At 40.5% G+C, this 144,179-nt stretch overlaps 1 protein-coding gene across 1 annotated transcript; it reads right to left on the bottom strand.

Annotated features, from left to right (window-relative positions):
• Nucleotides 1-6,238: 6,238 nt before the first annotated feature.
• LOC124798391 lies at nt 6,239-83,512 on the bottom strand. The gene is made up of 9 exons (XM_047261766.1): nt 83,226-83,512; nt 79,451-79,567; nt 73,682-73,893; nt 69,205-69,453; nt 52,402-52,510; nt 43,522-43,778; nt 30,127-30,711; nt 21,349-21,493; nt 6,239-11,660 (listed from the first exon to the last, which is right to left on the bottom strand). The coding sequence occupies exons 2-9, from the start codon at nt 79,506-79,508 to the stop codon at nt 6,790-6,792; spliced, it is 6,486 nt and encodes a 2,161-aa protein (XP_047117722.1). The 5' UTR covers nt 79,509-79,567; nt 83,226-83,512; the 3' UTR covers nt 6,239-6,789.
• Nucleotides 83,513-144,179: the final 60,667 nt, after the last annotated feature.

The following is a 144,179-nucleotide window of genomic DNA, read 5'->3' on the forward strand; positions in this document are numbered from 1 at the left end:
ACAGTCTTTGTTCACAATTGTGAACCGTGGACAAGATACATATGATTCTCTCAGCTATCTATTTCAATGCTGTTATAAATGTTTTCAGTTCATTACATCTTGCAGCGCTCAAATATCGAAGAAAAGTCATTGTCTGATTGGTGGCACCAAAGCTGCTATAAATTTATTAGCTGACTAAATTTCACACTTTGCACATTTTAACAAATCACCCGATACACAGAATAAAATTTTATGAATACATGCATTAAATGTGGATATGTAGTTATCAGTAATAATGTAGTTTGTCAGTGTATGTCCATAAGATAGATTTGTCTAAACAGTAGTACCTTCATTATCCAGCACGATCCAGTTCTCATGACAACATTACCTAATAAATAACGGAGAATTTGTTCTTGGTGCAGTTCCATTTTGTGCCATGATGACTTTTTTACTCTGTGGTTATATTAATGTAACATACTTTGTTCAGGGATTGTTCAGGGGTGCTTAATAAATGTCATTACAATCTCAGTTAACTAAGGATGTCCCTATACATTTTGTTAGTCTTGGTCCCTTCTCGTTTGTATATGGAGACCACACATACCTTCTCTGAGGCCCATAAAGCATGAATGTCTTGATTCTCAGACTTACTCTTTCTAATGGTGGACATTACATCCATCCAAATCTACCTCTGTACAATGTTGAATCTCTGTTGATTGCTTCATATTAGTCTGGAGTGCACAAATTCCTGAATTTTTTATTGAAATTTTCCGGTACACACAAACTTTTGTTGAGCTCTGGTTGTCAATAACCTACAGGATCATAAGTGGGACTCTCATAAAAGTGAAAGCACTCTTTTAGTATAAACAAACATGAAAAATTTAGAATCTATCAAAGTATCGATGTAGCCATTATCGGGTGTTTTTCCCAAAACATTTGGCAGTTTAGCTTCCTTACAATGCTTTGAAGTAATGTAGGAGCAATAAATACTCAAATTTTATCACTGGTAGTGTCTTTTCAATTAGAAATTTGATTATCTTTAGGGTAACTGTTCATCTCTGTAACTGTGATGGACACTAAATCATCATCAGTGAAGTAATGAAAATAGCCTTAAGGCATGCTATCACTAACACAATTGTGTTTCAGGTTTTCCTGTGAATGTGAATCATGGAAGAGCAGGTGGTGGCATACCAGACATACTAAACTGATGTGATCCCTCGAGTATTCTCACCATGATTAATTAATGGTGTGATCAGTATCTGGGCATTGAGAACACATAACAGCAAAACTCGTAGCACCTGAATATGATAACTGTATCAGTCATCAAAATATTGTGCATAAAATGAAAACAACAGCTCAGCAGAACACCCAGATGCACACCATTAATATACCTATTTCATGGTTGTGGTTATGTCGAACAACCAGCTGGCAAATTGTTAAGGTTTTCACTGTCCGACATAATATCACAGCCTTTGTCAGTTTCTAAGTTGTTAAATTTAATAACATATGCTCCATCACTATCCATTTTCAAATGCACTACATAAACATGAATACAAGACTAAAAGTTGCCTCTTACTGTCAAGTATAATAAACATGCAAATTCTCAGGCTAATGTCTAGTGGCAACCACCGTACCAACACTCACTACTAAGCAAGAAGCATTAAATTGAATGCTCTCTCTACAACTATATTTTGCAAGCTACCTTAAGGTGTGTGGTAGAGGGTACTTCTGGTAGCACCATGTTTTTCCCCCTTCACACACAAATGACACATGGAAGAATGCTTGTTGGTAATCTCCATATTAGCTTTAATTTCTCTGATTCAGTATGATCTTTCTGCAAGACATATTTGGGAAGAACTAATATATTGCCTGAGTCTTGCCCAGAACATCCTCTCTTGGAATTTCAGTGGTAAACCTCTCCGTGATGCACAGGGCCTCTCTTTCTGCTAGTGGAGTTTCTTGAGCATCTCCATAAAGCTGTAGTGGCAACTACACACCCAGTGACAAAATGAACCACTATTTGTTGGATCTTCTGTGCCTCTTCTATTAATCAATCCTGGTAAGTGCTTCAGACTGATGAGTAATATGCAAGAATCAGTTAAGCAGGAGAGTTGCAAGCCACTTTTTTGTGGATGAATACATTGCCTCAAGAATCTCCCAACAAATCTCAGCCTTACATATGTTTTTCCTAGAATTTGTTTTGTGTTTTCATTCCAGATAATTACTCCTAAGTCTTTCACAATAGTTACTGTTTCCAGTGATTTGCCACCAGAAGAGTAATTTAACAATAGTGGGAATTAGAATGTTAGTGCGCTCCAAACATAATGATAATCCTCTTGTTACACAATATTATCCTGGACTAAAATTCAGTAATCAGGGTTTACTACAGATTTATGACCTTTTTAATGTTCTGCCTTGATTTTAAACTGTCACCACTCAGAGGAGAGAGTGCCTCATCAAAGACACCTGGGAGGGGTATGTGGGTCGTGCAGCATGTTAGCCAGCTGTTGCCGCTACATCTGCTGGTTGCCGCTTCGCGTAGTTCTCAGACACTAAAACTTTGCACATCCCCTACACTGTGCAACTGAGCATATGGGTGTTTTCTTTTTAGTTTTTCGTCACATTTAATTTTTCAAATATTGTTGCTAGACATTCTTATTGCAACAGAAACACCATGCCTGAGTCTTCTGCACTGCACAACTGAGTGTTCGGGCATTTTGTTTTGAGTTTCCTGTCAAGTTTCCATTTGGTATGGTATACACCAAGGATCAACAAGCATTTCTTGCACTGAACTGTGTAAAAACAGAATCATATGTGGAATGTTGGCTTGAATTCATACACAAATTTCCCATAGTGCATGTTCCCAATGATTCAACAATACTCAGATTAGTGCAGAAATTTCAAGAGACTAGCTTTGTGTTACACAAACGAAGGCCTATGGAACCTACTGTTTTAACCAGAAATAATTAGGTGAGATAGGGGAGGCCTTGGAAAGAAGTCCAAGAAAATCTGTGTGGTATTTGACACTTCAGACTGGTGTGTCAAGAGCATCTGCTCACAGAGCTGTGCACAAACTGAAATTGAAACCATACAAAATAACTGTAGTGCTTCAACTAAGGAATTCAGATACTGTTGCTCAATGTCATTATTGCAGCTTGCTGTTACAGTCTGTGCTTGATGGGGAAGTTGATCCTGATTTGCTTGTTTTTTTTTTTTTTTTTCCTTTCTTTTTTTTTTCTAATGTAGAATAGTGCATTTGTCAGGGTACGTAAATCCTTAGAACAATTGATGTTGGAGCTCTGAAAATTCTATGAATTACATAAACATCCACTGCATGATGTGAAAATAGGAGTGTGGTGTGCAATTAGTGTAAGATGAATTATGCAACCATCATTTTCCATGAAACAGGATGTTCTGACAGGTATGTGAACAATATACTGCAACCTCCCCCCCCCCCTCCTCCCCACCACCTCTCTCTCATGAACTAACTTCAAACGAAAATATGTGTGGTTATTTCATGCAGGACAATGCAAGACCACACATCGCCAGTGCTTCTATGACAGCAATACGAAGTTTTTGATGATAGGATAGCTGACTGGCCCCCTTGTTCTCCAGATAGAAATCTGTGTGATTTTTAACTTTGTGGGATGTTAAGAGACAAGATGTATGCAACCAATCTCCACATGCTTGAAAAATTGGAGAATAGGGTTCGGCTAGTCATTTCCCAGCTTTCAGCAGCCAAATTTGCCTACTGTTTGCTAATGTGTTCAGGAGATGTCATGTTGCTCTTAGCACAGTGGGACATCATTTTGAGCACTCACTGTTAATAAAGGCAAGCTTTAGTTAGTCAGATGGCAATGTTGTTTATGCTTAACAGAGGGGAAGCATGCACAAAGCTGACCACCGGCAGATAAGTGTGTGCAAGCTGGGTATGGGGCGGCAGCAGATGTGGTGTCGACAGCCAGTGGCCATGCCATGTAACCCGCAGACCCCCCGTGTTTCTTTCGTGAGACACCCTGTACTTCACACAGCTCCAAAAGCAATAAGGGCTTTACTTCCCCATTCAAACTCATTCTTCATGACTGCTATCTCTCTTGCTTTAGGAGAGATGAATTCTTTTCTCGTACATGAGAAGATGCACAATACTATTGTTTGCAGATGTTTCCTGTTGAGTTAAAAATTGCATATGACAAAAAAAGTTTTCTTAGTTTTAATACTTTGTTATAGACCACTGTTAGGATATTAGTATAACTAAATACTAAACTAGTGACAACTTGAGTCACTCAACGAAGGCAAGTGTTCTGGTCCAGACTGAGTACAATTACACTCCTTTCAGAGTATGCTAATGAAATAGCTGCATTTTTAGCAGTCATATACAACCATTCACTTAAAAAAAATACCTCTGTACCTGAAGACTGGAAAATTGCACAATTACACCAATGCAATAAAGGAAGTAGAATATGCTAAAATTATAGACGCATACCACTGACATTGATTTCCTGTAGTTTTTGGAACATACACTGTGTTTGAACACTATGAAGTACCTCAAAGAAAATGATCTGTTAACACATTACCAACATGAGCTCGTAAAATATTGTTCCTCTGAAACATAACTGGGTCTTTATTCACATGATATAATGAGTGCTATAATATGTTCCACCAACTAACCAGCATGCAAGCTGATATAAATGTTTATAGGTGGTGGCAGGTTGTCAATCAACAACAGTAGATGACACTAGCTGTATTGAAGTCCAGTCAATGCTCAATGTAATATAAAATCCTATTGTACACCTATGAACGTCCAGCGGTTGATAGAATCCTGTATTTCACTAAGTCTCATCAGACAGCAGAGCAGCATTTACTTCAGAAATAACAACAAAGTTCCACAAAGGTTAGACTCTGCCTGAGTTCCACAAAGTATCTCACAAATAACACAATTCCAACAGCAACCATTCACGTTGTAATTTTAAGGTCCTGACTATAGCAAAAAAAGTTGCTATACCATAAAACATTAAAAGTCAACAACCCGTGAATGCAAAATTGTTTTAATTGTGATTTCATCTCATAATTCTTATTCCAAGTGACTTCACTCATGGAAAATGAGCTCAACTTGACGAAAATCTACATTGACATGACACACTCTCATGAGATTCTCTAAGTACGGAATTCTACGTCCTGGTGTGGCCTTTTTGTCAGAGTGTCAACTTCTGCATCCTATGACAGAAAAAATTTGAAGATGGCCATGCTTCCATGGTCTGGAAGTATATATTCTCGTTCGCACTACTTGTTAGCAAACTGACAATATCTGCTAGGTAACTACTTTTTTATAGTGATTATTACACCTTAGGTCCTATATAAAAACTCAAGCTACCAAACTATTGGCACTGATATCATATACTTAATATCTAAAGTAGTTATTCATTTATTGCATAATTGGTTGTTTTCATGTTCTTGCTACCCCCAAATAGTTTTGCAAAAGAAATTTCTAGTTAGTAATAGTACATAAACATATAAGGCATCTACCCCATTTGATTCTTTTCCTTCTCTTTTGGTGGATGCCCATAGATGCATGGTATCTAGCATCACCTATTAGTTAATTACGCTGACAATGATTTCCAGTTTCTGGCATTTTATATAACATGTTTAATCAACTTTAATCAGCCATAACTTATAAATAGGATAGACTGGGCATATATATCATTAAACCAGGGTCTAAATTTCCTTTCTTTAGTCAGCCTTCCATTTTGAATACTTCAGCTAGTTCAGTCTCCATATTTTCCCTCTTCTACTAGAAAATATCGAAACTTGCCATTTCTCGGTGTCTAGCTCGAGTGACCATAACTTCCCTCGCCACCAGAAAACCCTGAGTCCTTGCCCCTCTGGCTTACCTCCTCATGGTGGTTGCAGCATCTCAGATCACACCTTCTGATAGCTGTTATTCACCATATGACCTAGCTGCAACCAGCCTGTGTCTACATTCTGGGTAATGCAAAAAGGTCACTCTTAGACACACACAGAATACTCACATTTCACCACCAAGCCTGAAAGCTTGTCACATCACAATTTTCCAAATTAACATCTGATTAGTCCAATTTCCTACATATCTTTCCTCTGATTTTGGTTCTAATATCAAACAATTTCATGGCTGTTGGTATGTTATATATCTCTGCTCCTGCTTGATCTATATTTAAATGAATATTTCATTCAACACTGTGTATGTTATATAAACAAATTTTCATTGTATTTTATTCACAAACACAGCATACACACAACAATATAAATTAACAAACATTTGGGACAAGCAGTGATTCATGTAGGAAAAGCATGCATTAACAGTTAAGAGAAATAACAGAAATTTGATTTCCAAAATTACAAAGATAAAAGAATATGTTTTCTTCTAGATATTTCTGCTTACACTTCCATGAGCATTCCTTACATTTAACAGCAATAGTAAAATGTCAAGTTCCACGATTCAGAATCACATTTTACACAATAGTGGAGTGCAGCCAATCTTAGAACATTCAACTAAAATGAGCAGCCCCAACAAGTTGCATAGTATAGTATGAATGCTCTGAGTCACTACTTATATGCCACATAGAACTGTGGACTATAAAATGGAGGATACATGATACCAAATTCACTCCGAACTTACAGTAAGTCCTTATTACTAAAAAACAAACATATTTAAAACAGGTATCAAATGATATCACAGACTGACAAGAACGTGTAAGCTCAGGTTTTGTTGTTTTCCGAGAATCGATTACTTTTTGTTTCCTTTTAGGAAACTAATCATTTCTTGTGCTGCTATATGTGTTAAGAATTATTTCTCAAACCTGTGCGCCTCAAGAATGACTTTGCCCATGAAACATTCAATTTTATGTTCCCACCATTTTCTTCCAGAAGACTGGGGTCATACTGCATTAACACTTGCCTTGCTGTCTCAATGACAAGGTAAGATGACACAGGTTCACCTGCTTTTACTATTTCTTGTATACACCGACGAACTTCCTCATCATATTTCCCCAACCTCATTGGCCTTCCACGTTGTCCATATCCCAGTGATGTTACCTCCTTATTCAAAACCTTCTGATCAACTGTACAATGTTCACGTTTCAATAAATATTTGTCTCTAAGTGTTCTCATTGTACTTGATGGAATCTCAACTCCAAGAACATATTTGAAATACAAACATGCCTGCTGACTTCCATGTTCTGCAGCGTATCTACCCATTTCAGCACGTAGTTCAGGGCTATATACACAGTAATTTCCTCGTTTACAGCCTTTAAAACTTCTTGACAACACTTTTTTTTGAGATTTTTTAGTAGCAACAGGGTTAGGTTTACCATCTCCTTTGGTAATGTCAGGAGCCTCTAAACCAGTCGACAATTCTTTACTAGATGAAACTCTGACTGTACTTTTCACTGAGTTATTAGCAGAGAGTGGTGTAGCCTTGGTACTAGACAAATTTTTTCTTGAATATGTTGCATCTGTATAACTTGCTGCAGTACAGCTTAGGGATCCTTTACTTTTATACGAAAATGTTGTGTCTGTAAAGGTTGATGAATTTTTACTGTTTGATATTGGATTGGAATGTTTCACAATAGTTCTACTAGAGCTTATTTCAGGCATGTTGTCCAAGAAAATGTGAAGTGCAGCAGATGTAGCTGTTGTACTTGCTGAAGTATTAGTTAAGGAAACTTCAGTCAAGTTGTCTAATGAAGTACTCTTTGATGCTAAACAGTTTTTATTCAAAAGCGAGGGGCTTACAGCTGTGGCAGTTGCTGAGGCATTACTAGAAGATATAATGGCATTATCTGATAAATTATTAGTAGAAGGTATTCTGGTAACACCATTCCATGAAGTATTACTACTACCTATGGAGCCTGTATAGCATGGGGACGAATTCCCTGGTTTTGGTGTTGTCAAAGAATTTGAAGTGATACAAGAATCTCGTGTAGATGTACAATTTGATCCAGTGCTATTGCAAGGGCCTGTAAGCTTATGACTCATTACTGGTGTGTTCGATGATGCCACAGTAATATAATTTAAATTATGTATTGTTGGAAGTGTCACAACTGGATTGTGAACCTCACCTTTACTTCTGCATGTAGTTAGATGTTTCGAATCTGTTGGAACCTCAGATCTACTTTCCATACCCTGCTTTTGTTTGTTGTGGTATTCAACGATGATGGGGATTTCCTCAGTACTTGATTGGACATTAATAGAGGTTAAATCTGGTAAAGAATTTACTGGTATTGCAGTGTCCACAGATGTTGAGCTTAATACTGTTGACACTTTAGGCCTGCATACAGCTGCAGCCTGTGAGGACATAGCAATTACATGTGAATTTGTCGAAGCAGTTGTCACAGTGTGTTTAAAGTCTGATACAGCTGTCAAGGCCTGCACTGAAATTGTTGCAGCTGATGGTCTTGTGTCTGTGACAGGTGAGTTTGCTAACTCAGGTATCTTTGATGATGAGCCAGTTTTTGGATGACCAATATGAGCAACAGAACATGCTGGTCCCAAGAGATTCATTTTTGCAGCTAACATGTTGGTATTTTGGACTGAAGAAGATACAGAGGTACTGTGATGAATGTTTTCTTCAAAATTTGGTTTTGTTTGTGCAGTAACTGCATGCATAATGGCACCATCAGGAATGAGAGTAATTTGATGTGATGCCACCAAAGATGATCGTGATTGTGAAACTGTGCCATGATTTTGCATTATTACTAAATTGTTCACAGAATGCAATGAAGATGAAGACCCTGCTGCAGGTGAAATTTTCTTCTGCATAGAGTTGAATTTGTTTTTAGCATGATCTGTATTTGAACCCGATGACACAGATGACATGACTGCTTTGTCTATTGGATATACTGAAGAATCCCTGTCTGACAATTTTGACTGATTATCAGTGCTCTGATCTAGTGTTTCCTCTGAACTAACTAATGCCTTTAACATTTTCACTTTTTCATGCTGGGAAACTGTATGTGCTGAATCAAGTTGATACACAGGAGACTGTTTTTCAGATGAGTGTGAATGACCAGTGATGACTGAGTTCTGTAATGGGGTTGATTCACTTAATTGACTGGGAGTAGGGTGGGACAGCACTGCAAGTGGGGGAATTTTCAGTCTTGAGTCCATTGTACACAGTGTTTCTGTTACAGATGTTACTGGAAACACAGTCACATGTGAAGGAGACTGTCCAAGAGATATTTTCGACTGGGTAATAGCAACAAGAGGCGGTGGTTCTGTGAGCTGTGATTGAGAAAAGTACCTGAGAGGCACCTTTATTTTCTTTTTATCTTCTTGAGCAAGAGTTATTGCATAAGCACATGCTACACTTTTTGTTGTTGTCCTTGAAGATGTGGTAGCTACAGTATACAATGGTGCTGCCCGGTTGACTGGTGATTGTACTAAAAAAGGGTGACTGGTGCTAGAAGACATGGTTTCCTTTAGCACTGATACAGAGCAGGAAGGATACATAGTAGCTGATGTATCCATTTGTTTCTCTTTGAACAAAGATGAAGATAAAGGTGTTGCGGGCTTCTGAGGAACATCAGCTGGCAATACAGATGGGTCTGATGCAACTGGTTTTATATTTTTTATTACCTCACATATCACTGATGATGCAGGTGTGGTAGATGTTTTTATTGTTTTTTGAGTGACTGGTGCATTAGTGCTGCTTATTACAAAAGATAATGGTGACTGCTGCTCAGAGTTTTGAGAGCTCAGAGTACTTAGCAGTGGTGATGAGTTTAATGTGGCAGTTGCCTCATGTATTTGCAAGACATTTGTTACCTCTGGCTCTAGTGGCTGAAGTGTATCTGGTGTACACTGGACTGAATATAAATGACTGTTAGTAACATCAGAAGCTGGTACTGGAGATCTGGCACCTTTATTCAACAAAAACGTTGATGAATTGGTGGAATTAGCTTCATGAGCTGTCGCCGGTCCAGATGGATAGGGTACGTTGAGTGCTTTAACCTCATTACATTTGTTATATGTTGAAATATTACAGTCTCCCCTAGGTGGCAGCAAAAAAGTGTTATTCTGGTCATCGAACAAGGTGTTCACACTATATTCAGTTGACGCTTTAGTACAAACATGACTGACAGAGAAACACGATGGACTGGTGTGCAAGCGACAACTGTCACCTGAATATTTAGTAGCTGGTATTGTGTCATTTGTATTTTCCCCTCCAGCTTGATCTGAATTTAACTGAATGGTAGCATTAGTCTCAGTCAGTTGTGGAATACCCTCTTGTTGGAAAAGGACGTCTCCAGTTTGCGACAACACAGAATGAATTTGTGATACAAGTCTATCAGTGCCATGACTGCTGCTGTTTGATAGATGAAAATTCTGTTGTTTTCTCGGATGTGCTGGCATTCCATCGAGAGCAGATATTGTCTTATTAGCAAGCTCAGCATCAGAAAAATGTGACAATGGTGGTAGCTGCAATGAAGAAATGTAGTTGTTTCCTGAGATTGAGTTTATGTCTTCTCGCTGACTGTGTTCATTATAATATGAGTATAGCTCATTATGCTGATACTCTTGGACAGAAATATTAGGATCATTTGAAACTGGGGTAGTATCCACAATATGATTAAACTGGCTCGGGAATACTAATGATGATGAAACAACTGAGCCACTGCACTGGGTGTAAGGCTGTATATCAAGAACAGAACTAGTGTGTTGATTGAAGGAGGCACAGTTGGATGACGCAGCAGCTGATGATGGAAATATAGCATTAGGAGAGTCACTGAACTGAGGGTCATTTAGAACACTCATAGAACTTTGCAAAATATTTATAGTCTGCATTGCACTGACTGTGTCTGCACTTTGTACACAACTCTCATGAATGTGGTTTTGTGGAAAAGCCTGTTCCATCTGAGGTTTAAAAGTATTTTCTTGGATGTTCAAATGTATTTGTTGTTGTGCTCTTTCATGCTGCAGTTGTTTTCCTTTCTGTTGAACTGCCAACTGCTCCTGTTTCTGCTTCCATTGAGACTGTTTTTCAAAAGTCTTCTGCAAATACATTTTTCGGAATCTACGAACTACAGTTTCTGTTATGGGATGACCAAATTTTCTTGAATAATGCTGTATAGCAGCACCAACAGTATATTTAAAAGCATAATTTCCTATCTCTTCTTTAAGTTCGTCACTGTAATGTCTTTTACGACTTACATTAGACCTTTTCTTGTTGATTTTCTTTTTTAGTTGGGTTGGAATTTGACTAAGATATAATCTTTTAAATTTGTGTACTATACCCAATCTTGTGGCACGTCCCAATTTCTGAGTGAAATGATCTGATGCAGCCCGAACACCATATATCACGGCATATTTTCCAATTTCCTGTTTCAGCTCTGGTGTGTAACTATTATGAATTTTAAAAATATTACGTATAGTACTTTCACTTACAACTCTGCCAAGTTTCTTTGAGAAATAGCGAGCAGCTTCACTAGCACCTTTTTCAGTAACATACTGGGCAATTTGTTCACGTATTTCTGGTGAATACTTATGGTATTTACCCCGTTTTCTTTGTTTCTCTCTGGCACATTCAAGCAACTTCTTAACACAAGCAATTGTACTTGCACGTATTTCAGATGGCTGGCTGAATTTCACTACTTTTTGCAGCTGGTTTCTGTTTACAAGATGGGCTCTCCTTTCTGTGCCGGGAGCAGAACCTAAAGCAAAACAAAACAAAATATTGATCACATTCAAGGATTCTTACATTAAATGTATTGCAGGAACTTCCAACTGTACAGAAGAGAATTTAGCAATACAAATGTAAAACTAACGTTCACTGAAAACTTTGGAAACATGTGTGAGTACTTTGAAAAAGCAGATCAGGTGTTGATAGTTGGGACAGCTGGAAATATCCTGACTAAAAACGAAAAATACAATATTAGTGGTGCCAAACACAAAATAGGAGCAGCTAATGAGCACACAAATGCGAGTTTTATGGAAGTTATGTGGCACCATGATGAGTCCTGGCTTAACCCTGTTGTTAAACAAGTAAACAAGGAACTGAGGCTCCTTCAGACAAATGCAATATCTTATATGGTTGCTGTTCTGGTAGTTGGTATAGTATAGGAAGATTGGGGTTGTACTTCTCATGGGCTATAACTGAATAGGAGAGGTAAGAACAAATTAGCAGATCTATTAGAAGACAAAAGGGTGTCCAACAGTACACAATGGCATATCCTTGTGGTTTTGGAATCAGGTGAGACACCCACTTTTGATCAAAATTCAGAATTCACCGAGACAGTATAAAGGGAACAAACTGACAAAGAGTCCCATTTAGTCTTATAATAATAGAATGAAAAGAGAAAGCAGATTGCTTCATCAGAATATTATGTGGTAAAAAAACAAGGTAAATAAGTTGCTAATTTGCTTGCAAGCCCTTAGCAGCTGAAAAAATTGGTGTCAATTGTCTGTCTGAGCAACAACAACAGGCACAGAAAACCTTCTCATAAGTGGTTATAAATTAGATGCATATTCATGTAGAGACAATGTGGATAATGGAGTTATCATCACATTAATAAAAAAATCAATGTAATACAAAAATGTAGAAATAAATAATTGTGTACAGATTAGGATATAGAAGCATGTGCTTGTGGGTGAATATTGGGAAATGTAATTGTTACAATGTTATAAGAGGGAAAGTTGATACTCACCATATAGCAGAGATGCTGAGTTGCAGACAGGCACAACAAAAAGACTTTCACGCTTAAAGCTTTTGGCCAATGGCCTTTGTCAACACACACACACACACTCAAGCAAATGCAACTCACACACATGGCTGCAGTCTCAGGCAACTGAAACCACACTGCGAGCAGCAGCACCACTGCATGATGTGAGTGGTGACTGGGTGGGTGAAAGGAGGAGGCTGGGGTGGGAAGGGGGAGGGATAGTATGGTGGGGATAGTGGACAATGAAGTGCTGCAGGATAGGCGGAGGACAGGGCAGGGGAAAGGGGGGGAGAAAAGTAGTGGAAAAGGGGGGGGAGAGGGAGAGGGAGAGAGGAGAGAGAGAGAGAGAGAGAGAGAGAGAGAGAGAGAGAGAGAGAGAGAGAGAGAGAGAGAGAGAAATAAATTTTTAAAAAAATAAAAAAGACTGGGTGTAGTGGTGGAATGATGGCTGTGTAGTGCTGGAATGGGAGGAGGGAATGGGCTGGATGGGTGAGAACAGCGACTAACGAAGATTGAGGCCGGGAGGGTTACGTGAACGTAGGATGTACTGCAAAGAAAGTTCCTACCTGTGCATTTCAGAAAAGGCTGGTGTTGGTGGAAAGGATCCACATGGCACTGGCTGTGAAGCAGTCATTGAAATGAAGAATATCATGTTTGGCAGTGTGTTCAGCAACAGAGTGGTCCCCTTGTTTCTTGGCCACAGCTTGTCGGTGGCCATTCATGCGGACAGATAGCTTTTTGATTGCATTGCCTTCATAGAATTCAGCATAATGGTTGCAGCTTAGCTTGTAGACCAAATGACTGGTTTCACAGGTTGCCCCTGCCTTTGATGTATGGGTGGTGTTAGTGACCGGACTGGAGTACGTGGTGGTGGGAGGATATATGGGAAAGGTCTTGCATCTAGATTACAGGGGTATGAGCCATGAGGTAAGGGATTAGGAGCAGAGGTTGTGTAAGAATGGATGAATATATTGTGTAGGTTCAGTGAACAGTGGAGTACCACACTGTGGGAGGGGTGGGAAGGGTAGTGGGCAGGACATTTCTCATTTCAGGGTACGATGAGAGGTAATCGAAACCCTGGCAAAGTATGTAATTCAGTTGCTCCAGTCCTGGGTGATACTGAGATATGAGGGAAATGCTCCTCTGTGGCCGGATGGTGGAACTTTGGGAGGTGGGAGACTGGAAAGAAACGGCATGGGAGATTTGTTTTTGTACGAGGTTGGGAGGATAATTATAGTTAGTGAAAGCTTCAGTGAGAACCTTGGTATATTTTGAGAGGGACTGCTCATCACTGCAGATGCGATTACCGCTCATCACTGCATATGTGATTACCATGGGTGGCTAGGCTGTACGGAAGGAACTTCTTGGTATGGTATGGGTGGCAGCTGTTGAAGTGGAGGTATTGCTGGTAGTTAGTAGGTTTGATGTGGATGGAGGTACTGATGTAGCCATCTTGGAGGTGGAGGTCAACATCTAGGAAGGTGGCTTGTTGAGTTGAGTAGGCCAAGGTGAAGCAAATGTGGGAGAAGTTGTTGGGGTTCTGGAGAAATGTGGATAGGGTATCCTCACCTTCGATCCAGATAGCAGAGATGTCATTAATGAATCTGAACCAGGTGAGGGATTTAGGATTCTGGGTTTTTAGGAAGGATTCCTCTAGATGGCTCATGAATTGATTGGCATAGGATGGTTCCATGCGGGTGCCCATAGCCGTATCCTGGATTTGTTTGTAGGTAATGCCTTCAAAGGAGAAGTAATTGTGGGTGAGGATATAGTTGGTCTCCGCTGAGAGAATCTCTGCTCTCTGCCTCCACTGAGAGAATATCTGCTCCTGTAGACTAACACCTTCAAACCTATTACCCGGAACCTACCCTCCTATATAAAAGATACCAACTATTTCCTCCACTGACTCTCCACAGTTCCTGTCCCTTTACCACATGGTGCCCTGCTCATCACTATTGATGCCAACTCCCTGTACACTAACATTCCTAATGCCCATGGCCTTACCGCTATTGAACACTACCTTTCCCAATGCCCGACGCATTCCAAACCAACAACCTCCTTCCTAAAAACACAGAATCCTAAACCCTTCACCTGGTTCAGATTCATTGATGAAATCTTTGCTATCTGGATTGAAAGTGAGGATACCCTATCCACATTCCTCCAGAACCTCAACAACTTCTCCCCCATTTGCTTCACCAGGTCCTATTCAACCCAACAAGCCACCTTCCTCGACGTTGACCTCCACCTCCAAGATGGCTACATCGGTACTTCCACCTATATCACAAACCTACTAACCAACAGCAATACCTCCACTTTGACAGCTGCCACTCATTCCATACCAAGAAGTCCCTTCCATACATACATATGCTTGAGTGTGTGTGTGTGTGTGTGTGTGTGTGTGTGTGTGTTGTTGTTGTTGTTGTTGTTGACAAAGGCCACTGGCCAAAAGCTTTAAGTGTGGAAGTCTTTTTGTTATGCCTATCTGCAACTCAGCATCTCTGCTATATGGTGAGAAGTAACTTTCCTTCTCGTAATATTTTTACATTCCATCCTGGATTTTCTATTGTTTGATAATGTGATTGTCGTAATACACACATCTCCACTGGGTAACTAAGAAATATTCATGAAAACTTTTGATACATTATCATGCTCTCTGTCATAGAAAAATAAGGCACTATTAATTTCCGGTGATTTTAATGTAAATTTTGTAACCAATCTTATAAGGCTCCCTAATTCAATTAGTAAAATTACATATGACAAAAAAATTTTTTTATATCAAACAATGGAAAATCAAGGCTGGAATAATGATAATATTATGAAAAGGATAGATTGCTGTTCACCATAGAGCAGAGTTGTTGAGCTGTAGATAGTCACAACAAAAAGACCGTCAAACAAGTAAGCTTTCGGCCAAAAAGGCCTTCATTGGAATCAAACACACACACACACACACACACACACACACACACACACACACACACACCTCCCTTTACACTAACATTCCTAATGCCCATGGTCTTATTGCTATTTAACACTATTTTCTCAACATTTGACAGATTCGAAACAAACAACCTCCTTCCTGAACGATATTTTCACTTTGCAGCGGAGTGTGTGCTGATATGAAACTTCCTGGCAGATTAAAACTGTGTGCCGGACCAAGACTCGAACTCGGGACCTTCGCCTTTCGCGGGCAAGTGCTCTACCATCTGAGCTACCCAAGCACGATGGCTCAGATGGTAGAGCACTTGCCTGCAACAGGTAGGGGTCCCGAGTTCGAATCTCGGTCCGACACACAGTTTTAATCTGCCAGGAAGTTTCATATCAGCGCACACTCTGCTGCAGAGTGAAAATCTCATTCTGGAAACATCCCCGAGGCTGTGGCTAAGCCATGTTTCCGCAATATCCTTTCTTTCAGGAGTGCTAGTTCTGCAAAGTTCACAGGAGAGCTTCTGTAAAGTTTGGAAGGTAGGAGACGAGGTACTGGCAGAAGTGAAGCTGTGAAGACAGGGCATGAGTCGTGCTTGGGTAGTTCAGATGGTAGAGCACTTGCCCATGAAAGGCAAAGGTCCCGAGTTCGAGTCTCGGTCCAGCACACAGTTTTAATCTGACAGGAAGTTTCAACCTCCTTCCTAGTTGCCATGACAAACTGTATTCTCACCCTCAGTTATTTCTCCTTCGAAGGCAATACCTACAAACAAATTCAGGATATAGCTATGGACACCTGCGTAGTACCTTCCTATGCCAACTTATTCGTGGCCCATCTAGGGGAGTGTTCCTCTTGTGACTCAGTACCATCCAGGATTGGAGCAACTGAATTACATTCTCTGCCAGGATTTTGACTAGAATGGTATAACAGCAACTGATGCAAGAAACCCTAGAAATGGGTACAAATATGTGGGAAATAATATTTTCATTGTTGCAGGTGCATCATGTAAGGGCTATTCAAAATAACATTATTCATTTAGTTTCATAAATGTTACGTTCAAGAAAGAAACAAACAATTTAAGGTGGGATCACATTGACCCCAGTGGTACTCAGTGGAAAAACCATGAATAAATTTTAATGTGCTGAAAATATGAGAATGAATGAAACATCACTGGATACAACTGACTTGGAGGGAGAATGATATATATTTTGAAAATAATATCTCTGAACAGAATTGAATAGACTTGCTGGCTTCTTTTGCCATATGAATAATTGCCTAGTTTGTGGATACAGAAGTCAGTAAGTTTGCGTGTTTTCATTTACTCACGTCTTATGGGATGCCACGCTATTCTGGGGTAGCTCCCCACATAGGCAAAAGGTATTCACTGCACAAAGGAAAGTAATCATGTTTAGGGTTCTCACATGTACATCTTGCATGCATCTCTAAGTGACTGGACCTATTAACCACAGCATCACAGAGCATTTATTCATGTGTGAAATTTGTTATCAACAGTCCCTTTAAGTTTGAGATTGACAGACGTATTGACAAGTACAGCACCAGTGGGAAAAATGAGTTGCATTTCCCTATAATGAATCTCATTTTGGCACAGAATAGGATGAAATATGCAGCTGTAAAACTGTTTGATAATCTATCCATGGAAACGAAAACATCTGACAGACTAGTCATAAATATTTTTTTCATTTTTAGATATGTGATGCGTTTTATGTTTGTTTTATTGGCCTGTTCCACACCCTAACAGTTATCATGAATATGATATATGGAATTAGTAACTAACTAACTACTAACTGGGTGTGGGAGTTAATATTTTTGGTCAATTGTGTCGAATAACAAATCTCACAACATTACAATGGCCAAAGACAACAAACTAAGAAGTCTCCTGACTTGCAATTGCAAGGGCATCTGCAATCAGCACTCAATCAGTTGCATGTGAAACTGATGTTTCACCGAGTACTGAGTGGCAAATATTACCGAAAATGAAGGTACACCCCTACCACCCACAGAAAGTGCTTGCTTCGATACCTGTTGACCTCAGATGTCATGTCATCTTCCATCAATAGTTCTTGCAGCACCCTACAGTCGATCCTCACATTCCTGCATATGTTGAAGCTTTTCATGGATGAAATCTGTTTCACCAGAGACAGACTGCTAAATACATATAGTAGTCATGTTTGGGCCAATTAGAGTCCCTGTACTACACTTCTGAAAAACTGTCAACACTCATTATCAATTAACATGAGGGCAGCATAGTAAGTGGTTATATACTAGACCTGTTTCTCCTTTCTCTCAACTTAAATGCACCAGTGTACACAGTATGTCTCAGATAGAGACATACTACCCAGCTTCCTGGACCATATCACACTCGTTATTTGACAATATTATGAATGGGATAAATCGCTACTCACTGTAACGATGGCACACTGAGTTGCTGACAGCCACAATGAAATGACTGCTACATACTGAGCTTTCAGTCAAAGCCTTCTGAAGAAAGGGAAATATACACACAATCACACAAGAAGGCACACCTCACGCACACATGACCACCAACTCCAGCTCCTCCAGCCAGAATGCAAGTGCATTGTGTAGAATACAGAATAGGGCAGGAAAAAAGATGTGACTGCAGGGTGCTGGTGGTGACAGAGAAGTCAGCACAGCCTGGTGGACATACAGGGACTAGATGATACAGGACAAGGCTGCCATGCACAGCATTGGGAGGTTGTGGGGGAAGGGGGCGGATGGGGAGCAGAAAAGAAGAGGGGCACAGAAGTGGAAAAGGTGGGGCAGGAGGGGAGGGCGTTGGCCGAGAACGATGCACAATGAAGGTGAGGAGACATGAACTGGGAAGAGGCAACAGTACAGAGGGGGTGGGGACAGTAGTTTACCGCAGGTTGATGCTGGGATGATTTTGGGAGCAGAGAAAGAATTGTAAGGATAACTTCCGTCAGCGCAGTTCCAGAAAGCTGGTGGTGGAGTGGAGGATCCAAATGGACCGGGTTGTGAAGCACACATCAAAATCAAGCATTTTATGTTCAACCTATTTCATGGCCAGCAGGTTCGCCTGATCTCACCCCACTTGATTTCTTCTTGCAGGGCCATGTGAAAAGTCTCATGTACAAGACACTAGTTGAGACCAAAGAAGATCTCTTGACAAGAGTTCTTACTCCCTGTGACACTGTTTGAATGACACCAGAGATACCAGAACAGCTATTACATAACTTTGTGTGATGACACCATGCCTGCGTTGACAATGACATCTCGAACAACTGTTGCAAATGCAACAGCTTGTGAAACCTGTGCAGGTAAATGGAATCCATAATTACTGTACACAGGCTTAGAATTTTCAGTCTCTCTGCAATCAAATTAGATGCACTGTTACCAGTCCAGCAACAGGGGAAATTATCTGAGAGGGTATTCTGTGGAAATTTTGTACATCATGATCAGGATTTGGAAGCTGGGGCCCTTAGTTTGAGCACTGCCCAAGGCTAAGTCAGAACTTGAGTAAATCGATACAGTCCACATTATAACACTTGCATATATGCTCTATGGATCAAGTAACTAAGTGGAAACTGCTGAATAAGAACTACGAAGCATCTCCAATTTCACCAGCATATGTCAGAGCAACTCGGGGCACATATAAACTCCCCAAAATGATTTTCTCCCCTAAAATGAGTCTAAACAACATTCGGAACAATGACAAAGGAGAGATGATAGTGGTACGAAGAATATGAAGTAGGAATGGCTGTTTTTGATTGTTTCTAACAACGCCATGTGAAGGCAAATAATGTTTTAAAATGTGAGAAATGTGTATGCTACAAATAAACCTCTTTTATCCACAAAACATTTCTTTTTCAAATATCAGAACTATTTAAATGTTCATCACCTTCACAGAGCACAACACACAGCATCCATTAACTTCCTCTTTAAACATCCAAAAGAAAATCACATTGCTGTCCTGTGTCTAACATTAGACACAAATGAACAAAATCAGAGGTATCATCAATATGACAACAATGATGTCAGTTAATTAGGTAGTCAACTTTTTGGCCCACTGCACTCACACAAAAAAAGCATTACATGACCGTGATTGCAACTAGAGCAACAAATGTAGGTGTTTTCACTAAATTAAACAAATATCAAATTGTTCCACAAAACACACACATGCATCCGTACACTATTCTTAAAAATCATGAAATCTATCCTAAACCATATAACAAAGTGAGAAGAAAGGTTAAGAGACAAACAACTAACATACGACAACAGATACAGGTGGCTGGCTGATCACTAAACAAGCATGGATACACCATTCTACAACACATTAAAATACACAACCTTAAAAATTTATGCTGAAGACCAGACAACACAAAATATTTTTCAATTTTTTACACATTTTCTTATCATCATCACTTAAACTAGAAGTCACATTACCATTTAAATTTATAGCTAACCTCTTGTCAAAAAATGAAACACACCCTTATAAAATGTGGCATACTGAAATATTGACATCGAAGATGTCACATTCAAAAATATGTTAATGAACATTTATTAAATGTTATCTACACCAGATGAAGAATTTAATCCCTTTGACACCAATGCGCATTTATATAGGCAGATCTATTGACAGGGTGATTATGTTGAATATATGCTTGTTCCTGTCATTCACATTTGTATGTCATTAAAATATCAACAAAGTTTGTAAAATTTCTTTGCAGTGATACTCTCTGCATGTTGTGTACCTACTCCTAATGGACATCCTTGTAGCACTCAATTATTAACAAAAGATGTCCGACATGTTACTGCCAGAATATTCCAAATCAGTGAACTGTGCACAAAGGAGAGAATGAAGCATCAATATCAGCGTCGACAGATGGTACAACAGTGAACTGCACCAATTATTATCATCTGTCAGCAATTAATAAAAACTCCTCAGCAAAGGAGTATCAAATGATAAGTAGAAATTGTTCACTTGTGTATCATGATATCTGAAAATGTCATATAAACATTTAAATAATTCAGTTTATATCTAGACACCTAGCAAAATCTGTTTCCTCACTTCCATATCTGCTTCATTTTAGTGAATAAAAATATTGCCAACTGTCTGAAGATAACAACTGCAATTATAATTTTATTTCCTGTATGCCCAAACACACCTTGTTTATTAGACTACAGAGAAGACCTTTAACCCACTGTGATATCTTTGTTTTTCTCATATTTTTGAATTAAATTATAAGCAGATACATTGACTGCAGTCATAAGCTTTTGCTGTGATTTAGTGTACATATCTCATAAAGTATTGTACATGCAATTCATCATTAGTAACAGCATAGGCAGCTGTGTACACTATTTAGAGTTGTTCTACTATGAATCACAATGCCGCCTGATAATTTATACAGTACTGTGAATAAGAACATCATAATTCACCTGGTTATTTAAATCATTTGTGCAACCATGGAACAGCTCCTCTCTATGGGACATTCTCTATTTTCTATTCAATACAGTTCAACACAAAATACATGTGGATGTGAGACAATTGTTTTTACACTTATTACGTTTCACGAGTTACCTTCAAAGCTCATAACTTAACACACAATGAAACACAAATGTTTGTGTGATGAACAGTTGACACTGACCAACTGTAATCTTTGTTTTGTGATTCCACAGTATGGACAACTCTCACGACCAAAAATATATTCTTTGTATCATCAATAAGTCAATAATTATGTGAGCAGTACAATCACTTACTTGTTTTCTCAACTGATCCAGCATTATCTTGATGACCTTCTGCAGAGTTTTTTCTACTAAATTTTCTATGAAATAATGGACAGTCCTCCCTCATCTGTGTTTCAGATTGTTGAGCTCTTTCAATATGATTCTTCTGATGAATCTGCTATGACATTTTAGACATGAAAAGCTGATTACAGAGTTGACACTGAAATAATGGCACATATGAATTACACTATTCACTAATCTCAGCTGCAGTCAAATCAATACATGTACACTCTCAAAAGGTTACCTAGAACTCTCATTTCACATATTTTTAATAAAAAATATAAACAGAAGTTTTTGAAACTTGGTGATACAGAAAAATGTTGAAGATTAGATGGGTAGATCATATCTCTAATGCAGAGATAATGATTCAAATAGAGAAGAAAAGTAATTTATGGCACAACTTGACTAAAAGAAATCAGTTGATGAACACATTCTGATGCATCAAGGAATCATCAGTTTGGTGGTGGAGGGACATGTATGAGGTAAAAGCTGTAAAGGGAGACCAAGATTAGAGTACAGTAAGAAGGTTGAAATGCGACGCGGTTGCAGTTGTCGTGCAGAGATGAGGCGGCTTGCACAGGATAGTCTAGCATGGAGAATTTTAAAAAAAGAACCTTGCCTTTTGTGGGCAATTCTCTTACTGACAAAGCTATCCAGGCAAGATACATGACTTAATTCGGCACAAAACTTTAATTTAGCATAAAGTTTCAAAAAAGTCACACTCAGCTGCAGCGTGAAAGACCAATTCTGTAACCACAGTGACATATTCTGCCTGAATAAATAACTCTGTATTTGAATACCCATGCCTATACCAATTTCTTTGGCTCTTCAGTGTATAACACAATCAAGCAATTTATGTGCAGCCTTCATGAAAGTTATCTTGAAATCTTCTGCCACCACACCTCATGAGGCATGCATCTATAAAAACATCCAATTGCCATGTTTACCAACACTCTTACTTTCAACCAAATTACAGCACAATCAGAATCTAAAGTCAACTCACTAGATATTATCATATCATTGACATCCATGAGCTTCTACATATACATTCCACAAGCTACCTTATGGTGTGTGGTGGAGGGTATTTTGTGTAACACTGTCACTTCCCCCTTTTCCTGTTCCAGTTACACCTGATTTGTAGAAAGAACGATTGCTAGTAAGCCTCCATGTGAGATCGAATCTCTCAAATTTTATCTTCATGGTCTTTTTTGCAATACATACACTATGTGATCCAAAATATCTGGACACCCCCAAAAACATACTACATACTTTTTTGTGTTAGGTGCATTGTGGTGGCACCTACTGCCAGGTACTCCATATCAGCGACCTCAGTAGTCATTAGACATTGTGAGAGAGTAGAATGGGGTGCTCCGCAGGACTCACAGACTTTGAATGTGGTCAGGTGATTGGGTGTCACTTGTGTCATACGTCTGTATGCAAGATTTCCACACTCCTAAACACCCCAATGTGATAGTGAAGTGGAAACATGAAGGGACACATACAGCACAAAAGTGCGCAGGCCAACCTAGTCTGTTGACTGACACAGAATGCCAACAGTTGAAGAGGGTCCTAGGCAGACATCTATCCAGACCAACACACAGGAATTCCAAACTGCATCAGGATCCACTGCAAGTACTATGACAGTTAGGCGGGAGGTGCAAAAACTTGGATTTCATGGTTGAGCGGCTGCTCATAAGCCACACATCACACCGGTAAATGCCAAACGATGCCTTGCTTGATGTTAGGAGTGTAAACATTGGATGATTGAACAGTGGAAAAACGTCGTGTGGAGTGACAAATCATGGTACACAATGTGGCAATCTGATGGCAGGGTGTGGATATGTCGAATGCCCGGTGAATGTCATCTGCCAGCATATGTAGTGCCAACAGTAAAATTCGGAGGCGAAGGTGTTATAGTGTGGTCATGTTTGTCATGGAGAGGGCTTGCACCCCTTGTTGTTTTGCATGGCTCTATTGCAGCACAGGCCTACATTGATGTTTTAAGCACCTTCTTGCTTTCCACTGTTGAAGTGCAATTCGGGAATGGCGACTGCACCTCTCAACACGATCGAGCACCTGTACATAATGCACAGCCTGTGGTGGAGTGGTTACATAACAATAACATCCCTGTAATGGACTGGCCTGCACAGAGTCCTGACCTGAATCCTATAGAACACCATTGGGATGTTTTGGAATGCCGATTTCATGACAGGCCATGCCGACTGACATCATATCTCTCCTCAGTGCAGTACTCCATGAAGAATGGGTCAATTGGTACTAATCATTAAATATTATCATAATTTTTATTGCTATACACATACCTCCCTCACCACATTCAACCTATCTTTGCGATTCCAGTTAAGAGTCTAGAATTTCACTGCTGCTAACATCTGGTTTGGGCCAGCTTTCTGTCCATAGTACTACACTGGCGCTGTTACCATTCGTATGTGTTAAGGGTGGCCCTAGATTTCTCTACCAGATAATGGAGGTCAAGAAATCTACATCCAAGACTGTCACAAAATTGTCTGATCCTCTGGTTCAAGCCCCCAACAAACATACTGTGTGGACATCGGCCTTCCATCCTGATCTGCCTGCTGTTCATCCACCCAATATCAGAAAAGGAAGGAAAATCAAGTTTAATATCTCACTAATGACAATATCTTTAGAAACAGAGCACAGCCTCAAATTGTGGAAGGGCTAGGAAGGAAACGTCCTTTTCAAAAGAGGCATCCCAGCTTATGACTTGTGTTATTTAACCCTTTCCACTCGACTCTTTTTTTTTCCATCCTGTACTGCCACTGCACCCATAATATTTACACTGCAAATAACCTCTATTACATATAATGAAATTACACCAAGGCTAACTATAGACTAAATGACAACAAAAATTATACATACATTCTAACAGTGAACATGTCATATTTTGTCTTTTATTTCATATATTTCATCACTTAGGTCCTATATTTCTTCAAGGTATGGTACTTTTAAAAGCATTTACCCAGATGGAGTCCTGGTTTTCTGCTACATGTGTTACAGTAGTAAAGTTTCCCTTCTACCACGTTTTATCTTCCTATTACTGCAAACAGCACAACTCTTACTGTAACTCCTTTCATTGGAGTAAATGAAGTATGGCTGCTTTGATAGTCTCTTATTGTCAGCAAAAGTAGATGAATTTCCCCTCTTTTGCTATTTGTGTTTTTTTCTTCTCCAACCAGAGTTTTCAGAAGTGCCACTCTTGCATCTCTTGTGGCTCAGCTTGGGTTTCTGGTTGGAAGTATCATCCAGATTGTAGAGAAAGAAGCTAGTGACTACTGCTACCTCAACAGCCAGAGAAACATCTTACACCACCACTTTCTGATTTCCTGATGAAGCTGTAGGATGTACAATACTGGTCAGTGTATCCACTCCACCCATGTTTATATTACAGTCACAAATGACTGTGGGCTTTAAGAACTGCTCTCATTTTTGGCCCTTCGTGTCACTGGTATAGTTTCAGTATTGTGTCAAGTGTTTAGCATGACAACACTGCATTCATTTTTCCACAGCATTGCCATTACTTTTCCATCTTTTCTGTAGGCAGTAACTTCATGCTCTTTCAATTCCAATTTCTTCTTGGTCAGTCAATTCAACTGGTAATTCTTTCCTCCTCTGTTTCTGTTGAATCATATCAGTTATGTAATAGCCTATGTCCACCAGCTGCATAACATACACAGTGTAGAAATTGTCCATATGGAGATGGTAACCACTGGCATTACCAGTAGCATTTGTAAGTTTGTCACACAAATGCATAAACAATCCTATTTTTAAAGTGGGATTCCTGGCCTCAGCAATGCCTGCGCAGTAGTTGCTTCAAAGTATGGTTCAAATCCTTTGAGCTATGCTGTTTCACTGTCAGCCAAAATATAAACCCACATAGCACAACTTCATTGGCTTGTTTGAATTGTAACAAATGAAAACAGCACACCCCTTGAATCCAATAGTGCTCCCATCAATGCTTATGTGCCTTCCTGGAATGTAAATTTCTCTGAAGTTGTTGTCAAGGTACTGGCTGCACTATGCTTTTTGTTGTAGACCCCTTGTGACAGTTCCAGCTGGAGGTCATCTTGCAGCATGGAACATCCAAAAAATTTAACAAAATCTTTCTCAGATGAATACATCTTTATAAAATGAACATGTTTGTGTCCATTCTTCAGTGAAGTCATTCTGAATATTAGGCTCAGGACTCAAATGCCTAAGAATGCTTTCATTTCATCAAAAGTAATATCCTTCAGACCAATCTCTGCCTCAGTAGTTGCTTTTTTTTTTTTGTTAACCTTAGCATACTGACTTGTACTTTTTGTGTAAAAAATCCAGAACCTCATTACAATGCTGAAGAGTGGGCTTGAATCCATTTACAACAGTGAAATTGGTTTTTGTGAAGTCCAGCTTATTTCCATATTTTGGGCATCTGTCAGAAGCAACTGGTCATCCATGTCACTAACACTTATAGACTCTGCATCTCCATTTGTTAATTTCCATATTTTCACCTTCAATGTCACTATTGGCAAACTGTAATTACTGTTACCATCACTCCAATCACTTATATCACTCACACTTTCATCCACCATTTCCACTATTGCTATAGAATTATCATGTAAATCCATTAATTTTGTTGTTATAGTTCCAAATACCAGCTTTGGAGTAAACTAGAAACACGAAAACAAAACAATAATGTGACAAATGCATTTCCTCATAGTTATATCGCAAGCTGATAGATGTCGGAACACTTCAGTTCATGAAATACAGCAGTGAGAGCCCTGACAAATGAGTTATAGTAAATTAAAGTTTGTGTTGGGGAACAACCGACATGTGAGTCTATTGTGACTTTTACGTGGTCGGGACTACCCGCTGGTCAAGCACTAGGGGTTAAGAAAACTGTGGTAAACCTAAATCTGCATGGTTGGATGGGAATTTGACCCACCAACTTCCTGAATGAAAGTCGAGTTTCGTAACCAATTTGCCACCTTGCTCCCAATAGCCAGCAAACCCACAAAGGCACCCAATGCACTTGTCCACATCTTTCAGGGAGATGGGTCCAAATTCCAACAGACAAGGCATCCCATGCTGGCTCAAATGTATCCTTTGCCATGGGTGACGGCTAAAATCTGTTTTTTAAGGTATAAGAGAACAGCCATCCAGCCAGTACCAATTCTCACTTTGCACTCAGAGATTCATAACCTCACTACTGTCATTCAGTTTCAAGCCAGTGTGGACACACCAGTTATGCATATTAAAAGGGAATGTAACATCAGGTATCCCAGAAGATGAAAGAGGCACCACAGATGCAACATTTCATGGCAGGTTGTTCGAACTGCCTTCAGCATGGGTAACAGACTTCATGTTGTTAATGAGCTTACAAACGCTTCTGGGCGGTGGCCACTTCACCCGCTGTATTCCCAGATTCATTCTTCTTGGACTGCAGTACAAAGGAGGCAATATATAGGGTGAGTCACCTAACGTTACCGCTGGATATATTTCGTAAACCACATCAAATACTGACGAACCAATTCCACAGACCGAACGTGAGGAGAGGGGCTAGTGTAATTGTTTAATACAAACCATACAAAAATGCACGGAAGTATGTTTTTTAACACAAACCTACTTTTTAAAATGGAACCACATTAGTTTTAATCAGTGCCATTTGTTGCATTGAAAAATGTTAATTACATTCGGAGATACTGTAACCTAAAGTTGACGCTTGAAACCTCCGACGTTCAGTTGCATGTTGTAACAAACACGGGCCACGGTCGGCGAGCAGCACCTGCAGGTACATGTTTACGATGACGACCATGTTTACGAGTGTGGCTGTAGTGCACTGTTGTGGTTTGGTCTAGCTGTCGCAGTGTCCGCATGTAGCGCTTGCTGCTATTGTTATTCTGCATTCGTCTCCGCACGCAGACCAACTGTAGTACACTGTGTTACCAGACGTCTGTGATAGTGTAGTGTAGTAGGAACTGTGACCATGGTGTATTCGAACTCTGAAAAGGCAGAGATGATACTCATCTATGGTGAGTGTCGACGAAATGCAGCTGAAGCCTGCAGGGTGTATGCAGAACGGTACCTGGACAGAGAGCATCCAACGTGCCGCACATTGCAAAACATCTACCGCCAACTGTACGCAACAGGTATGGTCGTAGCACGCAAACGGGTCCGTAACAGGCCCGTCACAGGAGAAGCGGGTGCAGTTGGTGTGTTAGCTGCTGTTGCCTTGAACCCACACATGAGTACACGGGACATTGCAAGAGCCGGTGGACTGAGTCAAAGTAGTGTCATGCACATACTGCATCATCACCGCTTTCACCCGTTTCATGTGTCGCTACATCAGCAATTACATGGTGATGACTTTAATCATCGAGTGCAATTCTGTCAATGGGAATTAACAGAGAATGCGTTGCAGTTCTACCTGTTTACCGATGAAGCGGGTTTCACAAACCACAGGGCAGTGAATCTACAGAACATGCATTACTGGTCCGTGGACAATCCTCGCTGGCTCAGACAGGTAGAGCGACAGTGACTGTGGACTGTAAATGTATGGTGCGGAATCATTGGCGGCCACCTCATTGGTCCTCACTTCATTGCAGGGGCCCAAACAGCTGCAACATACATCGCGTTTCTACAGAATGATCTGCCAACATTGCTCGAAAATGTCCCACTGGAAACGTGTCAACGTATGTGGTATCAGCATGATGGTGCACCTGCACATTCCACAATTAACACTAGGTTGACCCTTGACAGGATGTTTGACGGGCGTTTCATAGGACGTGGAGACGCATAAATTGGCCAGCCCATTGTCCTGGTCTTACACCTCTGGACTTCTTTCTGTGGGGTACGTTAAAGGAGAATGTGTACCGTGATGTGCCTACAACCCCAGAGGATATGAAACAACGTATTGTGGCAGTCTGCGGCGACATTACACCAGATGTACTGTGGTGTGTACGACATTCATTACGCCAGAGATTGCAATTTTGTGCAGCAAATGATGGCCACCACATTGAACATCTATTGGCCTGACATGTCGGGACACACTCTATTCCACTCCGTAATTGAAAACGGAAACCACGTGTGTACGTGTACCTCACCCCTCATGGTAATGTACATGTGCGTCAGTGAAAAAGACCAATAAAAAGGTGTTAGCATGTGGACGTGATGTGCTGTTCCAGTCTCTTCTGTACCTAAGGTCCATCACCGTTCCCTTTGGATCCCTACGTAATTCGGTGCTCTCCAATACACACGATCGAACAGCGGAGGAGTGGTACTCAAGCGTCAACTTTAGGTTACAATATCTCCGGATGTAATTAACATTTTACAATGCAACAAACAGCAGTGATTACGTATTTGTTTATATGTTCAGATGTGCTAACAAAACTAATGGGGTTCCATTTAAAAAAACGTAGGTTTGTGTTAAAAAACAAACTTCCGTGCATTTTTGTATGGTTTGTATTAACCAATTACACTAGCCCCTCTCCTCACGTTCGGTCTGTGGAATCGATTCGTCAGTATTTGATGTGGTTTACGAAATATATCCAGTGGTAATGTTAGGTGACTCACCCTGTATATGCCAATGAAAGACAAGCTGATTTACAATTCCACCTAAGTACACCCTATAAAACTAACATCAGGTCACAAACGCAACGTCACATAGGCTAAGTAATAAGAAAAGCAGGTGGCAGACTGCAGTTTATTGGCAGAATACTACGGAAATGGAAGACTGAGATCCATCCTAGAACATTACTCAAGTGTGTGGGACCTGTACCATATAGGACTAACATGGGGTACTGAGCATACATAAACAGAAGCAGCACTAAGGATCAAAAATGTGTTGGACCCATGGAGAGGGTGTTGAAATAACTCAACTGCAGACTCTTTAAGAGCAATGCAAACTATACTGTCAAAGCCTACTTAGAAGTTTGTGGAACCAACTTTAAGTGATAATTCTAGGAATATCTTACAACTCCCTGTGTATCACTTCCACAGGGATCATGAAGGCAAGTTTAGACTAATTACAGAATGCACAGTGCCGTTTAAGCAATCACCCTTCCCATGCTCCATACATGAAAATAATGGACAAAAGCCTTAGTAATTGGCATAATGGCAAGTTTCATTATCCATACAGTTCACAGTTCTTTCCGTAGTATAGAGACAGCTGTAAATAAAAGAATTCTCAACAACAGCCCTAATGCAGGTCTCATACGGGAAAGAATTTTTGTTCAGTTTCTGGTCACAGTAACAACTGACAGCAACACTGGTGGCTTTGCATGTGCAATGAACACCACACCCCAATTCCCAGTGAGGCTCTTGATATGGTGGCTTCGTCCTTTCACTAGCAACACTGCTGTACATGAATGACTTCTGGGATTGGCCTTCATAAGAACACAGTAACAACACGACACTAGCAGTTGCTATTTGCCAGCAACAACATTAAGATGTCAAGCAGCTGCCTTAATGAAAAACTGTTGGATTTACACAATGAACTCTGGCAGCAGACTAGAATTGTATATTCAAAAGAGGTGCCATAAAATTCTGAAGAGTCATAATAAAAATATGCTTTACTGTAACCCTAAGGCTGAAATTCCTTGACTTGCAGAACTATTTCAGTAAACTCTTTAATATTATTGTTCGATTACGTGTTTTTGGTGTGTAGTATGTATTAGCAAAATGTTAACTAGTACTGAGTTATTTAACTCGATATTGTAACTCTATTGAAATGCATACCTGTAGAACAAAATTTTGTGATTTTCCTCTTGCTATAGAGCACACTGCAGATACTTTGTTGATTGGTGAGTCATTTGTTGTATTTTCTTTATTTTCCTCCAGAATAAATTTTGGATTTCGTCCATGTAGCTTGTAGAATGGAGACAGTGAATCACACCCAAATGAAACATGATAGGTGAGTAGAAAAGACTGGATCTTTCTGTCCCAGTCAGAAGGATAACAGTTGACAAAGTCATTCAACAAATTTGTACTCCAAGAACATTCATCAGCCCCATGTTGTTCCGTCTCTGCTCTTTTTGTAGTTTTATTGCCAAACATACATGATGTCAACTCTGATTCAAACATGCCTCCTTTATAATGTTGTTGGACTTTCTCTAACTCCTGAGTTGTAAATCCAATGAAGCAGCATTCAGCAAACCCCAAAAGACAAAATATTTTTATGATGAAAGTTGCTACAGTTTTTATGTTTCTCTCACTTGTTGTGGGTTTCACACAAATCCACATTGATACTGGGTCAACTATTGTAATCAAATATTCATTATGATCAGCTGTTTTGGGGTAAGGACCACACACCTTCACAAGAACCTGCAAAATAAGAGGCAAGTTAATGGTTTGTGAGCAAGAGCAATGATCTGCTTTTCTAGTCAACATAGTAACTACTCCTGACAAAGAAAAATATTGGGTATAATATAGAGAATATAATAAAACACACACACACACACACACACACACACACACACACACACACACACGGTACACACACAGACAGAGAGAGAGAGAGAGAGAGAGAGAGAGAGAGAGAGAACACTGTTCTATAAATATTACTCGATTCTGATGAATTTGTAAGAGCACTGGACATCTGCACAAGACACTAAATTACAAGTAACCAAACACGCCAGAATATTTCATTTCTATCTACACACATAAAAAGTTTTGCATCACCCCAGTTCCCACAATTCCTGAGAATCGACATTGACTGTGGATATTGTATCACAGACACAATCCCTTCCACTGTTCAGAGATGTCACTAAACCCGCCCAAAGATGTAAACAACCATGCATGAGCAGCGCCTGTGAGACAAAAGGGGTCCAACAGCCAATCAGTTCCAGTCATTCCACCTGGAAGGAGGTACACAGCTTGTGTTGTCTGTAGTTCAACCATGCCTAGATGGTCAATACCACAGTTCGATTGTGTCCGCATTGTTACTTTGTGCCAGGAAGGGCTCTCAAAAAGGGAAGTGTCCAGGCATCTCGAAGTGAACCAAAGCGATGTTGTTTGGACATGGAGGAGATACAGAGAGACAGGAACTGTCAATGACATGCCTCGCTCAGGCCGCCCAAGGGCAACTACTGCAGTGGATGATCGCTACATACGGATTATGGTTCGGAGGAACTCTGACAGCAATGCCACAATGTTGAATAACACTTTTTGTGTAGCCACGGGATGTTGTGTTACGACTCTAAACTGTGCACAATAGGCTGTATGATGTGCAACTTCACTCCCAACGTCCATGGCAAGGTCCATCTTTCCAACCACAACACCACACACCGCGGTACAAATGGGCCCAACAACATGCCGAATGGACTGCTCAGGATGGGCATCACGTTCTCTTCACTGATGAGTGTCGCTTATGCCTTCATCCAGACAATATTTGTACATTTCTCGCACAATGCTCTTTCGTGAAACTTGGTAAGTACTCTTTTGCAGGATAGTTGGTGTCTATTTTAAAGTGTCTGCCAGTTCAAGTCTTCCAGCATTTCCATAATACTCTCTCTTGGATCAACCAAACCTGCGATGTGCTGCAATTCCTCATATACATTCAGTATCCCCTGATTGTCCTATATGGTATGTATTCCACATACTAGAGGAATGGTTTAGGCTGGGTTTATTGAATTTTTGTTAAGCAATCTACTCTGTAGGCTGATCGCATTTTCCCAGCATCCTGCCAAATCTGCCATCTGCTTTACCGAATTTCGGGGTGAAAAAATGATGACCACTGTCCATCGCTAGATTGAATGACACCGTGTGGTCCTGCAGAAAAGTGACACTATAAATAAAATATACATTCAGAGCAGAGATGAAGAGGAATCTTTTTGGAGTTTCATGCTGGTTGGCATGGAGAAGAACATTCTGTTTGAGATACTTCATTATGTTTTGAGTTCAGAATATATTCTAAGTTCTACAGAAGATGAATGTAAAAGACATGCGACATTAGATCTGTGGGTCATTCCTGTTGGCCTTCTTGTAAATGTGTTTGACCTGTGCTTTCTTTGAATCACTTGGCACAGTTTTTTATTCAAGAGATCTGCAGTATATTATGATTAAAATGAGAGCTAAGAAGGTTGCAAAATCTGTATATAATCTGACATAAGATTACTTTGAGGAAACATATAATTTTAGTGATTCTAGCTTATTCACGTAACTAATGAGGAGGTATTGAATAGGATTGGGGAGAAGAGAAGTTTGTGGCACAACTTGACTAGAAGAAGGGATCGGTTGGTAGGACATGTTTTGAGGCATCAAGGAATCACAAAGTTAGCATTGGAGGGCACCGTGGAGAGTAAAAATCGTAGAGGGAGACCAAGAGATGAATACACTAAGCAGATTCAGAAGGATGTAGGTTGCAGTAGGTACTGGGAGATGAAGAAGCTTGCACAGGATAGAGTAGCATGGAGAGCTGCATCAAACCAGTCTCAGGACTGAAGACCACAACAACAGCTTATTCACAAATCCACCACTGACTCTAATATCTATGTCACTTATCCTAGCAGTTATACAAAAATTGAACTGGGGCAGGACTCATAGGTTTTCCTTTATAAAGGAATATTTGAAAATGAAGTTCAGTGCTTTTGCTTTGCTACCCTCCATTGTCAGTTCCTGTGCCATCTACTAATGTGTGGACATTAAATTTGGTACAACTGACAGCCCTTACACAAGAGCAAAATTTCATTTGGTTTTGTGTGAGGAGTTTGGATATTCTGGCAGGGCATTTGTTGAAGGTTTCCTGTACAGCCACACACACTTCAGTTACCATTTCAGCAACTTGGAAAGGATGGATTGCAATCTTTTCTTTCCATGTTGTTGTATTCCATCTGGGATTTTTCATGTTTTCATTTAGCTATGTATATGGCTCTATGCTTTGTTTTACACCCATTCTGCAGTACCTTTTAAAAGTCTGTTTACAGAAACTGTATATGATGGAGGCTCCCTCACATCATAAATTGTTCTACTAGGTGCGCACGTATCCAGCTTGATCAACTATTCTTCTAATTTTCTGCCAAAGTTCATCTACACGCTCCTGCACAGAGCAAAATGTTTAAAGTACAACACTATTACCTCTTAATAGAGGTGTATGAGTTTTTGTGTGATGCTTTGTCACTAAATGAACCTGAGATGAAAAGTGCTGCTCTTCTTGAGGTATTCTCTATTCATGTATCAATACTTTCTAATATGGATCCCAGGCTGACTACCAGTGGAATGAGGGTTTTGTAAGATATCTCTGTTGTCGGTATGTTATGTTTCTTGAGGAATATTCCAATGAATCTCAGTCTGGAACATGTAATTTGTTTTATGTGGTAATTCACTGTAAATTGCTTTGTATGCATATTCCCAGCTATTTACTGAAAGTAACTGCTTCCAGTGCTTGTTCTGATATTGTGTAGACATAGAGTAGTGGATACTTCCATACATTTATGCACAATATGTTACATTTGTTTATTTTGAAGGTCAACCACCAATACCTGCACCGCGCATCATTCCTCTGCAGGCCTTCTTGCAGTTGCTACAATTTTCTAGTGTTGCAATTTCTTTGTATACAACAGCTTTTCAGTGAACAACCTTATAGTGTTCCCATACTATCCACTAAGCCACTTACATGCATACAAAGTGCACAGTAATGAACCTATAATGCTCCCTTGAGGTACGCACAAAATTACTTTCATGTCTGAAGACTTCTATCCTTTTAAGAGTGACATGCAGTGTTCTTTCTGCTAGGAACTTCTCATTCAAAACACAAAGGTGGTGTGACATTCCACACCCTCGTATTTTGTTCATTAGGCTGTATTGTGGAACTACAGAAGTCACAGAATATGGCATCAATTCTGATGGCTGGTATCTACTGCCCTCTGGGTCTTGTAGACAAATGAATGAGTTGGGTTTCATGCAAGCATTGTTTGCAGAATTCATATTGAGTCTATAAAGGAGATTTTCAGTCTTCAGAAATGTCACAATAAAAGTGCATTAAATATGCTATAAAATTCTACAACAGCCCAATGTCAGTGATATAGGCCTAATGTAATGTGTGACTTTTCAATTATCCTTCTTGTAAATGGTATGGACCTATGCTTTCTTTCCAGTCACAATGATTACCTTTCCAACGATCTACTAATGGCTGCTGGTAGATGAGAAGCAAGTTCTTTCACATACCCGATCTAGAACTGTATAGTACTTCATCTGCTCCAGTCATTTTTCCTCTGATGAGCTATTTTTGTGGATTTTGTATCTCACAGACATTTATCTTGATATCTGTCATTTTGACATCTTTGCGACAATTGAGAGGAGGAAACTCAGTACGATTCTGCTCATGAAACAGTGTAGGAAAAAGAAATTTGGTATTTTGACCTTCCTACAATCACCCACCCTTTCAGTACCATTAGAGAGTCTTTGATCTTTTACTGATTTAACATATGACCAAAGCTTAGATCAGTAGGTAGAATTTTAGTTTCAAATTCACTGAACACTTCTTACATTACTCTCCTTACTCTCACTTTGTTTTCATTTAGCTTTTGTAGCCAACAACATTTTCACTTCAGTTACATCTGTGATGAAGTTCTCTTTAATTTTGTACTGACTTTTAAACACAGATACTGAGCCATGGTATTTCTTTTCCCATCCCTCATAACCTTGCTTAGCACACACGCTAACAAAACCAAATCATTATGACCACTGCTCATCATGACGGTGGATGCCACCTAGTGGCATTGAGGGTAAGTGATGCGTAACAAAAGTATGTAAGTGGAACAGACACAGACAGGGGATCACTTTAGTGAAGATATGGGCTGCACATGGGGAAATCCACTGAGATAAGCAAATCTGACAAAGGGCAAATTATTACTGCACAAAACCTGTGAACGAGTATCTTGAAAACAGTGAAGCTGGTCAATGTTCTTGTGCTACTGTTGTGAGCACGTATGTTAAGAGATAGGACAGTGAAACTACCATTAGGCGCTAACTGGTTGGATGTCTACGACTCTTCACAGAACGCAGGGTTCAGAGGCTTGTCTGCTCTGTAATGTACGATAGATGGTGATCTGTGGCATCTCTGCCGAAAGAGCACAAAGCTGGTGCACACACGAGTGTTCCAGAGCACACCGTTCACCGTACATTGTGGAACATGGAGCTCCACAGCAAATCACCCTACGTGTCCACATGTTGACCCAATGACATCATCAATTACGATTGCAGTGGCCACTGCACCATCAGGATTCAACCGTCAAACAATGTAAATGTCATGACTATTTGGATGAATCACATTTTTGCTGCATTAGGTCCCTGGTTGTCTCCACCAACACTGTCATGGAGGTGAACGGTGGCTTGAAATGCACAGTGCGCCACGTACACAGGCTGGTGGGAGCAGTATTAGGCTATGGGAGACATTCTCCTGCACTTGCATGGGGTCTTTGGTAGTAATCGAAGACAAGCTGACAGCTGCAAACCACCTGCATCCCTTCATGCTTGATGTCCTCCTCCCAAGGTGATGTCATCTTTCAGCAGTATAACTGTCCACGTCTCAGAGCCAGAACCATGCTACAGTGGTTTGAGGAGCACTATAATGAACTCACATTGGTGTCTCAGTGACCAAATTTCCCTGATATAAATCCTATGGAACCCAACTGGATTGCTATTGGGCGCCATCACTGCATACGCAAATCAGTGGCCCATTATTTATATTAATTCACGACCTGTGCAGAAATATCTAACACCCCATAATGTCACAAACCTACCAACAAACTGTCAGATTCCTGGCATGCAGAATCAGTAATGTATTTTGTTCCAGAGATGGACAAACAGATTATTAAGCAGGCGGTCAAGTTTTGGCTCATCAGTGTATAGATCTAGGGCATATTGTACAATGCTTTTGAATTTTATCCATTTTTTTCTTATCTCTGTCCCCAGAAGTGAATATTTGGTTTCAACTGCTCAGATACTCTACAATGTGTTTCCTGTCATGTTTACTAAATACTATCTTAACATTCCTTGTAGTATCTGAAGTCACAGTTGCAACAGTTGCTTTATGCTCAGCGAGTCAGCTCTCTACATTAACTGTTTTGAACAGTTCAAGTCTGTTAGTTACTAGCAGGTCTAAGATGTTACCCTCGTAACTCGGGTCTCTATGTAACTGCTCAAAGTATTTTTCATAACAAAAGTAAAAAAATAAAAACTGTTCAGAACTATTTCACATCCATCTGACACCATTTTCAATCACATGACTCTTCCTTTCTAAATCTGGCAAACTGAAGACTGGCAATACAATGAACAGCATATTCAGAAAACTTAGTCTTCATATTCTCCAAGTTTTCTCTGGAACGTTCTACCACTGCAGCTCCTGAGGCAGATAGTCTATAAAAACACCCAATTAACATGTTTGACCCACCTCTGATGTTTATCATCACGCACATTATTTCATATTTAAAATCTGTGATAACCTCACTAAATGCTATCAATTTCAGTATGGCAATAAATGCGCCAACACCATTAGTACTTATCCTGTCCTGTGATACATTTTTTAATCTGAATTTTGTGTTTTGCTGCAATTCACTTCTGGTTCCCATCCACTTTCTGTTTCTAATATTACATGGGCATTATTACATTTCATAAATAATACTAATAATGGACACATTGCGGATTCTCCTGCCATTTACTAATACCACATAAAGAGTTTCTCTTATTGCTCTGCAGAGGCATATATTCACTTCCAAGAGTAACATGACCAGTCTTTCAGCAATTACTGAATGTAATTCATTGATGATCTTATGGAGAAGTTTCTGTAGCTCAAGGAACTCTCGTGGTCATACCACATACTCTGGCACTCAAGTAGCTGCTTCCTTTGAGTAGTGTGCAAGCCTTACATATTGAGGGAGCCCTACAATACTCCATCAGATAACAGTGGTTCAGAAATCAAGAAATCAACTTTTAAGATCACTGCAAAATAAGCCTCCAGTTTAGATCTTCTAATCAGCAACAAACCAGAGGATTGGCGTTCATTTTGGGTAAGCTACTACAAAAGTTAGACATGCTTCTACCCCATGTGTGAGGCTAGCTGTCTTCACCGATAGGGCCAACCATTGAAAGGTACCAAAGACATGGTCTTAGAATTCAGTGGGGGAAACAACATTTGGGCCAGTATGAGCCACAATTTGCAGTCATGAGCAACCTCCCAGTAAACATGCACTAGACTTCTTTCCCAAACTGCCTGCTACTCGTCTGAGGGGCTCCACTACATGCATAATGATAAAAGTCCCAATAATAACGTAACGCTGCCCCCCCCCCCCCCCCCCCACTCCCGCGCTTCTCCAGACCTGGCAGAAAAATCAGCGACTTGCCCAATAAGAAAAGCATGTCATGCTGGCTAAGATGTGCTATCAACGTTGGGCAGCATGCCACACATGTTACTAAGGCATAATGGGACAACTGTGTTGGTGAAGACAATGCTGCTGGATTTGACAGTGAAATCAACATTGCAAAAGATGATGTAACTTACCAAATGAAAGCGTTGGTACGTTGATAGAGACAATAATAAACACAAACACACACACAAAATTCAAGCTTTTGCAACCCATGGTTGCTTCATCAGGAAAGAGGGAAGGAGAGGGAAAGACGAAAGGATGTGGGTTTTAAGGGGGAGGGTAAAGAGTCAATCCAATCCCGGGAGCGGAAAGACTTACCTTAGGGGGAAAAGGGACTGGTAGACACACACACACACACACACACACACACACACATATCCATCTGTAGATTACAGACACAAGCAGACATGTGTAAAGGCAAATACATATATTCTCTCTACTGGACATTAAAATTGTTACACCAAGAAGAAATGCAGATGATAAACAGGTATTCATTCGACAAATATATTATAGTAGAACTGACATGTGATTACTTTTTCGCGCAATTTGGGTGTGTAGATCCTGAGAAATCAGTAGCGAGAACAACCACCTCTGGCCGTAATAACAGCCTTGATACGGCTGGGCATTGAGTCAAACAGAGCTTGGAGGGAGGGTACAGGTACAGCTGTCCATGCAGCTTCACCATAATACCACAGTTCATCAATAGTAGTGACTGGCGTATTGTGATGAGCCAGTTGCTCGGCCACCATTGACCAGACGTTTTCAATTGGTGAGAGATCTGGAGAATGTTTTGGCCAGGGCAGCAGTCAAACATTTTCTGTATCCAGAAAGGCCTGTACAGGACCTGCAACATGCAATCGTGCATTATCCTGCTGAAATGTAGGGTTTCGCAGGGATCAAATGAAGGGTAGAGCCACGGGTCGTAACACATCTGAAATGCAACGTCCACTGTTCAAAGTGCCGTCAATGCGAACAAGAGGTGACCGAGACGTGTAACCAATGGCACCCCATACCATCACTCCGGGTGATACACCACTATGACGATGACGAATACACTCTTCCAATGTGCGTTCACCGTGATGACGCCAAACACGGATGCGACCATCATGATGCTGTAAACAGAACCCGAATTCATCTGAAAAAATGACACTTTGCCATTTGTGCACCCAGGTTCGTCGTTGAGCACACCATCGCAGGCACTCCTGTCTGTGATGCAGCGTCAATGGAAACCGCAGCCATGGTCTCCGAGCTGATAGTCCATGCTGCTGCAAACGTCGTCGAATTGTTCATGCAGATGGTTGTTGTCTTGCAAACGTCCCCATGTGTTGACTCAGGGATCAAGACGTGGCTGCACAATCCGTTACAGCCATGCGGATAAGATGCCTGTCATCTTGACTGCTAGTGATACGAAGCCATTGGGAACCAGCACGGCATTCTGCATTACCCTCCTGAACCCACCGATTCCATATTCTGCTAACAGTCATTGGATCTCGAGCAAAGCGAACAGCAATGTCGCAATACGATAAACCACAATCGCGATAGGCTACAATCCAAACTTTATCAAAGTCAGAAACGTGATGGTACACATTTCTCCTCCTTACACAAGGCATCACAACAATATTTCACCAAGCAACACTGGTCAACTGCTGTTTGTGTATGAGAAATTGGTTGGAAACTTTCCTCATGTCAGCATGTTGTAGGTGTCGCCACCAGCGTCAACCTTGTGTGAATGCTCTGGAAAGCTTAACATTTGCATATCACAGTATCTTCTTCCTGTCGGTTAAATTTTGCGTCTATAAAAACAAAGATGATGTGACTTACCAAACGAAAGCTCTGGCAGGTCGATAGACACACAAGCAAACACAAACATACACACAAAATTCAAGCTTTCAAAAGTCTGGTTGTGTCTGTGTATGTGCGGATGGATATGTGTGTGTGTGCGCGAGTGTATACCTGTCCTTTTTTCCCCCTAAGGTAAGTCTTTCCGCTCCCGGGATTGGATTGACTCCTTACCCTTTCCCTTAAAACCCACATCCTTTCGTCTTTCCCTCTCCTTCCCTCTTTCCTGATGAAGCAACTGTTGGTTGCGAAAGCTTGAATTTTGAGTGTATGTTTGTGTGTCTATCGACCTGCCAGCGCTTTCGTTTGGTAAGTCACATCATGTTTGTTTTTAGATATATTTTTCCCACGTGGAATTTTTCCCTCTATTATATATATATAGCATTGGTATGTTGATAGAGGCACTAACAAACACAAACACACACACAAAATTCAAGCTTTTGCAACCCACAGTTGCTTCGTCAGGAAAGAGGGAAGGAGAGGGAAAGATGAAAGGATGTGGGTTTTAAGGGAGAGGGTAAGGAGTCATTCCAATCCCAGGAGGGGAAAGACTTACCTTAGGGGGAAAAAGGGACAGGTATACACACACACACACACACACACACACACACACACACACACACACACACACACATCCATCCACACATATACGGACACAAGCAGACACATGTAAAGGCAAAGAGTTTGGGCAGAGATGTCAGTCGAGGCGGAAGTACAGAGGCAAAGATGTTGTTGAATGCAAGGATACTTTCCGGGACTGGATCAGACTCTGAATGTAGCTCTCCAGCAGGGATACGACTTCCTCAAATCCTGCCCTGAAATGAGATCTATCCTTCACGAAATCCTCCCCACTCCACCAAGAGTGTCTTTCCGCCGTCCACCTAACAATCGTAACCTCTTGGTTCATCCCTGTAAAATCCCCAAACCACCTACCCTACCCTCTGGCTCCTACCCTTGTAACCGCCCCCAGTGTAAAACCTGTCCCATGCACCCTCCCACCACCACCTACCCCAGTCTTGTTGCCCGGAAGGTGTACACGATCAAAGGCAGAGCCACATGTGACAGCACCCACGTGATTTACCAACTGACCTGTCTACACTGTGAAGCTTTCTATGTGGGAATGACCAGCAACAAACTGTCCATTCGCATGAACGGACACAGGCAGACAGTGTTTGTTGGTAATGAGGATCACCCTGTGGCTAAACATGCCTTGGTGCAAGGCCAGCAAATCTTGGCACAGTGTTACACCGTCCGGGTTATCTGGATACTTCCCACTGACACCAACCTATCAGAACTCCGGAGATGGGAACTTGCTCTTCAATATATCCTCTCTCCTCGTCACCCACCAGGCCTCAACCTCCGCTAATTTCAAGTTGCTGCCGTCATTCAATAACAGCTTTGCCTCTGTACTTCCGCCTCGACTGACATCTCTACCCAAACTCTTTGCCTTTACATATGTCTGCTTGTGTCTGTTATGTGCGGATGGATATATATATATGTCTGCTTGTGTCTGTGTATGTGTGGATGGATATGTGTGTGTGTGCGAGTGTATACCTGTCCTTTTTTCCCCCTAAGGTAAGTCTTTCCGCTCCCGGGATTGGAATGACTCCTTACCCTCTCCCTTAAAACCCATATCCTTTTGTCTTTCCTTCTCCTTCCCTCTTTCCTGACGAGGCAACCATTGGTTGCGAAAGCTAGAATTTTGTGTGTATGTTTGTGTGTCTATCGACCTGCCAGCGCTTTTGTTTGGTAAGTTTCATCATCTTTCTTTTTAGATATATATATATATATATATATATATATATATATATATATATATATATATATATATATATGTGTGTGTGTGTGTGTGTGTGTGTGTGTGTGTGTGTGTGTGTGTGTGTGTGTGTGTGCGTGCGCGAGTGTATATCTGTCCCTTTTCCCCCCCCCCCCCAAGGAAAGTCTTTCCGTTCCCGGGATTGGAATGACTCCTTATTCTCTACCTTAAAACCCACACCCTTTCATCTTTCCCTCTCCTTCCCTCTTTCCTGATGAAGCGACCGTGGGTTGCGAAAGCTTGAAATTTGTGTGTGTGTTTGTGTATGTTATTGTTTCTATCAACGTACCAACGCTTTCGTTTGGTAAGTTACAGAATCTTTGTTTTTAGATATATTTTTTCCACGTGGAATGTTTTCCTCTATTATATAGAAACTGCAAGGTTGATTTGATTGTAAAATCCAGCAGCATTGTCTTCATCAACACAGTTGCCCCATTATGCCTTAGTAACACGTATGGCATGCTGCCCAATGTTGATAACACATCTGAGCCAGAATGGCATGCTTTTCTTATTCGGCAAGTGGCTGATTTTTCTGCTGAGTCTGGAGAGGCATTGGGGGGGGGGGGGGGGGGTATATTATTATTGGGCATTTTATCATTATGTTACGCATGTAGTGGACCACCTCAGAGGAGTAGCATGCAGGTTGGGATATATGTATGCAAGCTACAACAACAGAATTTTCGCAAAAACAATATATTTTACACAGACTTTCAGTGATCAGTATGTAACTGCAAGAGTAAATTTTAGCAGACAAATTACTGGGCTGTACTAAAATTTGGTAAGATTGAAAATACAGACATTATTAATTTTTTTCTTTTCCTTGCATCATCTAACATGAATTTTTTAACACATTACAGTGAACATTGTTTAATATTTGTCAAATGGTTAATTTCATATTGATTTAGTAACTTTAATTTGTGCTTGAAATGCAAAAGAATGTGTTGAACATTAACAAAATAAATACTGTGAGTGGTAACAATTCAAAACACACATTTTAAAAGCAACATTTTCCAGATATTTCAGTGAAATAAATGCTACTGCCAGACAGGATCTGGCTTAGCACCACTACAGAGCAACTGCTGAGAATATGGGTTGGGACTTTAGTTCCTTGAATAATGCAGTTTAACACTGTATTTTCTCCATGTAGGAGCTAGGTTCAGCATCATCCATGGCACTTGATATGGCATCAGTTCACATCCAAATACATTACATTTTATTGCAGCACCTCATCAGAGGTGGCTAGGAATTCTTACTTGGAATTTTTAACATAATATGAGATACATACGAATTTCGCAATTCAATGAAGGAAAGCTAGAGTGAAAACTATTTAACATGAATCTGAAGAAACAAATATTTGTGTGTGTTAAAAGTATTTTATGTTAAACAGTATAAACAAACAAATATATATGCAAACAAATCCCTGATGAAACATCACAATGTTCCAAATTAAAACAAAATAAACAATATGACTGGCTGCAGTACAGAACACACAATTTATTCTAACAGTAACTGGATCTATACCCAGCCCATATGGTCACTGTTAATGTCTTCTTTGTTGATCAGGAAATTTCCGTATCTCACTGCATCATTAATATGGCGTGTAGCACCCGACCTGAAACCTCCCATACCTGTGTCGGTTTAGTGGAAGCGTTTATAGTATTCATTAACTGTTACCACAGTATTTTGTGTTTTTCCTTCCTATTTCGAACTTATTAATCAGCTCCTATTACAATCAAAACTGCGCCTTCTTAATTCCAGATTGCTATTTTATCCTCTCTGCTATTTACTAATACTTCTACTCTAATGGTACATCATTTTCCAACTATTCTCTTGACATCATGTGCTTAGAAAGTGTTATATTCTACTAACATACACAATCATCCACCAATATTCTGATAAACTACTTTAATATCAGAATTCGTATTATGCCCTGACTGCCCTCTAACCACTGAAGTTGTGGAACTGTCTGATTATTAAGCAGTAAACAAAAGCAACTAACTAATACAAAACTTTGAAATGTAAGTTATTTTCAGAGAATTGTTTTATCACTTACAACTTCTCTGCAAAAAAGTGTTATGGTAATAAAGATTTTTTAAATCACAGAACATAACTGACCTTCTGCCAAACTCTGTTTCGAATTTGCAAATCAGTATCTAATGAGTTCTCATTATTTGCAGAGAGATCATCTTCATTGTCATTTTCATGTGTTCTGTCAAGTTTATGCTGTGCAGAAGAATGTAAATGACTTCCACAGAATGACTCAGAGCATATATGGCAACCTCTTACAAAAGTGATTATATCCACATACATGCCTCGCCAAAAGTAAGTCTTATTGAGTGTTTCATGCATTCGTTTGGCACCAAGATGAATTCCTATTAAAAAAAATTACACTATAAGAAAATAGAAATGTCACTTTGATTTAGAAACTAAAGCCATAAGCATGAAACAAGTACTGTAAATATATTTAGATGATGAGACACTGTGTTTATCAGATCACACTAACAAAGAAAAATAATGATCACAACCAAAGATTAAAAGAAAACAAAAAGGTTTGCAAAATTCAATATACAATCCAAATATTATCTGGCATACATAAGGGAGGAAGGGGGGGGGGGGGGGGGGGGGGAGAAGAAAGATAGTTGCAGGGAACAGAAAGTAGAGAGATTCAGTACCAGATGACACAAGATTTCTAGTTTTTAGAAGATAAAACAAGTGTAGGGACTAAAAAAAACATGAAGAACCTTTTTGATTAATTGGTATTTTTAAAAGAAAATAGTTACCTATATCTTCAAATGCTGAATCTTGTTTACAGTACATTATTACTTTACAATGAACATTACTGTACGTCATGTAGCTTCTTTTCAATCCTTGAATCTAGATATTCAGTTAATTTATACAAAGTGTGACTCTTAACATAGCCAAAAGCCATTAAATTCTGATAAGACTTGGAACTTTTGTTTGGTACTTCTCACAGAATGGCAGAATGTACTACAATGAAATCAAAAACGTGTATACAATCAGCCTCTGGGACTACAAATACATCACAATCTGAACTGTAAAATCATACCCCAGATTTAATGTAGCACTTTCATTGTGCTAAATCTGGAGTATATATGATTACAACTAGAAGTGGTTTTACATTGAATGAATTAGTTTATTCTTCATATTTCCATTTGCTATCATCATCATCATCATCATCATCATCATCATCATCTGGCATTGACAGTTGCGAGTCCCCACCTGGCAAGTTCAGCTGCCGAGTTGCAAGTCTTTTCCCTTGACACCACATTGGACAACTTGCTTGTCAATGATTATGATGATGACAACACACTAGCCAGTCCCTGGGCATAGAAAATCTCCTACTCTGGCAGGAATTGATCTTGGACCTGATGCATGGCAGTCAGATGTGCTGACCACTCAGCTAAGGGGTCGGACTCTTTATGGATAAAGAAGTGTGATATGAATATCAACTCTCATGACAGTCCTAGACTGCCCTGCACAGATCTCTTTAAAGCACTTGGTATTTTGACAAATGTTTCATAAAACATAAATTCTTTAATGTTCTTTGATGTTACCAATATTGTTTTTCCTCAAAAATAGTACAGGACATTATTATGCTACTAGGACTAAACTAAACGCCATCTTTACCAATATTCGAAAGCTTTAACATAAGCACAGATCCAGGCAAATACATGGGTACAAATGTGTTCAACAAAGTATCAGAGACTATTAAATGTACAGAGGCAAATTTAGAGGCTTTAAAGAGTGAATTACAGAATTTTCTATTCACCAAACCTTTTCTATTACATTCAAGAATCCACCCACATGTATTCTTAACTCCCATTATTCAATATTATTTATAATAAATACTTCAACTGGTTCCACTAATAAATTTGTTGATGGTATTGGAGTTGACCAACCAGTAAATCATCTGGTCTCTTCTTAATATGAAGATTATTTGTATCTCAACTTTTTATGGCTGCTAGCGAGTCATTGACAATGTGTCTTCTTGAATAGTGGACACCTTTCTAGACCAAAGTAAGTGACTATAAATCTTTATGCATATCATTCTAGTATCTACTGATAGTACTGATTCCATGAGCTGAGCTGTTGGTTTGTGAAAGATATATACTATAACAAATTTTATTAATGAACAAATATACTGGGATAAATGTATTGGGAAGTAGGTAGTAGTATCTCCAGTTGAGTATCCAACTGTGATTCAGATTTCCTGCTCAGCGCACATATCAATATGGAGGACAGGTCAGAGGTATTCAAAGAGATTTCGGGATTATAGCCAGTCATCATAAACTTCACTCCACAATGTTTTGACTGGACACCTGCCAGTCATCATCAGGTGAGCCATCGAAGACTTATGAAGAAGTACTCCCTACACCTTATACAGTGCATTGAGAGCATTGCCACACATCCATCAGTCATGGTGACAGAAGCAAAAGTCATTCAGCAAAGAGTAACACAATCAAACCCAGGTACTGCAAATGCTTGCCTCCATTTTGGCCAGTTTGGGTCCATCTCAATCTACGTCACCTGCTGCGTCACCCCTTGCACCTCCTGTTTCGCCTTTCATTACCCTGGTCATTTATCTCTGCCATCTATATTGACTGATGTTACCTTATGCTGTGCTTTCTTTTTGTCTTGGTTATTGCCTCACACATATCAACTCCTTTCCCAACTGTTTATGCTCAAATGTCTTATACACAACTCGACTCTTTATGCTCTGAATTTTCTGCCCTATTTTCTGCGGGTTTGGGTTTTGCCAACAATTTCATGGCCCACATTATCATGAAACCTCCGGTCACACCCCGTTTCCTTCGGGCTCGCCAGGTGCCGATGGTGCTCCATGACCAGGCCAAGGCGGAGCTTGACCCCCTTTGGGGTCATCCAACCAATTGCATCCAGCAAATGGGCTAGCCCCTTAGCCATTGTCAAGAAGCCATCAGGGCAGTTACGCCTTTTCAGTGATTTCAAAGTTTCTGTCAATTCTCAGTCTATCATTTACATATATCCTTTGCCATGCCCTGATGAACTTTTTGCTAAGCTTGCTGGCGATCAGTATTTTTCCAAGATCAACTTCTCTCAAGCATATTTACAGCTTCCTGTTGATGCTGAATGAAATGGAAAGAGTTCAAAAAAGTCACCCAGAACCCTGGGTTGGGGGTGACTTATTGGATGTGATGCGAAGGAAAGACTGATTGTTGGGGACTGCACTACATGATTACGCAATCTTCCATCTTTAAGCTCTCAGGTTCTCGAATGTTACCCAGTGCAGCCCCTAACAAGCATTTAATGACTTTAATACTGACAATTCTGGGTTTTCAGTTTCAATATATACTGCCATAGAATGTATCAGACCAGTTACTTCAAATAATATCCATAGAATGAATATGATATTTAACACACCAGAGGACATAACCTCCACCGTAAAAAAAAAAAAAAAAAAAAAAAAAAAAAAAAAAAAAAAAAAAAAAAAAAAAAAGTTGTGGTTAAATTAAAATATAAATAAAGTTAATTAAAGAGAGTTCTTCTGAGATTAGTAACATAGTGAATTATTTGTGCAACAAGTCATTTATTACAGAATCATTTCCCAGTTGGCTAAAGTATGCTGAAGTTAAGCCTCTTTGACAAAAGGAGATAAAGAAATACTGTCAAACTTTTGTCTTGTTTCATTTTCATCAGCGTCCTTGAAAATTTTAGGTAATGTAATGTACAAGTGGTTTCTTATCCACCTTTCTGCATCTACACTCTTTATTAACAACCACAACACATACAAAAATTACGTAGGCTGATAACTGCAAGCCAAATAATGACAAGGTTAGAGAAACATTAACAGAACTATTAACTGTCCAAGTACAGTGTCCTATCACTGACGACTGAATGCACATTGGCATGGAGCTGGTCTGACTCAAGAACATTTGTGTGCAGAGGATGGAAGAGGATGAAACCTCGCTGGCAGCAACCTGAAGTGACGAAGCAAGCTGGGATATTTTTACTTCCCCTCTTGTTTTGCCATCTGCCTTCTCAAAATTCATTTTTTCACTTTTAACTAATTAACATTAACATACATGAGTATAATTTGCATCTTCATAAAAGAGAAAGGCTGGCACTCAGTTTTTAAAGGAGATAACACCAGATCTAATTTTGTGCTTAGTTTTATGTATTAATTAATTCCAAAGTAATTAACAGTTTTGTCCAACTTATATTTGTAAATTTCATGATTTAAACAAATAATTCAGCCTAACTCCTGTAGTAGAAGAAACTGTTAAAAAGACGGAATTTTTCGATGTATTCAAGTTAATTTAATGAGTTAAGTTTTAAATGTAATTTCTGTAAATTAAACATCGAACAATGTGAAGTTTCAGTACCTATTATTGTGAAGACACATAAGGGGCCAATCTTTGGTCCCGAGACAGTCAGTCCACGGCCGAGTTTCAGACAAGGAACCTGTATTGGTTAGATCAACAACAATGGATCCATGAAATAAGTGTAACACAACTAGGCCGTGTGTTAAAACAATGACAGTGTGTTTCCATATGTACCTTTCTATTCTTCAAGAACTGTGAACTATGTGATGGGGTTTTTCCTGCTCATAGATGTTCAACTGGAAACTATTGTAGCAGTATGTGGATGTTCGCATGAAAACTATTAATGAGGCTTATGGAAAGTTTAAACAATAGTGTACTGGCCATATATAACTGTGTATTATTGGGAGGTTGTAAACAGTGAAAGTAAAGTACTGTGAAACACAAAGTAGTCAGCGTTGTACTTCCACAACCCATTTTTCAGCCAGTGTAGCAACGCAGTATGTTGACACAGAGGAAAACAAACGAAGAAACAAAGAAGGCAAAACCGTCACAATGTGTTCATGTTTGCCAGCCGGGCACTGGCTGCAGATGATTGCTTGCTTCACCCAGTCGCTGCTGCTGCCAGATACAAATACTGTGGTGGCCGATTGTGTGGGCACACTGCCACAAATCTGACTACAAATAATGTGTTGTCAGAGTCAGAGGTTGAATTTCTAAATGGTACACATAATTCATTGGACAGTAAATTACAAGCTATTGATATATTCTATGAACTATCAGAGGTGTTTTGCTGTAAAAATAACAATATATTTTTGAGTAAATGAGAATATTGTGGTGCAGCCTGCCCAAATAGCCACACTCGTTAGCACATCGCTTCAGGGATTTGGGTAGGCATGCCGGCCCATGGCTGAATCCACCTGTCAGATTAACAATCAGTGGTGGTGTGCCAGCCAGCCTGGACGTTGTTTTTAGACAGTTTCCCACAGTGTAGTACCTACGTGCTGTCTCACAATTTACAAACAATTTGAAACAATCTCTCAATTTCAAATGGAATAACACTAGATAAAGATAGATAGGGTGCACAAATTCTGTCCGGGGGGAGGGGGGGTGGGGGCGAAGGGGGAGTGATGACAGGAGCAGCATCTGGTCCCCTCTACCACTAACAGTGCCCAAACCAGATTAGCATGCTGGACTTGTGAAGATCTGGAATATGGCCGGGAAAAGAAGAGGAAGAAGAATAATATTTTGGTGTAAAGGAAAATGTTGCAGGACAGTTCAAGTTCTGACAGGAAACAATGGGTGTAAGTAGGAAGAAGACCAATATTAAACTACGAGTTGTCATCCAACTGGGAATTAGTTATATTTGGTGTTACCCAAAGTTCCACCTTAGGGCCCTTACTTTTTATTGTGCATACTAATGACTTTTAATCAGCAACATAACCAGATCCCAAGTCTGTTTTGTTTGCAGGCGATACAAACATTGGAATAAAAAGCAAATGAAGTACAATTTCAGAAATAGTGTTTGGTGAAACTGTCATGGAAATTAATGAACAAATCCTGGCTAATTTTTTTGTCACTAAAGCTATATACATTTCAGAACTTTTCACCGTGTACAATGATTGCTAATAAATTCAATTGGGGGGAGCATACTACAGAACTGATGAAGCACATCATTCCATAACGTCAGACAGTATCATTTTTTGGGGGGTAACACATCAATCCAAGACAATATTTTGTCAGCCGAAAAGTATGTTGTTGTAACTTGGACACACAACACAACCAAGAATGTTAGTATGACTTTATTAGACTGTGGCATGTATACCAATCACCATTACATACACTGAACACAGTAAGATAAGCAAATGCTTGCAAGCAGTAAAACAATAACTGAATGCAAGCATAGTGCGGCAGGGTTTAAATAGGTCCTCGCCTGTGGTGGGCTCTATTGGTAGTTCACAGTATTGCTCTTTCGTGGATGATGACACATTACTAATGCGCACAGCCTTCAAATATGTGCACATTACTTCATTCTTCTTCCCTTTGGCAACAGCTCGGATTTGTGAGATATCCATGGCGTCTTCCTATGCGAGGCTCTGACTGAGATGACTTCCTGATACTGGGGCACTTGGACGGAAAGTTTCACAGTCCACCTTCTTGTGTCAACATGTGAAGTAGGATGGGTGACGTCAGCGCAAGTTCCATGTCCACATCAAGTCCAGGGCCTGGTAGTGATGGTGTACCCACAATTGATGGCTGAGATGGAGGAGACAGCTGCGACATGAATGGCAGCTGCATTGGCATTGGTAGCGCTATTGGAGAAGCTGCACCAGGTTCAACCACCAGTGACGGGGGACCCTCATATGACATGGCAGGGACCCAGCTGCATCAGGCGATCCATTGGGCAACGCAGACTGCCATGGTGAAGTTGGTGTGCTGGCCAGGGTTGTCCAGTCATCCACACACAGGTGCATCTGGTTGAAATGATGTGCACAGAGGCCCTCTTCCTTGTGGACGTTGCAGAGCAAGCAGCTGCAGAATCGGGGATGACAGTGGGAAACATTTTGGGCAACGACCAAACCCACATGCCCAAGCAGCCACCCCTGGCTGGAAACAGGACAATGGCTGCATAGGTTGATGTCCATGCAGATTGTAATGTAGACTTAAGTTTGGAAAACCCCGTTTCACATGCCTGCGACCAGTGAAAACATGTTTCCTTATACAGCAAGGCATGTAACGGTTGTGAAGCCGACACTGCACCCAGCAAAAACCAATGATAAGCAATCTTACCTAAAAAATACCTGGAGTTCCTTGACTGATGTATGGCACAGAAGAGCCATAATACCAGAGACATTCTAACAAATAGGTTTGATATCAGCAGTAGAGATCCTGAACCCAAGATAAACAATAGAAGGCTGAAAGAAGTGGCACTTTTCCAAATTGCATTTTAACCTGGTGGCCTGTAACACCAAAAAGAGCATTTGTAAGTTGTCAAGATGTTCAGCAGTGGAGGAGCCGGAGCCCACAATATCATCAAGATAGCTGGCACAGCCACACCTCATGAGTTGCTCGAGAAGCCGCTGAAAAATCACCAGGGAGTAACCACAAATATTGATAAAAGTCATAAGCTGTGTTGATGACCAAGAGCCATCTATACAGACAACAGCATGCATGTATTTGTTATAAGCCAAATATCAAATGCCGGACATTTTGGTACAAAGTGTGTTTTAATCAAACGCAGGAAGTTTCTTCACTCTATGTGTAGTTCCACACAGTTCTTCACATCAAACTAGGAGAAGATTACATGGCTCTCATAGACATACAAAGTACACTGTGAACAAATATTTTCAAACAAATCAAGAAACTGGGTATTATACAAGAGGAGAATAAGAATAATAATAATAATAATAATAATAATAATGAGAATGAAATTTTCACTCTGAAGCGGAGTGAACGCTGATGTGAAACTTCTTGGCAGATTAAAACTGTGTGCCGGATCGAGACTTGAAATCGGGACCTTTGCCTTTCACGGGCAAGTGCTCTACCAACTGCACTACCCAAGCACAACTCATGCCCCATCCTCACAGCTTCAATTCTGCCAGTATCTCGTCTTCTACCTTCCAAACTTCACAGAAGCTCTCCTGCGAACCTTGCACAACTAGCACTCCTGGAAGAAAGGATATCGCGGAGACATGACTTAGCCACAGCCTGGGGGATGCTTCCAGAATGAAATTTTGGAAGGTAGGAGACGAGATACTGGCATAATTGACGCTGTGAGGATGGGGCACGAGTCATGCTTGGGTAGCTCAGTTAGTAGAGCACTTGCCCGCAAAAGGCAAAGGTCCTGAGTTCGAGTCTTGGTCCGGCACACAGTTTTAATCTGCCAGGAGGTTTCAATAATAATAATAATAATAATAATATCAATATAATGGAAGGAAACATTCCACGTGGGAAAAATTATATATAAAAACAAAGATGAGGTGACTTACCGAACAAAAGCGCTGGCAGGTCGATAGACACACAAACATACACACAAAATTCAAGCTTTCGCAACAAACTGTTGCCTCATCAGGAAAGAGGGAAGGAGAGGGGAAGACGAAAGGAAGTGGGTTTTAAGGGAGAGGGTAAGGAGTCATTCCAATCCCGGGAGCGGAAAGACTTACCTTAGGGGGAAAAAAGGACAGGTATACACTCGCACACACGCACATATCCATCCACACATACAGACACAAGCAGACATATTGTGGTCTTTAAATATGTCTGCTTGTGTCTGTATGTGTGGATGGATATGTGTGTGTGTGCGAGTGTATACCTGTCCTTTTTTCCCCCTAAGGTAAGTCTTTCCGCTCCCGGGATTGGAATGACTCCTTACCCTCTCCCTTAAAACCCACTTCCTTTCGTCTTCCCCTCTCCTTCCCTCTTTCCTGATGAGGCAACAGTTTGTTGCGAAAGCTTGAATTTTGTGTGTATGTTTGTGTTTGTTTGTGTGTCTATCGACCTGCCAGCGCTTTTGTTCGGTAAGTCACCTCATCTTTGTTTTTATATATAATAATAATAATAATAATAATAATAATAATAATAATAATAATAAACAAAAGCCATAATCCTCAAAAGTTGCAAAAAAGCAACTTATTTTCTACAAAATATCTTAACCGTTTTTATATTAAATCGTTACCTGTTACACTTTCTATGTGTGCATTCTGCAATATCTTCTGCTGGTGGTGCTTTTTGATGATGACTTCCCTGGGTTGTTTATGATTATAATATAAGGTTCCATTGATAACCTAACAGACACACAAACAAAATCCATTACTACAAGAAACTGACGATTTATATTCGTGATTTCAAATAGTCTAATCTATATACAGTTTTAATGGTAAAAGTAAGTATTTGTCTAAAACATCCCCAAGTTAAACTTCACAGCATATATCAAGCAAAAAACCTATATTCAAAGAAAGATAGGGCTGTTCAAACAGCAATTAGAAATGAAAACTCAATGTCAGCTTTGCAGAACTGAAAGAATTTTCCTATGTTACTGGCAAGAATGAAAAGTAAAACGGAGGGTAGACTGTATCCAGAATGAGATTTTCACTCCGCAGCACAGTGTGCGCTGATATGAAACTTCCTAGCAGATTAAAACTGTGTGCCGGACCGAGACTCGAACTCGGGACCTTTGCCTTTCGCAGGCAAGTGCTCTACCAAGTGCTAGTTCTGCAAGGTTCGCAGGAGAGCTTCTGTAAAGTTTGGATGGTTGGAGACAAGGTACTAGCAGAAGTAAAGCTGTGAGGACGGGGCGTGAGTCATGCTTGGGTAGCTCAGTTGGTAGAGCATTTGCCCGCGAAAGGCAAAGGTCCCAAGTTCTAGTCTCGGTCCGGCACACAGTTTTAATCTGCTAGGAAGTTTCAGGTAGACTGTATATTTGTGTAAGGTAAAAACATTACTTAGGTACTCAGCTGAAGACACAAAAAGTATAGGAGAATGAATTACAACTGATTCAAAAGCAAGAATGAACTAAGATTTAAGAGAAGTAAATAAACACACACAGCAGAACAAATACATTTATAGTACATGTTGATGCTCATAAATAAACTATATGCACTGCAACTGAAATGCTGATTAAAATAAGTAGTTCATGGTTAGGAAAAGCAGTACACAAGTTGAATGTGTTTGATACCTTTATAATTCTACACGACACTGTGACTTGAGAACAACTTAAAAAAGTTATTAGTCACTCCGTGTGCACATCATCTGATGTTCTACATACAAGGACTGAAAATTCCTGTTAGCTACATTGGAAACAGAAGTGTCCTTTGTAAAAATGCAAGAGAAGTAGTTGTGTCTCATAAACAGTATTGATGTTACAGACATGTGTAACTACATTCATTAAAAAATAACAATGCATTCAAATAAATATTTGGCTATCGTTAGAAGATATACATCAGCTATTTAAATTAATTGTGAAATCAACCTCTTTTCTCTAAAGTTGCAGTTTTTCTAATAAATCACAGGGTTACATTTAGCTGATGCATGCATGGTACTGTGTTATAATGCAGTAAACAGATTCAGTTTTTAGATCTCTTTGTCTTTTGTTAATAAATACCTAGCATCGTTCAATATCTCTGAACGTCCTGTTTTAATGCATGATCTCTGGAATATGATAAACGAATGAATGAACAAGAATCTTAGTCTATCATGGACTACATGGGACCAGCCGTGTATGTAGGAGAACCTCTTGGAAGCTGTGACAGTAGAAGACAGCTATGTCAGACTGAAAGTTTGTACTGCATTATCAAAGTGCTAATATAGTAGTTAAGATACACTGAAGTGACAAAGAAACTGTTATGGGCATGCATATTCAAATACATAGATATGTAAAAAGAAAGAATACAGCGCTGTGGTCGGCAACAGCTATATCAGACAATAAGTGTCTGCTGCAGTTGTTAGATCAGTTACTGCTGCTATAATGGCAGGTTATCAACATTTAAGTGAGTTTGAGTGTGGTGTTATAGTCAGGGCACAAGCAATGGGACACATCTCTGAGGTAGCGATGAAGTGGAAATTTTCTTGTACGACCATTTCACGAGTGTAACATGAATGTCAGAAACCTGATAAAACATCAAATCTCCAACATCGCTGCAGCCGGAAAACAATCCTGTAAGAACGGGACCAATGACAACTGAAGAGAATCATTAATATGACAGAAGCGCAGCCCTTCTGCAAATTCCTGCAGATCTCAATGCTGGGCCATCAACAAGCATCAGCGGGCAAACCATTTAACGAAACATCATCAATATGGGCTTTTGGAGCCAAAGGCCCACTCGTGTACCCTTCATGACTGCATGACACATCTACATACATACTCCGCAGTCCACCATACAGTGTATGGCGGAGGGTACCTCGTACCACAACTAGCATTTTCTCTCTCTGTTCCATTCCCAAACAGATCGAGGGAAAAATGACTGCCTATATGCCTCTGTATGAGCCCTAATCTCTCTTATCTTATCTTTGTGGTCTTTCCACAGAATATAAGTCGGCGGCAGTAAAATTGTACTGCAGTCAGCCTCAAATGCTGGTTCTCTAAATTTCCTGAGTAGTGATTCACAAAAAGAATGCCTCCTTTCCTCTAGAGACTCCCATCAAAGTTCCTGAAGCCTTTCCATAGCATTCGTATGATGATCAAACCTACCAGTAACAAATCTAGCAGCCCGCCTCGGAATTGCTTCTATGTCCTCCCTCAATCCGACCTGATAGGGATCCCAAAAACTCGAGCAGTACTCAAGAATAGGTCATATTAGTGTTTTATAAGCGGTCTTCTTTACAAATGAACCACATCTTCCCAAAATTCTACCAATGAACTGAAGACGACTATCCACCTTCCCCACAACTGCCATTACATGCTTGTCCCACTTCATATCGCTCTGCAATGTTACGCCCAAATATTTAATCGACGTGACTGTGTCAAGCACTACACTACTAATGGAGTATTCAAACATTACGGGATTCTTTTTCCTATTCATCTGCATTAATTTACATTTATCTATATTTAGAGTTAGCAGCCATTCTTTACACTAATCACAAATCCTGTCCAAGTCATCTTGTATCCTCCTACAGTCACTCAACGACGACACCTTCCCATACACCACAGCATCATCAGAAAACAGCTGCACATTGCTATTCACCCTATCCAAAAGATCTTTTATGTAGATAGAAAACAACAGCGGACCTACCACACTTCCCTGGGGCACTCCAGATGATACCCTCACCTCCGATGAACACTCACCATCGAGGACAACGTACTGGGTTCTATTACTTAAGAAGTCTTTGAGCCAGTCACATATTTGGAAACCAATCCCATATGCTCGTACCTTAGTTAGGAGTCTGCAGTGAGGCACCGAGTCAAACGCTTTCTGGAAGTCAAGGAATATGGCATCCGTCTGATACCCTTCATCCATGGTTCGCAAGATATCATGTGAAAAAAGGGCGAGTTGCGTTTTGCAGGAGCAATGCTTTATAAAGCCGTGCTGATGCATGGACAGCAACTTCTCTGTCTCAAGGAAATTCATTATATTCGAACTGAGAATATGTTCAAGAATCCTGCAACAAACCGATGTTAAGAATATTGGTCTGTAATTTTGAGAATCCGTCCTTCTACCCTTCTTATATACAGGCGTCACCTACGCTTTTTTCCAGTCACTCGGGACTTTACGTTGGGCAAGAGATTCGCGATAAATGCAAGCTAGGTAAGGAGCCAAGGCAGTAGCGTACTCTCTGTAAAACCGAATTGTAATCCCATCAGGACCTGGCGATTTATTTATTTTCAAACCATTCAGCTGCTTCACACCCCAGGGATGTCTATCACTATGTCCTCCATACGGGAATCTGTACAAGACTCAAACAGAGATATGTTTGTACAGTCCTCCTGCGTGAAAGATTTCTCAAATGCTAAATTTAAAATTTCAGCTTTCGTTTTGCTGTCTTCCGTTGCCAGGCCAGACTGATTAGTGAGTGACAGGATGGAAGCCTTCAACCCGCTTACTGATTTTACGTAAGACCAGAATTTCCTTGGGTTTTCAGCAAGATCTTTTACTAAGGTATGATGGTGGTAGTGGTTGTAAGCTTCGCGCATCTCTCTTTTTACAGCAGCACGAATCTCTACTAACTTTTGCCTGTCCTCATTCTCCCGATCTTTCTTGTACCACGAGTGCAACTGTCTTTGCTTCCTGAGCATTCTCCATATTGCGCTGTTAAACCATGGTGGGTCTTTTCCGTCCGTAACCCACTTTTTCAGCACATACTTCTCCAACGCGTGATTTACAATGTGTTTAAAATTTGCCCTTAATTCTTCCACACTCATCGTACCGGAAGTAAATGAAGTCGATTCATTTACTAAGTGAGATGCTAACAACTGCTTATCTGCTCTTTCTAGTAAGAATACTCTCCTAGCTTTCTTGACCGACTTTTTAACTTTCGTAACCATAGTTGTAATGACAACATCATGATCACTAACCCCTCTCTCAACACTGACACCGTCGATGAGGTCTGGTTTGTTCGTGGCTACCAGATCTAAAATATTTCCATTAAGCGATGGCTGTCGATTTAGCTGCTCAAGACAGTTTTCGGTTAATGTGTTCAAAAGTAATTCACACGACAGCTTGTCTGTACCACCTGTAATGAATCCATAGACATCCCAGTCTATACTAGGTTGAAGTCGCCTCCGACTAATATAGCATGATCCGGGTACTCCTGCGATACAGAGTGTAGACTACTTTCGAATGATTCTAGGACTGTCACGGTGGAACCTGATGGCCGGTAATAACACGCAACAATTAACTTTATTTCTCCTAGCCCTGTTAAATGCGTCCAGATAACTTCACAATCACACTCTATTTGGACCTCAGAAGACACAATATTTTTGTCAACTGCAATGAAGACACCACCTCCTACGGTGTCTAATCTGTCTTTCTGATACATGTTCCAACCCTCACTAAATATTTCAGAACTTCCTATCTCAGGGTTCAGCCAGGTCTCAGTCCTGAGAATAATTTGCGTGCCACACGCTTTCTGGAGGGCAGGAAATTCAGGAACTTTATTCCGAACACTCTGAAAATTTACTGCTAATATCTTGATAGCTGAAGTGTCTTTACACTGAGCGTGTCCTGATTTCCCTGCCTGCACGTCGACTGGTGAGTGTTCATCAGGACACCTCGCACTACTGCCTAGCCTAAAAAAACCCAATGTGCACGCTGCACAAAGCTTTACGCATATCTGGGCCCATCAACACCGCCATTGGACTGTTGATGACTGGAAATATGTTGCCTGGTCTGATGAGTATCATTTCAAATTGTACGGGTATGGAGACGACCTCATGAATCCATGGACCTTGCACTTCAGCAGGGGACTGTTCAAGCTGGTGGAGGCTCTGTAATGGTGTGGAGCATGTGCAATTGGAGTGATATGGGAGCCCTGATATGCCTAGATATGACTCTGATAGGTTACACACACATAAGCATCCTGTCTGATCATCTGCATCCATTCAGTCTCTGTACATCCATCTTCTCAGAGATGGTTGCAGGACTCAGCTGTACAATACGGAATGTCAAATTAAACACCTTTCAGCCATCTAGTTTCCAAACTTATTTTATTTGGCTACCAGTTTCAGTGATTTACTATGCCATATTCAGGCCCCTGACCCGTGTATAGGAAGATATCATCTCGATTCTGATCAAAACAGGAACCAGCAATACTGCTATTAGTAGATTTCTGCTTGCTCTAGTGATACTTTTAAGTATCACTATAGTAAGACAGAATTGCTGGCCCGTTTTGATCAGAACCAAGGTGGAATCTTCCTACTCGTCAGTCAGGGGCCCGAAGATGGTGTAGCAAATCGCTGAAGCTGGTAGGCAAATAAAATAAGTTTGGAAACTACACGGCTGAAAGGTGTTTAATTTGACATCCTGTGTCCATTCATATCCATTGTGCATTTCGATAGACTTGGGCAATTCCAGCAGGAGAATGCCATATCCTACACTTTCAGAATTGTTACAGACTGGCTCCCGGAACACTCTTCTGAGATTAAACACTTCCGCTGGCCACTAATCTCCCAGACATGAATATTATTGAGCATATCTGGGATGCCTTTGAAAGTGCAGTTCAGAAGAGATCTCCACCCCCTTGCACTCAACAGATTTAGGTATGTGGATGACACCTTCGTGATCTGGCCACATGGGATGAACAGGCTCAATGAGTTTCTTGAACATCTTAACTCATGCCACCCTAATATCGAGTTCACCATGGAACTGGAGAAGAATGGCCAGCTGCCATTTCTGGATGTACTAGTCCAGAGGAAAGCAGATGGATCAATTGGCCACAGTGTGTACCGAAAACAAACACACACTGATTTATATCTGCAGGCCAGCAGCTGTCACCAACCTGCACAGAAGAATGGGGTTCTGAAGACTTTGGTCCACAGAGCACGTGCCCTGTCAGACCAAGAGAATCTACCTATAGAGATAGAACGTCTCAAAACAGTTTTCGCCAAGGATGGATACACGGACAGACAAATTGAGAGGGCACTCCAACCAGCCACTATACCACAGGTTCCTGAAGAAGACCAAGATGAAGCAAAGAAGGTGGCATATCTGCCCTATGCTGGCTCTATTTCTGCCAGAATCAGTAGGATCCTCTGTAAACACAATATCAAGTGTGTTTTCTGTCCATCCAACAAGATCGGGGGACTGCTGGGGAGTGTCAAAGACGACCTGGGGTTACGAAAACCAGGGATTTACAATATACCTTGTCAATGTAGCATGTCCTACATTGGCCAGGCGACAAGAACTGTGGAGATCAGGTGCAAAGAACATCAGAGGCACATTAGATTAAGACAGGTGACAAAGTCAGCCACTGCTGAACACTGTCTAGAACTAGATCATGCCATGAAGTATGAGGATACCAAGATTCTAGCACAAACACCCAGATTTTGGGACAGTGTTATAAGAGAATCGATAGAAATTAAAATGTCTGACGATCTTATGAACCGTGACACAGGATACCAGCTAAGCAGAGCCTGGGATCCAGCTCTGGAATTGTTAAAGGAGCAACGGGACCAGCTGCAACACTACACAAACAGAAGAACCAGAGACATGGAGATGGAAAACGAGCCCCTGACGGACTGCCAGGCACACCAGACTGAAGATGGAACACCCAGAAGTGGGACTGGTGGGCGCGGACCACAGAGGGAACATCCAGAGCCGCAGCGGACGAAAAACGGAGCGGCAACGCTCCAACAGGTCATGGTGAGCAGGCGCGGACCGCAGGGGGAACGCCTGGTACCCCAGACGACCATAGATGAAACCCCCAGGAGCGGGTTTGGTGGGCGCGGACCGCAGAGGGAACACCTCGAACCGTAGAACCGCAGCGGATGGAAATCAGAGCAGCAATGCTCCAGCAGGTCGCAGGGAATGGGCGCGGAGCACAGAGGAAGCGCCTGCAGCCGTTGGTGGAGGGGGAAGGCCATAGGCATAAATACTGGACCAGGTCCACTCGAGGAGCAGTCTCAGGTCGCACCTGATGAAGGTTACGAGCTACGTGACCAAAATATCGTGCAAGTACGACGCTGATATCCGGCAGCACACCCGACAACCCAAGATGTCAATATTCTTATAGTTTCCTTCTAATTTCTTTACAGTACCAGTAGGCAGAGGACCAAATTTAGTGGCAAGCTCCTGTATACATAAAAATACATGAGGTAACAGTCTCCCTGAAACAGTGCTGTGCTGTATAAGAGTGGGTAGTTTTGGAGAGATTGAGGTTTTTCACCAAAATGGTCGTTACACCCCAGCAATCCAGTAACCCATTATATGCTGGCATCCAGTCTAGTCAGTGTTAATTATGTAAGCAACGTTGGAATTTGACATTAAGTGTCTTCTTGTACACAATACTTATCTCTGCTTCCAACATTTCTCCAAAGCCATAACATCACATTCGCTGATGAATTTGATGATTTTTTGTCGTCTTACTAAATGTTTACATTTCAAGCTTTCTACCCAGGCACCAACAGCAATAAATTGGTGAGACTTTGGTCCACTATCACCACTTTGGTCCACTATCACCAACCAGAAACAAAAAGGTCAATCAAGGAACGGTGCCACAGCTCATTGCTAAAATAAACGCTCAACTGTCTGCTGGAAATGTAATGGTCATTCTCTTCAAGTGTAAGGGTGGTGTAGGAAGTTTAAAAGCAGTGTAACTTCTGTAGTGGATGACCCAACACCGGGGCAGGATCACCACGTAGTGACAGATGAGAACATTGTATTACTAGAGGACCTGGTAAAGGAGAACAAATGCATAACTCTTAATGAGATTGTCAAAAGTTTGAAGATAAGTACTGGTTCAGTGCAGAATATTGATCACAATGTACTGCACTTCAAAAAAGTGTCTGCAAGATGGGTGCCACATCAACTGACTGTCAAATCGAAAGGCATTGACGCCTGTGAAAAACTTTTGCCTCGTTTGCTTGTGGGCTCACTACCACCACCCAGAAACAAAAAGGTCAAGCAGAGAATGGTGCCACAGCTCACTGTCAAAACAAAAAAATAGTGCACAGTCTGCTGAAAAAATCATCCTAATTCTCTTCAGGGATGCAAATGGTGTAACTTTGGTGCGCTACAAAGGTAGGGGTTTGACACTAATCAGTACTTCTTATTCAGACATGCTGAAAAAACAGCTTCATCCTGCAATGAGGAGTAAACAGAGGGGTCTTCTTATTTCAGGAATATTGCTGTAGCATGACAACACCTGACTGCATATAGCCTGTAAGACAGTTTTGATTATTCAGAAAAGTAATATGAATGTTTGGTACATCGTCCTCATTCACCAGACCTTCCTCCCAGTGACTTTATCTGTTCGGTGCTGGCAAAGAAGCAATGGGAGGCAGGAGATGAAGAGGTGAAAACCCTGGTGCATGACTAAAAGAATTCTTTCATTGTGGTATCTACACACTTCGGAATTGGTGAAATACGGACATACTATGACACGTAGGTTTCTTGTTCACTGTTACAATTAAAAATATTATACCACTTTTAAGTTTTTCAATTGAATCACGCTCATATACTATCTTTTACAAAACTTTTGAGAAGGATGTTATACTGTAACGGATTACTTAGTATCTGTCCTACCACCTTTCTTAATAGGATGGTCTATCAATGGAGTACTTAGCCTGGAAAGATACTTCGTAAAATATATGCACGACTGAGTTAGTAGTTACCTCAGAACAACAACCTTTCAAAATTTTGCTTGAAATATAATCAATCCCATGAGAAGTTCACTTGTAAGAGTGATATCCCTGCAAGAAACTGGAGTGATCTGAAATTGACTGAATGCTTGTGGAACTGATTGCCATATATACTGGAATGCTTTCTTTGGCTGACAGATGATAGTGGTCTAAGCTAAGTCACATAAAGGCTTTGATTGAGCTAAGTAGTATAAGAGCAAGAACAGAGGTTTTTTCATTCAAAAATGCTATTTTATGTACAGTAATACAGGAGTAATTGTCATAGCTATCAGTCTAAATAGAGTTGCACTGATCATAATTTGATGTCAGCACTTTACACAAGAAACCAGAATGGGCTGCTTCTGTTCATTCCCCATCCTTGAAGGCTCTTCTTTGCGATGAGATTTGTAAGGACAGTGTGTGACTGAGAAAGAATGAGTTAATTCATAAGGAAGAGAGCATACACAATATTCTGTTGAGTGACACGTATAAATAGCCGCATTATATAATGCACATTGAATGCTTAGACATTATGCTGTAACAAGTTCAAGTTCAGAAAAGGTACAACATTCTAAAGTTGCTCATATATGCCTTTAATTACTTCACTGTTGTTGAAAACCATTATCTGCACTTGTGTTAATGACCTGGAACTGTGATTAGTGTCTGAAATTTTGAGTAAACCTAGTTTCTGAAATAATTATGGATAGTGACACACCATTTATCAATTAGAAGACAGATGCAAAGCAGACAAAATGTGTTGCACTGTTTAGCATGTATATAACTAACTAATGACTTCAATTCACACTATTTGTTTCCTTTTTCTATAATGTACATCTAAAAGTTAAAAGAATGAACATGGTGGATAATAGCATGGTCATAAAAAAAATACACATTAAGATATGCACATCAGAGGAGGTAAGCTGAGGAAGAGAATTGTTGTATGAGTCACAAATTTATAAACTATGTGAAGTTTTCACTATATCTCTCGCAAATTAGATGAGATTTTAGTTCTCATGGAACAGTGATTTCAGTACACACAGAGACATGCCACAAATGGTAAGAAAAGTGTAAGGTTGTAACATAATCAACAGGCTGCTTATTGCTCTTTCCCTTCCATCCACATCTAGTCCATCCAATACTTTCTTCCTCTCTATCTATTTCTGTTGCTCCCTCAATTCAGTCTGGTGGAGGACACATAATGTCATAATATTACTGACAATGAAATTTTAAAACTGTTAATGGATGACTAGAGTTTCCATATTAAAATTAATTAAATTCTGTTGCATCTCATCATAATCTTAAAAAGGAAAATGAGAGCACAGTATAACTCAAAACAGTACAGTTAAAAATGCTGGAGTGGTGTTATTGCAAGGCACTATTTTGAATCATATGACTGTTGTTGATGAGTTTACTTGTCATACTGCCTGCCAGCCACCAGTTTTCCCCTGAACACTGCTGACAGGTTAAGTCGCACCCATTTGCTGACCCCTGAGCGCTATATGAGTGCTGATGATGAGATAACTCACACAGTGGACCTCCCGCCCTATGCCTCAGTAGCTTTTCGCTTTTCTGGACGATAGCTTGTGTCCAATTCTTTGTCTGTTGTGAGACTAGGCTTTACAACACAGTTCACTGTTCAGTGGAATTTACTTCAGTGTTCTTTGGGTCCTGTATTTTACAAAGAAAATGGCAAAATGTCATGGGTGCATTGAGGAAGAAATCATGGAGAGTCTTATGAGGAGCGACAATGAGGATGAACTACTTGATCTTGAGGAAATTGATAGCTCTTCCACAGAATCATAAAACTGTAGTCATAAACTGTCCAAGTCAACAGGGGTGTCAATGTAGTCTCGTTTTTCAACAAGAGATGTTGGCTGATCTCAATCTGAAGAAAGTGATAGTGAAATGCCTATGAAGAAATCACGTCTTAAGAGATAAATTTGACTGGAAAGAAAATGATTTTCAGCCAGTTGATCACACACATTTGATGATACATTATCGGGACATGTGTAAAATAGAGAATGAGCCAAGAATTCTGTCAGTTTTCATGTTATTTTTTATGGGAGTCTCACCTAACTCTGCCACCTCAAATATCTCTGGAACAACAATAGATATTCACAAACGGTTTTCACAAGCATGAATGTACAGCAGGGACTTAGGAAACCAAATACTGTGCAAAATTTAAAAATGTAAACACATACGATTTTCAACATAAATTTGAGTATTTTTAAATGGACACGCCCTATTATTTCATATGCAATCAATAGCATAAAAAAATCACAAAAATAATGACGTTGGTTGCATCGCAATATGTCAATTACATCCCAAGAAATTATGAAGCTAAGTTGATGCTTGAAATAAATGGAGCGCACAGCTAACGCAAGTCCTGAGACTCAAGTGTGCACCTCACGCTGCCGGTAATTGTGACATGATTGATGTACTACATCAGTGGAGTGTTAATGTACGATGTGGTATTGTATGACAACACATCATTGGCCTGTATTTCACTGATGGCACTCCAAAAGGGCGATAGTTTAGCCCCTTTTTGAGCTGTACCTTACTTGAACTGGTCCACCTGTGTGTGTCAAATAATGCGGTATCAGAATGATGGATGTCTTGCGTATAATGTTTATTGTTGCAAAATGACAGCTAGAGGTACAATTAGTGGTAACACACTTGGTTTCACATTTCTAAACATCATACGTTCTGAAATATGTGGCTACCGCGACCGCGTCACAGTTTATGACGTAATGCATCGCATGCAGTACTGTGCTCAGAGCAGGGGTTGCCTGTATCCTGCCATAAACATACCAGTATCACCACAGCACACGGTACACCTTCAGTGTACAAGTGTCTCCTAATCTGGTCTGCTGAACTGCTCTCATACTGTAACATAATTCACATACGTTGCCACATTAAAACCTGTTTCCTCGTGGCTTGTTACAATTGCCTTCATCTAGTCGATATGCCAGCCTTCAGTAATGAAGAAAAACTAGATATTGTTTTAATTTATGACGAATGTTACAGAAATGCAACCACAGCTTTGACAATGTACGCTGAACGCTACCCAGATCGGCGGTGTCAATCAAGTTGAACCACTGGCAACATCTGCAAGACACTCACGGAAACAGGAAGCTGGGCTCCCACAAAATGTCGACGTACAATGCCAGCGACTGGCAATGGAAATGAAATTGCTGTTCTGGCTGCCATAGCACACAATCCTCAGGTGGGTGTACGAGAAATTGCACGAGGTGTAGGAATAAGCCACAGTAGTGCGTGCAGAATCTTGCATGGGCATCAGTTTCATCTGTTCCATATCTCACTGCACCAAGGACTGTATGGGAATGCTTTGAATCCTGAATTCATTCTGTCATTTTGCACTTTAGCAGTTGCAAGGTAATCCAGTATTCCTAAGCAATATGTTGTTTACGGATGAGGCTTCATTTACAAATAATGTGAATCTGCGGAACATGCACTACTGGTTCGTGCAGAACCCCCATTGGATTCGCCAAGTTGCTCATCAATGACAGTGGAGTGTCAATGTTTGGTGTGGTATCATTGCTAACTGTATTGTAGATCCCTATTTTTACCATGGAACATTGAATGGACAGCGAATGCATCATTTCTTCAACACACACAAGCGCTCCTCATGAAGGATCTACGATTGGAAACTCGTCTATCGATGTGGTTCTAACACGATGGGTGTTCCGCACACAATGCAAAAGTTGCCAGAGACGTTCCAAATAGGTGCATGGGGCAGGGAGGTACTGTGCAATGGCCAGCATGGCCCCCCCAGCTTGACGCCATTGGACTTCTTTCCGTGGGGTGCAGTGAGAGACAGAGTGTATCAAGAACCCTCAACGACAGTAGAGGATATGCAACATCGTATTACTGCAGCGTGTGCAGAAACATCTGAAGAAACTCTGCAATCTGTGCAACACTCTCTCGTTACCCATCTGTAAACGTGTATTGAAGCAAATGAAGGGCACTTTGAGCATATGTTGACATGACACACTTTCATTGGCCATGATGTGGGTGTATTTTTTTATGCTGGATGTAATGAACAACAATACAGTTTCTGTGTGTGACAGGGTACTAGTAAATGTGTTTAGCAAAGTGAATTCAAGTGTGTCATCTCTAATTGTAGCTCTAGTTGTCATTTTGCTAGAATAAACAAACATTTACAATTTAAAAAATGTAACTTTGCATTGGACGTGTTACTTGTTTATTTTTGTGGATTGTGCATACCTTCCCATTGTGAGAGCCCCTGACACAGTCAACGTAAGGTGCACACTTGAGTCTCAGGACGTGCGTTAGCTGTGCGTTTCATTTATTTCAAGCATCAACTTCACTTTGCAATTTCTTGGGATGTAACTGACATATTGCGATGCAACCAATGCCATTATTTGTGTGATTTTTCATGCTATTGATTGCATACAAAATAATAGGGGGTGTAAATTCAAAAATACACAGTTTTGTGTTGAAAATAGCGTTTGTTTACATTTTAAAATTTCGCACAGTATTTGGTTTCCTAAGCCCCTGCCATACGTTCATGTTGGTGAAAACCGTTTTTGAATATCTATTGTTGTTCCAGAGATATCTGAGGTGGCAGAGTTAAGTGAGACACCCTGTATAGCCGACAAAACAAATCGGTTTTATTTATTCACCAAGGAGAAACTCCAGAATCATTGCATTCTGGAACATCAGTGTGGAAAGATACTGGATATGAAGAAATGTATTGTTTCACAGCTGTTTGTCTCCTCATGTGTCGCGTGAAAAAACTGAAAATTAGCTAACCCTAAACCAGAGATGTTCTCCTAAATACTCCAATTTTTAGTGAACTGATGTCAAAAGACAGCTTTTTGTTCTTATGAGAATGTTACATTTCAGTAACAGCTCTGCCAATACTGGAGGAGACAGATTGTTAAAAATTAGGAATATTGTCGATAAAGTTCGTACATCTTTCCATTGTGCATTTAATCCACATCAGAAACTCTGCATTGATGAAAGTTTGTTATTATTCAAAGGATGCTTATCTTGCCGACAATTCATTCCATCAAAACAGAGTAGACTCAGAATAAAAACATTTGTGTTATGTGACTGTAAGACTGGCTATGTCTTAGATTTCATTATTTATACAGGGGCATCAACAGAGAATGAGTTCCACAATTTGGGGAAAAGTGGTAACATAGTGGCTACACTATAAAGCCCTGTTTAGAACGTGAACATGTCTTCTACCTCAATAATTGGTACTCAAGCCCAGATTTATTTTCCTGGCTTCACAATCATGGGACAAATGCAGGCAGTACTTTCTGTAAGAACAGGCAACTTGCCAAAATTGCAGAAAAAACTGAAACAAGGAGATATTCAATTTATGTGCACTACTACAATGCTTGCTATAAAGTGGTGACAAAAGGAAGTGTGGATGTTGCCCACTAGTAGCACCACAGAAAGGGTTGATACGCAAAAGAGAAATACTGGAGAGAAAATTAAGAAACCACAAAACATGGTAAACTATGACTCAAATATGGGAGCAGATGACGGTAATGATATGCTGCTTAGCTCTGTCAGATGTATATGAAAAACAATGAAGTGCTATAAGACGTTCTTTTTTCACATTCTTGATCTGTTTGTTTTAAACACTCATGTCCTACACAGGTCACTAACACATCATGAAATGTCGACAGCAGTGTTTAACCTGTCGCTGGTAAGGGAACTTACACAAATTTATGCATAAGAGTACTGAAAAGCTGACAGCGGAAGGCGTTCCGATAATAATCCTCTACGGTTTGTCGGAAGGCATTTGCTGGAAACAGAAAGTGCATCAAAAAATCATGTACGAATATAAAACATGCATGGTACCATTGTGTGTCGTACCTTGTTTTGAAAATTACCACACAAAAAACAAATTACTAGTCACAGTACAGAACAAATACAACAATGCTATCAGAAAAAAATCTTTGAAAATGAAAAAAAAAGTAAAAAAACAACATAAAATATATTTTTAACTTCACCAGTGCTGGTTCAAATCCCGATCAAAAAGAAGGATGGAAAATATCTTCACAAAGTGTAAAAGGAACTCCTAAATTTACAAAAAGAGAGATATTTCACAGCTTTCAAATGTTGGAATATCTGTTGAGTACTTATGTGCAATGATTAAAGTATGGCACAAGAAAAAAGTATTTGTGGCAGACAGTCAGTCATTTCCGGTGATTCCAAATTATAACAGCACTGATTACCATCTGCAATGGACAGCTGCATCTCTGTGCCTGGATGGAACACTTTACACAGTGTACCTATAACAGGTAAAGAATCTGACTCAGATGACGAACAACTCAGTTTGTTGTATTCTCAGAAATAAATAGTATGCCATGTGAAATTTCCAAACACATCACAAAATTAATTTAATGAAGTGAAGTATAATTGTTCCTGCCACTGTTCACAGTAAATTCTGATGTTGCAGTGTGATATAAATGAAGATCTGTATGCCGCTTTCTCCTATAAATGACACAATACGACATTTCGAACAACAAAAACAATGTAGTGTGATCTGTAGCTTATTTTATTCGTTCTTGAGTTAGTACAGTGAGGAATCCATAGAGAAATTCAGATGTTATAAATGGTTATGCAAGAAAGAACAATAAACTATTGAGGTAAATCTAATGAATCACGTCGCTTTCAGCATAAGCTACAAAAATCATGTAAAAAAACTACAAGCAAGATATAATTCTTAGTGATGGAAAACAGTTTTAACAATTTAGTTAGATTTCGCAGTAATTCATCTGAGAAAACTCTGTAGTGAGAACATTTATTCTGTATCAGCCTTGAGAGGGCACAGTGCTTCACCTGGAGTCCCTGTCACTCCAGAAATATTCAGCACAAGACGGGTGAGGCAGAGCAGGCCGCCCTGGCCCTAGCGGCAGCTCAAGGAACAGGCACTTAGAGCCAGGTAGCCGGATTACACTGTGGGCCACAGCGCCTCAGTGTGCCAAGAAGATAGTGCACCTCCAGCAGTCAAAGGGTAAATTTATTATTTTTCCATCAGCTATTGTTGTGATTTTTAGAGAACAGCTACCTACGTGACATGGTTACCATGTCCACTGATGGAAGAGTTGAAACCAAGCAATGTGGCACCATGCTTACAACACTGGACTTGCATTCAGGAGGACATGGTTAAAATTACTGGCCAACCAAAAAGATTTACGCTTTCCATGACTTCCATAAATAGCTCCAAACAAATGTTTGGATGGTTCCTTTGTAAAGGACATGCCCAACTTCCTTCCCCACCCCCAGCTTCAAACTACATCTCTAAATGACCTCATAGTCAATGGGATGTCAAAGTCTAAATCTTCCTTCCGTATGAGTTAAAACTACCATAATATACAATACCAATCACACATTTACAATACACCATACTCATGAATGGTGTGATACTGGAGGGAATAGAATGTGATGGATGTTCCCACATATCACAGCCACCTCATAAAGCTTGACATACTAGCATCAAATGTCAAAGTACACTACAACTTACAAGGCAGAAATAATTCTTAAAACCTATGAGAGCTTTGCTTCAGTAACTACAATCATAACACCTAACTTAGAAGCACTAACATTACTCAAAAGTTATTAAGGTTTTGATTTACAACTGAACTGACTAGAACTTATAAAGATCCAACATGCATGCAGCTCAGGAATACAGTCCTTACTCACACAATAATTCCTAGCTCTCTTCTTCAGTGCTGTGTAGTAGCTCTCAGAATAGTCTTCTGGGTAGGTATCACTCACAATGCAATTGTAAATATGTGAATAATAGACTTCACTAGCATCATCATTTTTTGCTGTTATATCAGCAGGCCGAGAATTACTGTTACTGCAGGAAGCATCTGTAGTCTCTCTCAGATTAGATTCCACATTATCACTAGCAGAGACTACATATTCCACTGTTTCTGAATTTGTGTCCTAGAACAGAAGTAATAGTATTAACTGTGATTTTCAAGTGAAATTACTTCCACCCATATGTCACCAACAATACAAACACGGGGGGGGGGGGGGGGGGGGGGGGGGGGAATAAAAAATTAAATAAAGGCTATCAGAAATGGTTGGTAGTTGATGGAAGTTTTCATTGTGTGAACACTTCTTTTTTCTTTCAAAGTAGCCACAATTAGCATTATAGGCTAGATGAACAGTGCAGCTTATAAGCATTTGGTCTTAACACTCTTTATTTGCTTCTTAATATTACATGCCCACTGCAAACACAGGGGTTGATGAAATGGGTAAGACGCTCTCGATGGACAGAAAACTTGAGATGAGTGATAAGAAGCCTGATGCCTGCCAAACAATCATCACTGTTCCATTCAATCTCTGTGATGATAACTTTTTTATTGCGTAGTAAGGTAAGACATCAGTTTTTGGAACATGGATGGACCCACGCAGTGTTGAAACATACAGGTACATGGAAATTGATGCTAGTGATAAAGAGGTCTTTGTTCAGCAAAAGACCAAGAAGCAGTAATTCTGTGGCACAGATGTTTCCTACTCTTTTTTTTTTTTTTTGGATTAAATTCTTCTGATTGTGTGACCAAATATTAAGTCATAAGACTACCAACATCTTGTCTAATATTGCATGCAGCCTCTGTAAGGCTCACCCTGATGCAGTAGGCAAGAAATCAGTAGTTTCATCACATAGAATGCTGTCACATAACCAGAAGAATTTTATTGAAGTTGCCTTTGACAATGAAAGTTTACTCTTTTATATTCTTATTCCTTTTTTGCTAATGGCACTTCCCAACAACTGATTCTCTTTTCCCACTATAGCAATAGATCATCATGGTATAAGAGTTTATCTGCCTGATGCACTTTGGCAAGAACAACATTTAGATAGCTGTAGAAACAGTTCTTACAATCCTCATCATCCTGTAAGATGGGGGCCAGGTGGGGCTGGGGGGTGCTAGAAATTCACTGCCTCTTTTCCTACCTCTCACTGGTCACATGAAAATATCATCCCACTGGCTTGGTGAAACTGATGCATTGTCAATCTTCCAGCAGTAGACGGCCACGACTAGCAGTGCCCCTTATCTAGACTTTAGCCAAATGAATGTCATAAATTTGTATACGGAGAAGGTAAGCAAAGTTTCATGAGCCATTAATAGACTGTATCAGGCGCAACGTGGTGTTCATTCATCATACTGGTCTTCGCTGCAAAATGAAGACTTCAGATGTGGCATTCTCTTCTGTGTAACTGTTGCAAAGTATGACATAACTTGTACTGCCCTCAATGAACTTTCCTTTATCTAGGAACCTGGTTTTAATCAGAGCAATACCCAACATTAATGTGTGCTAGCCAGTAATATTCTTACATTTTATGTTCCAAATTCATGCTAATTTAATTATTTCATTTTATGATTACTAACAGTGATGACCATGTGGGTGCAGATGTCCAACTGGACTTAAAATGTGGCATTTAACTGACATTTCTTAGGACCATCCAAGTGTGAGGTGGCCACCAGCATTCTGAACAGGGCTGCCTGGACACCAAACAAAATCTGAGTCACAGGAAGGACATTATCATACATCTTCCACCAGCATGCACTTTCAAACTAGAGACTTCCAGTTTCCCCTAAAATCAGTTTCCCTCATCTTTATCCATTATCCTTACCCACCACCAATGGACTGGACAAATACAGAAAGAGTAATTGATGAAAAAAAAGAAAGGAACATTAGCAAAAAATGCCACTGGCTTGATTCTGTTTAAGGCAGTTTTCAACTTGCCAAGAAATTACCAAGACATTTGATCAGTTGACCACAGCTTGTACACAAGCTGTCAGAGTTAAACACCTAATAATATAAAATGTAATAATATGAGAAGTAAGTGAGGTATTTATTTGCAGTATGGTAACTTATGACACTTTTTTACACACCTCAATACACACACCATTACTGGCACTACCACTGTATTCCACTTTTCTCCATGTTTTGCAACATTGCTGGCATAACATTTGTGTTACCTGCACATAAGTGATGGCACAGATTTGGTAGATCACAAACTGGCATCTGGTACACCTGATTCTTAACAAATCCCCACAGAAAAAAAATCAACTGGCTAACTGTCTGGGTTTCTAGGGGACCAAGCAACTTGATGGACTACCTCTCCCAATCCAGCGATCTGACAACTCTTGGTCCAACAAATCCCTCACAATGTTCACAAAATGGCATGGCGTGCCATCATGCTGAAAGATCACATCACAAGAGAAGTTGTGGCACAGCATACAGCTCCACCATGTCTACGTACGTTCTTGCATTAACTGCTGACTCCACGATGAAGAATGGACCTATAAGCCTGTCCTTCAACAATCCACACCATACACTTATTTTGGGAGAGTCATGTTTACACTCTACAACTGTATGGGGGGGGGGGGGGGGGTCAGTTCCCCATACAAGGCAACTGTGGGTGTTTACCATGCCAAAGTGTGAAATGTGGCCTCATCCAAGCTGCCATACTTGTACAAACAAATCACCAACCAATATCTCAATTATGTCTCAAGTAATTACATTTCATATTGTTATATGTTTAACCTGGGCATCCTGTACATTTATATCCATACGCTGTAAGCCATGAACAGTTGCATGCCAGAGGTTTCTACCCAGTGCCCCAAATATTGAAAATTCATTCCATCCCACACGCAGATGGACCATAGGAAGAAATGACTTCTTAAATGCCTCTGTGTGCACAGTTCGGATGGGAACAATAAATAAGGCGTTGTAGAAAATATATGACTGCACAAGAATTATAAATTTACAAAACTGTCATAGACTGGAGTGAACACACACCTGCCTGTCTTTCCCCACTCCTCTTTTTTTTCCCCCACATCCCTGCCCCACAACCTCCTAACACTTTACCTGTAGGCATTCTAGTCCCTGCACACTCCACCACACAGCATTCGTTTCTCTCCTCACCCGTACACTACTATCCCTTCCGCTCCCCCGCCCCCTCCAGATTGCTGCTTGCATCCCACACGATAGCTCCATTCCAGCCCGAGATGCTGCAGTTGGTGGTCATGTGTGCATGAGGTGTGCTTACTTCTGTGTATGAATTGTGTGTGTTTCTTTTTTGCTGATGAAAGCTGTGGTCGAAAGCTATATGTTAGTGTCTTTTAATTGTATCTGTCTGCAAATTAATGTGCCTTCTTTACAGTAAGTAGCAATCTGTCTTTTCCTACATTGATATTCTTAATTGGAATTTCCACTGTTTTACTTTTGAATATATTTCACATAAAATAATAAAAGCCATTCAGGATTTGAAAAAACAGATATCTGTACAAAGAAAAGTGCTTAGTGAAGTATAAATATTAACATGAGTATTTGGTAAAATTAAAAGTAAAATTTGAAAGACCAACCACTCAAAACCAAAATAATAGATGGGCTTGATTGGTTGATCACTCACTTACAATGGATCAGCCACTGTATCTCAAATTAAAATACCCTAGTTTGGGCACAAATCTATACAATGCATAAAATGATAAAAACTTCTCTCCACAAAACAAACATAATGGACATGTTATCAATGCCAACTGTTGCCCTCTTGCCAGAACACAAAACATAATTAGCTACAATGTGCCATATCAAAACTGGTGGGCCTCCTGCCTGATGAAGGTGACTGTGTGCTTTAGGGCAATGACTCTTTCCATTAGAACAATGAGAGCGACATTTGGCATGACCCTGAAGCTGTCATCATGCAGCACATCTTATTTCTCTACATCTCCAGACACTATCCTATTGAGCCTTGATGATTCTCCTATGCCATAAGGTAAAAGCATACCACTGTATCACTGAGAGTGTCTACATCAGTGCCTCTGGCTGCCAGATTAGCTTGTTCGCCATTATTGCTGCCTGGTACCCAGCAAACAATGTATTCTGTCCATGTCATTGTAATAAGAAATTGTGTTCCAGAAAATTTTGTTTGCTGGGTACTTCTGTTGAATACTCTGATGAGCTCTTAAGGAACCTGTGCTGATGAGAAACTGCTTATACCTTTCATGTGTAAATGAGTTGCCACCTTGACCAGGAATGAAGCACTGGCGGTCAAACCAAAGTTAGGACTAGTACACAAGGCAATCTTCAACGTAAGTTTACTTATATGACAACCTTTGCTTGCAAGAATTTGAAAAATTATGTTAAATATGGAACAGACCTGTGGCACATGATGAGAAAATTGTCGCAGCTGATCATGTGTTACAAAATCGTCAGGATTTAACTGCATAAGATCACTCAAAGTTTGCTGTAGATAGTCTGAGCAATGTACTTGAGCTGGTAACTGTCCCACACGTGTAGCCTCTCTACTAGAAATCTCATTTTCTGGAATAGCATCATAAACACTGGTTGTTTTTGAAGTGACATCATTTTCTGTGGAAAAAATTAACTCAATTTAAGTAAGCAGACATAAAAAAATCTCGGTATTAGTACCAATATACTGTATTTGCCAGTGCATAAGACACATTTTTCCTTAAAAAATAGTCTCAAAAACTGTATGCATCTTAGATGCTGGTAGCAAGTTAACATAGATACTACAAGCTCCATTTCTTAAAAATTTCTATTTTTCAGCTTGAAGCAATTCATTGTTAGCTTCCTTATGAATTTTGAGCATTCCTGCTGTACAGAGTTCAGTGGATGTACATGTCGCACTGTTGATGGTTTTTATATTGTTCGTTCAAGCTTCAGTTATTGTTGTGTTTAATGTGGAGATACACTTGTGTTATACCTACATTGTGGTCATATTTGCAGGCTATGGCTGAAAAATAGCATTGCTATACAACTGCATTTAGGGTGCAAGTGATTGCATATCCTAAGGAGCATGGAACCAGTTTGGCAGAGAGGCTGAAATACTGCCAAGAACTTAGCAGAATCAGAAACAAATTTTGAAGAAAGCACCTTGCAGTAAAAATAATCCAAGATATGTAACAGTTAAATGGCCAAAACTGGAAGCAGAACTTCATAATTGCATTTTACGACAAACAGGAACTTCAGTTTCTAAGAAACTGATCATTCATCAAGCAAAATCAGTATCTATTACCAAAGGAATCACTGACTTTACAGGATCAACATAATGGTGTTCAAGATTTATGAAGAGGTATTGGCTTTGTATGTAGACCAAGAGAAAAAATACCACAGAAGATACCAGTCAAATATAAAGAACAAATTGTTGAATTTCACTGATCTGTCATTAACACAAGGAAAAGAGAAAAGTTTTTACTTTCACAAACTGGAAACATGGATGAGATTTTGCTAACCTCTGATGTGCCTTCTAATATACCTGTGGAATCCAAGGACAAAAAGTGTTAATGTCAAAACTTCAGGGTATGAAAGGAGTCCCTTCAAAGCCATTTTATCCTGCTCAATTTGTATCAAGTGACAGTTCCTGAGGAACAATTGCCAAAAGAATTATTTGTCCAGGTACAAAATAAAGGGAAGGTGGATGGACGAAAAATGAGGTTGTGTACAAATAAAATTTGGTCTACGCAACACGGAGGCCTACTGAAGAAGCCTGTCCTGTTAGTATAGATCAGTTTCGTTCTCACAGAACAGAAGACATTAAAAACAGACTGAATGAATCGAAGACTTTTAGTTGTAATTCCAGGGGGGGGGGGGGGGGGGGACACGTTTACTTCAACTGTTAGATGTATGTATCTACAGAGCATTTAAGGGACTTACAAAGGATGAAGTGGAACAGATGGGTGCAATCTTCAGATTTAGAAACTACACTATCAGGTAGGAGGAAGAGACCTAATATTTCTCTAGTTTGGGAGAGGGTGAAAGCATCAGGGAACTATTTAAAAACTGAAACAGTGATTAAATTGTTTATAATTTAGGGAATCACTAATGCATTGGATGGTACAGAGGATATTGTATGAGGATTCAAAGTCTGACATGGCGGATTCAAGTATTTCTTCCTTCAGCCCTGAGGATGAATTTTGCAGATCTGAGGAGAAAAATTAAAAGGTAATCACTTTTCTCTACTTATATTGCCTAGATATTTGATGTACGTGCACATATGTGTTAAAATTGTTTTGCAGCAGATGTAATAAGTGAGAAATTTTATTCCTAAAAATAGTCTTAAAAAGTGAGCAGTATTTTATCCTGGTGTGTCTTATATGCTGGCAAACACAGTAAATGACAACAATGCACCTCATAGAAAATCTGAACACAATATTTACAGTAATTGGTTAAGTTCACCTAATTACACCAACATAAATACTACTACATTTTATTTTATTCTTCACACACACACACACACACACACACACACACACACACACACCACACACACACACACACACAAAAAGCACCCCCCCCCCCTCCTATTTGCGGTGATGTTCAGTTCAAGAATATACAAAAACAATGCTCCACAAAGGAATTGTTCAAATGGGACAGGAATTTGTAAATGTGATGTACATGTGTAATCAAATAAATGGTTACAATTTCAGAAAAAATGGATGATTTATTCAAGAGCTTTGCAAATTGAGCAAGTCAATGAGGCATTTGTCCATCTCTGGCCCTTATGCAAGCACTTATCTGGCTTGGCACTGATTGATGTAATTGCTGGATATCCTCCTGAGTGATATTGTGCCAAATTCTGTCCGAGTGATGTGTTAGATCATCAAAATCCCAAGATGGGTGAAGGTCCTGGCCACAATTCTCCAAACATTCTTCATTGGTCAAAGTAGTGTTTGGCAAGCACAAAGTCATGCGGTAGAAACTCTCCAACCAAAGGGGTCCTACTATGAAAAGAAATGGCACCTCGGGCCTTCATTCCTGGTAGTCAGGATGCATGCCAGGCGACGGACAGGTCAGTATCCCATTGTTGCCCAGAGCATCTCCAGACACGTCTTTGCTGGCCACCGGAGCTCATTTCAAAATGGGACTCATCAATGAAGACAGTTCTGTGCCATTTGATGATATTCCAGGCCAAAGATTGTCTGGAAATGTCATAGACAGCAGTGGTATTCCAATCTGACTGTTACCCATTTATTGGGTGGCTTCTGTTGTTAGGTATGGATACGACCATGAAAAATAACAGTGCTATGTCACAGTCAGAGATGGGAGAGGACATGTTGCCCATTATTAAATTCATCCAGTTACTTCGCATGATCGCTGAGATTGTGAAGTGCATTAGTTATCACGAGAACATGAGGTTGACATGTATGTGTGTGGTGGTGGTGGTGGTGGTGTGTATGTATGTGTGTGTGTGTGTGTGTGTGTGTGTGTGTGTGTGTGTGTGTGTGTGTGTGTGTGGGGTGGGGGGGTGGGGGGGGGGGGGGGGGGGTTAGTGTGGCCAACCTAGTTTGCAGTCTGGGAATTTATTTGTGGTAAGTAATACCTAGTTTGCAGTCCGGGAATTTATTTGTGGTAAGTAATTTTTTTTCTCTTTTGGGGTCTATTCTTCTCGAGTTGTGATGTTTTGTGTATTTACGGTGTATTGAATGTGTTTTAATTTATGTAGGGATGTTTGATTTTTGGATTTTTGAGGTGGTGTGGTTTTGCTTTTATTTTTCATAGTTGCAGGTGTTGGTTTTTTTAGCATCAATAGTTGCAGTTGATCTATATAAGCCAAGGGAAATAATCGATTCCAATTTTTGTAGTTTTAGTTGAAGGTGCATCAGATGTGGTTGACCTACATAGGTCAAGGGAAGTGTCGGATTCCCGTAGTGGAATGTTATAATTTTTTTCATCATTTTGTTTGTTTTGAGATCATGGTGTGTGACTTTTTTTTAGATTATTTATTTTTTGCTATTATATTTAGCTTGTCCCCACCCTTAGGTTTTAAACCCCCAGTCTCCCACAGTTGTCCTGTTAGTCTGATTGTATTTCTGGAGGGAGATGTTATTGTCTTATTTACATGCATTTTCATGTTTGTTGCATGGTACATAGTTACATCATAGGCACCATAATGGAGACACTTAGAATAGCCATTTCCACAATACTGATGACGTCATGGGTCAAAGCAGACGGGTGGAATCTGACACTTCTGTAATCCCAAAGATTGCATAGATGATAGCAAAGTACTATGAATAATTAATTTGGCATCAAAATCTAAGTATTGCTACTGAGCTCCCTTTGGATTTTTCAATAAATTTACCATATTCTTGGAGGTTTCATGAGAGGGCTGTAAGTGCAAATATGCTTGAGAACATTAATTACATGCCTCCTCAGAAAAATGGGATGACAACTTGATAGGTTGTCAGATAGCAGTAACTATACCTACACTGCCACGGATAAATAAAAAAATGGCAGTGAACTACTGGAACACCAAAGCATTTAAAGTAACTGGCTTACTTTCAAGAGGTACAATTTCTGTACTGTCAATAAATACAATTAAAAAAACTATTCCTAGGTTTCAGAACTGTAAGTTCTTTCTTCAGGGAGTAAAGAGGGGTAGGTTGGGGAAGGTTAAAAAGGAAGGGAAGGTCACTCAGACCCCAAAATGAGAGAAACCTACTTGTTGTGACGGTGACAGGAAACAAAGATGATGGAAGAGGCATCAGAGAAAGAAGGTGATAAAAAGACTGTAGTAGTAAGCATTGTGCCAGTTTCAGTTTAGATATGACACAAGGACAGAATGAGATACAATGAAAACACACACACAGAGAGAGAGATAGAGAGAGAGAGAGAGAGAGAGAGAGAGAGAGAGAGAGAGAGAGAGAGAGAGAAACTCCTCAAGGAAGGAACTAATAGTTCTGAAAGCTAGGAATAATGTTTTCACTTTTCAATGCATCTATTCGCACTACTGGAATTCTGTACCGTGAAAGTAAGCATTGTCTAGCCTTTCTGTCTCTCTAATTTTGTAGTTTTCTCAACTAGATCTTCCTCCTGAAACAATGAAGAGAATGTAACACATAAATTAAAATCAAGTTTCCTTTTGCACTTTCTGAGACTGGGCCTGATGCTGGATATCTATAGCTTGTTGTTGGAGATGTAGGGCTTGTAGTGTCTTGAAGAACATAATTAATCTTATTAACTAGTAATGAAATGAAAGAGCCAAACACAAATGTGTTGCAGAAAGATATTATCCATCCAATTTCACTTCTTCATGAACATTAGCATACCTCTGTTTCTCTGTCTTTAATCCATTTTCTCTGTGCTCCTGATATTATTTTTACAGTTATTACCTAGTGATCTCTTCCCCTACCCTGCTTAGTAAGTTTGTATCCCAAGCAATCACAGATCCCATTCTGCACTATCACACCACAGATGTACAAAAGTGTGCTTGCTATGGGTCAACGGAAGCCTCCAGTACCAGATGTCTTATTTGATTTGTGATGTAACAAGAAGATTTTGTCAATGAAATTCGCCTAGAAAATCTGCAGTCCCAGTTTCCCAATAATTTCAAATATTTTCGCTATAAGGAAACCAGTGCTGTTTTGTGTTTATTATTATTATTATTATTATTATATGTGTGATGTCACAGTTGTCATTTTGTATTTCCATGAATTGCTTATGCTCACCATTTTGATAACATTGTGAATCAAATGTGTTGCCAGTCTTAAACATTTCAGTATTTCCCTTTCCTACTGTTCTCATTGTTTTTGTAAAACATAATTCCCAACTAGAGGAACTATTAACACCGAACACCATTTCTCCCCATAGCTCACGATTCCTCTCTGGTGTAAGTAATGACCTATTACCTTCCATATTAAAATTTTATCTGTAGTAAGTTTTTTAAGTTGTTTTGGACATTTCACTAGAAAATACAAGAAAAAAGATACAGCACAGGCCCAAGTAAATTATTTTCTCATTATATATAACATTCTATGACGATACTTCTTGAAGGCTATAACACAAAATAGATCACGCCAGTGAGTTCAGTGGGAAATAAATATAAGAAATAAAAATAAAATGTTTATGAGATATCACAACAGATATCAGGTGAAGTGGGCTTGGGAACAGCACTTGCTGGAAGTATTACCTTTATGTGCATGTAATCTGCTTTCTACTGGTCTTGTAACTTTCCCAGGAGTAGCCATATTGTTTACGTGTCATTTTAACTGAAGTCTAGCTTCTCTGAACTACAGTTGTGGTAACTCTGAAAAAGACATCTGAAGTGGTTACTTGACTCTTAGTTATGGTCACATATAATAAAATTACAGGCATAAAATCTTCATGTTATAATAGCATACAAAAACTTTGAATACCTTTCACTGACTCTTTCTTTTACCATAAAACCACACTACTGGACTAAAAGGCTTTTGACACTTTACCACACAAGCAGCTTGTAGTGAAATTGTGTGTTTATGGAATATCGTCTCAGTTATGTGATTGGATTTGTGATTTCCTGTCAGAGAGGTTACAGTTCACAGTAATAGATGGAAAGTAATCAAGTAAAACAGAAGTGATTTCTGGCATTCCCCAATGTAGTGTTATAGGCTCTTTGCTGTTTCTTATGTATATAAACGATATGGGAGACAATCTGAGCAGCCGTCTTAGCTTGATTGCAGGTGACACAGTTGTTTATCGACTAATAAAGTCATTAGAAGATCAAAACAAATTGCAAAACTATTCAGAAAAGATATCTGAATGGTGCAAAAATTGGCAGTTGACATATGAGTGCTAAAAAATGGCTCTGAGCACTATGCAACTTAACTTCTGAGGTCATCAGTCACCTAGAACTTAGAACTAATTAAATCTAACTAGCCTAAGGACATCACACACATCCATACCCGAGGCAGGATTCGAACCTGCGACCATAGCGGTTGCTCAGTTCCAGACTGCAGCGCCTAGAAAAGCACGGCCACACCGGCCGGCTATGAGTGCTAAAACGAATTCTTTAAACTTCAGTTACAAAATACATCACTCTAATCTAAAAGCCATAAATTCAACTAAATACCTAGGTATTACAATTACGAACAACTTAAATGGAAGGAACACACAGAAAATGTTGGGGGGGAGGCTAACCAAAGACTGTGTTTTATTGGCAGGACACTTTGAAAATGTAACAGATCTACTAAGGAGACTGATTACACTATGCTTGTCCGTCTTCTTTTAGAATACTGCTGCGTAGTGTGGGATCCTTACCAGATAGGACTGATGGAGTACATCGAAAAAGTTCAAAGAAGGGCAGCACTTCTTTTTGTATTATCGTGAAATATGGGAGAGGGTGCCACTGAAATGATACAAAACTTCGGGTGAACAGTATTAAAACAAAGGCGTTTTTCATTGCGATGGTATCTTCTCACGAAATTCCAATCACCAACTTTCTCCTCCTAATGTGAAATTATTTTGGTGACACTGACCTACAGAGGGAGAAATGATCACCACGACAAAATAAGGAAAATCAGAGCTCGTATGGAAAGATATATGTGTTCGTTCTTTCCACGCGCTATACGAGATTGGAATAACAGATAATTGTAAAGGTAGTTCGATTAACCCTTTGCCAGGCACTTAAATGTGATTTGAAGAGTGTCCATGTAGGCGTAGATGTACTACTACTGACAAGAAGCAGACAAAAACTAATGAAGAAATGCAGAAATTTTTCAAGAATTTGACCCCTTCTTTCTAACCATTCATCATGTTCTACAGATCATACCCTAAAGATGCCTTTTCATCTCCAACAAATGAAACAGAAGTTGTTTCACAAATTTTATTATGGTTACTGCACAACATTGGCTTATTGCAAAATTACTTAAATGACCATTTTTTGACAAATTACATACTGACTTACTATAATTAAGCAGTTACACTAACATGACTAGATATACCTCGGAATAAAGTTATGTATCACCCTAGAACTTTTTATCTACTTATGGACTGCGACCCAAGTTCTACTTTTATCTGGGATTTGCGATATCATCTAAATGAGGTGAATAATTGAATTGCGTTTGCTCATTTATTAACATGTGTCAGGATATACACATCTGTTTCTTAATTTCCAGGATTTCCAACTGGCTGTTTTTCCCCCATTTCCTCTATGTGTAAGACCTGTACATCTATTATGTATTTGCGGTTTTTGTTTAGGGAATGTTCTGCAAAGGCTGAATCAGGCATCTCCAATCTCCAGATTCTATTATGTTCTTTAAGTCTGGTGCTGACTGAACTCCCAGTCTGTCCAGTGTAGCAAAATGGACACTCCCAGCATACGATCTTATAAACCCCACTTTTTTCGATGGCTGGTTGTTTGTCTTTTGCGCTGAACAATCAGCTACCTATTGTCTGAGAGACGTTAAAGCACAGAGAAACCATTTGCCTTCAAAATGTTACTTATCCTATGAAACTTCCTGGCAGATTAAAACTGTGTGCCGGACCGAGAATCAAACTCGGGACCTTTGCCTTTCACGGGCAAATGCTCTACCAACGGAGCTACCCAAGCACGACTCACGCCCCGTCTTCAAAGCTTTACTTCCACCAGTACCTTGTCTCCTACCTTCCAAACTTTACAGCTCTCCTGCAAACCTTGCAGAACTAGCACTCCTGAAAGAAAGGATATTGCGGAGACATGGCTTAGCCACAGCCTGGGGGATGTTTCCAGAATGAGATTTTCACTCTGCAGTGAAGTGTACACTGATATGAAACTTCCTGGCAGATTAAAACTGTTCTGCCCCCATTTGTAAAGCGCTCAAGTTCGAGTCTCGGTCCGGCACACAGTTTTAATCTGCCAGGAAGTTTCATATCAGCGCACACTCCACTGCAGAGTGAAAATCTCATTCTGGAAACATCCCCCAGGCTGTGGCTAAGCCATGTCTCCGCAATATCCTTTCTTTCAGGAGTGCTAGTTCTGCATGGTTCGCAGGAGAGCTCTGTAAAGTTTGGAAGGTAGGAAGCGAGGTAGTGGCGGAAGTAAAGCTTTTATGACGGGGCGTGAGTCATGCTTGGGTAACTCTGTTGGTAGAGCACTTGCCCGCGAAAGGCAAAGGTCCCGAGTTGGAGTCTCGGTCCGGCACACAGTTTTAATCTGCCAGGAAGTTTCATATCAGTGCACACTCTGCTGCAGAGTGAAAATCTCATTCTGTTACTTATCCTGTTTGACATTTTCCCTATAAAAGGTAATCTGCACAATCTCTTTTCCAGTTTGTCTGTGTTGTTTATTAGGGAAAATAGGGATCTTGTTCGCTTCTTCATCTTTTAACTTAGAATTTTGTCAGTGATGTTGGGAATCAAATTCATTATCTGTGGCTGTTGTATTCAGTTGATGGCCAAATCCTTCACGTGGGTATAGAAAGGAGGTGGTCAATCATATGGTGGAATGTTGCTTGTTTACAGGCTGTAGAAAGCTGGGAGGAAACTGCGATAAATGTATCAACAAAGGAGTCTCTTCGGTAATTTTCAATTTATGATTGCTGTATTCTATGTTTACGCTAATGTCCAGGAAATTTTTGCAGGGTCTCTCTAACTCCTTGCTGATATTAGTGTGCCTCTGGTTCATATTTTCCACAAATTTGTGATTCCAATATACAACTGCACAAATCTGTAAAAATACGAACCAGTGGCATACTAATTAAAAATCAGCAAGGAGTTAGAGGGACCCAGCATAAATTTCTGGACATTAGCGTAAAGATAGAAGGCAGATAGATGCTATGATCTACATACGTGTCGCGTAATACTCATGATATTAAACTTCGAGAAATTCGGGCTAGGACAGTTCTAGACATACATAGAACTTCTCTTTAGTTGCCCTGCCGTAACAATCATAACAGTGTCAGATTCTTTTCTGTGTAAAATATCACAGCAGTAATGAAACTACAGCTTACCAGTTTTCAGTACTTCAGGACTGGTGCATACTTAACAAAACGGAATACATCTTTAACACTTAAATATGCAATTCCTAAGTCCGTTCAGGATTCGGTTCACTGGTCAATGAGAATATTTCTTTGAAAGAGCGTACGGCATTCTTTCAATCTCTTGTCATTAACCTGAAACATTCGTCTCGAAGCTCGTTCTACATCAAATTGGAAAAGCTGCATTATTCTATAATTCTAGGTGTCATATACATAATTTCCTACACACTGCAATCGGAACTCTGCGTCTCTACTACTAGTGTCCAACAAATAACACCACCAAAACAAAAACAAGTCAAAGATCTGTAATATTTGACACAGATACTACAAACGAGTTTAAATTAACGTCGTTGGATTCTACCACAGATGTTGTATATCTATGTTCTTTATTTACTTAAATTTGGTCATGAAGGTAAGAATTATTCTTACCTCCATGAATTTGGTCTTATGACGTTTTGTACTGATATAGGACAAGTCACTAAAGAATACCGAGAGGATAAAGATATTATATATATTGAACAAGCTTACACCCTTTAATAATTAGATGTTTTTAGGAAGGTCATTATATAATTGCGTACCTCTATGAAGAACATTTTTCTGTTAGGTAGGTGTCTTGGCATAGGAGAAATGAATGTTATTGTCATTTCTTGTCCCATGACTATGCACAGTGCTGTTTTGCTGATATGCATTGGAGGTTTCTAAATATTCTCTGGTAAAGACTGCTGTTTGAAATATGTACAACTAACAACAGTCATAAGTATATGACAATTAAAATATATAACAAATTGTCTAAAAGTGCGTCAATCAAGCCTGAGAAATTATTTAAAGAAAATGTGCATAACTTCCTGTTAACTAATGCATTCTATTCATTAGAAGAATTTTTAGAAATGCCCAATATCAACTTAAATATATAAAACCTTATTTTGTAAAATTAATAGGTTAAGTGAACTGACAAAGTCTATTGCTTGTAATAATGCTAAATGACCAATAAAGAATCCGAATCTGACATGGAATATTCAGTATCTTTAATGCCGGGAAAAAAGGGTAACATGATTGTTGTTTCTTTACATTGCATATGATTCTGAAAGCTCAGTTTTGGGTTTTGAATATGGATTGACTACAAGGTGCATCCCACCAGAATATTATTCCATATCTAACAGCTGATTGGAGGTGTGCATGAGGTGCCTGTATTACTGTTTCTCTGTTACAGCTTGTGCTAAGTATCTGTAGCATATAACAGACTGATGACCGTTTAGGTGTAAGAACTTTAACATGTATGTTCCATTTTAGGTAATTCTGCAAAGCTTTTCCTAGGAATTTCACATCATCAACCAATTTTAAACTTTTGTTATTTGTTTTTCAGTGAGGGAACATTTATTGCTTAGTGTGGGATACATGGAAGTTCACAGCTATCATATTTTCAATGTATATGATAAGTTTATTTCTTCCAAACCAGTATGTTAGCTCCAGCGATGATGTGTCTGTAGACATTTGAAGGTCTTTTTGGTTTAACTTGTAATCAAAATATTGGTGTCATCAACAAGTAAAGTTTCTTGTTTGGTATGCACCATTTCATTCAGGTCACCCGTATTCAAAAGAATGAGGATTGAACCTAATGTTGATCATTGTGGCACATTGTATTTCGTTGTAGCTTTTTCTGATGCGTATATTGCTGTTCTTATTATGTTTCCAGTGATCTTATCATGTTTAAGAACAGTTTTTTTGCTATCGATTAGTAATATATGAACTAAGCCACTCATTTGGAATACCTCCAGTTCCCTTTGTTTCCAATTTACTTAATAGAATAATGTGATCTGTAATATAAATTGGTTTGGATAGGTCTAAGAAGGTTCCAGTAGCCATTCCCTTTTCATCTACAGCTTTTAGGATCACATGCAGGAATTCATAGACCACTATGGATGTGAACCTTGATTGGCTGGAATCACGCTGATGATTTGACAGAAAAGAGATTTTGTTAATAAACTCTAACAATCTATTGTAAAAGAGCTTCTCGAACATCTTTGAGAAGCCACTAAGCTGAGCTACAGTCCTGTAATTGTTAACATTGTCTGTGGCTTCCCTTTTGTTCAAGGGGGTTACTTCACAACCTTAAGAGGGTTTGGAAATGTACCGATGGAGAAAGAGTGATTAATAATATGCTTCAGTAGTTCTACAACATAATATCCAGCTTGGATTATAAAACAGCCTGGAATATTATCAAAATAATCCCAGTATTTGCTCATTGTATGTGACCTGTTTCAGAAACAGAGACCCACTTGGGGATTTGTGGTTTCCAATGTGGTGCACATTATGGACTTGAAAGCTACTTTGGATGAGATCATTTGCTATTTTGCTAAAGTACTCCTTGAAGATATTAGCAACAGAGACTCATGGTCACTGTAGCCCATATTTACTACTTTATTATTGTATGGAGAGTGGGTTTCTTGAATAAAAATTTTGTCTAGTGCTGTTTCACAAGGCTAGGAGTTCTTGCTGGCACATTCACTATGGGGATTTGCCATACTCAGTAATCTATATCTGCAGTTTGAAGGTTTAAAAAAAAAATCAATATTAAAGTCACCACAAATAATTTCCTTTTTTATTGGAGCTAGACTACTTAACATCGTTTCAGATTTACCCGGGAAGTCCTCAAAGTCGCCATCAGGTGATCTGTATGCAGTTAGAATGGAAAGGTGGATGTCTATAAGTTCAATAGCTGCCATTTCAAATACTTTTCCCTTAATAACATCAGAATGTGTGTGGATTTCTTTATACCTTAGATTCTACTTTGCAAAGACAGCTGACTTACCATGTTTATCGTGAGACCTCCAGAATGAACTGTCTAGGAGAAAACCAGATATATTTACAGTTTCTATTTGTTGTTTTTTTTTATTCAGTGCTCAACTTTTATGTCAGAATCTAGTATTATTTCTAGTTCTTGTAATTTGTTGGCTAGAGATTGAACATTATGATGCATTCTATGAAATGGGAAAAAGTTGGTTTTATTTTGCTTATTACTACTACTTTTAGACATTTCTGATAAACCACTTACCTACATCCTTATTCTGTTTAGCTTATGTACTTCCTTGGTCTGCTTTCTTCTAAAAAATCGTTCAGATGGGAAGGAGGCACTTTTTTCCTTCCACTCAACTGATTGGACATTGCTGCTGGTGCTGTTTCTTGTGTATTCGTTTCCATAGAAGTGGTTGGAACTGATGTCGCTGTCTTCAAAGTACTATGGTTGGAGTCACGAACGATGGCGATCGAAGTTAGGATTGTTCTGCACATCTACGTCACGCATACTCTGACAGCCAAAGAGTGTTGAGTAAATGTTCTGAGCGCTCTGCTCTGAATGCTGTAGCTAATGTGATCATTAAACTTAATCTCAGCGAGTTATTTAGAGAACTTCTATTACATTTGTTGCGATTTGTTATCCCTGATGATTGTGGTAAATGATAAATTGTGCACAAGCAAGTGAGAGATATATTCTGAAGGATACATGCTTCCTTCAAGAGGGAAGCACGTTCATGCTCATAAAGCAACTGTCGCTGGAATCATCAACAATGCCATGCCCATCCAGACCTCGACATGCCCGAACTGGCATCGTTCATGGATCAGAGTATAGCATAACTATTTCTGGGTCATATCCGATGGGAGGTATCTGGTGTTAACACTGCTTGTGTACTTTGAGTCTGAGAGGACTTCCCTGATGATGTTCTTTAGGTATGGGAACTTCACTGTGCTTAGTATGAACATGAGTAGCACTTACCAGAACAGCTGGGACTGTCTGGGATAGAGGAATGGTAGTTGAACTAGATGTACAAAGAGTACACTTCATAATTTCCACAATTTGTTTTATAGATAACAGTTTTTCCCCTCCCACTGAGATGTATACCATGTCTGGTAAAGAGTCGATGGTTCATATCCTCTGTGTGTAGGAAGCATGTTTTATGAAAGGCTTGGCAAATTTTGTAATACAATCTGTTTTCTTTCTCAGTTGCTTTGTTACCACAGGAAAAATTTGGAAGATCGTATCTGTGCGGAATTCCTACAACAATCGTTGTTTGCTTCTCGAGTAACATCAGTGTTTTCCTTAAGCATCATGTGGCTCCTTTGAGATCATTTTTATAAATATCGTTGGCACCTGCCGTTAATATCGTGCACCATCTGCTATTGGAACAGTTCTTAGCTATTTCACATATAGAAGCTCCTGGTTTAACGAAACTAGTGGCGTTTACTTGCTGATCATTTCGTAAAACGTTTGCGATTCCTTTGCTATGACTGTCAGAATATAAGCAGATTTCATAATTTTTCGTCAGCTCATTACATAAAGATGCCTTGTTACTACTAACTTCTTTCATCTTCTTTGCTTTAGGAGGAATAAATAAAGGTTCATTGGCAGCATTTTGTGACTTGAGTAATTGTTGTATCTTGCTCTTCTGTTTATTATTTACTTCCACTATGATATTTCCATTCTTAATGATCTTTGAATTAGTTATATTTAGCATGGGACTGTCATATTTATTACTTGACAGCACATGGTAGTTCGTCCTAGGCATAGTATGGAAAGCTGCCCTGCACTAATTGACCTGAAACAGTTCATATTTTTTGACTTCACAGGAGTTTGAGTAATATCCCTTAGCGAATCTTCAAGCATTTTGACGTAACTTGTGGAGTCCATACATTCACTGAGGAGTGATTCTGTCACAGAAAGTTCCACAAATTTGATGCGCATTTAAATTGCTGATTTACGAGCGTTACATTTTAGTCCACAATCACACGTTATTTTCTCTTTTTCAGCCTGTGTGAAACATTTGGAATGGTACCATTTCTGGAATGTTCGAAATATTCGGATTCCTTTCATCACGTTTCACAACATAAAAGACACTTGGTACTGATAAAATTATTATTAAATGCGGAGCGTTTCGCCGCAACCTGTATACCTACCATCATCTCGTATACGATCCATTTGAAGTGAGTGTGGTTTACTGGAAGTGTTTCCAAACAGGGATAATCACGTGATTTTGGGACGACGCTGCTTATCTACAATTTGTGGTAATTGCGAAACTTGAATGTTACACGTAGTCCCTTATTTTATACACGTTTCTGGGCGTTTCAGTTTTAGCAACCTCTATGGTGTAGTATAATCATTACTACAGAAGTAAAGAGAGTATGTGAAAGGAGGACCAGTAGGTTTTTATAAGTATGTACAACAAATGTATAATTTTGAATCTCATATTGATATGAGACGTTTCAAATTTTGAAAAGCGAGACAAGTGATAGATAAATTTGCAAGTCTGTTTGAGTAAACTGCAAATAAAGAATACATATCAGTGTTATGTTCATATGCAGATGAAATTTATACATGACAGTCTGATTAATTTCCTCCAGCTTATATGGGCTATCAATCTTTTGTTTGTATCTAAGTATTTCTGTATGAGAAATTTCCCCATATAGTGTCACTGTAACATAATTACTTAGAATAGATTCGACAACTTGAAACAGAGCACTAGAAAGCATTAAAAGTATTGTTGCTGACTGGCACTTCTTTTTTACTCCAAAATTCGAGCACTGATATCATATTTTTTATTTTTATTTGTTTTTTGTATATAGTGCATGGTTTTGCGTTTCTGATAAGATGGCGAAAAAATATGAGATATTTTACTTGTCTATAAAAAGCAGAAGGATAAATAAAGAAAAACTTAAAACAATAATAGGTAGGCAGGTGGTGCAGATCGCCTAATGTGTTTACAGTAAAAATTTCATGGTTCCAAATGCATTGCTTTTCCATGACATTTTGGTGCCCTCTACAGTGTTATTGTAACATAATTTTTTAGAACAGAGATTCGACAATATGAATAAGTGCAATAGAAAACCTAAGACATATTGTTGGCTGTCACTACTTATCCAGTTACCAAAAACATTTAAGTAAATTGGACTCCGGAGTTATGTCAGTGTGGCGAAAAGCACAGTACCATTCCTCTTCATGTCTATAAGCCAACTTCATATTCAGTTATCTAGTTGTTAAGATGTCTGTAAACTATACAAAGTTTCACAGTACTTCTGAAAGTGATCTATCTGTAGCAGTGAAGTACTAGCGCTTAAAATATGCGAAGCACTATATGGGCGAAAATGCGACATACCAAAATCACATGAGATTTCTTCCATTTCTAGTGAGTAATACGTCTCTGCCGTTTGTCGGTTTTATTAATATTCATTGTGTGTACATGATAACTGTTTACAATGTACCACATTGACGCAGATAGTTTTATGTAGGAGATTTATGTCATGTCAAACTGGGAAACCATCTGAAATTGGCTTACAAAAGTCACCTAAGTTACTGCACATATGTACCACATGATAATTTGAATATCTTCTCACCCTCTTACACCATCAGCTACATCAATCTTACTAGTTTGAAGCTCATTCCTTTTACTCACTAAAATCGTCCTCGAATATTTTCTTGCACAGTGAAATTGACATGTGTGTAAATTTTATCTCCAAAGTTTGTGAGTTTTAAGAGTACACATTTAACAATTAAGTCGTTTTATTCCTGTGGCCTTCATACTACAAGAATATTGTGCTTGTAAGGGCTAAGCTGTCAAAATTCACATAGTTTTGAGCAAAAATTTACACAAAAGTCAAGTTTACAGTTTCATAAGAGTTTGCAGAGAACAGCTGTAGATTCTAGTGAGAAAGAAGTAAGCTTCAGTCAGTTAACACTTCTAAGCTGGTGGCATAAGACAGCGAAATGATATTCAAAATCTCATGTGGCGCACATCTGCTGTAACTTAGGTAACTTTTGTAAGCATGCCTGAAGTTGTTTTCCAGCTTGATGGAGCACATATGTCCTGTACCAGATTGTTGGTATCGACTTTCCCTACACCACCATTGAATGTTGTAGGCAGCTATCGTTTACACTCTGTACATTGTATGCCATTAGCAGGTACAGTTGTTTGGAATTAAAATTAGATGAAATCGTTAAATTAAAACAAGTACAATCATCTCAGACACTCATAGTGAGGAAATGAGACCTGCTAACAATGAGAGTCATCTTTAGAGAGCTCCAAAACGATCACTTGGTGTTGTAGCTAGAACTACAGCTGCCTGTGTAGAAGGAATAAAAGGAAACTACTCTCTAAAACATATGAGGGACTCTGAAATCGTATTTTGCAACAAATGGAATGCCAACTTAGATAAAGACATTAGAACAAGAAAAGAAATTAAGAAAAAAATTAAAAACTTCATTTGGGAAATGATTTTATACTGTGAGTGAATGTGTTTCTATGTGCTTGTTGAGGTTGCTATGTATATTTACATACAGATACTGAGTGCCCCCAGTATTATTTTTAATAGTGTTTGTACATAGTACGTTTATGCCATTTTATCTCTTCTGAAGACCCTATGTATTTAAGTCATTCCCTGTTATTCTTAGTTAAATGAAAAATTTCTTGTGTGTGAACAAATTTCTTTCTTTCATCACAACTACTGTGAGTCATAAATTATACATTTTTGATTCCCTTGTACAATTGTTATATGTAATTTGATTATGATGGGCTACCTGTTGCCTCCCTGAGATGCAACCAAACTACACTGAGACATCGTACCTGCTGTTCTGATCAGCAGCCTCACTGTCTGAATACTGTCCATCTTGATGGATCTTTGTGCTTCCAACAACTGTTGTCTACATCCTGTCCTTAGATCCATCTTACATTGTCTTCATCAGCTGAACCTTTTGACAACCACCACAATCCAACATCTCCTAACTTCTGATATCGATTCTCATAAAATATGAACTAAATTAATTTTCACATTCTATTTATACTGAGCGTTGTATGTTACTTATACCATGCCACATGAGTCAGTAAACAAAGTCAAAAACAAAGAAAATATCTAAAGATCTATACATCTGTGATGCTTTCATAAAATGAGAAAATATTCAAATGAGGATAAGCCTAAGGTTGCATTGGTGAGTTAGTAGTAGGTGAAGCAGAATCCACATCCAAAAGCATTGCTGATGCCTCAGTGGTGGATGACCAACAGTAGAGGCGGTGGGGGATGGAGTGGTTATTGAGGTCCATGGGGCTGGCACTGATGACCTGACCAACAACCTTCAGTAACAGCAGAACGCTGGAAATCATCTGAAAAACATCAGGATCACTGCATTCAAACGCCCATACAGAACTTTGAGCTTGTTCAAAAGCATGAAATACGAATAAACAATTATGTAAAGTGTGTTTCTCCAAGTGAAAAGGTCGTTTTTGAGCCCCGAGTCTGATGTGTGAACAAGCAGCATGTTCTTGAGTGTGGAACCTGTGTAAGATAGGGCATAGTGTGGATTTTCGCATCGAAACTAACAGTCATGAGTTCGATCTTGCAAGGAGGCTATATCTTTGGTTTATGATGGCGCTGATTGTTTATATGTAAGGAAAAACTGCCATCAGAGCAAGGTTATCCTGAAAATATTTGTCTATTTGAAGTTTTATGCCTGTAAAACTCAAGCCACTTGATTTCTTGTCCAGAAAAAGAGGCTTGACAAGTTCAAACACAGGAACACCAGTGGTGGACAAGAAAAATTTACACTTTCTTACATCACAAAAAAATTTATAAGCACCAAATTGTTGATTCATGCGGTCCACATACTTAGTGACGACTTTTTCAGAAATATACTAATGGGTTACAGTGTGATTGCCTGTAGCCTCTTGACTTACATGGGTAGTAACCATAACTAAATTGATTATATTAGTTTCACATGTAGCAATTGAACTGTTTAGATATATTCAAATTTCATCATTAGCACTTTAATATTACAAAACAAAGAGAAGTTTCTGGGATCAGGCTATCGAATTGCTAGTATGAGCCTGAGACTATCTACCTATAGTGCCATCACGAAAGTGGCACTTTAAGAATACCTCATACTACATGCTTGCTTAATATGCAACATGCAGTTCCAAATAAAAATACGGACCTTTTAAATTCAGTATTCTGCGACAAATGATTGACTTCTGATTAAACAATTGTCCAGGACATGATCTGCCCATCCCAAAACCACCTTGATATTCGCCTAAATTACTCTATAGCGTTGTTTCTACTATGTTTAGTAGGATCTTGGAGTGTATGTTATATGCAACTGGTTGCAAAGCAATTCTTCTGTAGTTGTACACATCTTGTTTATTGCCTTTGGTGGCCTGATACATCCACTCTCATGGCTCTAGCAGTGTCTTCTCCACTAGTGTCATCCTGAGCTATAAGGAGTGTAGATGTCAAAAAACTGCATGGCATTGTCTGTAAAGGCCATGCCCCTCGCATTCTGCAGGTATTGTGCGTCGGTGCCATCAGAACTTCATGGTTAAGGATTGCAACCTTTCTGTCTGAGGGGCACACATGTGCGACACATGCCTTCAATTCAGAGAAGTTGGGGAAGCTTGCTAAATGAATTTCTCGTAAGAAGGAGGAATGTCGACATCTGCTGCAGTGAGCATATGTTGGACAAAGGTTAGCTTATGTCATGTCTGTATTGTATTGATGTCAATACTGGCTATACAGAAAGTCAATTGTCTAAGCACAGAAGCTGGAGGTGTCGTCATAGCAGACAACTCCAAGAGAGAAAATCCCTGAACTTCACAGGCCACAACCACGGTTAAAGGAGATGGTGGTCAGAAGTGGCAGGCAATATGCTATGACCCTCTACCTCCCCCATCGCCACATCATCCACAGCCTCAACGTTATCAGTACACTGAGTAAGAGCTGGTGTTAAATGGATGGATGACTCCCCATTCCATTCCTTGTGGGCTGCTGTTTCATTGGATGGCTGGGTAGTAATGTGACACCAGTATCATGACTGAGGTAGGGAACTGGTCATCTAGTATCGTTGTTTGGCATATCTTCCAAATCACCATCATCATCATTGTCCTCTTCCAGGTCACATGCGTGAAAAAGGCGCGTATCTGAAGAAGCCCACTGCTGTTTCTTGTGGCACTGAGATGATCACTGTTGCTGGACATGGATTTCTGTATTGTTGCCGGTGGACACTCCACTGGTACTTTGTTATACAGAAGGAAGGCTGTTGCTAGCGTGAGCCTAGCATCCACACCAATCTTCTCTTGAGACACAACGACAGGCAGCTTGTGGCTTATGGTCATAGTAGATGTCATCGAGTTTGTTGGAAGCTCCAGTGCTGTGGTGTCCTGCCCTCCTGTGGCTACTGTTTCCTTCAGCACACTGCAATGGTCATCACCTGCCAAGGATGGTGTGAGAAACTTGATGTAATGGAGGGGAAGAATAGTGGCCTCTATAGGTACGACTACACCCTGTTGTGGACAGGTCTTAAGACAACACAGAAGGCATGCTGATCTAACATGAATTCTTGTCTGCGCATGGGACACATTTGAAGTTGGCCATTATACATGATGATGGCATAACATTGTCCTACATTCAGGTATGACGGGACATGCGTGAGCGGTTGATTACAGTTCTAGGGAGATGGCGGTGCTGGTACACTATTGATATCAACTTGATATGCAAATTAAATTTATCAATTAATTACCCCCATCTCCCGATGACGCTATGTGTTTTCCAGAGCTGCCACATGGGACCTTCACTCCCCCACCTACCCTATTGGCGGGAGTTTCGAATTTTGGCAGGAATTTCTTTGTCCCAGGGCTGAGCTGATGTCCAATCCCACCCCTTCCCACCCTGGAATTGGTGGGAAATTTACAATGGCAGTGCCATTTCCAGGTCTCCAGCCCTGGTCCTTCTGGACAGAAAGCCCAAATGTACCCCCCAAACACATGGAAACTAACCGGATGCAGAACAAGAAGGTTACATTAGAGTGCTTTATTTATTCTGGTAGGGAAACTGAAGTAATAACCGGTCCTAATTAAGAAATTAACCAAAAGATCGGCCCTAATCACACAACTGTATGCATAGCGCTACACAAGGACTGCCTAAAATCGCAATACAGCTCAAAAATTGACGATGAAATACAAATGGTGTTATCCTGCTGGAAAAAATTTCACAACACTGCTCGAATCTAGTGGAATATGTACTCAAACTCTACCCTTCACCTATGAGCTGGCGGAAAAAAGGCTAGGATGTAAGGTACTATCTTCATTTTGTTTGGTGGGAAATATGTTCAACTGATGAGATGCTGGCGTTGGACAGAGAGGACTTAAATGAGTGTATCACCTGTAAGCATAAAGCTGAGCACTGTATCTATAGCTGTTTGGCGACAGAGTTCACTACAGAAGCCTGCTTGACAATCACCCTGCAGTGCAGGTAATTGAAGCCAATACATGATACCACAACCGATAGAAAATGCATCCCTGTTCTAATTACACACTGAAATTATTGTGAAAAAAACAGCATTCATAATGAAAAGGTAACAATGCAATGTATGTACTGGGGAAAATCTTCATCCCAAAAGACTGCAGATGAGTGGTAGTTGGAATTGCATTCTTCTCTATGTACAGCCGGGCACTGGCAAAATTATACTCCCTCTTACCTCCCCTCTTCCCTCCTGATCCCTCCCTCCCTCCTTCCCCAGTGGATGAGTGGGCTTGCCATGAGCTCGCGGTCTTGTTGAGGCGAAGGTCCTTTGCCAACACAAAAGGTAAATTTAGTGGCATTGCCCCATCCTACACACTGCACCCCTGGTCGGGCACAGCTGCATCAGTGATTTCACTCACACTGGACCATCCCCCACAAGCGCCCCCCCCCCCCCCCCCGCAAGCGTCTGCTGTTCTGTGATGGAGAACAGTGCACTGTAACAATTGCATTTCATGTCAATGAATCTCTTATAAACAAGCATCTTTTAAAAAGAGAAACAGTATTGACGATAATAAATGTCCTCCTTCCACGAAAACAGGCGCAGTCAATTTTCTTTTAGTTTGACAAGCAAAATCGGAATCTTCTTTACATTCAACTGCAGGATACAATTCGCATCTCATTAATTTGTACCGCAGCCGTTTACAAATGATCAGACTGCATGTCCACTATTTTGCTGTGAGAACTACTGATCGCTGTAGAATGTCCTCATTCTTTCAAAAACATATTCGAAGTAAAGAAAAAGCGAGAATTTAAACTCTGAAGAAAAAACATCTGTGTTAAGCAGTTTCATTCAGTTTGATGGACAAATTACACAACCTGAGAGCGTCTCTCACGTTCAAATCAGTATCTGTAAATAAACTGTCATGCATGTGTGTGTTATAGACATTTCAGACATGTGAAATAACATCAGTGAATACAATGTTTCACACCATTAGCTCACGTGTCAGAAAAAAAACATAAACATTTTACGTTCGGCAACAAGAAGCTGTAATTCAAGAGGTTGTTGCTGTTTTGCACACTATGGCAGGTCCTAATTTACCAATGCAATGCTATATCACAACTGTTGAAAGGTGGCTACACTGAGCCACAGCGCCAGAGATTGCGCCAAAGAGTTTTATTCCCCCGCCTCCACTTATAGTGCTGGTCGAGATGTGGCAGTAGTCAGTGCTTGTTGAGAATTAGTAGGAGTCAAGTCGTTGTTGAGATGTCGTCGTAGTGAGTGGTTGTGCATATCTTGCTGAGAGGATATTGATAGCCGTACTATTTGAGGCCATGTTTTATGCAGTTGTTTGATGGGCTAGACAGCAGATGTTGTTCGAATGGAGATATTGTAATGATCAGAGTGCTTTTCGTCAATATATATGAAGGTAAAAAAATTCCCTTTTTTATTCATTATTTCAATGTCTTAAATAATGCGTCATTACAGGTTCAGTCAGCAAAGCATCTGGCTCGTGTTCTTGTATTAGAGTGTAATTCTGGTTTTCTTGTGCAATTATAGTATTTTTATTTTTTTTAATTGCTTCAGTATAAATGGTGTTCAAAATATCTTGTCTTATTGAAGAAGAACCGTGCCAGATGTGTACGTTGAATCAGACTTCCACACACAGAACAGTTACACTTGTGCTTTGGTTTCGTACGTTTTATAGTTGCTGGGGACTTAATTAATTAATTGTGTTAACGGAAATTTTCTTTCATTCTTTGTTGTTATTCTATGCAGTCAGATTGCGTACTAAAACTAGTCAGGGCCAACCGTTTACGAGACTTCGTAACCGAACAGACAGCTACTAAATCAAAAAATTAAAAAGTATTTGCATTCATTAAATATAATTAAGCCCCCATGCACGTAGCGACCGCTGCTTCGGATCGTCCCTCGGAATACTTCTGATTGTATAAATAGCAGACAGTAGTATTGTTGTATGAATTCATAGTTTAGTAATTGTAGTCCATATTGCATGTGTAGATTTGGTAATTGTCATTCTTCTAATGGTATTTTTTGCAGAATTTAATTTTTGTTGTCTTGTATGCAGGTTTGACAATTTTGTGCAATTATGAAGATTTCAATTGTTCGTTAATCGTGTTTGTCGGGAAGTATTTCGTGTGAATGGTATTGTTGGAGATAAAGTGTCATATTGTGTTTATTTTTCATATAGTGACGAGTTTTGAATGTTTTGTAAATGATTACGCGATCGATGAAAAAGGGAAAAATGATGGATAGTGAGAATGACGAAATTGTTAACATGGAGAACTCGCCAACACAGGAGAACAGTGTGATGAATAATGAAGTTGAAAACAATTTAATAAGTCGGGAAAATAGTCCGGAACCAATTCAAAACTTTTCACAATTAAAAAATTTTCAGAATTCGAGATTAATGACAGAAAATTCTGGAACAGTATCGAACACAGATAGCTTTACAGCTATGACGAAGGAAGCTGTTTTTGTGGGAAATGTTAGGGGCGAAAAGAATTTTGAGCCAGGTAATATGGAGCAGTTGATGGGTGTAATATTAAATTTGGGATCTGAATTAAAAACAGTGGGATCACAGTTACGATCTGAATTTAAAACAGAGATGGGAACTTTGGCAACACGGTTAAAAACTGATATGGAAACAATGGAAACACGGTTAGATTCACGAATAGGGACATGTTTCAAAAACATGAAAGATGAATTAAAGAAAGAAATTAGAGAAGAAGTACAACCGATTTTGAATTCTCACAATAATAGATTAATTGCAGTAGAGATTAGACAAAGGGAACAAGATAGAGAACAGGAAGAAAGAGATCGCGTGATAGTACAAAAATTTTCAGAGTTAAATTTACAACGTGCACACGATAAGGAAGAAATATTTGAGAGAATCGAGGAATCCATACCAAATGACAGATTAAATAACCTAACACAACAGTATGAACAGTTAACTACTAAATGTGTCAATAATGAAACCCGAGTCGCGACACTTACGGAAGACGTAAATAAACAGAAAGAAAAAATAGGTGACTTATCGGAAAGAGTTGAGGAGATTTCAGATAAATTGACAAGTCTTAGTTTAAATGGGGATAGAGATTTAGATGATACAGCTCCATTACCATTTGCAGAAACCGAAGAGTACCAGAACATAAATAAGCATGTTGAAAATCAGGGAAAATTTAATGAACGCGTTAAAAGGGAATTTGAAGCATTACAAAAGCAAGTCAAACAAATTGAAGGCGAAATCGTAGGAAAAGACAGCAAAAGAAATTTGGAATCACAGATAGCAGAAGGCTTTGAAGAAAATAATTTGTTTCATTTACGGGATGCAACAAGAGAGCGCCAGGCGCGCGAACTTGACAATAATCGACATTCGGACTGGGACAGACGCGGTAGGTCTTTGTCGCCACGAGGAGAAAACTTTGACTATAAACACTTTTTGACTGTTCGGAAATTTAAGATCTTTCGCAATTCTAAGAATGACATACATCCATGTGCGTGGTTAGATCCATTTACGTACGCACTTCCGCCAAATTTGCCACTAAGTCACAAACTGGAAATTATGTGCGGCTATTAAAGTCCTCAGGGGATTCACTACACTAAGTGAATATGTGCCGTAGCGTGCATAGGGCCCCGAGCTGTAGTGGTGCTATTTCCCTTTTAGTTTTCTGCACCGCTGCCTACTCTTTTACTATTCTTTGCATCTGTCAAAACAACTCTTCGACTATCAATCTATCTAGAGAGTCGTTAAAGAATAACAGGATATGACTATTTTACCCAAAAGTGATTTCGGAAATTACCGTTTGGACTTACTGTACCTTCAGCAGCATTTATTCGTAGTTTAAACGAAATCTTACCTGTTTATCTTCGTGACAATATTACTTCATGTGTTGACGATATTCTTATTGCTAAACATTCTTGGAGTGAACGCAACAAAATTTTGGATTCATTATTACGTATTTTTGCACGAGTTGGCATTACAGTGAACTTGGAAAAATCTGAATTTGGTCGTTCTCAGGTGAAATTTCTCGGTCACATTATTTCTACAGAAGGTATTCTTCCTGATCCAGAAAAACTAGACGCTATTCGTAATTATGCTATTCCTACTACAAAACGTGATGTTCGTAGTTTCCTTGGTGTCTGTAATTTTCTTAGACGCTTTGTTAAATTGGACGATTAGGCCACACCTCGTTTATGTGAACTATCTGGAAAGAAATCTAATTGGTGTTGGGATGAGGAAGCTCAGTCAGAATTTGAACAACTTCGTGATGCTTTAGTTGCTGCTCCACTTCTTTCACATCCGGATTTATCTAAAGATTTTTGTTTGGCAACGGACTCATCATACAAAGGCCTAGGTGCACATTTATTTCAAGAGATAGAAGATAACAGCGTTGTAGTGCAGAAAACTATTGCCGATCTGTTCTTGCCAAACGCAAATTATGTCAAAAGGCTAAGCCGCCAACTACTTCTCACAGAGCACCGTTGTTTCCTATCATTCCAGCGAAATTAAAGGACATGGCTGCAGTCGATTTGTTCAGTCCAGTGGTTTGTTCTACTAATGGTTTTGCGTACATTGTCGTAGCAGTGGACTGACAACAAAATATGTGTGTTTTACACCTTTACGCAAAGCAACAACTCGTTCAGTATCTAATGCTTTCATCAAACATTTTCTTAAAGAAGTGGGTCATGTTGATAAGGTTATATCAGATAATGGATCACAGTTTCGATCTAAAGTTTGGCTTCGTACTCTACGGCGTCGTAAGATTAAACCAATTTTCATTTCACTTTTTCACCCTCAATCTAATGCTTCAGAGAGATGGATGAAGGAAATCAATAAATTGTGTCGACTTTATTGTCATCAGAATCATAGAACATGGGATCAGTATCTTCATATTTTTCAAAACATTCTGAATGAACTCCCTAATGATTCAACTTCTTTACCGCCTATATTGATATTAAAAAATAAAGCACCGACAAATCGCATTTCTGAAATCGTTCCTTTTCCGCCTTCACGGAAACTTCGGCATTCTGAAGTTGTCAACCCGGCTCTACAAAATATTGCATCTGCGGCTGCTAGAAGAGAGAAATCAGCTAAACGTCCTGGTCGTTTAAAAATCTTGTCAGTTGGTCGAAAGGTGTTAATTAAGTCTCATCGTTTGTCTCACAAAGGAAAAGGCTTGTGTCGCAAATTTTTTCTGCTTTATAACGGTCCATATAGAGTTCGCAAAATTATTCATGATAACACTGTCGAAGTACAAACTCTTAAATCACGACGCTCTAAGGGAATACATCACATATCGAACGTTAAAATTTTTGTGGAATGACATACTTTTGAGACATCAACAGTTATACGTAAACACACGGAGAATGCAAGGATACCGCGCCGTGTTCCTGCGGCGGCACATACTCAAAGCAACAGTCAAGTCTGCGCGCCGCACAAGGCAGTCGTTGACCGCAAACAATTACTTCCTACGTCACGCGCCTACAGCTGATCGAGCGCTCAGTGCGAATGCACTGACAGCCGTAAACAAATACACAGTTTAATTTCTCTGACTAAATTCAGTATAAAGCTATAGTGACTTGATGAATTATGTTATTAACGTTCAGTATTTTTCAGGATACGGTTGTGTAAAATATTTAAGAACTTCAGGTAAATTCTGTGTGTGTCCGACGTTAAGAGGACTTGCTATCGAGAAATTTTCAGGAAGAATGTCATTTCGAAGAAGAAAGTAATAAACTAAAAAGGTAACTATTAATTGAGTTTATTTTTCAGGTAACAGATTTCCACTTACGTATGTACTTTCGACGTAATTTGCTGCTCGCGATTACGTGATTCATACTTTGTGCTAAATTTCATGTTCTATGAATTTACTTGTGAAGCGACGTGCTTGCGTACATTAACTGATTTTGACAATGATTGATTAATGAACAGGGTTGTTACTTGTGTATATTATGCATCGCTTGGCTGCTATGCTTTTTCACGGATGTCATATTCTTTATTATGTGCCTGCTGTGCTTATTTATTTAAATTATAGGTGTCACCTGATTAATTGTGCTGATATGGTTACGTATGTAGGTTATAATTTGTGATTTATCTGCTTGCGCCTTCATGTTTACTTATTAAGATTACATATGAACATTTATTTGCTTATGCTGATATGATGCTAATGACCTGTTTATTATGTAAGATACATATTTGCTGCTTTGCGTATGGATTGCATATTTACACATTTGTGTTTTGTTGTCATAACTACTCTTTAATTTGGTATATAGAAATGCTGATATACGGTGTACGAACATGGAGTTTGGGTCACACCATGGTATTAATTACAGATTGTTTGCTTGGCAGAGCCTCGTTGTAGGAATTGTGCTGCATCCACTTGTTGACATTCTGTTCTCCACTGGTATATTTACTCGCTATTGCATGTTTTGCTTATGCTCAGTGCCTTATATTTTTAAGATAAGAAAATGAACTGCTATAATTCGACGAACGACATTAGTACAAGAAACTTCATAGAAGTCACATGAGCTGGAGGTTTTATGGAAGCTGTATAAATTTATGCTAATAGGAAGGAAGCTAACGACATGACATACCAACACTAGGGTTAGACCATTGACAGTTATTACACTGCATTCTTCGCGAGCAATTGAAATAGGAAGTGACACTTGACACAAGAAATACTCCACATGTATGTTTCTGATTTGGCATGATTCTTGAAGTGGTGTATACACTGTGAAATATTACGATTTATTCACTCAAAGTCTTATGTGATCTTTCATACTACGTACTCATACTTACTTACTGAGAGTTATTCAAACTAAAGGCTGTTAGAAGTCATGTATGCATTTCTTTTGTTTAATGATGGACAAGGTAACCAAAATGTATCTTATAATTCATAATGAGTAGAAGATTTGGGTCAGATGGATTACACAGAGGTTGTGTGTGGACACTGTGTCTTCGGATTGCATGGGATGATGAATTGAAGTTTGCACTAGGATTTTATCTGTACTTGTTCGAGGAGACTGAGTAGAGGAAAGAGTTGTTATGGAAGTGAAATGATATTGGTAATAAATTTTATATGTATCGACGTATTGAAGAGGTATTATTGAGGTATTGAGATTATGTGAAGTTGATGATTATTGGAGTTTTGGTGGACAAGAGGTAAGGTAAATGATATTGATGATAAGATTTATATGTATTGATATAAGAGGTATTATTGAAGTATTGAGATTATGTGATGCTGATGATTATTGGAGTTTTGGTGGATAAGAGGTAAAGTAAGTGAGGGGTATATTTTTTTTTTGTTGGTTTATATGGAACAAGGAGGATGAAGATGGCAGACTAGAACACTAAAGTGGAAGGAAGATTGTCTACACACACTTTGTTAAATCAATAAGCAGTACATACTTTTTTTTTGGAAAGAGGAAGTAATTGCATATCTTGGCACACTGACAGTTGTTCAGCAACCGTACATTTTGATCTGGCTTGGCAAACATTGGTCTTGACATGATGACTATGACATTGACTAACTATTATTGACTGTTATACATTGCTGCCACTACTACTTGATGCACATGATGAACATCAAATTTTGACAGAATTGCATTCACACAGTTAACACTATTCAATTACACAGTAGCACTAATGTGGACGAAAGATGAGTGAGTTTGTTTTGTGTTTTTTCCCTTCCTAATCCCAGATAATTGGTACCAACCTATCTCCTAAATATTATTTTACTTGTTTGTTGTGGCTTGCACTGACACCCATAAATATTATAGGTTTACTGATATTTGTGTATTTGTAATATTTAATATGACAATTATCTGATATCATTTGTGTGTTTATTATAATTTGTATGTTTAGTGTAAGAGCATTGATAATAATTTTGTAAAAGCAATTGTGTGTGCATTCAAACTGTTGTTCACACCTGCACCTGTTCAACATTGATGTGTGACACTTAGAAATGTTTAATTTCTGCTAATGAACTGTGTGATTAGTGATAGTGAATATTATGGACTGTTACTTGCACTTTTTCTACATGATTGGTGCCACTAGATAATGTTTAATTTCTGCTGATAAACTCTGATGAACAGTGTGATTAGTGATAGTGAATATTATCAGATGGAACTGCTCAACCAGTGATGAGATGTCACTTGTTGCTGTCTGCACCTATCAACATTACTGGGTGTCACTAATGGAACTGCTTCTACTGAAATGATGTCACTTGTTGGTGTCTGCACCTGTTCAACATTGCTGGGTGCCACTAATGGAACTGCTTCTACTGAAATGATGTCACTTGTTGGTGTCTGCACCTGTTCAACATTGCTGGGTGCCACTAATGGAACTGCTTCTACTGAAATGATGTCACTTGTTGGTGTATGCACCTGTTCAACAATACTGGGTGCCACTGATGGACTGCTTCTACTGAAATGATGTCACTTGTCGGTGTCTGCACCTACTCAACATTGCTGGGTGCCACTGTTGGAACTGTTTCTACTGAAATGATGTTACTTCTTGCTGTCTGCACCTGTTCAACATTACTGGGTGCCACAGATGGAACTGCTTCTACTGAAATGAAGTCACATATTGGTGTCTGCACCTACTCAACATTGCTGGGTGCCACTAATGGAACTGTTTCTGCTGAATGATGTCACTTGTCGGTGTCTGCACCTACTCAACATTGCTGAGTGCCACTGTTGGAACTGTTTCTACTGAAATGATGTTACTTCTTGCTGTTTGCACCTGTTGACCATTGCTGGGTGCTACTGCTGGAACTGTCAACTACTTGTTTTTTGAATCATTGAAAGCATTTTATGTGAACATTTGTATAAACTGATTTTTTGTGTATTGTGTAAACTATTATGTAAAGTCACATGTATGAAAGAATTTGTATTGCTTACTGTATTTTATATATTAGGTTATTGAAAGGTCAGTGCAAAGCCAAAATTTTATCTAATTATGTGATATTTATGTATTAATATTATCTTTTATTTTTGTCTGTATTTTTGTGGACGAATTTGGTGGTATTTTCACCACCAATGCTGGCAAAAATACCATCAAATTCTGGCCCGTGCAGGAAGGGCATATGAAAGGTGGCTACACTGAGCCACAGCGCCAGAGATTGCGCCAAAGAGTTTTATTCCGCCGCCTCCACTGGCAGTGCTGGTCGAGATGTGGCAGTAGTCAGTGCTTGTTGAGAAGTAGTAGGAGTCAAGTCGTTGTTGAGATGTCGTCGTAGTGAGTGGTTGTGCATATCTTGCTGAGAGGATATTGATAGCTGTACTATTTGAGGCCATGTTTTATGCAGTTGTTTGATGGGCTAGACAGCAGATGTTGTTCGAATGGAGATATTGTAATGATCAGAGTGCTTTTCGTCAATATATATGAAGGTAAAAAAATTCCATTTTTTTCATTATTTCAATGTCTTAAATAATGCGTCATTACAGGTTCAGTCAACAAAGCATCTGGCTCGTGTTCTTGTATTAGAGCGTAATTCTGGTTTTCTTGCGCAATTATAGTATTTTTATTTTTTTTAATTGCTTCAGTATAAATGGTGTTCAAAATATCTTGTCTTATTGAAGAAGAACCGTGCCGGTTGTGTACGTTGAATCAGACTTCCACACACAGAACAGTTACACTTGTGCTTTGGTTTCGTACGTTTTACAGTTGCTGGGGACTTAATTAATTAATTTGAGAGGTGGCATGAGCCCCCTCTCATATTTCTATCTTACGATTTTCCTCTCTAATTGCATGCAGTGAAAAGTCGCTATTCCTTCACACGCGGACTTCCCACACAGCGTCTCTCGTCACTCGGGTGGTCCGATGACAGGCGGGATCCGCTGATCTGGAAAGGGTTAATCCGACAGGTGTTAGGAAGTCGAGTGAATGCTTTGCAGACGCCGACATTGTCAAAAGACATGCCCGGAGGGGTCTGAAGTAGCGGCTGGGCTAGAGATTCCGTTACTTCGCAGAATCTTAGTGAAAACACTTTCTGGCGGGCTACCAGCGAGGCGTGGGAATGACTTGTGTACCCAGGCAGTTGTGGCGGGAAAATTCCCGCGCTTTCTGCAAAATAGTAACTGTGATTGGCTTGCTCAGGGCATAGCTCCGTAACGTAGCAAATTCAGCGCAGAAATTGGCGCTAAGATTCTCCATTGGTGGAATGGTAGTGCTCTGGCAATGGAGTGGAATTTTCCGCCGGTTTTCGAGTTGCTGATTGGAACGTTTAACCACGGCCACTGTCGTGGGGGCGGGAATGTTGTGTGTTCGGCCTGTACGGGTGCTCTAGGTAGTCGGCTCTCGCCTTTCGGTCGAGGATGTCGAAGCAACCAGCCATCGCCTCCGGTACGCCAGATTGTGTTCTGGCAGTAAAGAAGACAGTTTGGTAATGTATGTCCGCAGCACCGGGAGATAGGGATTTTCCAAGGTGATAATCAGAGCTCAGCAGAGCGCACCTGTTTGTCTTTTTCTAACTCTGTTCTGTCTTGAGTAGCAGCAATTAATGTTGGGTTAGCTGTGTGTCTCTCTTAAGATTTGAGTGGCAAGGAATTGGCTCCACATACCACTTCGTCATGAACCTCACAATCTAGTTTAGGGACAACTTCACCTTCACAGCGTTTGTTTGAGTATCCAATTTGAGCCAATTTGATGTATTATAAATGTTTCATGTGTTTTTGTTTATTATTTTGTGTTTAGTCTTAATAAATCATATTGTTATTTTGGACAGAACTTTCATTCTGTTAATCAGTAGAGCAACCCATCATTTCTCACTACGTTAATGAAACCTTCCTTTATTTAACTTATTTATCAAATTAAATTATTGCAGGTGCCAAACTCTTTTCTACTCCACTTGCAGGGTTGATTACAGTCAGTTCGCGTATATTTTTTAATCCATGTGCAACAGCAAAATTCGGAGTTAGAATAGGGGGGGCTTAGAGCATCATTTACATATGTATATTCTAGAAGTATTTAGTGTTAAATACACTGCTTGCCCCGGCACCTCGCATAAAATGGCGACCCTTAGCCTCAGATCTTTCCTGTGAATCGCTGATAAGCAAGTATTATTAGTAGTAGGGACACTCAGAATTTTTTTTGCTTAATTTTTTATTGATTAATACCCAAGTTTTTTTTCTGGTAGTTCTGCATTTAGTTTTAAGAAGCGGCGCATGATTACAGTTTTTGTTTTAAGTGTATATATTCTTTTGTTCATTGTTTTTGTGTTCCTTTGATAGTGTGTCCGTACCACATCACACTTTGTCGGGTTTGTGTGCGCTTTCTTTACCACAACAAATCGTGCGTATAATCACAGCATTGGAGAGGCGTTGTTGAAATTTTATGTCTATGTGTAAAAAAAATATATGGAGTAGGTTAATTTTATTGTGCATTTTAGATAAATTTGTTTTTCATGAATGATAACGAGAAGTAAGCACGACTATTATCGAGCGAAGCTAAAACAAAAGAGGATAGCATAATGGATAAGGGGCAGTTTACTGACAGGAATAGGTTCAGAGATGAGATGGGCACATTTTTAGCAGGACAGGACGCCAGGGTCATTGATGAGGAACGTGATTTGGACGCGATCTCAGAGCAGCGTTGCGGCCGTGATTATGATAGTGAAGTAGAGGGTAGCAGAAGTTTATAATCAAACGAACGAGAGCAGACAAGGGCCATCTCGGCCACGTCAGAGCTCTAGCGCCCAGGTGTCCAGAGTTACATCGCCCATGTTTGAAGAGGATAAAAAAGATGACGTAAACCCAATACTGAGCTTCCTACGATCAATGAAAGAAGAAGCTGACGAACAACGTAAGAAGGAGAAAGAAGAAGCTGATAAACAACGTAAGAAGGAGAAGGAAGACGCTGACGAACAGCGTAAGAAGGAGAAGGAAGAGGATGAGAAACAGCGTAAGAAGGACACAGAGGCAATAATTTCGCATATAGGGGAAATTCGTGGGGAATTACTAACAATAAAGAAAGAATGTGGAGAAGCAAAACAATTGTCAATGGTAGCACAAAAAGTAGCAGGCCTAGCCAAAACGGCAGCAACAGGGGCAATGAAAATCGCAAAAGTAACTTCTCAACTTGCAGATCGCTTGCGACGTGCGACACAAGCCCACTCAAAATCCCTAGCATTCTTAAAAACCCAAGGTAATATTGCGGTTACGAACATCACGAAACGAATGAAAGAAATAGAGAGTCGGATAGCAAAACTAGAGCGAAACGGGCACACGAGCACTGCGCGTTCGGATACCAATGATGGAGTACACAGAATTGTGTCTCCGAGGAAAAGCCCACCGTGCTCTAGCCCAGTGACAGAGTGCGGAACTAACAATGCACACGCAGAAACACCTAGTAATAGCTCCAATAACTGTAGCCCACTTAGGAGAGTGAATTCTGAGTGCCACTGCCACTGTGATACAGAGGTAGCACATCACAGTTATCAGCAAGATAGATCAGGACACTCAGCAGACGTGCAAGTATCGGAAAGGAGTGACAACACGAGTGCGAGGATCGGACAGGATTTTGATCACAGTCACTTCCTGTCAATACTAAAATTCCAAAAGTTCAGAGATAATGGAGGGTCAATGCATCCCAAGAGCTGGGTGATGCAGTTTACAAATTCATTACCGTCATCATGGCCAACCCTGGCAAAATTAGAATTCATGTGTGGACACATCGAAGGCCAAGCCGCGGAAAAGATGTGGGGTGTGGCAGCGACGTGTCAGACTTATCAGGAATTTGTTGATGTGTTCCCGGGGGATCTACTGGTCAAAGGAAACGCAAGACAGGATTAAAGAGGAAATAATATTTTGTCCTGAACTGGAAGTGTCCGGGCAAAGGAGCGCAACCAAATTTTTTGATGATTTACTCAAGAAGAATCAATTTTTAGATAGTCCATATAGCAAGGGAGAAATCATCAAATTTTGTTTTTCCAAATTGCCTGTCAGGTATCAACAGACACTTGTTGGCAAGTGTGGATCTGACATAGAAGCATTCAAGAGTCTATTGCGCGAACTCGAAGTAGTCTTCGATAAACAAGACGCAAAGGACAGGAAGGAGGTGCAAAATAACAAATACCACGGGCCAGCAAGGGCAGACGACAACAGATCGCATAATCGCGCTCGTCAGTTAGGAAACCAGGGTTACGGAAATCAAGGTTATGCAATTCAAGATTATGGAAACCAGAGACACGGAAACCAGAACGTCAGGGAACAGGGTCAATCTAGACGAGGAATCTGGGACAGGAGGAATAACGAACGGCAAAGCGACCGTAACTAGAGAGAGCGAAATCAAGGACCACAGGAGAACCAGGAGATTGAAATTAGACCTGCAAATCCTAATGCACGTCAGAGGAGGGGGAGTCTGACAAGGGATTGGCGCTAGTCCATAGGACTCCACCACATCTCTCAAACAAAGAAGTTCGTGGAATAATAGTAGTTTAAGTGGTGTACATAGTAGAATAGGCAAAGATATGAACCTTTCTTCGGGGAACAATAATCGTTGCATTAATAGATTAAGATTGTTAAAGTATTAACACGCTGCGTTTTCTCGCATAAGAAATTACTGCTGTTAATTTTTTTTGTCTGTGTTCGGGATCTCCTCTGTCGTTGCGATAAGAGGCACTACCTTTCCATGAGCAATGTTTTTGCCCTTTCCTATCTGGTGTCCATGTTAAAGGATAAAGATGAGTGACGAGATGTCGCACAAACGGGCGCATACAAGAACGTGCTCTTAGAAGCGTTCTGAGAAGTCGTGATACGCTCCATAGCGGCCACAACCAGTTCATGAGACGTTCATACCAATGCTTGCAGGCACGTGTCAGTGCACTGCAAGATTGTGGTATATTGCGTGATTTCGAGGATGAATATGGGCAGTATAGTTTTTTTGCAGAGCTGCGCCAGCATCGTTGTCTTGCAAGTCGGGGTGAACCTGTGAGCGTTTGACTCCAATGGTGCCCTAGACGAGAGAAATGCGGGCATAAAGCCTACCATGCCAATGTGCTGGTTGGGGATTTAGCATGCTGCTCGTGACTGTCACAGATGAATAACCAGGGACTTATACTTGGATATTCGTGACATACTGTGTAGCTGGCGTGTGTTGGGCGACTGAATCCTCAACAGGAACCAGTCCTGGCTTGGTCATATTACATTGCCTCTGGAAAGGTGTACTTTGATGGCGAAAACCGCATCACATAGAGAAGGAAGTTGCAACTATAAATTTATTGTCGTGTATAGCCATGGCTAACCCAGTCTCTGGATTTTCAGTGAGGCGTAATGAAAACTCGGAGGTCATGTCGTATGGCGCGCACATCACTGTCGTCAATAGCGGCGAGCAGCGAGACATCTCAACGTAACAGGAATTATGTAAGAGTATTGTATAAGGTAAACAAACAAAAAAAAACAAAAAAAAGGTACGATATACTAGGATAAGTTAAACTGTAGGATTTAACAATAACTAGATTAATATTGTGGGGGTTTTCTACCACAAGTGTTTGGCGCGCGCCTGTTGGGATGTTATTTTTCAGGTCATCAAATCACAGACCCAAGATGGAGGGACGACCGGCGAGTGAACGTAGAATAGTTGCTTGTTCTTTATAAGCTCATTAAAACTTCGACCTGCATAATAACATAATTTATTCAAAAGACATAGAATGTAGATCGTTGGCAAATGGTAGTTAATTCTTGAGCATGTCTACTGTCGATCTATATAATTAATAGTAATATTAGTGCGGGCCCGCACATTTAGCTGTTCATCCAGTGTAGCATCACACACCATGTACAGTAGTGAGACTGGTCTCTACATAAAGATCAAGATAAATTATTTCCATGTCTAAATTTGATACATCAAGATTTTGTTACAATTTATTATAACATAAAAGGTCATGGGAAAAAGTTAGGCATAAGATTTTTGTCAGAACTGTGCAGATGACGGGTATCGTGGCAATGCAGATGCCAGCCAGCGCAAAAACAAGAGGTCTTCGGCTACCTGCAAGAAGGCGAGCGTCCGGTCCTGCAAGCTGACAGTCACCCGGCCGTATACCTGCGGGATTAGGCAGGATCCTCACCGGGCCACAAGCGAAAGTGAGGCTGGCCGTTGACACTGACACGCGACCCACACGCGACAGCCTGCTAGCTCTCTGGACGCGGCAGCCGTTTGGAAGGATTCCCTGCGGCAGACCACGTTGTCGTGAGTACACAAAGAAGATCACATATCGTGTCAGAACCTGCGCCTCATGTGCCTCAGGACAGAAAGGGACGCTATATACTCACCTATTTGGGTTTTTACAACTCGCTAGCATTGGCCAATCTGCATACACAAAGCAGTATCGTGCCACACTAACAAATGAATGGTCTCATTTCTAACTTCTCCTCTCTATTAGAGAGCAGTTTTAGCAATCGTCGCTCCTAGTTCGATCCTGTATGGATGACCTCACACACTTGTGGAGTCACTCCACGTGCCATCATCCCTCGTCGAACTGCAATATTGGGAAACGTAAAGTACTGTCCAGCGAGAGAAGAGACCTAGACTAGTGATGTATCCCAACAAGTAGACCTCAGAGACAATTAATCGACGTGAGGAGAGCCTATCGCTGTGTCTTCCTACCGTACTGCCGTAATCATATGCGTGGGTCTTGGTGCAATCTCAACAGAGTACTGCAGATGCCTATTGCCATTGCAACAACGTAGCAACAACACCAGACATTTAGCCCTATGTGATGTCAGTACTGTGGAATTTGTGAAGTGCTTCGAATATTTCTAACAAGGTGATTTAGTGCCTAATTCTCAGCACAATCATGAACTTTGTGCAATGTGCACACACAACTTGATGCCCCACGAACCTTGTTTTTTTTCTTAAATTTCTTTCGCTTGTGTTGTTTTTGTAATGTATGTTATACCTTGTATGTGTTTGTGTTTTACACTGCAATTCTTATTACAAATTACTGTATTGTTCTCCACACCATGTGTTTTTTGTATTTTGTATTTATTGTCGTGTGTATGCAAACAGTGTGCCTGAAGTCCACATAAACTGAAGCAGATACCACCACTGTCATTGTGAATGGACCATCAGTTCAGGGAACATTTTGTAAAGGCAACTTGATGCCCCATGAACCTTGTTTTTTTCTTAAATTTCTTTCTCTTGTGTTGCTTTTGTAATGTATGTTATACCTTGTATGTGTTTGTGTTTTACACTGCAATTCTTATTACAAATTACTGTATTGTTCTCCACACCATGTTTTTTTGTATTTTGCATTTATTGTTGTGTGTATGCAAACAGTGTGCCTGAAGTCCACATAAACTGAAGCAGATACCACCACTGTCATTGTGAATGGACCATCAGTTCATGGAACATTTTGTAAAGGTTATTCTTGCTGCAGGGAGACAGAATGAATCGGAGGTTGTAATTAGATTCTGAAAGCTCACAAAGGGATTGTTAACTTAAATAGTATCATGTGTGAGAGAGTTCAGGTTAGTTTAATGATTAAAATTGTTGTAACATCTTGGGCATTTAATTGCGGAGCACTCCAACTCTGATTGTAAAGAATAAATTGCTCCATATTTGGCTCACATGCCCGGGCCATATTTAGAGAGTGAATGTCTGTGTGAATCGGTGTTTGGAAGGGGCTCCCTGGGTATGGATGTGTGATGTAAGTGTTAGTGTTCCATATTAAGAAGGTGAAGTTGGCTACATCATAAATAATCCTCCCTCTATGAGCTGCATTTTTCAGTTGCAGTGATTTTCTTTATAGAGTGCAGCATGTGCAGCCAGTTTGCGAGATTGTTCTTGGGCGATTGACTCACTACCTTGCTCCTAAGTGAGCCAACCGCTCACCAATTACAATCTAAAATGGCGTAGGGGCTATGAGAGGTGGCATGAGCCCCCTCTCATATTTCTATCTTACGATTTTCCTCTCTAATTGCATGCAGTGAAAAGTCGCTATTCCTTCACACGCGGACTTCCCACGCAGCGTCTCTTGTCACCCGGGTGGTCCGGTGACAGGCGGGATCCGCTGATTTGGAAAGGGTTAAGCCGACGGGTGTGAGGAAGTCGAGTGAATGCTTTGCAAACGCCGACATTGTCAAAAGACACGCCCGGAGGGGTCTGAAGTAGCGGCTGGGCTAGAGGTTCCGTTACTTCGCAGAATCTTAGCGAAAACACTTTCTGGCGGGCTACCAGCGAGGGGTGGGAATGACTTGTGTACCCAGGTAGTTGTGGCGGGAAAATTCCCGCGCTTTCTGCAAAATAGTAACTGTGATTGGCTTGCTCAGGGCATAGCTCCATGACGTAGCAAAATCAGCGCAGAAATTGGCGCCAAGAATCTCCATTGGTGGAATGGTAGTGCTCTGGCAATGGAGTGGAATTTTCCGCCGGTTTTCGAGTTGCTGATTGGGACGTTTAACCACGGCCACTGTCGTTGGGGCGGGAATGTTGTGTGTTCGGCCTGTACAGGTGCTCTAGGTAGTCGGTTCTCGCCTTTCGGTCGAGGATGTCGAAGCAACCAGCCATCGCCTCCGGTACGCCAGATCGTGTTCTGGCAGTTAAGAAGACAGTTTGGTAATGTATGTACGCAGCACCGGGAGATAGGGATTTACCTAGGTGATAATCAGAGCTCAGCAGAGTGCGCCTGTTCGTCTTTTTCTAACTTTGTTCTGTCTTGAGTAGCAGCAATTAATGTTGGGTTAGCTGTGTGTCTCTCTTAAGATTTGAGTGGCAAGGAATTGGCTCCACATACCACTTCGTCATGAACCTCACAATCTAGTTTAGGGACAACTTCACCTTCACAGCGTTTGTTTGAGTATCCAATTTGAGCCAATTTGATGTATTATAAATGTTTCATGTGTTTTTGTTTATTATTTTGTGTTTAGTCTTAATAAATCATATTGTTATTTTGGACAGAACTTTCATTCTGTTAATCAGTAGAGCAACCCATCATTTCTCACTACGTTAATGAAACCTTCCTTTATTTAACTTATTTATCAAATTAAATTATTGCAGGTGCCAAACTCTTTTCTACTCCACCTGCAGGGTTGATTACAGTCAGTTCGCGTATATTTTTTAATCCATGTGCAACAGCAAAAGTCAGAGTTAGAATAGGGGGGGCTTAGAGCATCATTTACATGTGTAGATTCTAGAAGAATTTAGTGTTAAATACACTGCTTGCCCCGGCACCTCGCAAATTGTGTTAACGGAAATTTTCTTTCATTCTTTGTTGTTATTCTATGCAGTCAGATTGCGTATTAAAACTAGTCAGGGCCAACCGTTTACGAGACTTCGTAACCGAACAGACAGCTACTAAATCAAAAAATTAGAAAGTATTTGCATTCATTAAATATAATTAAGCCCCCATGCACTGTATTTATGAAAAAAATTTGCGGGAGTCTGTCTTGTAATAGAACCTCCTATGATATTTTACCACGTGTCTCTCCCTTTCATTAGATCGAAACCAATTACCATCTACCTACTTACATTTGACATTTTTGCTCCATAACTCCCCTCTTCAGACATGTCTGTAACGCTTCTATCATACAACAGATTCTTGCTTTCCATTTTTGTAAGACATTTGATCATCAAGCGTTTCATGCAATCTAATCGCCTGTCGGGAAAAACACTATCATTCCTAGGTTTCACAAGAAGCTGTAATTCAAGATATGTCTACATACAGAAAATAGAGCAAATACACTGCACCTGTAGAATATATGGTTGTTGATGACTGAACACATTCGAGTATACTATACCGCTCGACTAATGTGCTCTTCTGCACTATACATAAACATAATACTCACGAAGGACTGTCCCCCTCCATCCAACAGACATCCAACACACAAAATAGCGGAATTGGGATGATTATGTGTCGTCATCATGCCCTTTAAGAGTACAAAAGAAGGTGTGATAGGCTCAGTAGAATGTCTTGGTTTGTTGTTATTTCTGGAGAATCTAGACAATATTGTTACGAAATATCGGTAACATAACTTGCATTGAAGATGTTACTCTTAGCAGGAAGAATTTAAATGTGCTTACATCCCCTACAGAGTCGTTTTGCGCAGACTTTTTCGCTATTTGCGGGGCAGTAGCACTGTAGAAAATAAAGTGCAAGCGGGTGAAATCGAAACTTCGCGATTGGTAATATGCATGCATTGGCTCTATATGTATATGTGTACAGCTGTCAGCGGCGGATGTTTGCGGTTTGAATGCATAATTTGCTAACTGTTCGTCTATGTATTATGTTGCTGGGAGTACACACACTGTAGGTACGGGGAGAGGACACTCTCACAGTCCAGCATGCTTAGTGCAGTCGACATACTGTCAACTAACGAATAACTTATTACTAGAATAAAAAAGTACAAAAATCTGCAATTTGTAGATGACCTGACATAGTTGTGGTGACGTATCAGAGTTGGAAGGTGCAAACAGAAGATAGTGAAGCTCATCTGGTAAGTAATTTGGGCATATACTTGTGGAAAAAAATATCGGAGTAGCACAGTAATGTCAGCTCACTGTTGCAGATCCCTTCATGGTAGAGTGGCAGTCAAATAAAAGTGTAGAACTGTTCCAGACTCTCAGTTTCCATCAAATACTTCGCTGCTTGAGTCTGCTGATAAGCTCTCTGATGTGTCATAGCGGTACACGGATTTGTTTCCAGACTTCGAGTTTCTAATCTGCACCACACATTGAGTTTTATCTAGGTGCGAGGGAGTGTTACTATACTTTTCAACATCTTCCTACCCAAAATGCATGCATGTATCATCGGAAAGAGGCGAATTCTTAGGATTTTTTGGTATGCTGATGTATAGGACACGCAAATATCCTCAAATAATATCAAACAACGCATGGGTATGCCAGCAATATGACCATATACACATGAGAAAATATCGAAAAATATGAAAAAATGACATAAAATCGGTAAAAATTGAGGAAAACCTGGCATAATTACGACAAATGAATCGGAAATAAGTAAAATTGAGGGAAATACCACGACATGGGTAAAATCGTGAAAAAACTTGCACAATTACATTAACTGACTGAGAATACATAAAATTAGAGAAATAGTACCATGAAATGTGTGGAATTCAGGTGGATTGGGGATGCTCAGACACTCAAGACCGAAAAAAGATTTTTTTTGCCCTCTGACTGCATTCAGTTTTAATCCCCGCCCCCCCCCCCCCGCCCCCCCGCCCCCCCCGCCCCCCCCGCCCCCCCGCCCACCCTTATGTGGGTTTCGTAACACATACTTCAACAAAGGCAACATAAGTATTACACAGATGCGCGATGTTAAAGCAGGCAAAACATATGTATTCCAACCCATAACTGTGTTCTCACTCAGGCAGTCGAATATAGATGTTAACGAATTATGGTTGAATCTCACGAGTAGTGTTATACCTTAAGTATTAAGGAGAAGAATCAATGGGTTTATCAGACTTCTGCCATTCCCTAGAGAGTTCTGTAGGAGAGGGGACCGAAGCCACATATATGACCTTTAATAGTGTGTGGGTGGTGTACTCGAGAGATGTGGTGCTAGGACGAATTTGCTATATTATCCTAGACATGAGCAAAACTATGTAACTTCGGACCTGGACTTCTTTGTGCAAGAGGACTGTGACCAGAGCTTCGGTGATGCCACTGTGAACAGCAATAAGACTGTTACATCTCCTTTTGCTACTGATCGTGGTGCTTACTCCCTCCTAAGACGTTTCTGCTTCTTTGTGTGTGTTTTCATGCAGAGGGGCGTGGATGGTACCTCAATAAGTGTGATTGAGGGTACATACATTTCCGACTTAAAAAGAGGTAGAATTTACTAAGAGACAGAACAGAAGTCTCAAGACTTCATTCTAGTTGGTTTATAAGCAGCTTGAGTGGTGGATACACACTGTTGATGCCTTCCTAGGACACCAGAATAGTGCAGAAGAAAGTGGTTTTATCATTTCAAAGTTTGTCACCATAGTGACTGGGGTAGGAAACTTGCTGAGTGGTTGTTTATCTGATGTTGGACAAATATATCCTGCATTAGAGTCTTAAGAGCATTGCATTCTGCATGACTAATACTTCAGAAGCTATGTGGCTTTAACAATATAGCATTTTTAAGTGCGAAACCATGTAACCACCGGAGTGTGTGTTTATGCTCTACGATCATTTCTCTTATGCCAGTACCTTCCTGGTACTGACTCCAGGCAGTGGAATAATGCTTCAGAATTGATAGCATGGTTGATTTATGTGAAATCTTTCAAACTCCATCCGTCTGGAGCTCAGTCATGTATAAACCACACGTTTCTTTTTAACCATCTGTTATATCACCACAACACTCTCATGTCTACTAGCCACTGATAAGAGGTGCCACCCTCCTTGATATGCACACATCTGGGGAGATCTTGTGCATTTGGATTGGTGCTGTGAGTAAGACTGGCGTTGCAGGGAGAATTGATCAAGGACCATGTGGGAGGAATCTGTCAACCTCTGACTTTATCCTGTAAATGAGAGAGTACTCTGTGACGTCCATCCACACAGGGAAAGATGGCCAGCCGTAATCATAAATTCTGCACTATGATTGCTGCGCTGGAAATACGTAGATAATCTAATTGCAATGGTATAGGGCACTATCTGGTACACTTTTGTCTATGTGGCCGAATGGACGTACTGTGCAGTCATCTATTAGCATTTGCGATCTAGTATATGGTACTCTGCAAAGTAGTGGAGGGGTAATTTAGTGATGATCCAGAAACTGGGAAGCATTCTGCTGTGTCATTGACTGGCGTTGAAATTCTGGAGTAACTCACAAAATTCCTAAAACTGATCGCACTATCAACTGCAGTGCATATTACAGTGCATCATCCCATATCACTGGTATCATTCCCATCCCGTCAGTCCACTGGTACACTGCTGATTACCACATAATGATTGACTGAAACCACTTGGTTGAAACGGAGAGAGCCCTGACGGAATACTGGATATCTGCTGTGTGTCATTGTGGAGCATGGGATTAAATGTAGAGGTCATCATCTTCAGACAGTTGTTTGGAAACGTTCCTCAATGCTATAGACTCGTCCTATTTCCATATGTTGCGATGCCTAGACAACTTTTTTTCTTTTCACCAATAAGATAAGAGTGGTTCTTTTATTTCTACTACCTCGTGCATGTTGTGAACAGCATCTTCCAGCGGTAGTCAGCATTGGAACAGTAATCATGTACATGACGGCAAAATGAGGAAACACTGGTATTAGAAATGGAACACCGAGACGTGTACTATCCAGTTGCAATGGCAGATGAGATGTAGGTCATGGCCTTCGGATAGCTGCTGGAAACCCTCTACAATGCCGCAAATCTTTGCAGTTTCCACATGATATGATGTCCTCCACATTTTTGTCACTGAGAAATAGCACCTCTGTGTTTTATTTCTACCAACCTGTGTGTTGTGGGAGCTGCATAGTTTACACCATACGATGTTCAGCTATCTATGAGAGCCAATGGATAGAAATGTGTTAATGTAGGTTTAGCACCAGACACAGACTTCGAAGTCATGGTAGAAAAACAAAGTGTATGGCAGTGTACAAAACGGTAGTCGTACACTGCTTGGATGTGTTAGAGCAGAAGAAACAATGTATTAAACTGTTTATGAGGGAACAATACAGGAACCCTCTCATGTGATTGATAGTATGTTGGATATGGTCTTCTTCCAGCACAATCAATAAAGCTTTCCGCAGGTCTGTGCAAGCGACTTCAACCACTGGTCACCTTCTCCAGTGAAGCAATACATGTATATGTAATATGCTCAATGTCAACACGCTGACGACATTTGTTTTTCGACATAACAGAAGATAAAGATGCGATAAAATCTTAAAGGAGATTATATTACAAGGGGTAGTCTCTCAAAACTACACCGATTTTGCTCATAAAGCTAATAGAAATCAACTGTATCTGTTCTCATGGGATCATGAGCATTTTTATTATTATCGTCATGATTGTGCTGTTAAAAATAGGTGCTGCTGCAAGTCTTGTGTTATTTCAACTTCATAACCTCTAATTGTTAAGTAGACGTTACTTGAATTTTAGCTTGTTGTGGGACCTAGAAATGACAATATTTTTCCCGACATGAGAGTAGAGTACATGAAACATCCTGTAATGATCAAATCTCTTACAAAACTAGAATGCAAAAATCTGCTGTGTGATAGAAACTTCACAGATATTTTGGTAGAGAGAAGATATGAAGCAAAAATATCAAATGTAAGCACATAGATAGTATTTGTTCTCAGTGGAACGGAAGAAAGTGAGATGCGTTAAAGTCTTATAGGAGTTTCTTTTACAAGACAGGCTCTCACGATTTATGTCGTAAATGCAGGTCTGATATAGCATTGCATTGGTAAAACTGGACCCACCAGTGTGCAAAACAGCAACGTCCTCTTGAATTGTAGCTTATTGTTGTCGAACATAAAATGATTATGTTTTTTTAGGACATGTGAGCTACTGGCGAGAAAGATTGTATTCTCTAAAGTTGTATCGTGTGTCCGAAATGTTTGTAATATATACGTGCATGACAGGTTATTTACAGACACTGATTTGAACATAACAGACGCTCTCAGGTCGTGTAATTTGTGTATCAAGCTGAAAGAAACTGCTTAGCGCAGATGTTTTTTCTTTGGAATTTATATTCTCGCTTTTTCTTTATTCTGACGATGGTTTCGAAAGAACGAGTACATTGTATGGTGATCGGTAGTTTTTGCAACAAGACAATGCAAGTTTTTTCCCAATTTTACGCAAGGTGGACATTTATAGTCTTTTGCAGTGTGATCATTTGTAACCGACGGTGGTTCACTTCATTGGATGGTGCAAAATAATGAGTTCTGAATTGTGTCCTGCACGTGAACATAAAAAAAACAGACCGATTTTGCTCATACAACTAAAAGAAAATGGACTGCGTCTATTTTCGTGAAAGGAGGACATTTATTGTGATCAATATTGTGTTTTCCTTTTTAAAAGATGCTTGTTTATAAGTGATGCATTGACATTAAATACAATTGTTACAGTGCACTGTTCTTCATCACAGAACAGCAGTCACTTGTGGGGGGTGGGGGGGGGGGGAGGGCTTTGTGGGGGACAGTACCTTTTGTGTTGACAAAGGATCTTCGCCTCAACAAGACTGTGAGCTCATGGCATGCCCACTCGTCTGCTGGCAGAAGGGCGCTAGGCTGCAAAGCAGGGTACAGCACATGACGGTAACAGTTGACCGTTTGAAAACATCTGTGTCTCCTCTTAGGTGTGGGGAGGGAGTGAGGGAGGGGAAGGGAAGAGGGGAGGAAAGAGGGCCTATAGTTTTACTAGTGCCCGGCTGTACATCGAGAAAAACGCATGTTTAGTTACCACCCATCTGAAATCTTTTGGGATGAAGATTTTCTCCAGAACATGCATTGCATTGCGACCTGTTCATTGCAAGTGCTGGTTTTTTCTCAACAATTTCTGTATATAATTGGAACAGGGATACATTTTCCATTGGTTGTGTTAGCGTGTATTGGCTTTGATAACCTACACCACTGGATGATTGTAGCGAAATCTGACGTCAAACAACGTTAAATACATTTCTCAATGGTATGCTTTCAGATAATACAATTATTAAACTCCTCTCTGTCCAGCACCAGTATCTCGTCAGCTGAACATATTTCCTACCAAACAAAATAAAAATAGTACCTTACACCCAAGCCTTCTTCCCACCAGCTCGTAGGTGAAGGTTAGAGTTGGAGTGTGTCTGCCACTAGTTTTGAGTGATGCCGTAAATTTTTTCCAGCAGGATACCACCAGTTATATTGTGCCGTCAATTTTTGAGCTGTGTTGCGATTTTAGGCAGTCCTTGTGTAGCACTATAGCACTATGCATATAGCTGTGTAATTAGGGCCGATCTTTATGAGGAATTACTTAATTAAGACTGATCTTTACTTCAGTTTCCCAACCGAAATAAATAAAGTACACTAAAGTAACATTCTTCTTTGGTATCTGGAGAGTATCCATGAGTTGGGGCATCACTTGTGCTTTCTGCCCAGAAGGCCCAGGATTTGTGTTCCAGAAGTGGCACTGCCATTGTTAATTTCCCGCCAGTTCCAGGGTAGTGATGGGTGGGGTGGCATGTCAGCATAGCCCTAGGATAATAGGGTAGGGCAGGGAGGAAAACACATGCAATTATCTGGGGTAGGAGGGTGGAGGAGGTAGAAGGTGGGGGTAATTAATTGATCACTTTAATTAATTTGCATATCAACTTGATATCAAAATGTGCCAGCGCTCTCATCTCCCTCCTACTGATTTCCACCTGATGTACTCTGTTGTACACTTTGTATGTTTAGAAAGTTTGTCATTTTTCCGCCATATGGCTGATTACATAGCCATTTGATCGAAAAGCTGCTTTGACAACATTTCCAGCTCCTCAAAAGGAAGCTCAAATATTTGCATCATCTGCAGGCGAAGTCCCGCATGGTCCATAATGAAGGTCCAATATGACGATCAGGGAGTTTGAACTTACAGGTGTAAATGTGCCTATTGACCACATCGATGCACACTGCTGCAGACAACATTTTTACATAAACGATAGGGGTCATAATGGAAAAATGTGTTTCCACAGCGAGCAGTGGAGCTGAGTGGTCTGAGTTGGTCTCGAAGGTACTGCCCAACTTCATAAGCATGTGGTCAGGCAGTGGTCTTTATCGTGTTCTGCCTATAGGAATATGCCTTAGCGCAATGTACATAAAACCAAAAGTAACCCCTAAGTGACGAGGAACTAAAGACAAGCTACTCTAATGCGGTCCCACTGGCGAGAAGCAGCAGACATTCTCGCATCGCCGTGCTGAAGGCAAACTGACCACTCGACCGTGGTACCGTCATCACAGCAACACATTATAAATTTCTCATACTGTATCCTTGCACAATACGCTATACGCAGTTTCAAAGAAAAATACTGATCATATGCTGTGAGCCAGAAGGGACGACATCACATCAGAACATGCGCTGTAGAGATCAGACAGCTCTGTCGCTTCAGAGTGCAGCTGACCGCCATTTCAGCTCTTGACACTGGTTTCTAGTTGTAAGGTGGAGGTATAATTTTGCCCCTTAACATTCTATTTTAAATATAGAAACGTAATCTACTCGCCAAATCGAGGGCTTTGATCCCACACATGCCCCACTTCAAGTAAAGTGACATGGAGCGTAATCAGTCATACATGGCCAACAAGAACTTGATACTAGCAAGCATTCCCTACTTTGCATATTAACAGTCCCATAGTATCGTACTCACTTTGAACTGAAGTGGAAGCAGGCAATTCCCAGCCATTGAAAGACGTAGGACATGGAACGCATTTCGAGAGGGGCTTAAAAATCTGACCCTTCGCAGCGGGGAGGCAGACACTATTAGTGCAGCCAAAAGCTGGTCGCTTATGACAGCGTACAGCTAACTACAGGCCATTAAGCGAGCTTCTCTGACTCACACCTGCGTGGAACAGAAAGAAACAACATAGCATGGGTTCACGTGGCTGCTCTTAGAGGACCAATACACAGAATAGGACATGTACGAAAAATGCAGAGTTGCACAAAATAAACAGTAGGTCAGAGACAACTGGACAGAGTACATGTAGAAAGACCACACGTGATTCCTGGGAAAGCTTCTAGGAAAGGAATACTTTCAGACTCCAAATGGGAGGTCTTTGAAAAGCACGAAAAACATTGTCACTATGTTTCTTTTCGAAACAGAGAACAGACCATAGTGAAAAGCACTGGAAAGCATCGCATATCACATGATGAAGGCAAGGAGAACACGACGTTGCACGTGGACAGCTCGTGTATGGGTGGAGTCTAAGAGGATAGGAGCGAAACATGAATGCTATAGACCAGAAGGATAATAGTTCCACCCACAATACACTTCTCCAATCTCACTGGGCCAAGAAACGATGTAAGTCGTACCACAATCAGTATTGGCCGCTGCGACTTGTAGCAGGGAATGAAGACAATGTGCAGTGGGCGGAACCAAAAAGATACACAATACAGTCTTGTCTGAAGGAAGGAGGGAGAGATCTCTTCAGACTAGGGCCATGGGTAGAAGAGATAGGGGTCCCTTCAGACCATGGCCGTGTGTAGATGGAACACTTCCTGTTCCGTCAGCCAAGAAGCAACAGACCAGGGGAGAATGTTTGATAATGGCAACCCTGCCAGGATGAATTTTTGGTTGAGAGATTAGACTGCCAGGACACATTTGTGGTTGATAAATTAGACTGCCAGAATACGTTTTGGTTGAGATATTGGAATATCGGACGTTTTTGATGACAGAAAAAATTGTCAGACTACATTTGTGGTTGATGGGAGATTATCAGGGACGTTTTTAGTTGAAAAATCAGACTGTCTGGACACTATTGTGCACAGTGGAAAATTGTAATAGTACATTTGTGGTTGATGGGAGAGTGGTAGGATATGTTTTTGGGTGAAATTTCAGACTATCTGGATATTTTTCAGTAGAGTGACATTGTTAGAATCACATTAATTTAGTACTGGACACTATTAGAATACATGTGTGGCAAGGACACGAGACTGTTAGAGGTCAATTTGAGGACTGAAAGTGACATAATTATGCACCACACCGTGAACATCCCAGTATACTGTAAACATGACTTTGCCTGCTGATGGCATAGTCCTGAATCTTTTTTGACATTGGTGATCATTTGTAGCAGAACTCGATTGATGCTCTCTTTTCTTCATTACAAGCATGAACAACCTAGCGTCACATATTACTGATGTCGATATAATCGTAACCATATACAGCTTTCATTCTTCTGTGGATTTCAATTGGAGGCACATTGTTCCCTGTGGTTAGAAACTCGATTACATCATACTGTTTCTCACGCGCCGACGTAGTTATGTTACATACCATCATGTTACATGCTACAGATCGGAGCCCTAGAGTGGCAGAGCATTCAAACTTGCGTCATGAAAGTGGGAAAGTCAGTCGAGTGTAATACCTCGAACGATATTGAGAACAAAGTAAAAAATGCGGAGGCGTTACTTTTCAGCATGCCTTCACATCATTATCACCAACTTCATGTAACCTGTAACATGGAGTCTCTTTTTACCCAAGAAATCTAGTGCGACAGTGATACATGCGCCGCTGTATCTATTAAAAACCTATGTTCTTTGCCACCAACGAAGCTCCACAAGCAGAATTCCGTCTCTGCGTCTACTCATGCATGGGTGTTTGTGTTTGTCCTTAGGATAATTTGGGTTAAGTAGTGTGTAACCTTAGGGACTGATGACCTTAGCAATTAAGTCCCATAAGATTTCACCACCCCCATGAACCATGGACCTTGCAGTTGGTGGGGAGGCTTGCGTGCCTCAGCGATACAGATGGCCGTACTGCAGGTGCAACCACAACGGAGGGGTATCTGTTGAGAGGCCAGACAAACGTGTGGTTCCTGAAGAGGGGCAGCAGTCTTTTCAGTAGTTGCAGGGGCAACAGTCTGGATGATTGACTGATCTGGCCTTGCAACACTAACCAAAACAGCCTTGCTGTGCTGGTACTGCGAACGGCTGAAAGCAAGGGGAAACTACGGCCGTAATTTTTCCCGAGGGCATGCAGCTTTACTGTATGGCTAAATGATGATGGCGTCCTCTTGGCTAAAATATTCCGGAGGTAAAATAGTCCCCCATTCGGATCTCTGGGTGGGGACTACTCAAGAGGATGTCGTTATCAGGAGAAAGAAAACTGGCGTTCTACGGATCGGAGCGTGGAATGTCAGATCCCTTAACCACGCAGGTAGGTTAGAAAATTTAAAAAGGGAAATGGATAGGTTGAAGTTAGATATAGTGGGAATTAGTGAAGTTCGGTGGCAGGAGGAACAAGACTTTTGGTCAGGTGAATACAGGGTTATAAATACAGAATCAAATAGGGGTAATGCAGGAGTAGGTTTAATAATGAATAAAAAAATAGGAGTGCAGGTAAGCTACTACCAACAGCATAGTGAACGCATTATTGTGGCCAAGATAGACACGAAGCCCATGCCTACTACAGTAGTACAAGTTTATATGCCAACTAGCTCTGCAGATGACGAAGAAATTAATGAAATGTATGATGAGATAAAAGAAATTATTCAGGTAGTGAAGGGAGACGAAAATTTAATAGTCATGGGTGACTGGAATTCGAGAGTAGGAAAAGGGAGAGAAGGAAACATAGTGGGTGAATATGGACTGGGGGAGAGAAATGGAAGAGGAAGCCGTCTGGTAGAATTTTGCACAGAGCATAACGTAATCATAGCTAACACTTGGTTCAAGAATCATAAAAGAAGATTGTATACATGGAAGAATCCTGGAGATACTAGAAGGTATCAGATAGATTATATGATGGTAAGACAGAGATTAAGGAACCAGGTTTTAACTTGTAAAACATTTCCAGGGACAGATGTGGACTCTGACCACAATCTATTGGTTATGAACTGTAGATTAAAACTGAAGAAACTGCAAAAAGGTGGCAATTTAAGGAGATGGGACCTGGCTAAACTGACTAAACCAGAGGTTGTACAGAGTTTCATGAAGAGCATAAGGGAACAATTGACAGGAATGGGGGAAAGAAATACAGTAGAAGAAGAATGGGTAGCTTTGAGGGATGAAGTAGTGAAGGCAGCAGAGGATCAAGTAGGTAAAAAGACGAGGGCTAGTAGGAATCCTTGGGTAACAGAAGAAATATTGAATTTAATTGATGAAAGGAGAAAATATAAAAACGGAGTAAATGAAGCAGGCAAAAAGGAATACAAACATCTCAAAAATGAGATCGACAGGAAGTGCAAAATGGCTAAGCAGGGATGGCTACAGGACAAATGTAAGGATGTAGAGGCTTATCTCACGAAGGGTAAGATAGATACTGCCTACAGGAAAATTAAAGAGACCTTTGGAGAAAAGAGAGCCACTTGTATAATTATCAAGAGCTCAGATGGAAACCCAGTTCTAAGCAAAGAAGGGAAACCAGAAAGGTGGAAGGAGTATATAGAGGGTCTATACAAGGGCGATGTACTTGAAGACGGTATTATGGAAATGGAAGAGGATGTAGATGAAGATGAAATGGGAGATACGATACTGCGTGAAGAGTTTGACAGAGCACTGAAAGACCTAAGTCGAAACAAGGCCCCGGGAGTAGACAACATTCCATTAGAACTACTGACAGCCTTGGGAAAGCCAGTCCTGACAAAACTCTACCATCTGGTGAGTAAGATGTATGAGACAGGTGAAATACCTTCAGACTTCAAGAAGAATATAATAATTCCAATCCCAAAGAAAGCAGGTGTTGACAGATCTAAAAATTACCGAACTATCACTTTAATAAGTCACAGTTGCAAAATACTAACGCGAATTCTTTACAGACGAATGGAAAAACTGGTAGAAACCGACCTAGGGGAAGATCGGTTTGGATTCCGCAGAAATGTTGGAACACGTGGAGCAATACTGACCCTACGACTTATCTTAGAAAATAGATTAAGGAAAGGCAAACCTACATTTCTAGCATTTGTAGACTTAGAGAAAGCTTTTGACAATGTTGACTGGAATACTCTCTTTCAAATTCTAAAGGTAGCAGGGGTAAAATACAGGGAGCGAAAGGCTATTTACAATTTGTACAGAAACCAGATGGCAGTTATAAGAGTCGAGGGACATGAAAGGGAAGCAGTGGTTGGGAAGGGAGTGAGACAGGGTTGTAGCCTGTCCCCGATGTTAATCAATCTGTATATTGAGCAAGCAGTAAAGGAAACAAAAGAAAAATTCGGAGTAGGCATTTAAGTCCATGGAATAGAAATAAAAACGTTGAGGTTCGCCGATGACATTGTGATTCTGTCAGAGACAGCAAAGGACTTGGAAGAGCTGTTGAACGGAATGGACAGTGTCTTGAAAGGAGGATATAAGATGAACATCAACAAAAGCAAATCGAGGATAACGGAATGTAGTCGAATTAAGTCGGGTGATGCAGAGGGAATTAGATTAGGAAATGAGACACTTAAAGTAGTAAAGGAGTTTTGCTATTTGGGGAGCAAAATAACTGATGATGGTCGAAGTAGAGAGGATATATAACGTAGACTGGCAATGGCAAGGAAAGCGTTTCTGAAGAAGAGAAATTTGTTAACATCGAGTATAGATTTAAGTGTCAGGAAGTCGTTTCTGAAAGTATTTGTATGGAGTGTAGCCATATATGGAAGTGAAACATGGACGATAAATAGTTTGGGCAAGAAGAGAATAGAAGCTTTCGAAATGTGGTGCTACAGAAGAATACTGAAGATTAGCTGGGTAGATCACATAACTAATGAGGGGGTATTGAATAGAATTGGGGAGAAGAGGAGTTTGTGGAACAACTTGACAAGAAGAAGGGACCGGTTGATAGGACATGTTCTGAGGCGTCAAGGGATCACAAATGTAGCATTGGAGGGCAGCGTGGAGGGTATAAATCGTAGAGGGAGATCAAGAGATGAATACACTAAGCAGATTCAGAAGGATGTAGATTGCAGTAAGTACTGGGAGATGAAGAAGCTTGCACAGGATAGAGTAGCATGGAGAGCTGCATCAAACCAGTCTCAGGACTGAAGACAACAACAACAACAAGATTTCACACACATTTGAACATTTTTGAACTACTCGTTATTGGGAATACTTTCTGACAGTCTGTTCGTGTTTAACAAATGTTTTTCCGATACCGGTTTTCTCGTTTCTTAGTCGTGCACTCCCATGCTTTGTGACCCACTTGTCCACTCTCTTAGCATTCTGGCGGGTGACAATGTTGTTGGAGACGGGCCTCGAGAGCACATCTGTGACGTTTTGTTACTGAAACCAACACACAATGGTCACTATGACTATTAGTTGCTATATTTATTTCTTCCAACTGTGTGTGGACCTAATAGCTGTGGTCAAACCAGTAGCATTCTCTATCCTACCACCATGCGACATTTCAGTGATAATGCCACACAAAAATACATAGAGAGGCCTATCCTCAGCTTCACGGCACAATAGACTTCCTCATTATGTGTTAGCTCATGTGTTTGAAAATTGATCTTTCGGATCCTGTCGGAGAGTGAATCGATGGACTTATTACGTTCCTGAGCTAACGTATTCAGTTTCTCCCTAAAGAAGCGAGCACTATTTTCCTTACAATGCCACAGTCATAACCCCTCAGTCAACTGTTCGAATTTTCAAAGTGCTATGGGGTGTCATAGTAAGTAACATACGCCATAGCCTCTCCAATCAACCGCATATTGGCCCTACGTAGACTAGCCATCCAGTGTCGCTGTAGCTAAAAAGTCATTGAGAAACACAATTCTCTGTTGCCATTCTAGAGAAAGCATGTTTCAAATTTGCTGTTGCAGAGTCTATAGAAGGGGAGGGAACACTAAGTCCAGTCTTAATTACCCCAGTACTTGTTGTTTCTCAGCACACAGTATTTTTGCCTGGTTTTTGAAATATTCTACTTGCCCAGTTTTCTATTCAAGTGCAGCTTGTAACCGAACAGTCTGTTCCATCATAGAGGCAACAGAATCACCCGTATTAATGGTGCGTGATTCTACCAGCTTCTTGCATATTCTACTCCTACCCGAACCAGAAAAAAATATACAATACAAAAGGAGGTGAACACCAGATTCACACTACAGAGTATGCAGTACACAACAAGTTACTTTAGTTCTTTTGACGTGTCATAGCCTGTCTGCATTCACTACAACCTCATGAGAAATGACCACAACGTCGACAAGTGAAACATATTGCTGGAACAGCTTCGTGCATGGCAATTCGTGTCCAGGAATACTGCAAATTGCACACCTCACAGGTGTAAAATACAACTCACAAAAACTATCCCTAAACTCAGACAGGACAGAAGGTTCACAATGCTGTACAAGAGTTACCTTCAAATTAAAATGAACATCCCAATTACCACCATGCCTAATTAATTATATAATGAAAAAATCAAATACAATGTTAAAAAAAATGCTTCTCACTCACCACCCTGCGCTGCTGCGCTGTGTGAAGCTTTGACTTCAAGATGGGCAAATCTGCTGTGGTTATGATAGTGATGTCTCAAACTGGCGCCATTCGTAACTGTGTCAGCGGCAGGATCACTTCTAACAGCCGGCAGTAGTGTTCATCCTCAGGTTCAGGATTTTAGTGGGCGTGTAGGCTGAATAAGTGAGGTGGTGGCACTACAGGTAAAGGATGTCGAGCTCAGGGAGACGGTGAGGGTGGCTGTCATATGCCCAAAGGCATCAGTTAAACAGCATTGTCTGGAAACGTATTTATTCCTCATGGTTCTGCAACATGGATAGGCTTCTCTGGCGTGACAAAAGATGTGCTGAGATGCCCACCCGTGCATGGTGAGGAATGTGCGTTGCCGCAGGTCAGGACCCAGCAGCGATGTTGTGCAGGTAACTGGATCGGGTGTCTGTGGGCGCAAGCCTACAGTGGCTGACCAGCAATGAGTGCGGCACACCTCGGCACCGTTGAAGACAGATGCATACTTATGTCTGTACAAACGGCGTATCATTGGTGTCGGGTGTCGGGAAGGCGGAAGCCCAGGACTGCAATCAGCGTCAGAGTGTACAACCAGGCAAGTGGTACCACGTACAGGCGCACATTGGGTCAGAATTCCGAAAAAGTGGTTATAAATTTTAAAAAAGTACAGACTTAAGAAGTTTCGTCGAATAGCTTGGCCAGAGAAATAATGGGACTACTGAATTCTGGTCTTAGAAGCTGCCAGCTGTGTCTTTCAAAGGTTCAATTTCGTTCGGATGAAATACTTCCGTTCATCATAATCAGGCGAAGTTGTTTTCAGTGGAGGCTATTCCAGAAGGTATACACTTAATTCCAACAATTATTTCACTTTTTAGTCATTAGTTAACAATTGGTTTTATTAATTAACATCTTACTGGACTGAAAGCAAAAACTTGTAAAACGCGATAAAAAAAAAGAGATACGTTTTATATTCCACCGACATTCCGCCTTCTTTTTCATTCCGTTCTTAAGCATGTACCATTATCTTCTCGAATCAGCCTTAAAATCCAGTTGCTAGTCGCAACTCCGACTTTGAGCTATTTTTAAGCTACTGTTTCAAAATGCCTTTATTTTTACTGAGAAAGTAGAATTTAGAATTTTGATAAATTAGGAATAACACGAAAATACGCTCATAATAATACAGTTGTTATTACTGTAACATTGCTAATAAGTTATTACAAAATAAAAATATAATTATTAAATATAAAATTGTATTTCAAATACACTGAAATTGTTAGAAAGTACTCTTTACAAAATGAATACATTATTTCATATCTGTAAGCTTTTCCATGATGAATTTAATTTTGTCAAATTATATTTTACCATTATATGTTTCTTTTTTGTGGAAATCATCTTCGAGGAAATCGAAAACTTTGTCATTGAAAGCTGTTGCCCTCTTCATATCACCTATAGAGGATTACGAGGAATCAGATGATGAGGACAATGTAGAGGATACAAATATCGGTCAGGAAGAAGATGATGAAGAAAAAGGACACGAAGGACAAGAAGTACAATTGGAAGAAGATTGACAAGACTTACAAAACTTCCCATTTTTGTTATTAATATAATTATTTCTGTAATGCAGACAGTAATAGAAACAGCTTTGTGATAAAGTTTGCCATCAAAATTATAAATGTTCACTGAAAACAATTTTTGTCCACTTCATTAATTTTTTCCAGATTCTTTTCGCCATAATGGATCCACCATTTTGAACATTTCAATTTTGATTTAAAATTTGTTGCAGAAGGGTCATAAACCCTATTATATCTATTTTTTGCGATATTGGTGCAGACTTTTGCTTGTAGACTGGGCCAGCCCCCGTCTGACGTGGCGGGAGGCGTGGACGTGAGAGCAGGAAGTAGCTCACTATGTCCCAGCTGGGCTGTGACCAAAGCCTCCTATCTATGCCAGTCTAAGAAGAAACTGCGCAGGCGTGAACGCGCCAAGTTCGGTGACCAACTTCGCAGATATCCTGATTGGTAACGAGAGAGACAGCTATACCACCTGTCCAATGATGAACCATCAACTGACAGCTTCGACGCACGCACAAAGGCCGTTAATCGCATTGTGCGCTGCCGTCGGCCGCCCCAGAGATCTCTGCCGATAAACGTGTTCGCGCCCATCCTTGCTGAGAAAACGAATCCGCCGATGCAGTCCCACGTGGCCATATTTACAAAGGTGCCCCACCCACATATTGCCAAAAGCACGTTGGTTTCAACTCCTGGACGTGATGTGGAGAAAACAGGACGGTCCTATGGGCACACTGTATACCCTAAACCTACAAATACGGAGGTGACGAAAGTCATGGGACACCGATATGCATATAAGCAAACGGCGGTAGTATCGCATACACAAGGTATATAAGTCAGTGCACTGGCGGAGTTGCGATTTGTACTCAGATGATTCATGTGAAAAGGTTCCCAACGAGTTTATGGCGGCACGACGGAACAGACTTTGAATGCGGTATGGTAGTTGAAACTAGATGCATGGGACATTCCATTTCGGAAATCGTTAGGGAATTCAGCATTCCGAGATCCACATTGTCAAGAGTGTGCTGAGAATACCTCTCGTCACAAACCAGTTAACAACCGAGAGCAGAGGCATTTGCACAAAGCTGTCAGTGCTACCAGACAAGCAGCAGTGTGGGACATAACCGCAGAAATCAATGTGGGACGTACGATGAACGTATCCGCTAGAACAGTACACTGTGAAATTTAGAGTTAATAGACTACGGCAACAGACGATCGATGCTAGTGCGTTTGCAAACAGCACAACGTCACCTGCAGCGCCTCTCCGCGGGTGACCATATCAGTTGGACCCTAGACGACTCGAAAACTGTGGCCTGGTCAGGTGAGCTTCGATTTCAGTTGGTTAGAGCTGATGCTACTGTTCGACTGTGCCACAGACCCCGTGAAGACATGGACACAGATTGTCATCAAGGCTCTGTGCAAGCTGGTGGTGGCTCCCTAATGGTGTGGGCTGTGTTTACATTTAATGGACTGACTCCTCTGGTACAACTGAACCGATCGCTGACTGGAAATGATTATTTACGGTTACTTGGAGACCATTTGCAACCATTCATGGACTTGATGTTCCCAAACAAAGTTAGAATTTTTATGGGTGACAATGTGCCATGGCACCGGCACACAATTGTTCATGATTAGTTTGAAGAACATTCCGGACAATTCGAGCGAGTGATTTGGCCATTCAGATCGCCCGGCATGAATCCCATCCAACAGGTATGGGACATAATGGAGAGTTCAGTTCGTCCACAAAATCCTGCACCGGTAACACGTCTGCAATTATAGACGTCTATACAGACCGTTTCATTTAATATTTATGCAGAGGCTTCCAGTGACTTGTTGAGTTCGTGACATGTCGATAGAGTTGCTGCACTACGCCGGGCAAAAGAAGGTCCGATTCGATATGAGGAGGTACCTCATGACTTTTATCGCCTCAGTATATACACTACTGGCCATTATAATTGGTACACCAAGAAGAAATGCAGATGATAAACGGGTATTCATTGGACACATATATTATACTAGAACTGACATGTGATTACGTTTTCACGCAATTGGGTTCATAGATACTGAGAAATCAGTATCCAGAACAAGCACCTCTGGCCGTAATAACGGCCATGATACGCCTGGGCATTGAGTCAAAGAGAGCTTGGATGCCGTGTACAGGTACAGCTGCCCATGCAGCTTCAACACGATACCACAGTTCATCAAGAACTCGGCCACCATTGACCAGACGTTTTCAATTGGTGAGAGATCTGGAGAATGTGCTGTCCAGGGCAGCAGTCGAACATTTTCTGATCCAGAAAGGTCCGTACAGGACCTGCAACATGCGGTCGTGCATTATCCTGCTGAATGTAGGGTTTCACAGGGATCGAATGAAGAGTAGAGCCACGGGTCGTAACACATCTGAAATGTAACGTCCACTGTTCAAAGCGCCGTCAATGCGAACAAGAGGTGACCGAGACGTGTAACCAATGGCACCCCATACCATCACACCGGGTGATACGCCAATATGGCGATGACGAATACACGCTTTCAATGTGCGTTCACCGCGATGTCGCCAAACACGGATGTGACCATCATGATGCTGCAAACAGAACCTGGATTCATCCAAAAAAATGACATTTTGCCATTCGTGCACCCAGGTTCGTCGTTGAGTACACTATCGCAGGCGCTCCTGTCTGTGATGCAGCGTCAAGGGTAACCACAGCCATGGTCTCCGAGCTGATAGTCCAGGCTGCTGCAAACGTCGTCGAACTATTCGTGCAGATGGTTGTTGTCTTGCAAACGTCCCTATCTGTTGACTCAGGGATCGAGACGTGTTTGCACGATCCGTTACAGATAAGATGCCTGTCATCTCGTCTGCTAGTGATCCGAGGCCGTGGGGATCCGGCATGGCGTTCCGTATTACCCTCCTGAGTCCACCGATTCCATATTCTGCTAACGGTCATTGGATCTAGACCAACGCGAACAGCAATGTCGCGATACGATAAACCACAATCCCGATAGGCTACAATCCGACATATATCAAAGTCGGAAACCTGATGGTATGCATTTCTCCTCCTTACACGAGGCATCACAACAACGTTTCACCAGGCAACGCCGGTCAACTGCTGTTTGTGTATGAGAAATGGGTTGGAAACTTTCCTCATGTCAGCACGTTGTAGGTGTCGCCACCGGCGCCAACCTTGTGTGAATACTCTGAAAAGCTAATCATTTGCATATCACAGCATCTTCTTTTTGTCGGTTAAATTTCGTGTCTGTAGCATGTCATCTTCGTGGTGTAGCAATTTCAATGGCCAGTAGTGTACTTACAGACAACCAGTTTTTACCGTCCTGCACAATGAAGTGGGGTGGTTTAGGACGTTGGTCCACAGAGCACAAGCCATATCAGATTCATAGCTTATCCAATGAACTACGCCATCTCCGTACCGCATTCTTACGGAATGGATATTGTGAACGGGAAATTCGCCACGTGTTCCACCTAGCGCATGTTAGACAAAGTGAGGAGCTGGAAGAAAGTGGAGAACAAAGAGGAATGGTTGTTTTGCCATACGTCTGCGGTGTTTCTTAAGAAACAAAGTTAAATTCGTCTTCCGTCCCGAAAGATAATCTTGTTTTAAGAAGGCCTGGTGTCTGTAAAATAAGCTGTAACTGGGGGTGGTCATACACTGGAAAAACTTGTCGCACCGTGAAACAGATGCGTGGAATATCGACGACACACAAGTCTGAACCAGCCAGAGAAATCTGCAGTGGCTCAGCATTGTCTGAGTATAGGACACAGCATTGACTACAAAAACACCAAAATTCTCCTGTCAACGTCTTTGTACTTGACGGCGTTATTAAGGATTCCGTGGAAATTCGCAGCTCGACTAATCTGCTGAAGAGGGACACAGGATTCCAGCTTAGCACAGCATGGGATCGAGCACTGGCCGCGTTAAAATCACAGCGACACCAAATAGGAACTGTGGGTCGCACAAGGGGCGACGCCGCGGAGGCAACATGCCAGGTGTAGAAGTGTGAAACCGGAATTACACGTCTGTTGTTTGAAACTGACAAACAATATTTTACTCAAAATAATCTACGTGGCTATTTATACATTTCTCCCACCTTCCCGGCAGGCTATGAATGCCAAGCCAAAAAAACAGTTCTTCTTTTGAAGCGAACCAGTCAGCGAGCCATTTTCGTACGTTCACATACGAATTAGAGCGTTGTTAGCGAGAGCGTGTCCCAGTGATGCAAATGTATGGTAATCGGACGAGCCAAGTCTGGAGAATAAGCCGCATGCCATAGTATTTCCCAACTGAACGCATCGATCGTTTCCCTGACCAGTTTCACTGTGTGTGATGGGGTGTTATGGTGGAACAATATGACTTCGTGATGTCTTTTTCCATATTCCGGTCGATTTTCACGTAATGCTCGATTTAATTCGATCATTTGCTGTTGATAGCGGTCAGTGTTAACGGTTTTACCAGGTTTTAGAAGCTCATCCTTCTGTATCCATCAAACACAAAGCATTGTCTTCTTTCCAAAGCGATTTAATCTTGCAGTGGATTTCGATGGTTTGTCTTGATTCATCCATGACTTACGATGGTTTGCCTGGATTCACCCATGATTTACGACGCTTAGGATCCGTTTTTCAACAACTGTCATTATTCGATGGAAAAACGACTTTCTTTTGTATCCGGCGAGCAGCGTTTCACAAGTGGTCTTTCGATTTGTTTGCTGTCTTTCATTCAGTTCGTGTGGAACGCATTTTCCCACTGTCTGCACTTTTCCATAGCTGTCAACCGAAGAGAAACGACTTTCTGCGTCACATTCAACTGTTCTCCGAGTTCCTGTTGAGTCTGAATATCATTTTCACCCAAAACGGCTTGCAATTCATTGTCTTCGAACTTTTTCGATGGTTTCCTGCGCTCGTCGTTTCTCACGTCAAAATAACTTTTTTTTCCTTTATTGAGTTTCGATTCCCTCCAAAGGGGACGGGCTGGCAGCAGCTTAGGACGCCGCTCTTCAGCCTACAGAATTTGTTTTAAAAAGGTGAAGATAATTAATAATAAAAACAGGCGATAAAATCGGTGACTTAAATGGTAAAATGGCGGAAAATCGTGGAACTGAAAACAGAAAAAAAGGGTTGATGATGCTAATAAAATACATGAGAAGCAGATAGGTAAAATAATAGACGTACAATTAAAAAAACACGGCGACAGTCTGGTTTCTGTTCGCAAGAGATATAAAATTTACACCCAGCGACAGCATGGTTTCTGTTCACAACACTTTGGAAAGACGAACAACACTGAACATTCACTTGAACACTGCACTAAAAACTTTTTACAAATATGATATACCATAGCCGAGGGCACATGGGGGGGGGGAGGAGGGACCTGGACAGACGACAGGAAAGGAAAGGGGGAAAGGAGAGGAAAAAACGAAGTGGGGGGGGAGGGGGGAAAGGAGCCGATGGAGGACGTAATCCATAAGAGAAGGGGCGGGCGCTGGGCAGACGTGACAGGGAGTGGGGAAAGGCAGAGGAGGGGAATGCAAAAGGACTCAGGGAGGGGGGAGAAGGGAGGCAGGGAGAGGTTAGGTGGAGAGAAAACAGGATGGAAGGGGGGGAGAGGGAGCCCAGGGAAAGGACAGGAAAGGAGGGGGGTGAGGATCAGGGTTGATAGGAGGGATAAATGGAGGGAGAGGGGGCACCATCCGGGAGGGGGAGTTGATGGAAGCCACCTTGGGAAAGGAGATGAAGGGTGTAGAGGTGGAGGGTAGGGGGGACACAACAGTAAAGGTGCGGCAGAGGGCGGGGATTGGAGAGGAGAGGAGCAACCAGGGGGTGAGGGGGGTCAAGACAGCGGGAGGTGTAGAGTAAGCGGATATGTTCGAGGAAAAGAAGCAGATGGGGGAAAGGAATGAGGTCGCAGAGGATCCGCGTGGGGGAGTCAAAATAACCACCTCTGAATGTTTTTTTAACCACTCGAAACACTGTATGTTCGCCAGAAACTTCCACAAGCATTCAATGCAACTCTGCAGCAATTTTCTTCAAATGATAACAGAAAACCAATGCTGTCAGCAAATCGTAGTTCGTAGGCACAGAGCTCGACATGTTTACGGGTTTGAAACAGATGCCGATGTGTGGAACTTTGGTTACTGTGTGTTGACATTCGTCGTCAGCCATTGCAGGAAGCAGATGGCGCTGCAGACGCGGTCTCACGGGCCTACACTGACGGCTAGCACCATCTATTGGGAAATTCTGGTTTCATACTTCTACACCAGCATAAGTTAGGAGGAAACCTCCGAGGATGGCCGTGTGCCTGCACATGCGTCGAAGCTGTTGGTTCATTGTCCGACAAGTGACGTAGCTGCTTCTCTCGGTACCGATCAGGATACCTGTGAAATTGGTCACCGAATTTGAAGCGTTCACGCTTGCGCAATTTCTTCTTACAATGGCATAAATAGGACACAACCTCAGCAGTATGTTAACCACACTTTATGATGGTCTTTGAACATTGAAATATTATGAAAGTTGAGCAACGGCATCCGACATCCGACCCAAGAACGATATCTACCATTTGATGCTTGATCGACTTTCGGTTATGCATGGTTGTGCAAGCGTTGAAGTGTGTGCACGCTTGAGCGTGTGTACCAAGACCAGGCTGGCTCGTGAAAACATTCCTCATTGAGTTGATTTGATTTAATTTTTATTTGTTCCTGTTGAATTACATTCTGTACAAAAGTCGAACTGTGATATAGGCAAGGTCAAACAATATGATATTTCATGGAGAAAAAGAGAAGAAAAACAGCAATGCCGTGAGAGAGTTTCCGAAGCATATCCACCGCGAACAGTTAATTTGGAAATAATGAAGAGCCAAAGAAACTGGTACACCTGCCTAATATCGTGTAGAGCCTCCGCGAGTACGCAGAAGTGTCGCAACACGACATGACTCGACTAATGTCTAAAGGAATGCTGGAAGGAACTGACACCATGAATCCTGCAGGGCTGTCCACAAAAGCGTAAGAGTACAAGGGAGTGGAGTTCTCTTCTGAACAGCACATTGCAAATTATCCCAGATACGCTCAATAATTTTCATGTCTGTGGAGTGTGGTGGACTGCTGGAATTGCCCAAGTCCATCGGAATGAACAATAGACATGAATGGCTGCAGCTGATCAGACAGGATGCTTACGTACGTGTCACCTGTCAGAGTCCCATATCACTCCAACTGCACACACCCGCCACACACTTGTTGTCTTATATAGGCGTTGCCGAGCGCAGCGCCGTATTCTGTCTGTTTACATTTCTCGGTATTTGAATACGCATGTCTCTACCAGTTTCTTTGGCGCTGCAATATATTTTCTTTTCTTTAACCACTCTTTACCTCAATTATCACGTTTCTCTTTTGTAATTTTTTGGTACAGTAATTAAACTGATGCTCCTAAGAGCATGCTTGAGAAGTGTGGATGTGCGAGGAATTCGTGCGAACTTGCGCCAGCATGCAGTTACGTGTCTGGCCACCTACGACAATATTTTTCGGACGGCTGCTGCCGAGAGGCGAGTGATAGTGAGAGGAAGTACTATTTCACCCCCCCCCCCCCTCCTCCCCACCCTCTCTCTCTCCCTCCGCCCCCCCCCCAAGGCATTTTTAGGAGACTTAAAGCAACTTTAAATACAAGCGTTAAATCAAGCAATGGTTTTCTACGGATAACTTTCTTTTTTTGATTTGAAACTTGAAATATGCTATTTAGGAACCACAATAGCAGGATTGGGGCTTTCTTCATGGGTACCATCGACACAGAAAATTCATCCTAGTCAGACTGATACTTTAGGATTTGGATTCGTACACAAAGGAGCGAGCGCACACATTTTGTCGATAGTGATCCATTTTTTATGGAAAGTAGAATGAAACATGCCCGTTTACGGTAGAATTTTCTAAATCCAACACAAAAAACCGCCCGTAACTCTCAAATTTATAAAAGTATTTAAAGTGAGTTCCGCAGACACTTTAGCTTAGCACGGCGTATCGCACTGTGATTTCCGACGACAGCTTCGAAATACTGCAATTTTCAAAATACTGTCTCAAAAGTACATTTTTTGGTTGGAGACCTCTTTCCAACCATGTCGTCATATATTGCTTTTGCAGTGGGATGTTTTCTTAAACTCTTTCTGTATCTGAAATATTTCTTGAAGATTTTTTAAACAGATTTTGCCCCTCACTTCATTATTATCGAGTTAACAATAAAATCCCAAGTTTCATTTTTTAATAGGAGCCATTCTGTGTGTTCATTCAGAAACTCTTGTACTCCAACTGCTTAAACAGTGATACAAAAGAGGCACGTCGAATTGTGAAGAGAATGGGTTTTATTCCCCAATGTGAAAGAATTGGAAACGTTGCCAAGGTGACGAAGTGTCGCAAACGGTTCCCTACACTCGCTCTGTCTCTCGAACACACGCCGGTCGTTAATAATATTGTTGGCCTGTTGTTGTTCACAGGTTCAGTTGTTGAAAGTGTTGGAATTTAGTCATGTGGCCAAAATGTTCGGTAAATAATGAAAATATAACTAATCATTACTAGTGTTATTCGATACGTCACCTGTTATGAAGCACTGCTATGAATAAAAGTATCGAGTAAAAAAGTGTGGTAATGAGATAAAAGTATTCGGAATTCGAACCCGGTTCTGCGGGAACTTGAGACAAACGGACCTGAATTCATGGTTATGGCGACTGTTTGCTGCAAGCAGGAAACCTGGGTTCGAGTCCAGGTCTGGCACGGATTTTCAATTGTCACCACATACTGCTTAGATTTACAAGTTCAGCATATATGGTCAGTTTGCACTGAATCATTTCGTCTGCTGCAGCTTCACTGATTTCGTCTTGACCCATTCTCGCGTTTCATTTGAGTGAATTTAATTCAGTTCACTTACTTTCCCGTTTCTCTCTACCGTATTTTAAATTCTCTTTATCTTACTCTGATTGCTGTAATTAACAAGTACTTCTTATTGGCCGTGATACTGTGCAGAATATTTACTTTCTCGGATCTCTGTACTTAAGGATGCACTGAAAAATAACAAAAGTGACCGCTGAGAATGCTGTCTGCTCTTCAATTGCAGATTACTTACAATACACGTAACGTTTCGAGATGTAGAACACTACTATAACTCTTAAATGCTATGGATTGTCTTACTACAGTGTATCCAATTTTTCTTGCCGATACAGCTTACAAAAAGAGAGAACGTAGTTTACTAAAGTAGAAATTGATCAAACTGCGGCAACAACGAAATATGGTTTTCTTAACGATTTATCGAGCTCGTCCGGCTTTAATACGAAGCCATTCAAGTCTGAGCTAGATAAATTAGTTTATCTGGAAGCCAGATTAATACGAACGCCGTTTTGTGGGCTGTGTAGCCTTCTAGTTGCTGCAAACGGCGATAGAGCCTAGTAAATGGATACATCAATGAGTTACACACACAGTTTCTTGTGACTGATTGATGTAATGCCCAAAACCACAAAGCCTTTACAAATATTTGCAGGGCATTACGTAACTGCACTTATTTCTTGGTCCACATGTGATATAACCAAAATCGAAGAAACCATGGGTTGTAATCAAACACATACGAAACAATAACAGACGCGTTGAATAAAGAGATATATGAGAGACAGTAATTTTCTCTCAAGATTTTTGTCAATGCACGACGGGGTCGCGAATTGTCGTCCGTGAAGATGCTGCACCAATATGCTGCCGATATGGTTGCACTATCGGTCGGAGGATGGCATTCACGTATCGTACAGCCGTTACGGTGTACATAATGCCACCCCAAAACAGCAGCGAACCTCCACCTTGCTGAACTCGTTGGACAGGGTGTCTAAGGCTTTCAGCCTGACCAGGTTGCCTCCAAACACGTCTCCGACGATTGTCTGGTTGAAGGCATATGCGACACTCATCCGTGAACAGAACGTGATGGCAAATCAGAGCGGTCCATTCGGCATGTTGTTGGGCCCATATGTACCGCAGTGCATGGCGTCGTGGTTGCAAAGATGGACCTCGCCATAGACGTCTAGAGTGAAGTTGCTTTACATGCAGCCTATAGCGCACAGTTTGAGTCGTAACACGATGTCCTGTGACTGCACGAAAAGCGTTTTCAACATGTTGGCGTTCCTGTCAGTGTTCCCCCGAGCCATAATCCGTAGTTAACGGTCATCCACTGCAGTAGTAGCCCTTGGGCGGCTTGAGCGAGGAATGTCATCGACAGTTCCTGTATTTCTGTATCTCCTCCATGTCCGAACAACATCGCTTTGGTTCACTCCGAGATGCCTGGACACTTCTCTTGTTGAGAGCTCTTCTTGGCACAAAGTAACAATGCGGACGCGATCGAACCGCGGTATTGACCCTCAGGCATGGTTGAACTACAGACAACACGAGCTGTGACCTCCTTCCTGGTGGAATGATTGGAACTGATCGGCTGTCGGACCACAATATCCATAGTCAATGACGATTCTCAGGAGTTCTGGGAACCACGGTAATGTAAAACTTTGTTTGATGTGTGTATATCATAAACTAGTGTCAATAAGTGTTTAAACTACTCAGTAAATTACGAGAATTATTTGTATGGCATGTGTATCAGTTGAAAAGCAGCTTCTTTCGAAAAAGCCACTGTTCTTCATCTTGCACTACTCAGCTGCTCTGTTTATCTACTACTAAATACTAAGCATTTAAATACTTCTACTGACTTCAAAGAGTGGTATCATCTATATGTAAGATAAAGAGGAAATACCGCACTTCGAGTTCGGCATGCATTTCCTCATCCAGATTCACGACAAAAGTTTATCTAGCAGAATCACATCGGGTGCAATTTGGAAACACATGTATGAAAACGAGGAGCTGGCAACGCTGTTACATCGTGCAGCTCGTCTGAAAGTACGAACGAACGTGTATCAGCTGTTCAAGCTCACTGAGTAGACTGTCCGGATATTAAACCCACATCCACCATGGAGGTAAGGATCCAGTACTTGATGGGTTCCTTTTTTCTATTTTTATTTTTTAGACATCCCTTCCCAGTTCTTACCGTTTGTAATCAGGACATCATTTTGCTACATGATAATAGCCGATCGTATTACAGTGGGATCCATTAAACTGGTTGCATATGTGTACTACCTGTGCAGTGCTCAACCACAACTGGTCGAGTCCAGTTCATATAGGTTGGCTTCCCAATAGAGTACACAAAATACGTCTATATGATTTAGGTAATGGGTGCATCTAATAACCAAACTGCTGCTGCTCGTGTGTATACTTCACGGTACCCTCAAAGGCTCCATCCCAATATGAATCTTTTTCGTCGTCTGGAGCAAAGCCTTCGGGAAACTAGTAATCATCGTCCACAAGTAATGGACAAAGGTCAAGTAAGGGCTAGACGTACTCCAAAAACAGAAAACGTGATTCTTGTAACCGTTCACCAATCACCTCAGTGAAATACCCGTGATATTGTAATGCAGTTCCAGTTATCTCAAAGACTGATTGCTCAAGTGTTGCGCGATGAAGAACTGCATCCGTATCATTACAAGGTAACTGAACAGTCATAAACGTAACTTTCAGGCACGCTTTGACATAAACCAGTGGGTTTGAATCGTGGGAGAAGTGTTTTTGGGGTCTTACCAATTGCCAGACAAGGTGTATATGTCCTTGTATCGAACGTTTCTTTGCAGTATTTGCCTGAATCAGCAGAAAACGTTCCACTTGGTGTTCGGCGATAGCTGTGGTTGCAGAATTGTAGTCTTCCGCCATAAATTTGAATGAATGCGCGTAACTATTTAAATGAAGCGTTTCCAGGGAAATGGATTGGTCGTGGAGGTCCAAATTCTGGCCTGCACGTTCACCGGATCTTGTTCCGCTAGATTTTTGTTTGTGGGGACACTTAAAGGAACAAGTTTATAGTACTTCACCTGTAGAGGTGCACGACCTAATAGCTCGAGTGCATGCTGCGTCGGCAGTGATGGATGCAGGTGTCCTGCGAAGTGTGATCGAATGGCAATGTGTTGACAAATGCTAAGCAGTCGCTTTGAACATCTTCCCTAACGTTAGTGTTGCTCTTCCGTATATGTACATGCTCTGTGAAGATAAGCCTGGACGTCAAATATACAGAACTGAATTATTGTGCGTAGCATAAAGTGCGATCTAGTGTAGCCTACCTATTGTGTTTTCTGTATCTCAATGGATACAGACGGTGTTCTGTATCCACTATTACTTTCTATAGGCTCTACTTGTATCATGGACGACACGAAGTGGTCGATTACGTCTGTAAGAAGTTTACTTTATGTCTTAATGTCTAAATAAAGGTAACAGTAACAGAAAGAAATAAACAATATATCACATTGTAGAGGTGTAAATTGGATAAAGTTTGATGCTTTAACTGAAAAAAGAAAGTTTGGCACAAACGCCACTCGAACATCAGCGAACTTTCCCAGGGCACTGCCTTGTCTAACTTTCTTTTCTTTTTTTAAATCTCATTTTGTTCTACAGGGTTATTACAAATGATTGAAGCGATTTCACAGCTCTACAATAACTTTATTATTTGAGATATTTTCGCAATGTTTTGCACACACATACAAAAACTCAAAAAGTTTTTTTAGGCATTCACAAATGTTCGATATGTGCCCCTTTAGTGATTCGACAGACATCAAGCCGATAATCAAGTTCCTCCCACACTCGGCGCAGCATGTCCCCATCAATGAGTTCGAAAGCATTGTTGATGTGAGCTCGCAGTTCTGGCACGTTTCTTGGTAGAGGAGGTTTAAACACTGAATCTTTCACATCACTATGCGTGAAACTTGCCCGCACGCGTTCAACCGTTTCTTCGCTCACTGCAGGCCGACCCGTTGATTTCCCCTTACAGAGGCATCCAGAAGCTTTAAACTGCGCATAACATCGCCGAATGGAGTTAGCAGTTGGTGGATCTTTGTTGAACTTCGTCCTGAAGTGTCGTTGCACTGTTATGACTGACTGATGTGAGTGCATTTCAAGCACGACATACGCTTTCTCGGCTTCTGTCACCATTTTGTCTCACTGCGCTCTCGAGCGCTCTGGCGGCAGAAACCTGAAGTGCGGCTTCAGCCGAACAAAACTTTATGAGTTTTTCTATGTATCTGTAGTGTGTCGTGACCATATGTCAATGAATGGAGCTACAGTGAATTTATGAAATCGCTTCAATCATTTGTAATAGCCCTGTATATTGTTGAATTCCTTCAGGGTGGACGGCCGATGACACCCGTTCGGGTTCTACGTTGATCCCTTCACGCAGTTGTTTTATTACAGGGCGTAGCTACCCCTCAGCCCAAACACGCTGAGCTACCGTGCCGGCTAATGAGCTAATAGGACAGTTCTGGACAGTGTAGAGTTCATGCTAAGTGTTCTTGGCCACGCTGGACGCAGATACAACATTGCCAGAGCCTCACTTTTTGAATCATTTTTTTATTAAACCTATTGGTGGGACTAGGTTTTGCTATATACACTTCTGTCTTGAAACGTGACTGAGGAATAGTGTGCCGACCGCCAAATGCGACATTTTCCCTTCACCCTGTATACAAAGCAACAATTAAAATCTGTTTAGTGTCAACCTCCATTTTAATCTGACTTGACATATGGAAGTCCATAGAACTGTTCATTACAGGAGTGACTAATAATGTGCTCTTTTACTTTATCTGTGTTGCTAACCCACTAACGCGGTTCTTGGTTCACTGTCACAGCTGCAGGTCGCCTGTCTAACTTCTTACAAGGGCAACAAACATTTGATCTTCAATGTTTCATATAATTATTGACTTAATTTAAAACGCTGTCATGATCAGATCATTAAGAGGTATAATTTTATGTTACAGGTTTTACACAACGAGACAAGTATTACACTTAGAAAGCGTGTTATGCCCTTCATTACGCGCAAATTACCCAGAACATATTCATACATTATTTGAAAATGAGAGCACTTTAGCGAGTGCCAACAAACTTTAAACATAAGTTCAAACCTTTATGAAAATTTTTCTCGCTGACACCCTCCACAGAATGACGAAAGGAAAAAAATCTCATACTACATTTTCGCTGGTTGGGTTAGATTCAGATTTCGTTCCATAGACCCTAAAATGAGATGATTCTACCGCGTGTGGAGCATGTCAGAAGGTATACCATAAAAAGCATAGAACATTTGAATATAATACTCACTCCCCTTATCATTTTTCAGGAGATTGTCGAGATATTACAGTAAACTGCAACTGCTTTTATTTACAGAATTAAATCACTGTCAGAATGAGACTACCGAGCGAGGTGGCGCAGTGGTTAGCACACTGGACTCGCATTCGGGAGGACGACGGTTCAATCCCGTCTCCGGCCATCCTGATTTAGGTTTTCCGTGATTTCCATAAATCGTTTCAGGCGAATGCCGAGATGGTTCCTTTGAAAGGGCACGACCGATTTCCTTCACAATCCTTCCCTAACCCGAGCTTGCGCTCCGTCTCTAATGACCTCGTTGTCGACGGGACGTTAAACACTGACCACCACCACCACCAGAATGAGACTTACTTATGCACTTTTAATAAATTTATCGTATACAAAATGCCTAATCTTGACTGTTGAGACTAAGTGCTGTCAAAACTGAAAACTAATAGAGACTTTTACTTAAGCAGGTCTAACAGTTCCTGTTAAGATATCCGTCCATAGAATAGAAGTTGCCTACCAAAATGTCTTTCAAACTCAGCATCAACTTTGCTTAAATAGTTGCTGGCAATTTATTGAAACTATTTGTTCCTGAGTATTGGACCCCTTCCGGACCAACATAAGTGATTTTAGGTCTTTGTGTAGATGTGACAGAACTTGAAACACCTGAGTCAAAACAAGGCCCCGGGAGTAGACAACATTCCATTAGAATTACTGACAGCCTTGGGAGAACCAGTCCTGACAAAACTCTACCATCTGGTGAGCAAGATGTATGAGACAGGCGAAATACCCTCAGACTTCAAGAAGAATATTATAATTCCTATCCCAAAGAAAGCAGGTGTTGACAGATGTGAAAATTACCGAACTATCAGTTTAATAAGTCACAGCTGCAAAATACTAACGCGAATTCTTTA

This window comes from Schistocerca piceifrons, chromosome 5, assembly GCF_021461385.2.
Source record: "Schistocerca piceifrons isolate TAMUIC-IGC-003096 chromosome 5, iqSchPice1.1, whole genome shotgun sequence".
Taxonomy (NCBI): Eukaryota; Metazoa; Arthropoda; class Insecta; order Orthoptera; family Acrididae; genus Schistocerca; species Schistocerca piceifrons.

Bases quoted from the DNA above. Each gene is read 5' to 3' on its own strand.
- LOC124798391 (XM_047261766.1), bottom strand. From the start codon at position 79,508: ATGGCTACTCCTGGGAAAGTTACAAGACCAGTAGAAAGCAGATTACAT. The intron at 73,894-79,450 runs GTAATACTTCCA...TTTTTTCCACAG, and splicing joins CAGATTACATGCACATAAAG to AAAATGATGTCACTTCAAAA. The intron at 30,712-43,521 runs GTCAGTTATGTT...CTTATTTTGCAG, and splicing joins GAAACAGAGTTTGGCAGAAG to GTTCTTGTGAAGGTGTGTGG.